We start from the raw sequence: 144,179 nt of genomic DNA, 5'->3' as shown, positions 1-144,179 counted from the left end.
TGATCTTTCCAAAAAAGTTATATGTTCATTGCTTTAATATGAGGAATTCATATATTTCAATGAAATCGGTTGATTATTTCTCTTTATATACACAAAAGTGTATGTTTGGCCCGTAGTAAACGTCTAGTTGCCGATGCCTGATCTTTCCAAAAAATGTATATGTTCATTGTTTCAATACGAGGAATTCCAATAATAAATTTCAATGAAATCGGTCAATTATTTCTCTTTATATACGCAAAAATATATAATTGACCCGTAGTAAACGTCCAGTTGCTGATGCTTGATTTCTTTCAAAAGTTAGCAATTTTCGCGGACGGTCGAGAAAAGCTTATATATGAAATTTCAAATCGGTGGAATATTTTCTTCAGAATGTTCAAAAATGTAAACCAGGCCTGCTAAAAAGTGAAGTTCCCGAAGCCTGATAAATCCCAAAAAATGATCAATCCGTGCCATGGCGGAAATAAAATTTCATCAAAATCGGTTCAGCAGAACTTGAGATACACGCGTGCACACACAGACCGACAGACCGACAGGTTGCTAAAACTAGTTTACTTACACTTCCCTACTATGGAGAAGTGCATTCCCACCGAAAACTCGATGTGCAAAATTTGTTGCCATCACATAACCTACCTATTGTTTACACAATACGGTCGGTAAAAATTTGAAGAGGCAATTAAATAAAGTTGGGTCAAACCTATGGTTTGTATTGTAGCACTTTTCCCTTCAACAAGTGAAAATTCTGCTTTTAATTACAGTCTATGTATACCTATCACACTATTAAAATTATTTTCATTCATATACAAAACTATTCCTGGGATTGCATATATTTAGGATGAATGATTTCTGCAGTCTTTAAAATAAAGCAAAAATAATATAAAGTGGGGTTAACACAATGCTCGATTTTAAGGGTTAATTCTGTGAGTTAAGAAAAATAATTATATTTCTTAATGTCATTGAATTCAACGTTAACTTTTTGCGTTCATAGAAATTTGAAAAAAGCTTGCGGTTTTGGAAATATAAGGTGTCAAAAATACAAATTTTACAAATTTCAAGAGGCGATAACTTGAGAGCGGGTGTACATGGAAAAAAATTTTCTTCTAAAGAAATGAAAAATTTGTTAATGTCTAAAAGTCGCTAAAATTTCAAGCTCCTACAGGCTGGGGTCTAGAAGGAAAACGACATCAAAAATTTGGAGAAAAAGGACTTTAGGTAACGGTAAATTTGAACGGCCATTTTGTTTTTCTAAAGTTAAACTATAGTATACCGCGCTAGTGGAAGCAAGCCGCTGTCTTTATGCGTTTGCAAAATTTCAAAAATGCCTATGGTTTCATTGCAACAAATATCTAAAAAAAGCCACTTTTTGGTTTTGGGAGGATATAACTTCCAGAGGGGGGGAGGGGGGAGATAGGTAAAAATTTTGTTCTACGGAAATAAGTTTCTAGTAAAGATCTATGTACGTATAAAATTTCAGCTTTGTGTCTTCAAGAGTGTAGAAGTTTTGTAAACAAAAAAGTGTCCACGGACGGACAGACGGACATAGTGAAACTAATAAGCACTTTTTTACAAAAAATTCTTAGGAAAAGTGCTAAAAATAATATTTAAAACACAATTAAATATTATTTTACCAATTCAAATTTTATATGTATACACTTCAAAATTTTACCTCTATTTTTATTTGAGAAAAATTTTTGGAACTTAATATATTACATAAGTAAAAAAATATTTAAAAAGTTTTGGAAAAGACAATCACATATTTTTGTGACCGAATTTGAATATTTTTTTTGTTCTTGTAATAAAAAGTATCTCAGCAAATGACTCAAAAATTCCGATTGTAAAATAAAAGATAGTAGATACTCAGGTAAATTTTTGTCCGTTTTTGTTTACTATTAAGATTCATACATAAACAGGTTCATTTAATAAAGGACAGGGTCAAAGAAGGTAATTATGTACAAACAAAATTGCTTGGAAGTAGGTGAATACATATTTATTTTTAATAACTCAAAAACTAGTTGAAATTATTTGAAACAATTCCATAAATATAAATAACCGAAACGAGATAACTCAAATAGTTGAAATGTATCACACTATATTATTTGTATTAACATTTTTGTTAATCGAACACTACTCAACTTACCTTTTTGAGAAATAAAAAATTTACATGAAAAATCATACATCCCTTCTCATTAATTTTTAAAACTATACTGAAATAAGAATATGAAAAATTTTTTAATTTTTCTTTTTCTCCTGCCTTTCTCTCCTTTTCGTTCAATAAAACTTAAACGAAAAGGAGCTTTTTGAAAAATGTGTATAATATCCTCAGATTTTTTAAGACATTAAACTAAATTTTTTACGTAAAAAAAAAAGAAAAAAAAATAAGAAGTATGACACGATCAGTTCAATTTAAAGAAAAAAAATCTGATATGGTCAGCATATAACTGATCGCAATGTGTATTGTCTAGTTAAGTGAAAGTGTTACAGAATATTATAAAAATGTCTGTTACATATGCACTGAAAAAACAGATCACTATTTTCGTAGCCAAAAAACATAACTACAACTTTATATCTGAAGTTGCTAAAAATAATAACAAAGTTAACAATATTTCTACCTCCATATTAAATGCATATTTATTTTACAGTGATGTACATAGCTGGTTTGTGACATGTAAAATGTAGCTAGATTTTATGACTATATTTTTAATTGACCTTCTGAGATTCTTCATGTGTACATGGCAAACAAAACATTTCTAAAATTACTGCGGAACATTGAAAATTTAGCTTAAAATTATGACTCTTTCTGCAATAGAACGTATTCAGTTACAACTCTCACTATTTGCTTGTGTAGTAATAAAAAATTGCTGTAATAGCTAAAACATATGCTGAAATTTTGGTCAGTTATATAGCTATCTTTTCCTATATGCAAAATCTAGAAAGAAAATGCTATATTAAATTTGAAGTAATTATTATTTATTACAACAACTATTTTCTCATTTTACTGAATTATCATGCGTAAGAAGTGTAGTTCAAATATTTCGATTGGAGTATACGCAAGTAGAAATTAAAAGTGAAAATTAAGGTGAAAAAAAAATTTTTAAATAAAAATTAAAGACAGTAAAAATGGATAATTTTTTAAAAAATATTTTGAAAGAATAGGGACTTAGCTCATTAAAACCTAATTTTGAAGGTAAGTAAATAAAATTTACAAATTTTAATTAAAAAAAAACATATCATTAAAAGGAAGGTGAATATGAGTATGGAGTTATTAATTGAACATATATATGTATGTGTAAGATATATGTATATGTTCTTATATCAGTATTTTATTTTGGCTGTTGTGTTCATGTTTTTCTGCATCCTTACAAAAAAACATAGCTGCTTTAGCTATAACAAAATGTGTTAAAATTAGTTTGTTAATATTGCAACATTACATTGGTAACTAACAATACTTCAGCTTTAATTACAGCTGAGACAGTTATATTTTTTGTGATTCTGTAAAAAACATGGCCGTAAAAGCTAAAATAAAATGCTGGTAATATATTCGATCATTACCATTTGTTCTTTTATCTAATTCTCGATATAAAATGTAACATTCTATTGTAGTGATAAACATGACAGCAATTGTTCAAATTGTTGCAAATACAAGTAAATGTAAATAATCCCGTTCATTTTTTATCCAAAAATATATAAAGGTTAGATCAGATTTTTAGTTTTCATAGAATCAGAATTAAAAATATTATTTCTTTTTCATAAAAGTGCTTCTCGAAATTATTAGAAGAAGAGTTGAACCAAGAAGCTTTCAAGAGCTTGGAATATCAAGGAGTCTTAAATTTAATTGAAAAACAAGCAATAAGAGCAATATTTTGGTCTAAATTCGTTTAAAAATATAAAAAAATGCAGGTGAAAACAAATATTTCGTTGATTGAATTAAATTTCTTTATACGCCATCAGCAGGAAGATTCGGAAAATACTTGCGCAACTGAAATCGTAGAAAGCGACAGTGTTACAATATCAAATTTTTTGTCAGCAAATAGTTGCAATATAACTTTGCCCAATCAAGAACCTGTGTTCTTGCATGACACATCAACGTCATCTTTGTCAATTTTGGATTTATCAAGCTCAGCGCTTTGCGGAAAGTTTTTAAAACATAAACATAATTAAGCAAAACTCCCACTTAAATAGGTAATTCATATTTATAAGGATTATTGTTTAAGAAAAGAATATTAAATAACCAAATAATTTGATTCTGTGAAATGTTTATTTTCTGTATTAATAAAAATTTAATAATAAACCAAAAGTTAATGTTATAGTTTCACTTCTTTTAGTTATAATAAATTTCAGAATAATCCATTTTATTTAAGTAATAGAGCTATATTACATTGCTTTCATAAGGATAATTAATTGTAAAAGTAGTAAAAATTTAACTCTGTATTTGCAAAAATCCCTAATTGAAACATACCTAATAGGTTGCTAAAAGAGCCACATTAGATTGCTATTAATGACTTAAATAATTGCTAATACAACAAAATTTTAATGCTGCATTTGCAATAATCCCTAACTGCAGTATTCATGATATATAGGCATCAGAGCCAAATTACATTACCATAAATAAAATAAATACTTATAAGAATTGTATAATTTTATTTATATAATTGCAAAATCACTAACTGTAATACTAATAATACATATCTGACAGAGTCAATTTACATATTCTTGAGTGAAATAAATAAGTGCGAAAACAAAATTTTATGCTGCATCGACAATAATAAATGGCTCTCAGTAATGAAAATGACTTGTATTTTTTAGCAGAATCAGATAAAAAAAATAGCAACTAATGTTAATAATTGAGCGCGATAAATAATGGCTGAAAATGCTATTTTTTCGCACTATCCCGATTTCTACCAGTTTTTATCACTAGGAGCATGCAAAACTATAGCAAATCTAGTAATATTTTTTTTTGAGTGTGTACTTCTTTCCAATTTTAGGGCATTAGTAAGCTTATAGTTAACATACCTAGAAAAATGTAAATTTGGCTCTTAATAGAGTTTCGCTTTGTGCCACCCGAATTCGCTAAAATGCTCGTCAGTTAGTTTCGGTGACAACCAGAATTCAAATATCAAATTTCAAAAAATTCCCTGATTTTTCCCATATACGAGGGCTGTCCGAGAATTAAGAACTAACCAAGAAAACAAAAATTTTGACAAAATTTATTTTTATTTCTCAACATAGTCCTGTTTTAGGTCGATACACTTTTGCCAGCGGTGTTGAATTGCTTCGATACCATTTTTATAGTAAGAACTGGGAAACTCTGCAAAATAGCCATCAACGCCAGACTCTACCTCTTCATTTGTAAAAAATCTTCTTCCATCAAGCCATTTTTTCAAGTTTGGAAATAGAAAGTAATCTGAGGGGGCTAAATCTGGTGAACAGGGTGCGTGAGGAAGCAGCTCAAACTTCAATTCATTAATTTTTGCCATGGCGATTGAAGATGTGTGAAATGGTGCATTGTCTTGATGAAACAACACTTTTTTCTTCGACAAATGTGGACGTTTTACTTTGATTATCCTATATACAGCCTAGTTAAACCCTATGACGCTATGAAACTAGTGCATGAGAAATCATGCACTAGCCCTATGCTCCTTCTAGGAGTGAACAAAGGAAAAAAAAAAAAAAAAAAAATCCTATATACAGCACTTTTTGATAAGCCTACTATATCAGCTAACTCACGCACTTTCAATCGACAGTCGTCTAATATAATTTTGTGGATTTTTTAACCGTTTCTGGCGTGGTGACCTCATTTGGTCGACCAGTGCGATGTTCATCTTCACAGCTAGTACAGCCACGTTTAAACTGCGCTACCCAATTTTTAATCATTGCATATGAGGGATCAGACTCCCCTAGTGTAGAATCTAGTTCACTTTTGATACCGGCTGGACTAAGACTTTTCAAATAAAAATATTGAATGACATAACGATGACCAATGTTATCCATATTAAAAATTTACTGAAAAACTTCACTATTAAGTCGGTAATCTGAAAAGAAAAAAAATAAAAGTGTGACAGTTAATCCTTAAAATAATAGGGCTTTCTGCCAGGCTTATTTTTTTTTCAAACTTTTTGTGTTTTGTTGGTTAGGCTACTTAATTCTGGGACAGCCCTCGTATATCCCAAAAGTTGATCAATCCGTGCCACAGTCGAAATAAACTTACATATAAAATTTCATCAAAATCAGTTCAGCCGAACTTGAGATACACGCTTGCACACATAGACCAACAGGTTGCTAAAAATAGTTTATTTACACTTCACTACTATGGAGAAGTGTATTCCCCTCGAAAACTCGATATGCAAAATTTGTCGCCATGATATTACCTTCCTATTGCATAACATACACAATACGGTCGGTAAAAATAGGAAGAACTTTTTTTTTTTTTTCTTTATTACATATAATTATATATTTTTTTTCCAAAATATACATATTCCACCTTAACAATAAAATTCTAAGATATAATGTAAGTAACGGAAACCAAACTTAGCGAAATAATATACATAGTATAATTCAAAATATAGATTTTATGACCTATAGCGTTAGCTGTCTGGTCTTATAATAATGTAGTACATATATAAAATTTCAACTACTGCAGGTAGTATAATAATAAAGATTAATAAAGATTAATAAGATTCTTATTTATTTATTTATTTATTTGTATTTTTAATATTGCTATTATATAATTATTTATTATATTATTATTCTATAATTTCTATTTGAGTAAAATACGTTTGTGCAATTTGAAAACATTATTGTGTAATATAATCTAAGATTTTCCTTTTAAACATGCATATATTATCGATTTGTTTGAGATTAGTTGGTAATTCATTGTACATCTTTAAGCATACATATAAACAATTCTTTTCTGTCTATCAGTCCTAAACAATGAAAGATAGAAGTTAGATTGATTCCTTGTGTTTCTACCATGTATATCGAAGTTCCTATTAAGGATAAAATTGTGTTTCATTTGATTATGAATAATTTTGAAAGCTGTTAAGTACATTTCCTTGATAGACAATTCATTGAAGCTAATGTATGGACTTACATATAGCAAATTCGTAGGATGGGTATTCGAGTAGTTATGAATGATTTTTATCACCCTTTTAATAAGAATATCTAACTTGTTCAAGTAATATTGAGATGTCCTACTCCAGATGGGGGTCAAATATATAAATTGTGATTTTATATATTAACAATATATTTTGTAGAGGCTTTCACTATCTAATAATTTCCTAAGTCGTCTTACTATAAAAATATAAGGTGTTACCTTCCTAATTATTGAGTCAATGTGACTATGCCATTTAACCCTATTGTCCACGACAAGGCCAAGATAGTTAAAATGATTTACAGTTTTTATAATATTATTCCCAAAGAAGAAATTTAAGTCCCCAAAAGTTTTATTTTGAAATAACATAATGCTAGTCTTTTTTACGTTCAAAGCAAGTCGGTGTTTGTTTAGCCACTCGCTAATTACTTTGAGGCCATATTGAACTGAATCCCTTAACTCATACTCACTAACACTAGCATATTTCATCACCGCGTCGTCAGCATATAGTTGTATAGAGCCGCGCAAGTTTAGTCGTGCTGTGTCGTCTAGTGTATAAATTTTAAATAGTGTGGGACCCAAAATCGAACCCTGACGAACACCCTTCTTTAATATTTTAGACTCACTAACCACATCTCCTAAACGTACACTCTGTTTCCTCTGAGTGAGATACGACCTAATAAATGAAATCTGGTCAAATTCAAAATTCATACCCGAAAGTTTGCGCAAAAGAATATCGTGGTCCACACAATCAAAGGCCTTTTTTAAGTCTAAAAATACGAAACTAACATATTTTCCTTCATCCATATTTTTAGTAATGAAATGTGTCAATCTTATGCAAGCAGATGTTGTATTAGATTTCCTTTCAAAACCGTACTGTTCCACATTCAAAATATTATTATTTGCCAGAAAAATCTCCAAACGATTTCTAATAACAATTTCAAAAATTTTCGAAAGAGCACTAAGTACAGATACCGGTCGGTAATTGTTTTTATCCCTATGACCACCACCCTTATAGATAGGCGTCACAACTCCACTTTTCAGTGAGTCCGTCAAAATATGATTTTGAAATGACAAATTAATAAATTTAACTAAAATAGGAGTCAACTGCACCGAAAATTTTTTAATAAATTTAGCAGAGATAGCATCGCAACCTGTAGCAGCCGCAGACCTCAATTTACCTATTATTTCCTGTACCTCCTCATTATTAGTTTGGGTCAATTGAAAAGGAACATAAATATTTCTTGAAAACCTACCAACATATTCGGAATCAATGGGCTCGTCAGGGAATACCAATTCCAGATGTTACATTTACAAAAAAATTATTCATAATATTTGCAATGAGCGATTTGTCACTGGTTTTCCTATTATTATCCTCAATTAGGCTGATGCTACTAGAAGAAACATTATTTTGCTTGTTAAACATTATTTCCTTATAGAGTGCCCACACCTTACGACTATTGCTAGGATCACAGGACAACTTATTAGAATAATATTGTTTTTTGCCCGCCGTATTAAATCACGTACTATATTTTTGATAAACCTCTTTTATGCGCGTATAATTAGAATATTTTTTTCTAAATTTTAAATAAGAGTCCCTGATTTTAATTTCGGCAAAAATATCAAAATTCATCCACTCTTTTTTACACCTACTATTCATAATAGGTATAGTTCTAGTATGCACCTTTACTAAAGAAGTTAGGCCAACTACAAAATCATTAAAATTACGATAAGAGTCCATTGTGGACCAAAAACTATCTCTAACTAATTTATCATAATCAGTAACAACCTTAAAATTGCAAATTACGTCCTTCTGTAGACTTCTATTAAAACTTATTAAAAACATTTGATGGTCAGACAGAGCAGTATCAACTATATGAAAAAAATATTCATTCTGAATTATGTCTGAAATAACATGATCAATTATAGTCTGGAAATGTTTCATTCAAAATTACATATCCATTAGTCAGGAGTGTACTAGAGTAATTTATAACGTCATTATTAGTCCTGCTTAATAAGTTAATATTTATATCACCTACAATAATAGACTGCTTAAATTTGTTTGTGATATCATCCATTTTAACAATAAATTTATTTACAGGTGTATCATGAGATCTGTATATTGAAAGTATATTAATATTTTCCCTATCTAGTTTAATTCCTAGAAAATTTGACTTTTTAAATTCCTCTTCAAAGAGCATTGAACTATTTAAATATTCCAATTTATTGAAACATAAATTGCGACCCCTCCGTAAGAATTTTCTCTATTCGAAAAGTAACCTGTAAAACCGGGTAAATTAAAAAATTGATTCTCAGATTTTCTTAACCAAATTTCTGTCAAAACAATGATATGTATTTCACAACAATAACTATGAATTAATGTTTCTAGATTATGTAATTTGTTTCTAAGACTTTGAATGTTGAAATATATTATGTTTAAATTATTTTTGTAGTTCATCTTAACAGTCTGTTGGTTCACACTAGTAAAACGGGACACCCTAACAAGTCTATATTTTCTACCTCATCATCCATAGTACATAAACACAAACAATATATTCAAACACATCGCATCTGATATCAGTAATTCATGCATTGCAATTATGTACCTTATAAGAAAAGTTACAAACCGGTTAAATAATAAAATTTGTAAAATAAAAATTAGAAACAGAAGGACAATATATGCCATGCTTAAAAATTCAGTTTCGATTTCCATCTCGCGTTGGAAAGTTTTAATATAATTAAAATCGTTTCGAAAATAATTTTTAATTTTAGCACGTGGTTCAATAAATTGTTTTATTCGGTAAAACATGGAATAGGTTATTTTAGTTCTTAACATACGTATGATTAAAAGTATAAATATTGATATTATATAAATCGGTATAAATAAGAATCTTGTACAATTATTATCACATAAGTGAAATACAAAAAATAAATATCTATAAAATGAAATTATTAGTTGTAATACATTTGTGAAAAATTAAAAAAAATAAAATACTAAAATAAACGAAAACATTAAAATAAAAATATTATTTATCTAGGATTAAATACCTTTCAATATTAGTATTAGTTTTGTTGTATATTAAGTTCTTTTTTGATGTAAGTGATGTCATTGAAAGTTGTAATCCTATATACCTTGCTAGATGAGTTTTGACGCATATAAATTTGGTTTTCCTTAACCCACAAATATTGAAATTTTTGGGATATTTTGTTTTGTTTCGCCTCAAAATATAGTTTTGATTGAAGAGGGGAAAGGTGGTGGCGAAAAAAGATTTCTTTGTTCCCATTACTTGCCAAATCAATATCTGCTGAAAACAGATTTTTATATTACGCTTTTTTCATCAGCATTTCGGTTTTAGCTACTTCTAATGTAAATTTAACTATATATAAACTATTGGCAGTCGCTTTTCCATTAACTTTTTGTTCTACTGAAATAACTTTCTGGATATCATTACCTGAAATATTAGCTTTAATAGTTTTTGCAATGTTCAAAATGATTTCCACAGGAAAGGGAGACCAGCTACCACTACATCCAATTTATTATTTTTTGGTGTACTTCATCATGTTTATGCTTGTTTATTTTAAACTAAGATTTTTTATCTTTCTGTAACTTGAGCAAGCTCCTTTTTTAGAAAAACGTTTTCGTGAAGGATACTATTATTTTGTTGTGTCAATTCATCCAAACGTAGGGCAAGATTATGTTGTGATTTATGTATATCACCAACAATCAGACCTACATTTTTCAAATAAGCGGCTAATTTATCAATGCTACAGTTTGATACATCAAAATTAATTAGTTTTTCCTGAATTTCATCAACATGATTTACAAGATTATCTGAATTGATAATTTCGTTCTCTCCTTCACTTTCTACTATAATCGATTCATCACAAATAGATTTGCAGGCTGAGCATTTCCACATAATATTTCCTGTTTTAATGGCACTGAAAACTTCGTCCGCCATTTTAATACATTTTTTATGAAAATAGCGATGACAATCACCCATGCACTGTAAACCCTTTGATTAGCTATTTACAGTAGCCTTACACATTATACATTGCAACGCTATTATTGGAATAATATTTATTTTAAATTCTCACAATAAAATATTATTCTTATTGCAATATTTATTTATTTAAATTATGCTGAATTACTCAAATTATAGATACTTTAAGTGTGTATTAATATCCCAATTCAAATTTATTTTTTTAAATATTTTTTAAAAATCTACTATTCGTCAGCACGCAGCAGTTCAATCACGCGTTTTTTTTATTAATTATAAATCAATTTTATTAATTTATAAAAACCTTAAAAAAATTGTAGAATTCAAAGGTTAACCACATGAGTTAAGATAAATAATTATATTTTTTCGTGACATGATGTTTACCATCAGCTTCCTGCATTAATTGAAACGCTTGCTATTTTTGAAATATAAAGTTTCGAAAATTAAAATACATGACTATATTAATGAAAGCAATTTCACTATCAAAAAAAATTTATTGGTAAAAATTTACAATCAAAATTTTATTGGTAAAAACAGCTAAGAAATTGGCTCTTTTGTAAACCAACAAAAAAAAAATTTCAAAAACATAAGTTTATTTCGTAAAACTTTTTATAGCAAAGTTGTTTTTAATCTGCCTAGAAAAGTTTTTTAATCTATGGTATTTTACCTAAGATTTTAGTTGCTTAATTTCCTAAATTCTTGATTCTATTTATTGAAAACGCGCGAACTATGTTACTTGCAACCGCAAAAACTCTGTTACGGCTCAAGTTCTTAGTTAATTTAACTAAGCTTTTTAGTCACTTATCTAACGTAAAAGTTAACTGTAAAATTAAAAGTTCCAAAAAATACAGACAGAATACAGACAAAAATATTTACATATGTTACCTAAGAACTAAGTTATAATAATTGTGTTTACTAAAATAAAGTTGTAGTTTGCCTAAGTTATTGGCCAATTTAACAAAACTTTGCAATAAAGCGTTTATAATCAAAAGTGTTCGAATATATTAATGTACTTCATATATAAATGTAGTACATATTTTAAAAAATTATTATTGTAATCATATAAGTATATATTTCTGCAAATTATACATCGAATAATGTGCATTCCTAATTGTACTTCTAAAAAACAAGGAATATTTATATAAATAATCAATAAACATGAATTTAATTGCTGTTTTTTGAATAACTATTGTTATTAATTCTAATAACCAATATTTATTACATAACACTTATAGGTTACAAGTTGAAATAAAATGCTCTTATTTATATATTAATATAACCTTTATTAGTTTTCCTTATTGTGTTTGTCAAAATTTATTTTAATTAAGCTTTACTTAGGTATTTGCCTGAAGTTTTCGAAATATCTGCATAATATGTTGTGGGGACAAATTTTATTTAAGTATAACATTAACTAAGTGAAATGTAGTAAAGCGCTACAAAATTGATATAATATTACATTGACTGCTACTATATCTCATAATCGACAACCCATATACAAATTCCAATCTAATAGAAGCAAGAAAAATTAACTTTAAAATCATCCGATACACAAATACAGAAATATTAAAAACCTGCAAAGGCCTAAGTTCTTAGTTAAATTGCTTCTAAATCTTACAAAAGACATTAAAACTTAACCTAGTTCTTAGGTAATTTATGTCGGTATTTCTTACACATATGCGCACATATATTATACTTTCGTATATATTCATGTATATGTAATTTTCTAAATCAGTAATAAATTTGCATTTGCTGGTGATGCGTCGTAAAAAATTAAAGCAATTTTTAAATAATTTAAAGTTTAGTGTTGTTGAAAACGCATAATTTTTATAAAACTTAAAATAAAGTGTTTGATTTTTTCCAAAATAAACAATAAATTGAATCTTTGAAATTTTAATTCAAATATTTTGTTGTGATGCAAAAAGTAAAAATTTGTAAGTGTTTCACGATCAAAATTTGTAAGTTTATTCCAAGTTTGAAAATTGGAATAATTGATTCTAAATTTTAATTTTAAGTTGTCAGCTATTTCCAAGCCAATATACATAAATAATGAAGATAAAAAGTTATTAGCGACTGTGTTTTCTTATTTATACAAAATCCAAAAATTTCAATTGTAGATATTACGACCATAAGAAACAAATATAAAAACGAAAATGAATATACTTAAATGATTAAAATAATGCAAAAGTATAAAATAAGTAAAATTTCTGTCAGTATATAATTATTATTATATACTGACTTATATAATAAAAATTTAAGTACATAATTAATGTTATACACTTTAAATTTATATATTAGATAAAATTTAATGAAGTAAAAATTAGAATTCATATATTATACATAGTTTAAATATTATTTTGCAATATATATAATAAAAATACATATTATATACACAAACATGAAAAATCTGCATATTTTGATGGTTGTATGGTTCTTTAGAAAAAAATTTAGAAAACAAAGTTTCAAAGTAAAATTTCTTCCTTAACTTATACGAGTACAACAAGTATAAAAATATTCACAAATCTTGTCTCAGACCAAAGTAATTTTACGGTTTTTAAGCAGTTATTGTGATTTATTATTTTTTTTTTTTTCCTTCTTCACTCCTAGGAGGAGTATAGGGCTAGTGCATGATATCTATGATGCTCTAGTTTCTATAGTCATAGAGAGTTAGCTAGGTAGGTGACTAGTCTACCGTAGTTTTTATTTATATTAAATATTTCAGTTTATTAATATTTACTGTTTATTTTTCTTAGTTTTTAGTATCGAATATTATGAACATTTCAAAATTACTTGTATAATATTTTATTAGTATTTGCATATTAAGTTATATAATATTGAATATAATTTTCATAGTGACCTGACCGGGGTTTGAACCCGAGACCATTCGTTTAAAGGGCCGGTGCCATTACCACTGCACCAATGGTCAGATTTGTGATTTATTATAGAAATACAGAATTAATGCTAAGATTTTGAAATTACGAATTTGTGATTTATTATAGAAATACAGAATTAATGCTAAAATTTTGAAATTACGAAATATTTATTACACATTTTATATTACAAAATTAAAAACAATTATTCTTTCAGGCCAATGTTTTGCATACCCCTTCACGATGTTTGCTATAGAATTTTATAAATAAAGTATTAAATGCTACAGTTTAGCTTTTAATGTAGCATCATTTTTAATTCCAAGATGATTGGCATAATTTACCCTGATGTATTCTTTAAATATAAATGTGTTCTGCCATACTAATTTTATAACTTTACTCATATTTTTCGAAAAAATTTTTAATTAAAACGAGAAAAAAAATAGACTTGACCTTGTCAACTCTGTGATACCCGTACGAATTTGTGCGAATAACTAATGTGCCATAACTAACTATGGGGCAGACTATGACTTTAAGTTGCCGTATTACCTTATTAATTTATGCAAAATTTCAGTACTATGTGTTATTCAAAATACTGGTTGTGCCAAACTACTAATGATGTTGTATGGCAGCTACCAGAAAGAGCCAAGAAATTTTAGCGAATTTTATCAAGCACATCGGCCCTACTAATATACTCACTTGTGTGAAATCTCAATATCACAGCTTTTATAGTTTCTGAGATATAGGCAAATAACTTTTGAAGTTGTATGGCAGGTACCAGAAGGAGCCAAGTAATTTCAACGACTTTTATGAGACACATTGGCCCTACTAATATATTCGTTTGTGTGAAATTTCAATACTATAGCTTTAATAGTTTCTGAAATATAGTCAAATAACTTTTGAAGTTGTATGGCAGGTACCAGAAGGAGCCAAGTAATTTCAACGACTTTTATGTGGCATATTGGCCCTACTAATATATTCACATGTGTGAAATCTCAATATCACAGCTTTTATAGTTTCTGAGATATAGCCAAATAACTTTTGAAGTTGTATGGCAGGTACCAGAAGGAGCCAAGTAATTTCAACGACTTTTATGGGGCATACTGGCCCTACTAATATATTCGTTTGTGTGAAATTTCAATACCATAACTTTTATAGTTTCTGAGATATAGCCAAATAAATTTTGAAGTTGTATGGCAGCTACCCGAACCGGTAACCCGATCATGTCCAATTTAAATAGGGTTCTGGCACTTACTACAATAAATCATTTGTGAAAATTTGGTGAGCTTAGCTCAATTAGTTTTTGAGTTATCGTTCGGACGGACGGACGGACGGACGGACGGACGGACGGACGGACGGACGGACAGACAAAGCTAAATCAACTCAGAATTTGACGCTGATCAAAAACATACAATTGAGTCTATATCTAACACCGTTATTTCTTAGCGTTACAAACGGTAAGGCAAATTTAGTATACCCTTCGAACATACGTTCGTACGGGTATAATTAACAGACGTTTAGTGTATTGAGTCTTGTGGAAAAGGCTGATCAAAGCAAATGTTTGTGAAAGTATGAAAAAACCCAAAAATTAACATATGGCGACAGGACTTGGATCGTGAACCATATTATGGTGCACGTATGGGAAAGTGAGAAGAAAATAAGCTTCAATTAGTGTAGGGATTTGGCCGAACAAATTATTAATATTTTTTCAACAGAAAGTATGGCAATTAGCTAAAATATTGCCTTTTCATATGTTATATACATATATTGCACTTTTAAAATATAGATTCCCTACTTTAGTGAAGGTTTAAAAAATAATCCGCCAAAAGGAAATTATGGGATCGTTAAAAACATTAACTAAAACCGAAAACTTGCTGCAGTTTTCAAAAATTGCAATCCTATTGAATCAAGTGCTGATTTTCAGAAACTCGAGAAAATTTGGGCTGAATTGAAATATATTACGGGTCACTTGTTCCCAGTGCTTAAAAAAGTGGAATAAAATAATTTTGTATAAGAAAAAAAAAATTGGACGATGATAAGTAATATGAGTTAACAAGAAATTTTGAAGATTGCCCACTATTGAAATGCTTGAGAGCTTCCGAGATGGTATGTTTTTTTATTTCAAATATAAAATGTTTTTTATTTTATAAAATTTAAATAATTTTAGGTAAATATTGAATATATGTTTTCGTACCCAGACAACAATTTCAATTTTTCTTTAAGATTTAAGGATATAAAATGTAAGGTTTTTCTTAAGAAAACCATTGCAATGAATTGCCTTAAAGTGTAATCAAGATCCTTCCGTAGTTCTAGTTGGAAAGAAATTCGAATATAACACGTTCTATGTTTGCTTAGACGACAAATTTGTTTTTGAGTCATACGTTAAAGCGATACAATTTTACTCTTAGTTCATTTACACGCTAAATTTAAAACATCCAAATGGAAGCGTTTCAATTCGGACTTTCATACAGAAATTTCTTTTTGATATTCAAACGCAATCAATATTGTAATTCATATCTAAAGTTTGTTTTGCTTTTAAAATATAATGAAAAATAAAACAAATTTACCTATTTTTCAAATTTATATTTCTTAACGTTGAAGTAGTTTAAAATACAAACGAAATTTTTGAAAGTAGTTAAAGTTATATTATTTTCCATTTTATCGTTTATCAAATACAACATTAGAATATTTGAAATAAAATTTATAACAAGTTGTAAGTAAAAATTCACAAAAATAAAAATTATATCGATTCTTTTAATTTAAGCGAAAAAATTTTGGCTTGTCAATTAAATAATAAAATATAAATTTACTTTTGACTATTAAGCTTATCCTTAAATGTGTAAAAATTAAGAATAAAAAAATAAATCCCTAAAAAAACATATACACGTAAACGTTATATTTCAACTTCTACCATTCGAAAATTTTAATGTAAGCTTAATCTTGAATAGAAAATAAGCATTATTGCAATTTTATTTTGAAAAATATTATGCTTGTTACTTTATGAAATGTTTAAATAAAATATTTTGTACATTTTTGGTAAAACAAAGTATATATTATAAGTTATCATCGTGTGAAGTAACATAATCAAAAGGTATCAAATTACAACTTTAGTATGATAATAATTTCTATTCACACCAAAAATACTGAAAGAGCAGTAAATTCCAGAATTATGAAATTATTATTTCCATCAAAAGTGTTGGCGTAACATCTGCAATTGTGCACTAGTCCGAAAATGAAGTAAATTTTAATTAGTATAAATACTGCTAGATTTTAAGATATTTTTTAATCTAAAATGAGGTGTTAATAACGGTAGCATTAAGCAAAACGAATTATATCGAATTATATTTAATCGAATAGTTAATCGAATTATATTTAAGCCTCCCCATAATTGTAATAAATGAAATATCACAATTGTAAAAAGTCGTTTTTTTATTATTCGAGTGAAGGTTCAAAAAAAGTTAAAAAGGAAAGAAGCAAATCGCGGTTCACCCACCAAAAGTACGATAATTGTGGAAATCCGAAGCAATATAAAAAACAGGAACTGAAGCAAACCGCATTAAGATTAAAAAAGAAAATGTATTGAAGATTGTACCGTAGGAGGACGTTCGCGAGTATCAAAGTCTACAACGGATTCGGCAACTCAACCGTTACCAGAATTACTTACTAGGAGTCGAGATGAACTATGTTTTCTTCCTGTAATTCGTCTTTCATATTGTAGTATAATTAACAAAAAATTAACTGAGGGAAAATAACGTAAAATCTCATTAAATAAGTACCAAAAAAAAGTCCTCTTTATAATAGTAAAGAGAATTAAATAATTCAAAGAATAAAATCGTAATTTTTTAAATATGAAAACATTAAAAAGAAATAAAATAAATCAACCAAAAGTTATAAAACCACTTTAAATTACATTAATAAAAAAATAATAATAAAAGTTGTAATTATAAAAACTTAATTAAACAAAAATTTCTTATGATTTTTTTCTACTAAGTTAAAACATCATGATAGACAAAGAAGGACGGTGCTACCTGCCTTTTTCCACCGGCAGTGGGGGGGCATGACTCCTACTCAGAAAAATCACCTCGACTCTGAACGTACAGGAATTAAATACTTTCCATCAGGATATTGGTATTTTGTGTTAAATCGAAAAGTCTTTTTCGTTTAAGTTTTTCTATCAAAACGCCATTGTCTAGCAGCCTAACAAAAATTTAACTAAAAAATCAAAAAATTTAATTAAAATCAAGAACTCAAATTTCCGAATTTTCACAAAAATTTTTTAATCGAGTAAAAGAACATTTAATATCGTTTAATAAGTAATAAACAAGCAATAGATAAGCAAAATCATAAAAATGGAACAAATATTGGAAGTACTTAAGAGACTAACCGGAGGCGCCAACCCTCAAATTTAACAGAATAAAAAATTTGAGATTCGTATAACTAAACTAGAAACTCAGTTAGCCGAGCGCGACTCGAAAGAAATATCAAGGCTTCTAGACTCTGTAGGGGAGCTATAAACCTTTGACAATGACACAGTACAGGACGTGTCTTACGGGTACATAGTGTAAAATCAATAACAGAAGACTACGAGGTGGTACAAAATAAACCTATATACAGAGCGATCTTGCAGGCGATAAGAGGCAAAATAAGATTAAGAGCAGAAACAGCTTTCATTTCGTATAACTTGTTCGATGAGGACTGGCCTGAAATAAAGAAGTGCTTATCCTTACATTTTGCGGACAAAAGGGATATTCGAACTCTGCAACACCAGATGAAAATTCAACGCCAGAATAAACCAACAATTTTCCTTAATTATTTACAGAATCAAAACGGAAAATTTTTCGAAGGAAACAATAGATGTATTGATAGAACCGCAGACGAACAGAGCATAGTACGTGTGTGCATAGATACTTGATGTTTCAGAAATCGTCAACTCCGCCAAAAGCATATTCAACGTGTCTAGAGCTTCAAAACTATAGCTGCCGAAACTTCGTTATACACAACAGGAACACTAACAACAATATCACTAGAGTACAGAAGTGAAATCAAGCCTACAATATAAAACATCAAACGGTAATACAATCTGCACCTAGACTGACGGAACCAGCAGAAAAAATGGATGTGGATCAGTCATATAATCACGACGGCCTGGTAATTACAATAAAACATACAAGAGTCCATGAAGCAATCTGCCGAACAACAAACACCATAGACTCTTCAATACGGAGATGCTCTTAGAGATGTTCCTGACGAATGTAGCAATGAATATAATGAAAAACCAAAATACGAAGAAGAGGTACAGGAAATACATTTTATGACGGACGCCTTTCAAAATACGTACTTAGAAATTCAAAACCAAGGACAAGAAGCTCCCCAAATTTCTCGTCGACATGGGAGCCATGAAAAATGTCGTCCTCCATTTCCAAGAGAATTGGAGGAAAATTTTTTCATATTTGGAAAAAAACACCTTCACTGAACTTTTAGTTGTGTCAGGATTAAAAACTTTTCATGGCATAATTGGAGACGATACACTAAAAGCTTGAAAACACACTAAAAAAATTCCGTTAAAAGCAAAAACATCCATCCAAGTTAACGTCGTCAAAATAAAAACAGATCACTTACCGAAGGCAACGCAAGGAAAAATCCTGGAAATAATAAGGAGACACGAAAAAATATTTGGTCCAATGAAAGACAGGGAAATAATAGACACACAAGTAAAGGCAGAAATTAAACCGAGTACTGACGAACCTATTTACAACAAGTTATACCCGCACCCAGCCAATATGAGGAAAGAAGAAGAACAAATCAAAAACCTGTAAGAAGATGGAACAATTTGCCCTTCGAAAATTTCATACAATCCACCAACTTGAATAGTGGCCAAAAAACCCGATGCAAAAGGTGCAAAAAAATATAGGATGGTCATCAACTTTAAAAGACTAAATGCAATAACGGTGCCGGGCACATATATTCAGATCTCTCAATAGCACGGAAGGAAACTACACCACACTCGAAAGGAAATGTTGGCAATAGTATAAGCATTGAATAATTTGGGAAATTATTTATATGGGGCTAACAAAACCAAGATACTTACGGATCACCAGCTCAAATTCACTTTGAATGACACATATCAATGCAAAGCTCAAAAGATTGAGGAATATAACTACAAGCAGATATATAAGCCTGGAAGGACAATTGTTGTCGCAGGTGCATTGTCCAGACTACCAACCAAAGTAAACACCCTATCAAAAAGCTCAAATGAAACAGCTAGCGGTCCAGATGAAGACAGCATAACAGAAACAGCACATAGTGGCAAAGTTCTGACCTCATACCCCAATGTGAGTCGCCGATAAAAATCTTCCAGAACTAAATCATTATAAGACAAGGAAAAGATATAGAAACATATGAAGAACCACATCCGAGGTACCACAGGCAATATATCGATCTACCGGAAATAAATGAAGAAACCATAGAGAACGTGCTGAGAGAAAGATTATATCCTAATCTCGTGAGTGGAATAAAGATCCCAGAAGTTACATCCGGATACTACAGAAGGTTTTTAAGGATCACTTTAACAGATTCAAAATCAGAATAACGAAAAGTGAAGACGTAGCTCTGGGAGAAAGAAAATTCAGCATAATCGAGAACGAACACAAGCGAGCACACAACTTGGGTTCAAATTCAGAGGGAAATAGGAAGGAAATATTGGCATATTATTACTTCACACGTATGAGCAGTTTAATAAAACAATATACTAAAAGTTGTAACATCTGCAACAGCAACAAATATTAATGACGATCACATAAACCGCTGCTGCAAGAAACTCTACTACCGAAGTATTCAACACAGATATTGCATATAGACTTGGTGGAGACACAAGGAGAGTAGTATATATCATACGTCGATAAAATTCTCTACATTTGTGAAATTCTTTAGAATCAAAGATCCATCAGCTATTCACCTAAGGGGCAAAATAACGAAAGTATTACGCTATTTTAGCGTCGCAAAAAAGATTATGTTCGACAATGGGCATTAGGAATAGAAATTTACAACATTTAGAGAAAAAAGCGAAGTAAAAGGAACTTTCCCAAAAAGAAATGATTAACTTAGCAGTAAATTCCTACAATATGTCAATAAACTCTGTAACAAAAATGAAGCACAATGACGTTTTTTCGGTAGACCAAGTGGAACATTCTATCAAAATCTCATCGAAACCAAAATTAGGATTAATAACGAACTGACTGAGCGTATCGAGAAGAATCAGAAAACGAAATTAAAAAGAGAAACAATAAAAGAGACGAACCAAAAAGTTATACCATAAGTCAAACAATTCGAAATAAATTGTAATTATAAATTTGAAGTAAATATTAATTTATATAAATACTACTATATTGTAAGATATTCTTTAGTATTAGTGTACTATATTGTAAGATATTCTATATTGTAAGATAAAATATTAATAACGGTAGCATTAAACAAAATTGTTAATCGAATTATATTTAAATCGTAATTGTAATAAATGAAATATCACAATTGTAAAAAGTGGTTTTTTTATAATTCGAAAGATTTACGAAAAGTTAAAAAGAAAAGAAGCAGGTGGCGGTTTACTAACTAAAAGTAATTCGAAGCAATATCAAAAACAGGAACTGAAGCAAACCGTACTAAGATTAAAAAAAAAGAAATGATATTCAAGATTATATCGTAGTATGACGTTCACAAGTATCAAAGTCTACGTTTAAAGAGGTTTATGAAAATAATTTTTTTTCAATGTTAATTTATCAGTTCCAATATGCTAAAAAACTTGTCAAACTAGAATTAAGAAATAATAAAATGAAAGATTTATTTTATAAATTTAATAAACAAAAATATATTTCCAATATAATAATACAATTTCCTTGTGTAAAAGTTAATAATCAGATTTATGGGAAATATTTTTATAAAATAATAAAAAACATACACTTGAATCTATATCTTAGATCATTATTTCTCAGCGTTACAATCGGTAAGGCAAATTTAGTATACCCTTCGAATATACGTTCATACGAGTATAAAAACTTAGGGTAAATTTTAGGTAATTCAATTAGGTGATATAACAATGTATAATTTTCCACTTCAATGAAGAAACTAACATAAAGTAACATACAAATTGGTTTAATTTAAATTTTTTTTTACTAAGTTTTCTTGACTATATTATACAAGATATAAGTTTGCTCATTTCGAACTAAGTTCTTAGGTGTGCTATATATATTCGATTCTTAAGTGATTTTTTTGTTTAGTAACATTTCCAAATCATTTTTAATAATGTACCTGACTTGTCAAAAAGTAAAAAATCAGTTGAGATTGATTGTCTCTGTAACTCCGAACCTGTTGAGGTGTGAGCTTCAACTTTGTGCAAAAGTTTTTTCTACTTATGAGAACCTATATAATGGTATATAGTAGTGCACTTAGATACGAGACACCCCGTATAGCTGTTTCTTAAAGAGCTATTTGTTTTTTAATTTAATAATTTGAAAAATCTAGAATCCTTGGAATTAATAGTAAAATATTTTCGTGTCAAATAATCAAATATTAAAACTACTTAACACTTTCAGTTTGTAATTATCACAGACTTTTTTATTTGTAATATTTTTTTATAAAAGTAGTAATAAACTAACACCAAATTAAAAAATACAAATAGTTTAAAATTTATGTTAAGTTTATATCTAATACGTAATAATAAGAGTTTAAAGAAACTTTCGATTTAATCAGTGTTTTGATATTTTAGGTAACAATATATAGAAAGCTAAATATTTGGAATGAAAATAAATGGAGTTTTATTGGTTTACATATAATTATTTTTTTCTTATTAACACAAAAAGATAAAATAAATTTTCATAAAATAGTATAATAAATTGAAAAAAAAGCAATTTTTGTTAAAAAAAAAATGAATATGTACATCGTTCCACTCGAAAAAAATGTAAAAAAAAAAAATATAATATTTTTCCCAATATTTGCAACCGACCGTAATGTGTATTGTCTTGTTAAGAGAAAGTGTTACAGAATATTATTAAAATGCCTGTTAAGTTTTTTATTTCTCTCCAATTTTTAGGGTACTAGTAAGCTTTTACATATCATATCTAGAAAAATGTAAATTTGGATCTTAGTAGAGTTTCGTTTTGTGCTACCCCAATTCCGTAAAATGCTCACCAGTTAGTTTCGGTTACAACCAGAACTGGAATATCTAATTTGAAGAAATTCCATCCATTCATTCCGCAGATATGGTAAAAAATGTAAAACGAAAATTTTATAATTTAAATACATAAAAATGATGCCTAGATTAGTTTCCGAGCCCTGATTTTTCCAAAAAATTTATAGATTCATTGTATTAATACGAAGAATTTAAATATTAAATTTCCGATTTATATTTGGTCCGTAGTAAACCTCCAGTTGCTGACACCTGATTTCTTTCAAAAATTAGGAGGTTTCGCGGAAGGTCGAGAAAGGCTTATACATGAATTTTCATGTAAATCAATTGAATATTTTCTTCAAATTAATCAAAAATGTAAAACAGGCCCGCTAAAACGTGCAGTTCCCGAGGCCTGATATATCCCAAAAGTTGATCAATCCACAGTCAAAATAAACTTACACATAAAATTTCGTCAAAATCGTATTCCAAAAAAGGTAGAAATTTTAAACAAATAGTTTTTGAAAAACTTTAAGTGGGCTTTAAATAAAAACAACTTATTATTTGGTTTTGCATGCTTTTACGGAAATACAAACTTTCGAACTTTAGGAAAATTCTAATCTTACTCATCTCTTATTTTCTTACTTTTTTGTCCAAACAATTGCTCGTGCAATTCTTTGAAACTTCCAAAACGCTCTTTACAGAATTTTGTCCAGCTGCTTAAGCTTTAATTTGTGCCATTAACCGTAAAAATATCTTTTATGATGCAGGAGATAACTTTAACATATCCCAAAAGTTGACCAATCCGCGCCATGTTCGAAATAAACTTACATATAAAATCAGCAAAATCGGCTCAGCCGAACTTGACATACACGCCTGCATGCACTGATAGACAGACCAACACTGCTCTACCATGGAGAAATGCATTCCCACTGTAATATGTTTTAATTTCTTACGTAGAATTTATAAAAGCTTTGTTAATTTTAGTTAAGATTTCAGAGCGATGAATATAAAAATGGATGTACTTTCTTCTGTTTGAAATTAAATGGATAGTGACGATAATTTTTAACAATATGTTTAAATTTATTATTTTAAAATGCGCTATAGGCATTTCGGTTAAATAGTACCTGTGCGTATTTAGGTTTCTTTGAAAACAGTGCATCGTTCAACAGCAAATCGTTTAATCCACTTTACTCAATGCACTATGAAGTTTCAATTTATCTCTGCTTCAACGTCAAAGTTAATATTCTTTGTTAATATTCTTTCTTATTATACAAAATTTAACTTACTTTATTTGCTAAATAATATTCCCAAGTAACAATTTTTATCTCATAAGACTCTTGTAGAGCTATATTAAGAATTCTTTAAGATAATTTATTACTCTAATAATTTCAGTCTTGTAGAACACTAAAAGATCCTAATGAGATCTTTATAAGAACAAAAGAGCGCAATTACTAGAGTTATTAATTCTTGTAATGAGAGTTAACATAAGCTCATAGTAAAAGAGTTTTAAAGCATATAACTCTCATACGTTTTGGTATACGAAAACTCTCACAAGCCATTTATAATAGTATTACTAAGAAGAGAAAACAATACATTATAGAATAAATATATCGGTCTTACTTCCAACTTTATAAAAAATATAACTATTCCGCTTTTAATAATTAATTTTTTTACGATAAGTTGATATTGTATTAGGTGCGCAACTAAGTTCTCGCTGTTTGTCAATAGATGGCTTCAGCAGTAGGTGTTGGTCGATTTTGATATATCCAAAACCACATAAATGAGGCTGTGACATGTGGTAAACAAACCGCATTGACACATAAGTGATTTCATTGTGGCGTCATAGAATTCTCGTTGTGTGAAAATGTCTGATTTTGCGCCAAAAAATCGTCATTTGCGGGAAGTGCTACTTTTTTTATTTAATTCGAAAAAAACGGCGGCTGAAGCGCATCGAGAGTTGAAAAAAGTTTACGAGAATGCTGCTCTGAGTGAAACAACGTGCCGCGATTGGTTCCGTCGCTTTAAAGATGGTAATTTCGATATTGACGACTGTCCGCGTGAAGGAAGGCCAAAAACATTCGAAGACACTGAATTGGTGAAATTGCTCGATGAGGATCCATGCCAAACACAAGAACAGCTTGCTTCGGTATTAGGAGTTACCCGCCAAGCCATTTCTAAGCGATTGCATGCGTTGGGAATGATTCAAAAGCAAGGAACTTGGGTTCCATATGATTTGAAGCCAAGAGACGTTGAGCGTCGTTTTTTCGCCTGTGAACAACTGCTCCAGCGGCAAAAAAGGAAGGGTTTTCTTCATCGCATTGTAACGGGGGATGAAAAATGGATTCATTACAGCAACCCAAAAAAGAGAAAGTCATGGGGACTGCCCGGTCACGCTTCTACGTCGTCGGCTCGGCCAAATATACACGCTGCGAAGGTTATGCTGTGTATTTGGTGGGACCAGGTTGGTGTTATTTATTATGAGCTTTTGAAACCAAACGAAACCATCTCTGGCGAACGGTACCGACTCCAATTGATGCGACTGAGCCGAGCACTGCGCGAAAAACGGCCACAATACGAGCAAAGGCACGAAAAAGTGATTCTACTGCATGACAACGCTCGGCCTCATGTTGCCAAACCCGTCAAAACCTACTTAGAAACGCTCAAATGGGAAGTCCTACCCCACCCGCCATATTCCCCAGATATTGCGCCGTCCGACTATTACTTGTTCCGTTCGATGGCACACGGTCTGGCTGATCAGCAGTTCCGCTCATATGAAGACATCGAAAAATGGCTCAATTCGTGGATAGCCTCTAAAGACGAGCACTTTTATCGCAACGGCATTAAAGCTCTGCCAGAAAGATGGGAAAAAGTTGTAACCAGCGATGGGCAATACTTTGAATGATGTATATGTAAGTGTTTATTGACAGTGAAGTTGCATTTTAATAAAAAAAACAGCGAGAACTTAGTTGCGCACCTAATACTTCGAAAAAAAGCAACACCAACTAAAAATAATTAAAATTTAAAAATTTTTATGCATATTTTTTAACCCTATAAAATCTTATTTCTTTTTTTTTTACATAAATTTTAAAATTTAAGAATTGTTCAACAAAAAATAAATATACTAATGTGCATAAATTCCAACTAAAGCATTATTATATTCAAATAAAACTAAAATTTTGCATTTCATTAATTTAAATTTAAAAATTTCTGTACAATAAATATTTTTCGGACTTCTTTCCAAAAAAAAGAATTCTCAGTCTCATTAGGGTTAAAATTTAGATAAGGAAAATGGCCGTGCCTAAATCAAAATACTAAAATGGCCGTGCCTAACAACTATAAAAAAATTTTTTTAAGAACAAAATTCTAAAAGAGTTGACATCTTATAAAAAATACTTTATGATGAGAATTAAAATTTTTTATGGCTTGCTGAAAGTAGTATTGCTATGAGAGTTGCAGAATTTTTAACACTACAAGTGCTAAGTCTTATTATAAGAACCTTATGAGAGTTGCATAAAAGCAAAAAGGAAAAAGAATTATGAGAGTTGCATAAAAACAAAAAGGAAAAAAAAATTATAAGAATATTGGAGTGTGGTATGAGAGTTTTATGAGAGTTTTGGTCAATTTTTTTGGGGTATTACTCTTGAAAATTGTTACTTGGGTTTATTCAAGTTTTTGTAAATTTTCGTCATTACTGTGTTATTAAATTATATAAATAAATGAGATATACAGGTTTGTTTTGATTTTGTGGGAAATTAACGAGCAAGGGAACGTGGGTGCTGTTAGAAAATGGCACCAGAATTTCCTGTATATAAATAAATGCTTATTACTTCGGATCCATGCGTCATACTGTTAGAAAAAGGCACCAGAATTTCCTGTATATAAATAAATGCTTATTACTTCGGATCCATGCGTCATACAGTAACCATTGGGTGCTTCTTTCACAGGTAATTGATCGTTATTTATTTTCGGTCCTACAATAAAATTTATTTGAGCTACTGTTTTCGAGATAGAACTCGCCAAAGTGAACATTTTTTTTTTGAAATTTTTTTAAGAACTCGAAATTTCTTGAAAATTTGCCTTTCTTTTTTTTTGCCGACATTGCATATAACAAGGGAGGTTAAGTGATGGCAACAAATTTTGCGCATCGAGTTTTCTGTAAGAATGCACTTTTTCATTTCTTTCACATTGTGTGATTCTGATGAAATTTTATATGTAAGTTTACTTCGACTATGGAATTGATCAACTTTTGGGATATATCAGGCCTCGGTAACTGGACTGTTTTACATTGTTGATCATTTTGAAGAAAATATTTTAACAGATTTACTTGAAATTTCATATATAAGCTTCACTCAAAAGTACGCGAAACCACCTAATTTTTGGAAGAAATCAGGTATCAGAAACTAGCCGTTTACTACGTCTAAAATGTGTATCAATTTTTGCGTATATAAAGAGAAATAATCAACCGATTTCATTGAAATTTAAAATTTAAATTCGAGGTGTTAAAAGAATGAATCTTTTCAAATTTGGAAAGATCAGCGCTCGGAAACCGATTTTGGGGCCGATCTTACATTTTTTACCATATGTACGGAACGAATTTCTTGAAATTTGATATTTGAGCTCTGGTTGTTACTGAAAATCACTGACGAACTTTTCGAATGATTCAGGCGACACAAAAAGAGCGAAATTCACATTTTTCTAGATATGTTAACTAAAAGCTTATTAGTATCCTTAAAATTGTAAAGAAGTATTTAAAACGCATTTTCCTAATAAAATATTATTAAATGATGTATTTAAAATGCAATTCTGGAATACTTTTACTAATCTAGACAATTTACATTGCGATCGGTTATCTGCTGAACACATCAGATTTTTTTTAAACATATTTAACACGTTTTAATGGACAAACTATGGGAAATATAGTAAAATGTTGTAGAGGTTAACTCTTAGTTCTCATTGTAGAGCTTCGAAAAAAATAAAAAGAAAAAAAATAAGACAAATTTTCGAGAAGTTTCTTATCAAAAAAACGATAACAAAAATTCTAATTTTGAGGAGCTTCATATCGAAAACTGTGGCTCAAACAAAATTGATTGTAAGCCAGAAAATAAAGAACTATGAATCACCTGTAAAACAAGTGCCCAATAGCTACCCTATATTACACGGATGAAGTTATATGCATTTACTTATATGCATATAACTTCATCCGTACTTTTTAAAATCAGGTACTTTTTTTTAACGGGTTGTAGATCGAAAACGAGCATACCTGCACCACCTCACCCCAAACCCATAAAATCTTTTGCTGAAAATTGATTCCTGAAATTATTTGCCACCTTATATAAAACATCCTGTATATATCTCATATATTTATATTGTATGATATTATATTGCATCCAAAAATTTGCAACTAGTACATATTCTACATATTAACTATCGCTTTTAAAAATACGAGTATTTTAACAATAACTTGCTAAAAATTTTTTTTTGTTTAATTTTCACAATTAAAATTCATTAAAAGGATTTGTACGATAGCTTACCAAATAATTTTTATTTTAGGTAAATGTTTTAGGTAAATGTATTCGAAGATACACTATTTTACATTACATACAATACAGAAATTATTAAATTAAAGTTAATGAAATGCAAAATTATAGTTCTATTTGAATATAATAAAGCTTTGGTTGGAATTTATGCACATTAGTATATTTATTTTTTGCTTAACAATTCTTAAATTTTAAAATTTATGTAAAAAAAGAAATAAGATATTATAGGGTTAAAAAATATGTATAAAAATTTTTTAAATTTTAATTATTTTTAGGTAGCTTTGCTTTTTTTCGAAGTACAATATCAACTTTAATCAATAAAATTTTAATGCTAGCAACTTTTTGATTTATAATCATGGCAAAACAAATTATTTTAATTTCCCATATTTATAATTTTATGATATTAAGTTTTTGAATACAAATATTTATTGATTACATATCATGTACCTAAACATATGTTTACGTCAATTTTGTCGAAAAAATTTTTAGATATTAAATTTTAGATATATTTTTTATAAAGTTCGAAGTAAGACCGATATATTTATTCTACAATGTATAGCTTTCTCTTCCTAGTAACACTATTATAAATGGCTTGTGAGAGTTTTCGTATACCAAAACGTATGAGAGTTATATGCTTTAAAACTCTTTTACTATGAGCTTATGTTAACTCTCATTACAAGAATTAATAACTCTAGTAATTGCGCTCGTTTGTTCTTATAAAGATCTCATTAGGGTCTTTTAGTGTTCTACAAACTGAAATTATAAGAGTAATATTCTTAAAGATTTCCTAATATAGTTCTACAAGAGTCTTTTGAGCTAAAAATTGTTACTTGGGTAAGCAGAGTTCAAATAGTTTGGAGAGCTTGTTTTTAATTCGGTATACTTTAATATTACTAATTTTTCTTAAATAATTTTTATTTATTAAATAGATTTTAAAACTAGTTTCCATTGTGTTTTACTATGTTGATGAATCTAGAAGAATATTTTGAATGTTTTCTGTTGAAGTTACATTATCTGATTGAGAAGGCTTTAAAAGGGTATAACATTCTTTATGTAACATAAATTTATGTTGTTGGTGAATTATAAAACTACTTCCACGCCTTAATGAGCGGCGGCCAATTTCTATTAATTCCAAAGTTGGGTCTTGGACAAAAACATAATTTTTAAACGTATAAACGAACATGAATATTATCATAAATATTCCGACTAAAATTGTTATATATGACACAATAGGTACACAATTTGGAGCAAAAACTGTACCTAAATAAATCCATCGCCAAATTGATGGGGTCAATTCACTTATACCCTACCAAAAAGAAATAAAAATAAATTTTATTTCGGTTCAAATTGTAATTTACTTTATAAATTACCTCTTCTAACCACATAATTGGAAATATAAAGTTTCTAAAATTTTGCACTGAACTAATGTATTTAGCTTTGTCAACTTTCAAATTTAACTGGATCCTGACTTTTCCTTCTAACGGAACTCCTAATTTCTGTAAAAAAAAGGAGTGTTACCAATTTCTGTTAGAATTAAAATGCGTTTTATTCGTAATAAATATGGAAACAAAAACTTACGGGTTGTATTTTAAAAAATGTTCTATGTTTAACTTTATTTGGTTTGAGACCTTCAACGCTTTCTAATAGACTAGGATCAGACTGGTAAAAGTGTGGGTTTGATATATACACAGGAGCTCCAAAATGACATGGACTTATATTTTGCAAGCCTTTTACGGGTTCATAACTCTCTTCATCAAAGCATTGGTTGTCAGGATTATTTTTTGAATCACCATAAACATTTTCAGGTAATTCATACAAAGCGGCGCTTATACCTAAAATTTTCAAATAAAATAACGAAAAGAATTAAATTTGTCAAAATAAACTTTTGTTTTTTCACTTGCCATCTTTGTTTACATCTTTTTGATATTTTAGTGGTATAACTCGACACAAATCTTTATCATAAATATGAACTAAATCTGACTTTGTTATATCCCGAGGTGGAAAAAATGAACCTTCAGAGCCATTTATACTGCCACAAGGAGTACCCTTCCAATGCGGTATGTAATCAAGGCCATTCAGCCTATTTAGATATCCAAATTCCTCCATGCCTGTAAAGCCTGTATTAATAGTTGAAATTTCTGTTAATGTACCATTACGCTAAAAGAATTAAATAAAACAAAATATTGAACAGTTTAAAAATAAAAATATTTGCAAAAATATACTACATTTAAACGTATAATACATGCACACTGCCCTGATAAGAATAAGGCCACCACGTAGAAAGAGCAGAGAGAGTAGAGTAGAGAAATCTCATTTTCATTTTAAGAATTTTAAAAAAAATGTATGAAGAAAAAAATATACACGTATAAACGTATGTTCGAAGGGTGTACGAAATTTGCCTTACCGTGTGTAACGCTAAAAAATGATGGTCTAAGATATAGACTGAATTTGATCAGAGTCGAATTCTGAGTGAATTTAGTTTTGCCTGTCCGTTTGTCCGTCCAGGGCAGACATGCAATTACGATGTAATTACATATTCATATTATGTATGTAAATATATTTATATGTAAATTATAAAGTAAAAAATGAAACAAGAATATGGCCACATAAAAAAAAGGATTCAATACACAGCCATCTCCAATATGAATTTTTCTTCTGCTTTAAAGTTCTGTTTATCTATCAGTGTAGTAAGCATTCTGTGGATCGCAGAGTTAAATGTTACCATTTTATGTTTCACTGAATGGTTCAAGTCCTTTCGGATGCATCTTTGCGTAGTTACCTGTAGATGTTGACCCCAATTTTATCCAATTTTCTTCTCACAAGTGCATTTCGATTTCCCAAGTTAATTCGACGTTTTTATATAATTTATTGATATATGTGCTGACGTTTCCTTTTTCTACCTTTTTTTGGATGTACTTGTCAAAAGAAAATGAGATAAAATTGTATTTAACATCTATAGGAAAAAGGACGATTTAAGCATATTTTTTATTTTTGAAGATAAAATACACTTTAATTTGAAACAAAATAAATAATTTAAACGTAAAATTGAATTTATAAAACCATTCTGCACTCTTGTGCTTAAAACATTTTTAAGACTCGCATTTGTTGCCTCGCCAGGTGAACATTTTCTTCAAGTTCAGGAACTTTAGCTTTAATTGTTCGTCAATAATTAATTCGTCAATTAAATTCGCCAATTCGCTGTTGCCTCCTATAGTTTGCTTCTGTTGAGGAGAGCGGTAATACTTACGTACTTGCTCGGTTTAAGGATTGGGTGGTTTACGATTACTTGAAACTGTACTTGGCCTACCTACAAGACGCAGCCGATCACGTGCACCATGACAGAAACACTAAATTGAGCATGAAGGTATTTATTGAGAGCGAGGTCTTAATTCCAGATTACCAAGCTCTGTCTAGAATTTAGGAGATTTAGGAAATTTAGGAGAATTTAGGAAATTTAGGAGATTTCACCTGACCTTTAATATGACTCCTGATATGGTTGAAAAGAAGTTGGCAATGTATAGTAGTCACATGAAGAGAAGGTGAATTGCCTATTTGTATCCATGGGTAATTGTGTGTTAACCATTCGCCCGATAAGAACATCTGGGATAAATGTTTAAATTTATTATTAGAACGTTAGTGGACTTCGTGAAGTCAGACGGCTACAGTCCATTCCAATTCTGCCACCATGTACTGCGACATTTTCGCGTCATCGGAGATTTGGCTTCGTTCTTCAATCAACAGCTTGGAAATATTTGGGCCATCATATTCTCTCTTTAGAAAAAACCGTTACGAGTCGCATTCTAGTGATGTTGGTCAGGCATGGGAATCAAAAGAGTTGTTAGGGAGTTGTAATTGTTATTAGGAATGACTTTTGCGCTAGCCTTGTTTCGGTCTTAAACTCAGAATTCATTGAAATCATAGTTGTTAGGGTTGAGTTTGAGAACAAGACGTTGGTCGTAGTTAATTGCTACGTTCCGCCAAACTCTGCGTCTCAAGTTTATAATAAACTCTCTTAGGCGATGGAGAACTTGTATAGCAGTTTAAGTGTTACGGATAAGATCATTATCTGTGGGGACTTTATCATTCCCAAGTTGGATTGCAGTACGAGGAACCCTATTAGGTCCGAATTGGTGGTGCTGCGGGTTTTGAAATATCTCTTGTTGACTCACTCCACTTAAGTGGTCTTCAGCAGATCTCTTCTGCTCTCAATCACCGATCTAAACAATTAGATTTTTTTTTTACTTTTGACTGATATATTTTTTCTATTGAATGTCCTGATCTGTTGATTAGTATTGACGTCTTTCATCACTCCCTTTCTTTTTCTTATAGTATAGACAGTCAACCTTGTATCGACGAGGATTATTTCTATTGCTTTAACTTTAGGAAGGCAAATTTTCCTTTATTGAATTTTTTTTTCTAGACCTATGATTTTTCTTCAGTATATACAATTACTGATGCTGAATTACTAGTGAGTAGATTCTATGAAATAGTTTTTTTTTGCCTTCGACCTCTTCGCTCCCATAATTCAAAAGAAAGATATCAATTCCAGTCCTACTTGGTTTGCCCGGGAAGCAAGAGCTTTGCGCAATAAAAAGAACAAACTGTGACGATTTAAAAGAAGTGTTAAGTTACAATATGATTTGTATATTTCTCGGATATCGGAAGATATTGCTTGTAATACCAAAGTTTTTTGGAATATCATTAATTTTAGAAGGAAGTCTGACAGTTAACCGACTTTTCTCAATTTTAACGATATATTTAGAAATGACGATATATTCAGGTAAAGTATGTGGTAAATCCCGACAATTTTCAATACCTCAGTACCTATCTCAGGACAACGTTTTCGAGTTTTAGTACTAACTCCGGTATTGTTAAAAAATACTTGGACGGTCTAGTTTGCTTCCGGGCCGGATGGAATTTCTGAGATAAATGTAAAAAATTGCTCCGCAACGCGGACTGTCCCCCAGACTTTCATCTTCAGTAAATCATATTCGTCCGGAGTTTTTACATCTCATTGGAAGGAAGCGTTTATAAACCCGACACATAAAAGAAAGTCTAGGACTGAGGTAAAAAGTATAGTTAAGTTGTCTGCTATTCACAAAGTTTCCGAATTGATGTTATATGATTCCGTTTACGATTATTGCACGCCTTTATTATAAAGAATTAACACGGTTTTCTGAAAAAGAAATCGACAGTTACTTATCTATTAGAGACAACTTCAATTTTCACTAATAACATGGAAGCTATATTTCAGACTGATGTTGTTATATTGATTTCAGTAAGACTTTCGACATTCTTTCTCACGAAGTAATAATTTTAAAGTTAAGACTTCTAGGTTTTCCTAACAATTTTATAAATTGGATAACTTTTGTGGCAGGTTCGGATGTGCTTCTGGGCAGCCATTTGGAGCTATTGTTATTCATTATTTCTATAAATGATTTGATTTCGAAGTTGGGAGCCAGTGCGCCTCTTATTTATTCTGACGCTATGAAAATTTTTGAAGAGATTTCGTTATTAGATGATTCCCTAATACTTCAGAACGTGCTCCTTTAACAATTTAAAGGTAAACGGAAGCAAATGTGCTGTAGTAAGTTACTCACTCCCGAAGCGCCCCTTATGACAAATTATTGTTTTAATGTTGATGGTTTGAGAAGGGCTTTAGCTATTAAGAACCTGGGAGTTTCCTTTGACTCTAAATTCTCATTTTTGGGCCATTGCAATTATATTGCAAGTTCCTTGTTGGGTTTCATTAAGCCATCTTCGAGTGAGTTTTTACGACCCCTACACATTAAAATCTCTTTTCCCCTGCCTTGTTTGTTTACATCTTAAATAGGCATCGCAGGTTTGGTCTCTAATTTATCGCGTTCATAGAAACAGAATTTAGGCTATTCATTTCCCTATGAATGTACATTAACACTCATTGACATGCCAGCCTTATCTAATAGACGAGAAATCGCGGGTGACACGTTTATTTTCCTCATTTTATTTTGAAGTCGGAACTCATATCGCCCGGCAATATGAGCAAAATCGTCATTAACACTAATGTGATATCTCGCTCGTCAAATCTTTTTACGGTACACTTTCATAGGACTAATTATCGTATGAATGAGCCGATAAACAGAATGCTGCTGAGTCATGGACAAAGATAATTTAGATTTCACAATAACGAAAGACCCTTCATTGAAGCACCTTTATAGACTTCACAACTAGATAATGCTTTTTTTATTTATTTCTTTTCTAGTACTATGACTTAACTTTAATTTGGTAATAATAGGTAATTATTAGTTTCAATTTTGCAGCTCCACAAAAATAAATACATATACATATATATGTATATGAAATTATTAAAAATAATTAAAAATATATATAATTATAATTGTCATTATTAAAAAAAAAATTTTAACTTAATATATACATAACTTAATATATTTTGTAAAATGTTTGAGTTAAACATGAAGTAAATAAATATATGTCTAAATACTCGTAATTACAATGTTCATAACCACCATCATCTACAAAAAATACTAAATAAACAAATGGCTCTTGTTTGCACTCACCAGTCAAAATTTTTTGTTTATGTTAATGTTCATAACATTATACATGTGTCGTTTGCAAACGAACTAATCTTAAAGAACGAATCACTTCACTAAACTTAGCTGATTAGTTCACTTCTTCAAAAATGAATCGTTCATCGTTCACTAGGAATTCCAGTTTGTTATTAAAAAAAAATACTGCATATTCATATTCTGTTTATAATTATTGGTAATTGATATACGTTACATTTTTAATTTTTCCTTATTTCTTTCTTTATAAATACTCCAATATAGAATATTGACAAAAGAGAACGAGAACTGAAATAAAAGAATACTATCCACACAAAAGTATAAATACAATACAAGTAAAAGTGAACGATACTAAATCCAATACTCATAAAAACGAGCCACATACACCTATATGCAATATTGAAAAAGGCAAATGAGAATTAAAATGAATGAAATACTACACACACAAAGGTGTCCGAATCTGTTGCCAATATAAATACAATAAAAGTAAAATTGAATGATATACTCAATCCAATACCCATAAAAACGAACGACATAATCCTATATGAATATTGATAAAAGCAAATGAGAAGTAAAATAATTGAAAAACTATACACACAAAAGTGACCGATGTACTAAACCCAATACAAATAAAAACGAACGAAACCTGAAGTAAATGAAATTTTATTCTATATAAATAAAAGTGATCTATTCAGTTGCTTTACCAATATAATATGCAATACAAATAAAAGTATTGTATAAAACGAAACAGGCATATGCAGTATAAATGAAATTCAATATAAACAAAGTTGAACAATATACTAAATAACCTATAGCTATATGCAATACAAGGAAAAACGAACGAGAACAGATCAAAAATACATAAAATGCAATACAAAATCAAATAAAATTAACCGATTCACGTCACACGTGCTTATTGTCTAATGTAAAGAGAATACAAATAAAAGTGAACAAATAAAAAATCTACCTAAATAAGAAAATTGAAAGACTAGTTGATCAAATTGAAATTTACCTGTATAAATAAAAATAGGAAGCATTGAACTGGACTACAATATGTCTTATATTTATTCATAAAATATTTAAAAAAGGATAATAAAAATGATCGCTTTTTTACTTAAATATTTTAAGTGAAAGAAAAAGCTAAAAAAAAGTTAATTATTACAAGTTAATAAATAAAAGGTTAAAGTAAATTAAACAAAAGTTTAAAAAAATTAGGATAGAATTTCAGTTTTTTTCGAGGATTAAAAATAAAGATAATTATAATTATTTTTATTGTATAAATTTCTTATAAGAAATTAAGTAAATATTTAAACTCAAATGGTTGAAAATTTTTATTTCTTCAAGTTTAAGAAATCACTTATAATTCAACAGTTTTTTAAGTAAAAGTTTTCAAGTAAAATTTTTTAAATTTTTCTCTACGTTTTAAAGTTTTTGGTTTACATGCAAGTAGAGACATTTTGTGGTTCAAAATTTATTACTATTTCCAAAACCCATTACATATTCTTTTCTTTAAAATTTACCGTAAATACGAATATCAATAAAATTATAATCAAAAACGAGAAAAATTGAGTTGACGGTGTCAACTCTGTGATACCCGTACGCATTTGCTATCCTATGTGCGAGTAAATATGTTATAGTTGACTATGTGTCAGTCAGGAACTCTTGTCTGAAGCTTCAATATCGCAGCTTTTATAGTTTCTGAGATATAGCCAAATAACTTTTTGAGTTATATAGCAGCTGCCAGAAGGAGCCAAGCAATTTCTATGACTTTTATCAGACACATTGGCCTTACTTATATATTTGATTGTGCGAAATTTCAATATCCAAACTTTTATTGTTTCTAAGATATAGTCAAATAATTTTTGAAGTTGTATGGCTGATTTTTAAAGTTAAGCTACTCTAACCAGAAGCCGTATCATATCCAATTTAAATAGGGTCCTGGCATCTATTCTAATAAATCGTTTGTGAAAATTTTGTACACTTAGCTGAATTAGTTTTTGAGTTATCGTTGGGACTAACGGACGGACGGACGGACGTACGGGTGGTAAGACAAAGCTAAATCTACTTAGAATTGGACGCAGACCAAAAACATACACTTGAGTCTATATATAAGACCATTATAGTGTTACAAACGGTAAGGCAAATTTAGTACACCCTTCGAACATACGTTCGTTGGGTATAAACATGCAGTTATATATACAGAAGAGAAGTGAACGAAATGAACGATTTTACGAGATTTTATAATCGGTCAGTGCTGAAAAGTAGTTCGTTCAGAACGAATCGCTGAAATAAACGATGTTGCCCATGATTAGTTAATATACTATTTATTGCGAAGAAATACAAAAAAAATCTGATGTGGTCAGCACATAACCGACCGCATTGTGTATTGTCTAGTTAAATGAAAGTGTTACAGAACATTACAAAAATGTCTGTTAAATACTTCTTTCCAATTTTTAGGATATTAGTAAGCTTATAGTTAACATACTTAGAAAAATGTAAATTTGGCTCTTAGTAGAGTTTCGCTTTGTGCTACCCGAATTCCCTGAAACGCTCGCCAGTTAGTTTCGGTAACAACCAGAACTCAAATATCAAATTTCAAGAAATTCCATCAATTTGTTCTGTAGATATGGTGAAAAATGTAAAATCGGCTCGCAAATCAGTTCTCGAGCCCTGATCTTTCCAAAAAAGTTATATGTTCATTGCTTTAATATGAGGAATTCATATATTTCAATGAAATCGGTTGATTATTTCTCTTTATATACACAAAAGTGTATGTTTGGCCCGTAGTAAACGTCTAGTTGCCGATGCCTGATCTTTCCAAAAAATTTACATGTTCATTGTTTTAATACGGGGAATTCATATATTAAATTTCAATGAAATCGGTTGATTATTTCTCTTTATATACACAAAAATGTATATTTGGCCCGTAGTAAACGTCTAGTTGCCGATGCCTGATTTCTTCCAGAACATACGAATTTTTGCGGACGGTCGAGCTGAGCTTATATATAAAATTTCAAGTAAATCGGTTGAATATTTTCTTCAAAATGTTCAAAAATGTAAAACAGGCCCGCTAAAAAGTGCAGTTCCCGAGGCCTGATATATACCAAAAGTTGATCGATCCGTGCCATGGTGGAAACAAACTTACATATAAAATTTCATCAAAATCGGTTCAGCCGAACTTGAGATACACGCGTGCACACACAGACCGACAGACCGACAGACCGACAGGTTGCTAAAAATAGTTTATTTACACTTCCCTACTATGGAGAAGTACGTTCCCACCGAAAACTCGATATGCAAAATTTGTTGCCATCACATAACCTACCTATTGTTTACACAATACGGTCGGTAAAAATATTATGCATATACCACATACGGATAGAAAGACACTATGTTAAATTTAAGAAACATGTGCCGCATTGTGATGAAAAAGTTATGCATAGTATTAAATTTATACATTTGTACATGTATATGGTCTATAAAAAAATTAATAAAACTAAATCAATTCCATGGTGTGCAACGTAGCACTATCGCATATAAAAAAAATATTGCTTTTAAAAGCAATCTGACTACAAAATTATTTTAAAATCCTTCATTCATTTATCATAATATGTACATCAACTTGTATTTTCATTTATATTCATATGTATACTAACATATTTTTAATTCATATGTATATCAAAATTTCAGACTGGGATCACTTACTTTAAAGTTAGAAAAGATATAAAAATTTGAAATGAAGGCGGCTTCATATAACGGTTAATTTCAACGACCGTAGCTGCAGAATTCAAAAATTATTTAAGATTCCTGTAAAAAATATAGATTTAAGAGCGGTGGAGATAGGTAAAAACTCCTATGAAGAAATATAGGCGGAATAAGGTCCGGTCCAGGTGCTTTATTGGTTTCTAAGTCACAAATACGCTGAAGTACGTTGTCTAATGACAATAACTTACTTATTAATGAATATAATGAGTTGGCGAATGAATTCAAAAATAAATCCAATTAGGCATAGGATATTTATATCCAAAATATAGGCAGCTCGATTTTGGGGAACCCGAAAAGATTTTTTGACTTTGTTAACTCCAAACGTAAATCGTCTGGATATCCGAGCTCCATGAGCAAGAACGGGTTAATATCATTTTCTAACTCTGAGATTTGTAATTTTTTTGCCGATAATTTTCAACAAACTTATACATTAGATTTTCTTTCTAATTATGTCTATACCCCCACTAGTATAGATAACGGTCATCACCTTTTTAAAGATGTTCATCTTTCAGTAGACAACGTACTTCAGCGTATTTGTGACTTAGAAACCAATAAAGCACCTGGACCGGACCTTATACCGCCTATATTTCTTCATAACTGTAGACACAATTTATCATATCCGCTTACTTTGATTTTTAACAAATCATTATCCTCTGGTTTTTTCCCGTCAATATGGAAAACTTCATACCTCATACGTATTCATAAAAAGGGGGATAAGACTGCGGTTGAAAACTATAGGGGAATTGCCATTCAATCTGTCATTCCTAAATTACTTGAAAAACTGGTTACGGGTATAATTGCACCCATTGTTAACCCATTACTAAATAATGAGCAACACGGCTTTAGGACTGGTCGCTCTATGACCACCAGCCTTTCAATTTTTACATCCGATATTCTTTCGTTTATGGAAAGAGGGTTTCAAGTAGATGCGATATATACAGACTTCAGCAAAGCTTTTAGTTAAATTAGATTTAGCTTTTTTAAATTAGATCTTGAGGTTAAAAAATGTTATGTTATTAGTTTTTCAGGTAAGCGTTCAAACCTCTTTCAAGAATATTCACTTCAAAACTCCACTTTAGAACGCGTTGATCATATTACTGATCTAGGCATTATAATGGACAGTAGACTCAATTTCAATTTTCATTATGATTCTATAGTTTCTAAAGCAAGCAAAGTGCTAGGTTAGGAGGAGAGCCAGAGAATTCAACAATACTGAAGTAACTAAATCGCTCTATTGCTCCCTTGTTCGTTCTGTTCTTGAATATGGCAGTATTATTTGGGATCCGGCATTTTCTGTACACAGAAATAAAATTGACTCGGTTCAAAAACAATTTTTATTATTTGCTTTGAGAAGCCAATATAACCTCAATAACTTCCACAATATTCCTTCATATAAAATTAGACTTCAATCCCTGAATATGTTGAGTCTGGATTCACGCCGGTCTTTGTTGTCTTCTTGTTTTACCTATGATGTCCTAACAGGAAAAATAGACGTGGGCTTCATTAGAGACAAAATTATTATCAACAACGACGTCAGACTTAAAAGACATACTAAATTCTTAAAAGAATATACGCATAGGACTGAATATGCTAAAAATGAACCAATAAATAGATGTTGTACTGTATTCAATCGTTTACTGCCATATATAAAATTCTTTCTTCTTATTTATTATTTTTTTTATATGTATCATATTACATTTGTGTAATAAATTCATTTAATGTTTTGTTAGTGTGATTCAATTTAGTTTATAAGTATGTGTAATGTACATTTTTGTTAATTTTTGTAAACTATGTAAATTTTTGTAATTATGTAGCATCTTGCTTGGTGCAAACTAAAATAACAAAAAAAAAAAAAAAAATAAGTTTGGTTATTAAGAAAACAAAAACAGAAAAATTCGTATATTTTTGAAATTTTTTATATACATAGGTGGTAAAAAGAAATAGAAAATTTTTGAATGAAACGTATAAAACTGGTCCTTTAGACCAGCTATTACTCCTGCGTTGACTTAGTTTCTCCGTACAGGAATTAAATACCTTCCATAAGGAAATGGGTATTTTGTGTTAAATCGAAAGGTCTTATTCGTTTAAGTCTTTCTGGCACAATGCCATTATCCAACAGCTTCCACGAGCTTCTTCTATGTTTACATGCTGTTCTAGACTCTATGCTCTTTCCAACTTAGCTTGACATCTAAAGTCACTCCTAGGTATTTTGCCGAGCTATGGATTGCTACGTTCGTTCCATTTAAGTTAACTTGTGGTGAATTCACCATTTTTCGACTGGTGAGGTTTATGTGAACCAATTTTGCTTCATTCAACTTCATTTTCAAATCTTTCATCCACCGGCTTATTTTGTTACTTGCCTACTGTAATATCGTCAGGAAAAGTAACTACTGTAGTATTTTCTGTAGCAAATACAACGCTGGGCCCAATAAACTGCCACGAGGTACTTCTGCTCTTATTTCTCTTAGCGTGGAGTATTCAACGTCTTGTTTAATTCTAAATAATCTATCAGCTAAGTAAGATCCCAAAATTGCTACAAATTGTGATGGCATCATTTGTCCTAATGTAAATATAAGACCTTTGCGCCATGCCCTATCGAATGCCTGTACTACGTCTGAAAATATACAAGAGCAGATTTCTTTATTTGGTAAGCTTTTTTCTATAATATTCGTTATTATATGGACCTAGTTTATTGCGGAATGGTTTGTTCTGAACCCCAATGTCTCGTTTGGTCGCTCTCTCAGTATTTTCGCAGTAATAAGATGAAACCTGGCGACTTCAGGGATCTTATCTCTTCTACAATTTCTACTTGAGTAAGTGAAGCTATGCTGCTTGCCTCATTTGCGATAGATTCTACTAAACTCACATCTGATGTTATTCCGTTTGGTGTGAATATGCTTTCTAAGTGATCGGTCTCTTTCTGCTCTTTTCCGTCTTTCATAGTTCTTTATGTAATTTTCATATGTTGCCTATTTAAACTCTTGTATTTTTCTTTTAAGCATCTGGGAAAGTTTGTTTAAGAGAATTTTATCATTAGGGTGACGCGAACGTTGCCATCTACGTCTGGTCCTTCTCTCTTCACATATTAAATCAGCTATTTCTTTAGGATAGTTATTTGCTATCGGTTTGTAGTTTGACATTTTTTATTGCTCCGTGCAGCTTTTTGTAGGATTTCAATGAATTCTTCTAACTCAAGATCTAATTGTTCTTTTGATTGAATATTAATATTGACGTCAATATTGTTTATTTTTCCAATTGTAGTGCTATTTGTCAAAATGGGTTTATATAGTACTCTTGTTATTTTTTCACTTAGTTTTAATATGACACCAGAGTGATTTGATCAAGGGTTAGAAAGTTTTCTGATATTATTTAGTTACTTATTGCATAGTAGATCGGCGTTGATGGACCCATTTAGAAGGAGATAGGGGGTCATGCGATCACCCCCATTGGTGATTGCAGAGAAAAAGGACAGAGTTAAGGATGATAACTCTGAGAAAAAGTCTAATAAGTGTGCGGAAGACAAAAATATGAAAACCCAAGAGGGTAATATAAAAAGGCATATTACCACAGGAGAATAAATTGTGTACTAGGACTCGAGAAAAACCGAGTTGGAGAGTCTTTCTAAGATGTTACAAAACGAGATCTGCAATCAAATAAAATCTGCATCAACAGAAAAGAAAAACAAAGATGCGGAAGTTATCGCATATGAAACCGACGAGGAAAAACTGGCAAGAGAAACTGACTGGATCCTAAAACAGAATAATGCAAAGAAGCGAAAAATGGAAAAGTCTCCTGAAATAAATTCAGAGACGACAGTTAAAAAAAATAATGAAACCAGCCCTAAAATGAAGGCTGAAAATCCGAAAAAGAACAAGCCTCCTCTAGTTATATTGAGCAACATTAAGAATTACTCCCACATAGCTAACGTATTAAAAGAAGAAAGAATAAACGTTAAGGTCAATATGATGAATAATGACCAATTAAAAATAATTGTGAAAAATGAAAATGAATACAGATTACTAACAAAAGCTATAAATAAGGCTAGACTGGAGTGGCACACATATGAGAATAAACTGACAAGATCAGTTAAAGTTATGGCTAGAAACCTCCATCCATCGTGTGAGTCCGAGGATACAAAAATCTAAAGTGACCAGCAAATAACCGATCGCAATGTGTATTGTCTAGTTAAGTGAAAGTGTTACAGAATATTATAACAATGTTTGTTAAATACTTCTTTCCAATTTTTAGGACGTTAGTAAGCTTATAGTTTACACACCAAAAAAATGTAAATTTGGCTCTTAGTAGAATTTCTCTTTGTGTTACCCGAATACCCTGTAATGCTCGCTAGTTAGTTTCGGTAACAACTAGAACTCAAATATCAAATTTCAACAAATTCCATCCATTCGTTCCGCAGATATTGTGAAAAATGTAAAATCGGCCCGCAAATCAGTTTTCAAGCCCTGATCATTCCAAAAAATTTATATGTTCATTGTTTTAATACGAGGGATTTAAATATTAAATTTCAATGAAATCGGTCGATTATTTCTCTTTATACGCAAAAATGTATATTGGGCCCCTAGTAAACATCCAGTTGCTGACACCTGATGTCTTCCAAAAGTTAGGAGATCTCGCGGACGGTCGGGCTGAGCTTATATATGAAATTACAAGTAAATCGGTTGAACATTTTCCTCAAAATGGTCAAAAATGTAAAACAGGCCCGCTAAAAAGAGCAGTTCCCGAGACCTGATATATCACAAAAGTTGATTAATCCGTGCCATGGTGGAAATAGACTTACGTATCAAATTTAATCAAAATCGGTTCAGCAGAACTTGAGATACACGCGTGCACACGCAAACCGACAGGTTGCTAAAAATAGTTTTTCGTACATTTTGGAATACAATTTTTATATATCATTTACATATTTTTATATATGCTGTAAAAATACCGATTTTTGGAAAAGTTATTTTTTCTGATGAGAGCAAATTCAACATTTACAGCAGAAACGGTCGAATTCAATATTTACAGCAGTGACGGTCGAATTAAAGTATGGCGAAAATATAACACTAAACTGAATAAAGAAAATTTTTGTGCAACAGTGAAACATGTAGGTGGTGGAGTAATAGTAAGGGGTTGTATGGCCACATCTGGAGTTGGGGAGCTTGTGTTTATTGAAGGAACAGTGGATAAGATGATGTTCATAAATATTCTTAAGGAAAATCTTAAGAAAAGTGCAATCAATTTGGGTCTTGGTAGTCATTTTCATGTTCAACAACATAATTACCCGAAACACACTGCACATATTGTAAGAGGGTGGATATTATATAATGTTTTCGGTGCTCTAAAAACACCTCCTCAATCTCCAGATATCAATCCCGTTGAACATTTATGGGATATTTTAGAAAAAAGGGTTGGAATTCATCACATTACTACTAAGACCCAATTGAAGGATGTTTTAGCAAACGTATGGGCGAATATTTAACCAAGTATTACTCAAAATCTAGTCAATACAATGCCTAATAGACTAAAAGAAGTTTTGAAATGAAAAGGAATGCCTACTTCATATTAGTTACTAATATTTTTTTATAAATTAAGATAAAACATGTGCTGTGCCTATACTTTTTTCGCACCGAATTTGCGAATTTTTATTTAATTATTTTTTGACTTTTCGGTTACGAATTTAAAAATTTGTTATTACGTATTGAATAAAGAATGAATTAATGAACAAATTTTACTATTAGAGTTTTACGGTAGAGTTTATATTTTTTTCAGAAATTCGGTTCAAAAATAAAATTTCTAGCTGTGCCTATACTTTTTTCGGTAAGTGTATGTGTTATTTTTTAATTTTCTTTAAAAAACTCTTTGTGTATTCTATAATCAAAATCATAATGTGTATGATTATGTGTATGTAACTATATATATATTTTTATACCCTGCACTTCGTGAAGGGTATATTAACTTTGGTATGGAGTTTGTAACTACTTGAAGGAGTCAACTGCGGTATGGACATATATATAATTATATTCTTGCGCAGCGTAAAATTCTGCGTCGATTTAGACATGTCCGTCAGTCCGTCCGATCGCACGATAACTCAAAAACGAATAATGCTATCGACACCAAACTTTCACAAGTTTTTTCTTTTGTGCCAAAGACGAACCCTGTTGTTATTGGACTAATTCGGACAACGGGTTCGGGTAGCTACCATACAGCTCAAAGAGTTTATTTTAAATATTTCGAAAACTAATAAAGCTATAAATATAAAATTTTGTATACATGTGTCCAATTATATTCTACACGTGCTCTAAAAATTAAAATGGGATAGCTGCACCGGTTCGGGTGGCTGCCATACAACTCCAACAGCAAATTTTTTATATTCGGCAAAATAATAAAGTCAGATTCATGAAACTTGGCAGTCATGTGTCCAATTATAGGTCAAATATATTTCTGAAGTTTTAGAAGAATTGCTTGACAGGTTCGGGTACCTGCCTTTCAACTCCAGAAGCTAATTTTAAATATTTGCAAAAATATTTAAAATAATCTTTATGTATATTGCATGAAACTTGGCAGTTGTATCTCGAGTTATAGGTCAGATATATTTCTGAAGTTTTGGTGGGATTGCTTGGCAGGTTCGAGTAGCTCCCATACAAGTTTAAAAGTTTATTCTTAATATTTGGAAAAATAATAAAGTCAGATTCATGAAACTTGGCAGTTGTGTGTCCGATTGTAGATCAGATATATTTGTGAGGTTTTAGTGGAATTGCTTGACAGGTTCGGGTACTTGCCATACTACCCCAAAAGCTTATTTTAAATATTTGGAAAAATAATATAGTCAGATTCATGAAACTTGGCACTTGTATGTCGAGTTACAGGTCAGATATATTTCTGAAGTTTTGGTGGAATTGCTTGACAGGTTCGAGTAGATACCATACAAGCCTAAAAGCTTATTCTTAATATTTGGAAAAATAATAAAGTCAGATTCATGAAACTTGGCAGTCGGATGTCCAATTATAGGTCAGACATATCCGTGAAGTTTCTATAGAATGCCTTCACGGATTCGTGTAATTGCTACACAATAACGAAAGGTGCAGGGTATAATTCAATCGGTTTATATCGACTGAAACGTTTTTACTTGTTTTATAATTCACTCTATGTGAATTAAAAATTTGTTTGGCGAAAATATGCATGAAAAACTAAAATAACTAAAAATGAAGTTCTAAAACATCGAAAAAAAAAATTCATCACGGAATACGGTGTTATAATCGTAATTAAACTGTTTAAATATAGCTAATTTATGTAGAAAACCAAAACGCGCAAAAACGTCATGTTTTCAGTATGGCAAAATTTAGGTACCATGTTTTATTCGAATTCGGGATAAGTAATGGTTATTCAAAGATCGTTTGAACTAGAACAATACTATCAAAAATAATTTTACCAAGGTGTACTAAAATTTTAAATACTTGTGCAGTAGAAATTTTAGTTGTACTGAAATAAAATGTGCAGTAGAAAATTTTAGCAGGAAATTAATATTTTTTTTTGGTAATGATCTTATATTTTGATAATTGATATTATACCTATATGATAATTTTAATGAATTATCATAATATATATTATATGATAATTTTGAAGAACATTTAAGGAACATGTAATTGATATTATATTATGCAAAAGTTGACGTCGCAAATAGTAGCAATATAGAAATAAATTTTAAAATGAAAAGTATTTTTCCCATTCTTTCAGTTTAATTGCGCTGCAACTGGCCTATTCGTAAAAACTAGAATTACAAAAAACTTTAAACGATTCATTTAAAGGAAAGATTATTAGGCCAAATAATTCGGCGAGTGTAAGTCCTATGATTTAAGTACAAAGCCAAAATGGTTAAAATAAAATTTGCGTAGATTTCCGCGAATAGAATAAGCATTATTCTTCATTTCAAAGCATAATTTACCCATTTCAAACCACAAAAAATTTGTTGATATACCGAAATATAAAAAATATTTTTCTATTTTAGATTTGAAATACGATTTTTATCATGTGAAAAATGTTTATGATTCTATTAAATACACATTACTTACTGTAACTTCTGAAGAGCACTAATTTGAATATCTTCAATGCCTTTTAGGCTAAAAAAGACCGTCTGCTTATATGATCTTAGTTAAATATTCAACTCTCTTATATGATCTGATAAACTCTTTTCATATCTAAGTTCAACATCCTCAATTTAAGGCCATATTTTAATCCTTAAAGAAAGAAATGATTTAGAAAAAGCAATTTGACAAATCTTCGCCGAGATTTAATTGGTCGTAAACGCCTCTACCAAACATTTACTTATAAGCATTTCTGCAGTTTCAAAAATTCATGATACCTATAAAAATTTGGACATACCTATATGCAAATTATCTGTAATTTATTCACAACTGTTCTGTCAAATTATTACTTTTATTTTGTTTAACATATTGAAAGAAAAAAAAATTTTTTTTTTAAATTAAGTATACAATAATTGTTTTGGTTCCGATTTTCTAAGTTTAATATAATTAGAAAAGAAAATTTTAATTGCAAATATATTTTTTATTACAGGAGAACATAAGGTACTTTTATAAAAATTATATGATGCTAACGTCAAATTACGGTTCTTAGTTAAAATTTTTAAACAAAAATTTAAGTTTTGTTCTAAATAAAGCCTACACTTTGTTCCATTATGTTGCTAAAATATGATTATTAAAAAATTAGAACAACTGTTAACGTAAAAAAAATAACAATCCTTGGAGAAATAATGTATTCAATCTGCTTGATGAAAATAAATACACATTTTTTTTCTAAATTTGGCTACAATAATTTTAAATTTAGCCAAATTTTTATTTATATTTAATATGTTTTCGAGTAGAGAACCTACTCAATTATCTTACCCCAATTAAAAGGCCCATTTGGGACATTGGTCGCCTATGGCGTGGATAAAATCGATGTGCTAACGTCACTAAGGGGTCATCATAACCAAAAACCAATTGATCTGCTGTTACAGTAACAAAAGATTTAAATTTAGCTGCAGCTAATATAACTGACAAAGTTTTCGCAAGAATATAATTTAAATCATTACTTTGGCTTGTAAGCGTCTGAAAATATAATATAATTCATTAATGTAAATAAGTATATTAATATTGATTGAAGATTTATGGTTTTAAACAAAGAGTGAATAGTTTAGAAATACTACATGCAGAAGTAATGAGATCTACATAAATATTTTAAAAAATTGTTTATTGGTTATTAAAATATCAATATTTCAGATGATAAGATTAATTAAAATTTTAACACAAAAACACAATTTGTGAATAACATAGTGCCGATTGTAGACAAGAAATAAAATTTAAAGAAGCTTTTCGACATTTAAGTTGAGATAAATAATTATGCTTTTAAATGGCACAATATTTTCCATTAGTTTTTTGCTTTTACAGAAATTTTAAAAAGTTTGTAGTTTTCGAAATATACGGAGATGAGATTTTAAATTTCTTATATTTCAAGGGGCAATAGCTTGACAGGGCGTAGAGGTGGAAAAAATTGTCTTTTACCGAAGTAAAGTATTTTTCAGTATCTAAAAATTGATAAAATTTCAGACTGGTACCACTTGCCGCCTAGTTAAAAAAAGATATAAAGAGTTTCAAATAATTAGATTTCGACTAGTGATTAATTTCAAAGGTCACTTTCTCATTTTGATGTTAAATTATACTGTATCGTGGTAGAAAAAGCTAGTCAATATTTTTTTGCAAAAATTTATACGGTCGCGAGATAACAACTTGCCGAAAAAAGTGATTTTTAGAACATTGTGAGGCTATAACTTTCAGAGCGAGGACATAGGTAAAAATTTTCTTCTAGAGAAATAGATTTCTAGTAAAATCTATTTGATACAAAATTTCCTCTCTCTATTTTACTCGGTGTAGAAATTTTGTAAACCGACACACAGATAGATGAACGGAGAACGTACAGCCGTACGGTCGCACGGATCGACAGAATGACAGAATAAGCATTCATTTCCAATTTGTTTTTTTTTTTTGAAAAAATTAATAAAAGATTTTTGATTACAAAATTTTTATTTATTTATTTACTAAACTCATGCTAAAAAAGAATTCAAAATATTAAAGATTAAGGTACTAAATGCTTATTCTTGACAATTTAAAATAATTTAAAAACAAAATAATCTGAATTATAATATTAAATACAGTACAGATAATTTGTGAAATTTAAAACTTATTATTATGATTATCATAATTATTATCATAATATTGTAATAAAAAACAAAAAGGTATGAATTTAATAATTACTAAATTATTATTATTATTAAACAATATTAAAAAAAGAACCATGTTTACACTATACACTATGTATATGTAAGTATATGAAATATACTCATGTGTACATAATATACAACTCAATAAAAATTTTCTGATATTATAGAAAATATTTTTATAAATTATATTTATGATATTTATTTTATAAACATATGTATTATATAAATTATTAAAGACAATCTCACCTTAACAAATAATTCGTTCGATTACTTCCTTTATAAAAGTACAAAGATTGTCTATTTCGTTCAGTTCGCTTGGTAGTTCATTAAATTGCTTTAAACAGTTATATAAGCAATTCTCTGCCCTAAAAAGCGTCAGATAAAAGTTCGATTTGCTCCTGGTATTTCTGTTATGTATGTCTACTCCCATACTCAATATGTTTCAAAAAGTCATTTACAGTTTTGAAGGCAATAATACATAGTTCCCTTTTATTAATATTACTTAGGCTTTGTTATTTGTTGATTAATATAATAAATCGATTGGATAACATATTAGGTAGTTACGAATTATTTTTATAGCCGTTTTGTGAAGTACATATGCCTTGTTTATTAAACACTGTAGATGAAGCTGTACTCCAGATTGGATTTAGATAAATTAAGCCCGATAACCTTCGATAAATTAAACACAAAAACCTTCGCAACCTTTTCAACAAAAAAGTATAAATGCATATTTTTCTTGTTAAAAAATTTATGTGATTAGACCGGCAAAGTTTAGCATCTATAACCAAACCCAAGTAGTTGTGGCTTTTCACATTTCCTATATAAGACTATTGTTGATCTGTATGTGGGGGCTACTGAATTTTTTATTGCCAAGCCGAATAATATTAGTTATTTAATAATCATTTGTCTATTACGTCTATGTCATATCTTATATAGTCACTTATTGTTACATAGTCGCATATTTCAAGACAGTGTCGTCCGCGTGTAGTTCTATATCACCTTTTAGTTTTAGCCGAGTTATGTCATTTATGTATATTTTAAAAAATTTTGAATTCCAAGAATTGAGCTCTGTGGAACCCCTTAATGCATACTTGTCCGCTACTTACTGCAGAATTAGTTTTTACTTTTCGCACGCCCTCTGTTAAATAGCTTTTAAAAAATTTATTTCCAATGGTCCAAAATTTAGTTTAATTAACTTATGTAAAAGCACGTCATAGTCGACACAGTCGAAACACTTCCTGAAATCCAGAAATATGCAACAAAAATACTTTCCTTCATCTATATTTTCAGATATAAAATTAGTCAGGTTAAGGCACGCAGCAATAGTGTTTGAATTATTTTCAAACCCAAACTGCTGATCACTCATAACGTGATTGATTCCCATAAAAAAATTATGGCACTTCCTAATAAATATTTAAAAATAAATAGGCCGATAATTGGAATAGTCAATTGAAGATCTACCCTTAAAAGCTAGGGTAACTATAGCAGTTTTAAGGGAACTCGAAAAAATGCAGAACCCAAGTGGATCAATAATAAACTTTCCTATTATCCCTATTATCAACTCTAGCCTAACAAAGTATTTTTTAAATTGAGCTTGGCATGTTTCAAAGTTCAAAGCATGTTTCGGCTTGATTTGCCGAAACAAGCTTTGAACTTCGTCTACATTTGTTGGTGTAAGGCAAAAATGATGATTGATGGTTCTGTTAAAGTCATTCAAATAGTGAAAGTCTATTTAGTTCGAATCAATATTAATTTGTCTTGTAGTATATATGAAATAATTATTCATACTTTCTGAAATATCTCTGTCATTGTCTATAATCTCTTCATTTTGTTTTAATTTTTATTTTCTTTAATTTTTAGAAGTTCTTTTTTTGTGTTGTGCATTATTCTGGCCATGCTGTAGGTTGGCTGTATTTCCTTGATTTACCACCATTTTCTCAAATCAATTTTTAATAATACCCATTCTTGGCTTGAAATACAAGTTTTTATTTCTTTCTTTTGTAATCATTCACTAGTCCTGTATTTTTAGTATCGTATTAGTACTTTTTTAGAGTATTTTATAAAAGAGTCTCCGATTTTTATTATCGTTGAAATTCCGTCTGTTATCTATTCGTTTTTGATCATGTTCTGTTGATTAATTCTGTCTTTTTACATTTTGTAACAATATCGCTCCAGTTCTTTACTAGTTCGTCAAAGTTAGTGTATCGGTCTATATTTTCTAATATTGCGTCATTGTCAATACCGTTATAGGTCAAAACTGTTGTTGGTTTATCAATAGGTTTTGAATACTAACAATAAACAGTTGAAAACCTATAACAACGGTATTTTTCTATTTTGAAATGTATTTACCGACCGTATTGTGTGTACGATAGGTAGGTTATGTGATGGCAACAAATTTTGCATATCGAATTTTCGGTGGGAATGAGCTTCTTCATAGTAGGGAAACTGTTTTTAGCAACCTGTCGGTCCGTCGGTCTGTGTGTGCACGCGTGTATCTCAAGCTCGGCTGAACCGCTTTTGATGAAATTTTATATGTAAGTTTATTTCGACCATGGCACGAATTGATCAACTTTTGGGATATGTCTGGCATCGGGAAATGTACCTTTTAGCGGGCCTGTTTTACATTTTTGAGCATTTTGAAGAAAATATTAAACCAATTTACTTGAAATTTTACAGCAACTGGACGTTTACTACGGGCCAAATATACATTTTTGCGTATATAAAGAGAAATAATCAACCGATTTCATTGAAATTCAATATTTAAATTTTTCGTATTAAAACAATGAACATATAAATTTTTTGGAAAGATCAGGGCTCGAAAACTGATTTGCGGGCCGATTTTACATTTTTCACCATATCCACAGAACAAATTGATGGAATTTCTTGAAATTTGATATTTGAGTTCTGGTTGTTACCGAAACTAACTGGCGAGCATTACAGGGTATTCGGGTAACACAAAGCGAAATTCTACTAAGAGCCAAATTTATATTTTTTTGGTATGTTAACTATAAGCTTACTAATGTCCTAAATAAGTATTTAACAGACATTTTTATATTATTTTGCAACTTTTTCACTCAACTAGACAATACACATTGTGGTCGGATATATGCTGACCACATCAGATTTTTTTTATTCTAGTTTGTTCATCGCGTTGTAAGAATAAGTTTTATGTGATCTGTGCATTGAAATGATTTCAACGTTATTTTTTAGTAATCGAGCACCTAGATATTTGATTTACTATATTCCTCTTTGAATAAAATACTTCTATCAAGGTTGCCATTAATATAAATTACAACACCCCCGTATGCTGTTTCATGATTTGCAAAATAGCCTGTAAAACCCGACATTTTGTAGAAATTATTGCCAGAACTTTGAATTCAGACTTCATTTAAAACCATAATATGTATTTCACAATCGTAAGAGCTAATTGACGCTTCTAAATCGAGCAGTTTGTTTGGGATGCTTCGTATATTTAAGTTTATAACATTAAGACTGTATTTAAATTTGTTTTTTGATGTTGTTCGGATCTGTAAAATACTTTACATAAAAATTGACAAACATTAACGCATTTTCTAAAGAATTCATTTAAAAGTGGTGAGTAAAAATATGTAAATTTCTAAATATGAAAGTAGGAATGACAGAAATGATAAATTCATTTTCCAAAGAGTCCATTTAACAGTGGTGAATATAAATACATTAACCAAACATTATAATATGTAAATATGAATGATAAAAAATACCTGAAGCAAACGAAATTTTCTCTCTGAAATTTCTCATCAATATTAGACTTATGATAATCTAGCACAACCCTCAAATTTGTGGAAAGAAATAATAGTTATATGTGACATAAGTCGCGCATGAGGACTCGTTTGTTTAAAAATATATTTTTTGTACTATTTATGTGAATAAAAATGATTTTGAAATACATTATTAAAATAAATAAGCTGTTAAAAATCAGAATGATAAGTTTTAGTTTCAAAACTATATATATTTTTATAATAATCAATATATATTTTTATAATAATCACTATTTTTACTAACAATATTAGTAAAAACTTTTTGATAAAAATACGTTACGTAATAGAAAAGTAAAATATTATAAATAAACTGATTAATTATTAAAATAAACTCATAAATTAGTTTTAATGTATATCCTTGATCCCGCAACCCGCAGCTCTTGATCCTACGGCCTGTTAGATTTTTTGAAAATTGTGAAATTTAATTCTTATAATTTTGTTACAAATGTTGATTTAGATCAGTAAGAAAGTGTTGAAACCAAAGTGAAGGTTCTGCGGGGGTTTGTCACCTATACAAAAACCAAACTTATGCATAAGCGAAAAATACTCAGAGAAGTGGAAAGCGACTGTTTTATAAATCAAATATTTATTTATTTGAGCCAGTTTAATTTTCTTGTATTTGTGAACGGTAGACTAAATTAAAATCTTTCCGTATATTCTAATTAGAATAAATTATGAAAAAGCAAATTTGAAAGAAGATTTTTAAAGAAGAATTTAACCTATTTACTTTTCCATTTTCTGTTGATATTGAAACATTTGATTCAAATTTACAATTTAAACCGAAATGCTGTACGATTTTGTATTAAAACAAAAATTTAGAAATGTGGACATTAATAAATTTTATATTTTTTTAATCTGTAAATCAATTAAGCCTTTTTTTGTCATGTTTGGAGGCACACATTTGTGTGAACAATTGCTTTTAATATTAAAAAATAATAAAAAAGGCTGAACGATCTGAACTGCGAATTAAATTCAACCAAATTTCGAAGATTTGACGCGATTAGTTGCTATTCAAACGTTTTGAGCTTTTTAGCATAAAATCATTTCCATAAAAAGTTAAATTTTGTACTGTAAAACAAGATATTTTTTAATAATACTTCGAGTCATGCGACTAACAAAATATGAGTGAAAATTTTAGTATAATTAGTAGTTTAAGTTTTTTTATTGTGAAACCCTAAAATAGTCCGTGATGATAAATGAGTTTAGCATGCCTGATTTAAAGCTTTGGCTTTTTAGGCTTATGTATTCTACAAACAAAAAAATTAAAGAGTACTTTTGCGAAAAAAATTAAAAAGTAAAAAGTAAATTTAACTTAATTAAAGATTTATTAATTAAAGATTATTGACATTAACATATGTATTCGAAAAACGCAATTTTGCATAATTTAATATAATTTTTTTTAGTAAATTTTTCTTAGTTTGCTTTGTTTATATTAGTAAAGTTTTCATTAAGGAAAATATGTGATAGACGAGTAAAATTTTGTAGCATGCATTTATATGTAAAGTTGAGGTGAGTTTAATCATAATAATGTATATGTTAGTTAGTTATAATATATATACATATAAATGTGTTTTATATTAAAAAAAAATTTTCATAATATACTCATTGGTAGAAAATGTAAAATAAAGATTAATTAATAAGTTGAAATGATCGAAAAATAAGTTATTTAAATTAATCATGAACTCTAATTTCGTTTTTAATACAGTTAATGTAGTTACAAGTACAAGTACGTGTCTGTTAAGTACTTCTTTCCAATTTTAAGGACATTTGTAAGCTTATAGTTAACATATCTAGAAAAATGTAAATTTGGCTCTTAGTACAGTTTGGTTTTGTGCTATCCGAATTCCCTAAAATGCCCACCTGTTAGTTTTGATAATGGCCAGAACTCAAATATCAAATTTCATGAAATCCCATCCATTCCTTCCGTAGATATGGTGAAAAATGTAAAATCGGGCCGCAAATCAGTTTTCGAGCCCTGATGTTTCCAAAAAATTTATATGTTCATTGTTTTAATACGAGGAATTCATATATTAAATTTGAATGAAAGCGGTTGATTATTTCTCTTTATATTCACAAAACTGTATATTTGGCCCGTAGTAAACGTCTAGTTGCCGATGCCTGATTTCTTCCAAAACATAGGAATTTTCGCGGAGGATCGAGCAAAGCTTATATATGAAATTTCAAGTAAATCGGTTGAATACTTTCTTCAAAATGTTCAAAAATGTAAAACAGGCCCGCTAAAAAGTGCAGTTCCCGAGACCTGATATATCCCAAAAGTTGATCAATCCGTGCCATGGTGGAAATAAACTTACATGTAAAATTTCATCAAAATCGGTTCAGCAGAACTTGAGATACACGCGTGCACACACAGACCGACAGACCGACAGGTTGCTAAAAATAGTTTACTTACACTTCCCCACTATGGAGAAGTGCATTCCCACCGAAAACTCGATATGCAAAATTTGTTGCCATCACATAACCTACCTATTGTTTACACAATACGGTCGGTAAAAATTAATATTTTTATACCAAAGGAATTGACACTTTCCTATTGTTTTAATTCTTTTAGCTTTATAATGTATTTTGGACTGAAGAGAAGTGTAATTGTGTCTAAAAAAAATTTCTAGTAAAGAGATGTTTGTTTTTTTTCATCATAATTTCATTTCTTGTATCTTCTAAATCTTCTGAAACTGAACTAAATATAAAGGTTTTGCACTATTATTTTGTATATTAATTGTATTAAGAGAATTTTTAAGATATGTATGTGATTTTTTTTAAATTTTCTATGGAGACATTTGATTAATTTTCTGCATTATGTTCAAACATTTTTCTTTGAAATTATTTCTGAAATCATGAGGTAGTTCTACAATTGCAGTATTGTTTTTATTTTTTTCTTAATTAACTTCATCCATTTCTTATTCCATATCATTAATTTTTTTTTCAATAAGGAGTTTTCCTTTAAGATTGCTTGACTACATCTACAAATTTATTATTGATAAATTTTTGAGATTGCCTCATTTCTGCAATCGCCACACCTAATGTTTTAATGTAAGTAGCTTTATTTTAAGTAATTTATCTATATTGTCATTAGATGGGTCAAAGTCATTGATTGATCCATGCAACTGTATTAATTCACTAGAAAATGCTGGGCATGAAGAACATTTCGAAAACCTATTTTCAATTTTAACCATCTCGTAAATAGTGAAATCTATTTTCCCACATTTAGCACGGAAAAGTTGGCGACAACCACCACTGCATTGTAGTCCTTCCCATAACACTCTTTTTTGCATATCGGAGAAATGCGCGCCATATTTATGTTTTTTATTATTATTGTTTGTGGAACGATTAAACGAAAGAATAATGTTTTCTCTCCTTGATATTTCGACGGTTCCGGATATAACTATTGAATCTCAAAAACATAGGTTTCCAGGAGATCAAAAAAACTTTTCATTTAGTTATAAATAGATATTGCAATGAAATTAAAAGCAAAATATTGGAAATAATTTTCTTAATAGGTCCTGCTGAAAATTTATTTTTTTTTTATTTTAATTAAACTATTTAAAATTAAATTTTTCTTTATAATAACCAAAAAAATGTTAATTTACACTGTACGTCGACATACAACCGCCAAGTAAATAATAATTTTAGTGTATTTATATTTACAATAAAACATTCATCAAACTGTGTGCGGTATTAGTGTATGTCGATGTGCAAAATTTATTGTAAAATATTATACTATGCTTTTATTGTACATGTAGGAAGAGCTAGAACAAATGCATTTTTTATGAAAATATTGTAACTCTTTTTACAAAAACTTAATATTTTGTGATTATTATTGCAACTGTAGTTAAAACTTATATTTTTTCAAGCAATGTAAATGTAAGTCAACAAATAATAGAAGTTTTACGATCTCTAATTAATGTACGTCACTTTAGCATAATATAAAAGAAACTGAGCTTCTGCAAGTGCAAATACAATATTTGAAAACCTCTTGAGCAACTTGCAACAAAATTTTTATTTTATATTTGTTGAATTTCTATTAAAGTTAGGTTTACAAAAATTTGCAGGTAAATGAGAATGATTATAGAGAAAGGAAAGCTTTTATTGTAAGTGTATTTAGAATAGTTCTTTTTGGAACCGTCGATTTGTTTTTGATGTTTGTCTTTCGTTTTTTTTTTCTTTTTTATTAAAAATTCTAATTATGCTCAAATGAATTCAATGTTAAGATAAATTTGTCATAAAAGTAAAGTAATTGTATTTGGTTTTAAAAAAAAGTTATTTAAAAAAAAATCGCAAAAATACTTCCTTATTCTTCAAATTATTCGACCATTAAAATTTAAAATTTAAATAGTTCACTGTAACAGTATATTTCGCTATTTTTATGTCCGTACGAACGTATGTTCGTAGGGTATACTAAATTTAGATTACGGTTTATAACGCTAAGAAATAACGGTCTGAGATATAGACTCAAGTGTATGTTTTTGATCCGCATCGATCGATGCTTGAATATATAGATATCGGATCGATGATCGAATCGATTTAGCTTTGTCTATTCGTATGTCAGTTCGTCTGTTCCAACCATAACTCAACAACTAATTGGACTAAGTTCACCAAATTTTCACAAATGATTTATTATAGTATATATAACCCTATTTAAATTGGATATGATTGGGGTACTGGTTCGAGTAGCTGCCATACAACTTCAAAATTTATTTGTCTATATCTCAGAAAGTATAAAAGCTGTGGTACTGAAATTTCACATAAACGAATATGTTACTAGGGTCAATGTGTTTTATAAAATTTGTGGAAATTGCTAGGCTTCTTCTGGTGGCTGTCATACAACTTCAAAAGTTATTTGGGTATATCTCAGAAACTATAAAAGCTGTGGCATTGAAGTTTTGCACAAGCAAATATATCAGTATGTTCAATGTGTTTGATACAAGTTGTTGAAATTGTTTGGCTCTGTCTGATAGCTGTCATAGAACTTCAACAGTAGTTTGGCCATATCTAAGAAAATACTCTGTGACACAGTGCCGAAATTTTTTCTAAATTAATGTGTTAACACGGCAACTTCTTTGTCCCATAGTCAGCTATGGTATGTTTATACATAGGATAACAAATTTGTACGGGTGTCACAGAGTTGACAGGGCCAACTCTATTTTTTCTCGTCTTATGTCGAAATTAGAAAATTAAAAACAAAAATAAATAGCTATGCTTTTTTAACTTTAATAATTGTGTAAGTCCTTTTTTTTTCTTTTTGTGGTATACAATATGTTCAATTATTTGCAAATTAATAGAATTTTTTATTTAAAAAATTTTTTCTACTTCCCGCTTTGAGAATACACAACCTTCCGCTTCTAGATAATTGTCAAATCGAATTTTGATTATTTTTAGCAACCTGTCGGTCTGTCGGTTTGTTGGTCTGGGTGAGCACGTGTGTATCTCAAGTTCATCTGAATCGATATTGATGAAATTTTATATGTAAGTTTATTTCGACCATGGCACGGATTGATCAACTTTTAGAATATATCAAATTTCGGGAACTGCACTTTTTAGCGGGCCTGTTTTACATTTTTGACCATTTTGGAGAAAATATTATATGAACATCATATATAAGCTTAGCCCGATCGTTCGCGAAATCTCCTAACTTTTGGAAAAAATCATGCGTCAGCAACTGGACGTTTATTACGGGCCAAATATACATTTTTACATATATCAAGAGAAATAATCAACCGATTTCATTGAAATTTAATATTTAAATTCCTAGTACTAAAGCAATAAACATATAAGTTTTTTAGAAGGATCAGGGCTCGCAAACTGATCTGCGAGTTCTGGTTGTTACCGAAACTAACTGTTGAGCATTTCAGGGATTTCGGGTAGCACAAAGCGAAACTCTACTAAGAGCAAAATTGACATTTTTCTAGGTATGTTAACTATAAGCTTACTAATGTCCCAAAAATTGGAAAGAAGTATTTAACAGAGATTTTTATAATAATTTGTAACACTTTCACTTAACCAGGCAATACACATGTTGGTCAGTTATGTGCTAATCACATCAAATTTTTTTAAGTTATAATAAATTTTATTTTTAATCTTATTAGATAATAATTGCATTCTTCTAATCGGTTAAAACTTCCAAAAAAACATTCTATGAACAGTTAGGCAAAATAGATTTGAAGAGGCAAGTAAATCATTACGACTCGAATTAATTGTTGAAAATGTTGGAGGAACCTATATAAATTCAAAATTACAAAAATAACATCAGAATCTTCACACGTAAGAGTAAGAGGTTTTTAATCAGTTTCATCTAATATATGTTCCCGTGATGGAAGTCTAATAGAGTCAGAAGCCTTAAGCTGCACACAGAAAATTTGTTAGCCACAGAAAAAGTTTTCTTCGCAGCCTCGAATTTATTAATATTTAAGACATGAGTACAAACGATTAAGAACACAAGGGGCAATAAACTCCTTAGACCAAGTAAACCAAAGCATTTTATTTACATAAATTATTAATAAATTGTTACGCAAACAACTTCATTAATGGAAAAATTAATATAAGAGGGTCTAAATATATATCATGGAGAACACACCATAATGGTAATTTTAAATAAGGACTGACACTTAACTTAAAGCTAGTTGAACTTAAAACGAAAATAGGGTTTCATGAGTTGGATGAAAATGAATATTTAACAAATTGTGACAAGTTAAACTCGTTGCTATCCCAAATAAAAAATCTTAGGACAAAAAGAGACGCAGTATAAATAATTATATTTAAGAATGTAAGATAACCGTTTTTTTTTTTGAGAATATTACTGGAAATGATAATCTTTTTTCATTTATTTTACGTTCAAGAACATTATTTTTACATATTTCATACAGATACAAATGTTATTTCAAATGTGGTTTATTGTCAAACACTAACTCAATGCATTGGATATCACTATAATATATTCATATACGCATGTTAATAATATGTTTTCATATTTTATTAACAAGAAATACATACCAATAAAGGAATATTAGGAGTTATCACCTTTGTATTTTTGTCAATACTTAATTCAGGAACAAATTGTAAGATTTTTTTATGTTGGTATGAGACTGTCAAATTGTCATAAAAATTTACGTTCACTTTCTCCATATCCTCTCTGTAAAAGATAATATAGAAATGAAAATTAATAATATTTGAAATTAGTAAAATTTTTACTTATTACCTAAAAATTTTACTTATAGCAAAAAGCTATAATGAGAATATTTTAAGCGTTTTAATGTTCAATTTATTTGATTAACAGACATGTTATTTAGTTGTTCTTATCTAGTAAAAACCGGTGTCATAAAAGCATTTTTTAAAAAAAGTATTTTATAAGTTTTTATGGGATGCTAAATTCCAATTTTCCTAATTTTTTATTTTTTACTTTTCTTTGTTTCCGCAAATTTTTGTGAAAGTTTTTGAAACTTCCAAAATACTTTTCAAAAATTTTTTTCAGCTTCTCAAGCTTTAATCTAAGTCATTAAGAGTCAAAAAATCTTTTATGGTGCAGAAGATGTAGCAGAAAGTGTCGTGGAAAAAATGCAAAAAATGAGTAAAATTGGAATTTTCCTAAAATTCGAACGCTTGTATTTCCAAAAAATATGTAAAACCAAATCATCGGCTTTTTTTGTTTCAAGCCCTTCAATAGCCCTTACAAATTTCTTTGTTCCAAACCACTACCGTTTTTGGAACGGAAGTTACAAGCAATGAAAATTAAATGTGTTAAAATTTCGATAAATATTAAAATTAGTGTATAGTTCGAAAACGAGTTCGATTTGGCACTATGTTCTGAATAAAAATTTTATTTATTTTAGACTCTCTACTCAATGGTATATGGCTCCTTATTTGTTGCTGAATCACCCTGTAGCGCCTAAGAATTTCCATTAATCCGTTCCGTAGACATGGTAAAAAATGTAAAATCGGCACCCAATCCGGCTTTGAAGGCCTGATCTTTCCAAAAACTTTACAGATTCTTTATTTTAACACCCCTTATTTAAATATTAAATTTGAAGGAAATTGGTAGATTGTTCCTTTTTATATACGCAATAATGTAGAATTGTTCTGTACAAAGGTCCAGTTCCAGAGGTCTGATATCTCCCAAAAGTTACATTATGTATGTATGTACTTCAAATATTATTTCTTATTGATTGAACGAAAAATTTCGTTCTTGTCTTCTTTTGGTTTAGACTCTTTAATTGCAGTTCCCACTCGTCCAGTTTCTGGTTTTTGTATTGACCATACTTTTATAAGGAAATACAGAAATAATAAAAATGAGCTTATTGCTGATGTATTAGACTTGGGAATTACAGATCATTGTATGTTAAGTTTAACCATACCTAATTGCGCTTTCAATTGTAAATATTTTAAATTTGATTACAAGTATAAAACTGTTATTAACTATAATAAACTGAGAAATAGGTTGTTATTTGAGTTTTGGAATGATGGATATTTTCCTGATGACCCCTCATTAGCGTATTTACGTTTTTATGAAACTTTTCATGAAAAGAATACCCAGGAAATTAAAACCTTGGATGTCAAATAAACTTCTGACTTTGAAAAAAACGTAATTGCTTAAAATTAAAAGTAAAAAAAAATCCTAATAGGAAATGTTTATTGGTTAAGTATAAAAATCTGTTTAAATCGATAAAAGGAAAAATCAAGAGTTGTAAGAATAATTATTATTTAACGAAATTTGAAGCTTCTACGGGTAATCCGAGAAGGGAATGGAAAATCATAAATTCTATTCTAAATAATGATTGTATAAAATTTGCTTGAGTATTAATAATAATTTGGTTAATGATCCTAAAATTTTGGCCAACTATTTTAATAATTTTTTTGCTGAAATAAGTGTAAACTTGACATCTGATTTAGATAATCATAATTATGATTCGTGTGTTTTGAATCTGAAAACTGATGGTTTTCAAAGGGTAAGTTTTGGTTTTGAACTTTTTACTCCAACAGAAATTTATAAAATTATTAGGAGGTTAAAAAATTCGGATTCTGTTTCAACTGGTTCATTTTCAAAAACTTTGTTGTTTTATGCTATGTTTTATGCTATATTTTTAACTTAAGTGTTTTTAATGGAATTTTCCCAAGTGGCCTCAAAATTGCTGAGGTTTTTCCTATTTTTAAAAAAGGTGATTCACAAAATCCAAATAATTAAAGACAAATTTCGCTTTTACCTATTATTTCCAAAGTTTTTGACAAAGCCATAAAATCAAGGATGGTTAAATTTCTAGATAAAACTAATTTTTTTAGTAATTCCCAATTTGGGTTACGCCATAAATTAAGGACAAAGGATGTGTTACTAAAATTTTGCAGTGAAATCTGTGAAGGCATAAATGATAAATATTCCTGTGCAGCTCTGTTTATTGATATAACCAAAGCATTCGACACTGTTTCACATGATCTTTTACTGGAGAAAATATATAATGCTGGATTTAGGCGCTTTGTGTTTGCTCTTATCTTTGTAACAGGAAACAAAAGGTTAAAATCGACAATGTATTGAGTGATTTTATTGAAATAAAATGTGGAGTGCCTCAGGGCACCGTTTTAGAACCAATTTTATTTCTTATATTTATTAATTCATTACTAAATCAGAATTTTAGAGGAAATGCCACAGCTTTTGCAGATGACTGTGCTTTCACATACTTCGAAAAAAATATAACAGAAATTACTGCGGCTTTAAATTATGATTTACATTTAATTAGAAGTTGGTTTTTCTCTCATAATATGATAATGAGCAACAAAACTAAATATATCATATTTAGCTTAACACAGAGCTCTATCACCGACTGTAACTTATTTTATCATTCATCCAGCTGTTGTAAATTGGTCAGATGAACTATAGGATGAATTGGTCAGAACACTCACGTTATTTAAATAATTATTATTTTATAAATATTATAAGAAACATTTTTCATCTAAGTTGGTACTGTTCTATAAATGTTTCGAGAATGGCCTATTTTGCACTTTTTAATTCTAAATTTCAAATGGTATTGTTTGTTGTAGCGGATCCTATTTTAATAAGATATGCCCTATTTTGATTACCCAGCGGCATTGCATTAGGATTAGGAATAGATTTGCACCTAGTTTTCCATTGTTTAGGAACTTAAATGCTATGCCGCTTCGGCACCTTTATTTTTGTAAATCTTTAAAAGTCTTATTTATGCGGTCTGGCTACTTGGTGCAAAGGTTTTATTCTGGTTATAACTTGAGAATTAATAATATGAATATGTCAGTTGTTCCAAGAGCTAGACTTTGTCATTTTCCTCATTTCTATATCGCAATTGCGAATTAAATTTCGTTTTTTTTGGAATTTTTAAATTTTTTTTACTTTAGTAGGTTTCTTGTTCTCCCCACTACAAATAAATTGATGAATTAATTAAATTTAAATTTGTATATAAGGCACTTCGTCACTTGTCTTTCAATCGCAATAGATAGGGCCATCTTTATTTTAACTTTATTTTATTATTAAGTTATCTATATATTTGTTAACCATTTAGTCTTAAAAATTTTATATGAGAAATTAGGAAAACAAATAGATAAATAAAATAAATTTTAAAATGTTCAATTCTAATATATTCATAATATTTACATACATATATTTGAATAAAATTAATATTTTGTTTATGGCTAAACCTTTTCTTTATTTGAAAAAATTATTTCTGTATGTTTACCCATGATTCTATAATTATGTGTTTAAAATTTCTCGCTACACCTCGTTGCGTTAACATCTAATTTTTGGCTTTGTTTTTATTTTCTTTTTATTTTTCTAATATGGCGGTAAATTGTTCAAAATGTGGCACTTTGATCAACAATAATTTAAATGTAAAGTGCAGTTCACTTTGTGAATCGATTTATTGCTTAAAATGCTCTAATATTACTAATAGCGTTTTAGGACTTATAAATAAAGAAAATTGCAATATTTCTTGGCGATGCGACTCTTGCTTCAGTATCTCTTTTCGTGATATTTTGGTTAAGTTGGATAATTTATCTAATGAATTGTCATCCATCAAAAATACCATTTTGAAATTATCTAAGCCTGTTTCCAAGGATCCTGTTTTAATCAACACTATGCCATCTAACATTTAGCTAGATAAAGTGGAACTAAGTTCAGTATCTACGGATATAAATGCTAATAATGTAAGTGAACAGTGTAATCCCAAACATATTGCTGTTTCTTCACTTAATGATCATGAGTCTGAAAGTGCTACTGTGGATGACCACGCCTGTAATTTGGTTGTTGTACAGCGCCAAAAATGGCTTCATGTTTCTCGTCTCGACAAAAATACATCATCTCAGAATGTGATAAATAATGTATCCTCTAAGCTCAAGATTGACCAATCAGTTATCAAGTGTTTTAAATTAGTAAAAAAGGATGCTGACATTAGTCAGCTGAATGCTATTTCATTTAAAATAAGTGTACCTGAGGAATTTTACAATATTATCAAGGCTACTGAATTTTGGCCATCAGGAATTGAAACAAAAGATTTTATATTTCAAAAAAACTCATCATCAGTTCAGCAAAAACAAATAAGTTAACATGTGCCACATTAAATAAAATTTCTAATGTAGCATACAATTCTTTGTCGCTTACTACATCTCTCTCACCAAATTCATCATCACCGTTATATTCTCACGCACACAATAATACCAGTGGTATTAATTCATGTCTCTCATCTGAAAACTCATTCAATACGGCAAATTCTACTTTCTCTGATGACAATTACTTCAATTTATATTATCAAAATACGAGAGGCCTACGTACTAAAACTAATGAATTCTACAGAACTGCATATGATAATTTCTTTTCTGTCATTGCTTGTTCTGAAACATGGCTACACAATGGAATTTTTTCTTCTGAATTATTCGATGAGTCTATTTATTGTGTTTATCGAAAAGACAGAGATTCATTAGCTACAGGTCGGCGACTTGGTGGTGGAGTATTACTAGCTGTGAATTCATCTTACTACAGTCAACCTATTACTCTTTTAAATCATGATAATTCAATCGAACAATTATGTGTAAGAATTACTTTTAATAAGTCTAATATTTTTTGCAATAATATTTCTAATACAAAGAATTTATTTGTAATTTTAAGTTATATTCCCCCAAATAATGAATTTGAACTTTATAAATTACACATTCAAAATATTCAACATATTTTTGATTTAAATTGTGATATAAATAATTATTTTTGTATATTGGGTGATTTTAATCTACCTTCAATATCATGGCAATATATTGATAATAATGTAAACAAAATTTTAATGCCATTTAAAGCTAATTATTGTGATTCGTATGTTGTAGATTCATTATTTTCACTTGACTTAGCTCAAATCAATAATATTTTTAATATTTTAAATAAATTATTAGATTTAGTTTTTATCTCTAATGATATTAGTTTTATGATTAATGAATTTGAAATTCCTATTGTAAAAAAAGATTTATATCACCCAGCATTATTAATTAAGCTTAAATTTTTTTAATGATTTACCTGTTGAAATTGTAAATATTCCACAATTCAATTTTAAATTTGGTGATTTTTCTTCGTTAAATAGTTACTTGTCTCTATTTGATTGGCATGAAATTTTAAATGACAAGCTTTGTTTAAGTAAATCTTATAATGAATTTTTAAAAATTTTATTTTTAGGTATTTCTAAATATATTCCAAAGAAAAGTGTAATCAAGTCTCGGCATCCACCTTGGTATAATAAAAGGCTTCTTTCTTTGAAAAATGCGAAGAATAATGCTTATAGAAAATTTAAGCGCAGCTCGCTTTCAGCAGATAAAATAGTCTTTCAGAGGTTGCGCCGGGAATTCGATTTTTTAAGTAAATTTTTATATAAAAACTATATTTTGGCTTGTGAATCGAATATGAAGTCTAACCCTACATTTTTTTGGACATACATCAATGCGCATAAAAGATCTTCTGGTTTTCCTACTGGCATTTTTTATAATGAATCTATAGCTTCTGATATTCAATCAACATGTAATTTGTTCGCTAAATACTTTGAATCTGTTTATGAAAAATCTAATATTTCTCAGTCACTGGATTATAATGACGATGTTCACCAGGTTCTAGATTTAGGATATTTGCAATTGACTTACGGTGACGTTTATGATAAGATTTCCCAATCTGATCATAACTTAAGTACAGGTCCAGATGGGATTCCAAATTCTGTACTAAAAAATTGTATATACAGTATATCTGAACCTTTATTAATAATTTTTAATAGGTCTTTGAAAGAAGGTGTTTTTCTTGATCAGTGGAAATTTTCTAATATTTTTCCAATTTTTAAGAACGGTTCAAAATTAGATATTAGAAATTACAGACCTATAGCTAAGTTATCCGCTATTCCAAAGATATTCGAGGCTATAGTCACTGACAAAATTTATTTTTTAGCCAAGGAAATTATTTCACCAAATCAACATGGTTTTGTCGAAGGTAGATCAACCAGTTCTAATTTATCAATTTTTTTGAACTCAGTCTACAATGCAGTGGAACGTGTTTTCTAGGTGGACGCTATTTTCACTGATATATCTAAGGCTTTTGATAAAGTAGATCATTTTAAACTTCTTTCTAAGCTGCAAACACTAGGTTTTCATGGTACAACTTTGAAGTGGATACATTCTTATTTTTCAGAGCGCAAAATTTCTGTTAAAATCTCCAATTGTGAATCTTATTCATTTCTAGCTACCTCTGGATTTCCTCAAGGAACGCATTTGGGTCCTTTGCTCTTTCTTTTATTCACAAATGATTGTGCTTGTCATATTGACTGTTCTATTTTATCATTCGCTGATGACACAAAATTGTTTTCTATTATTAGATCAGTGGAGGATTGTCATCGGCTCCAGTTAAATATTCATAAATTTTATAACTGGTGTTCTTCCAATGGTTTTATGTTAAATGTAGAAAAATGTAAGGTCATGAGATTCTATAGAACAAATAATTTCATTAATTTTAGCTATAGGGTGAATAATTTTATATTAGATAGTGTCGTTGAAATAAAGGATTTGGGGATAATTCTGGATAACAGGCTTACTTTTAATCCTCATATCGACCATGTAATTTCAAAGGCTTTTTCTATGTTGGGCTTTATCAAGAGGCAGTCTGCACATTTTTCTGATCCCTATACATTTAAAAGCTTATTTGTCTCGTTGGTCCGTCCTCACCTCGAATATGCTGCTCTTATTTGGATGCCATCGTACGAAAATCACATAAAGCGTATTGAATCTGTCCAGAAGAATATGGTTCGGTTTTGCTTGCGTAAATTTAATTGGGAGTTGAATACCACTGGGTACATTGCCAAATGTAAACTCATTGATATTCAAACTCTTGAATGTAGACGTAATGTTGCTTCTGTAATGTTTTCTTATGATGTTTTATCTGCGAGAATAAATTGCCCAGAAATTTTGAATTTATATAATATTTACGCCCCAGCACATGCTGTCAGAAATCGTCGTTTTCTATATCTTGATTCGCATAGAACTAATTATGGTTTTTGCGAGCCTATAGTTGTTTCTCAACGTTTATTTAATATTTGTTCCTCTGAAATTGATTTTCATTCTAATAGAGATAAAGTTATAAGAGATGTCACCAAATTTTTCAATAGTACTTAAGCTTTAATTTTATTATATACTATATACATATAATGAATTTTGTTTTATTTGTTTAATTTTTTCTTTACTTAATTTTTAAATAAAAAAAAAAAATTTTTGCACATTGCTTCACGGTTTTGATTTATTTATTTAAAAAAATCGTTAGGAAGCTATACAAAAATACACATACATGCTATGTATAACATTTTTTTGGAAATTTTTCTTAAACTTTTATATCAATATTTATCTTTAATATATTTAAAAAAATAAAACAAAAAACTTTAAAGAAAATATAATAAAAAATTCTAATGTGGTCAGCACATAACCGACCACAATGTGTATTGTCTAGTTAAGTGAAAGTATTACAGAATAATTATAAAAATGACTGTTAAATACTTCTTTCTAATTTTTAGGGCCTTAGTAAGATTATAGTTAACATAACTAGAAATATGTAAATTTGGCTCTTAGTAGAGTTTCACTTTGGGCTACCAAAATTCACTGAAATGCTCGGCAGTTAGTTTCGGTAACAACCAGAATTCAAATATCAAATTTCAAGAAATTCCATCAATCCGTACCGTAGATATAGTAAAAAATGTAACATCAGCCCCCAGATGAGTTTCCAAGCCCTGATTTTTCCAAAAAATTTACAGATTCAATGTTTTAACCCCTCGACTTTAAATATTAAATTTCAATGCAATCGGTTGATTATTTCTCTTTATATACGCAAAAATGTATATTTAGACCATATAGTAAACGTCTAGTTGCTGACGCATGATTTCTTTCAAAAGTTAGGAGGTTTCGCGGACGGATGAGCGAAGTTTATATATGAAATTTCAAGAAATATTACTGAATATTTGCTTCACAATGTTCAAAAATGTAAAACCGGCCGGCCAAAAAGTGCAGTTCCCGAGGCCTGATATACCCCAAAATTGATCAATCTGTGCCATGGTCGAAATAAACTTACATATAAAATTTCATCAAATCGGTTCACTCAAACTTGAGATATACGCGAGCACACATAGACCGACAGACTGGTTGCTAAAAATAGTTTATTTACACTTTCCTACCATGGAGAAGCATGTTCCTACCGAAAACTCGATATGGTAAATTTGTTGCCATTACATAACCTACCTATTGTATACGTAAAAATTTAAAAGTAATCCAAAAAAGTAAAAATACGACAATATTCCCGCAAATATCGATCTAATTACCTTCTAGTTATAAGACTAACACGTTACCCACTAGGCTACCTTACATTTTCATTTCTAATTCTTTATTTTACTCCTGTTTCATATAATTTTCAAAAACCAACCTATTTATGTATATATAAAGTAGCTGCTTCTAAGGTGTGAAAAAGTATGGGTACTTCTAGAGGGGCCGGAGACATCGGACAAGAGGCATTAGACAGGGTTTTGTGAGTAAGGTCCAAGAAAAAGCAAGAATTCCACCCGCCCTCCTCTTCACCCACACTCGCGGTGCTTTGTGATCGGTTTTTACAAAATGGTACTACATTTCATAGAGGTATTTTTTATTTACTTTTGATAGTATAAATATTGTATATAAATTAGGTTTTGGTCATTATTATAATTAAATTAATCTAATAGCCTTGCTTTAAGTAACGTATGTACGTACGCCTTTAGTTATGATCTGCTGCAAAATGTATTTATAACAAAACATGTATATTTATGTATAACATGTATATGTAAAGTGTACATTAAATTTCTTCACAACATATTTTTAAGAAAAATTTTAGCGATCAAAATGTTATTTTATTGTATTAGTTTCAAAAAAATATTTAGGGGCTGATATTAATTTGTAAGCGTTTTTATTAGGAACAAAAAAAAAAAAAATTATCAATAAAAAAAAAGGTTCCTCTGACCTTAAGACCTTTTGGATAACAATCTTATGCCCTATATATTATTAGTATTACCTAATTATACAATCACGCATTTTATTTGCATGCATTATAGAAACAGAGACATATGTATATGGCGAATTAATAGTTGGGTATACAGTAATTGATCGCTTAAAATATCTCACACACTGAACACTATAGACACACTAAAAATATAGTAATTTAAAGATTAAAAAAAATAAAGTTGGGTCAAACCAATGGTTTATATTATAGAACTTTTACCTTCAACAATTCTTGAAAATACTGCTTTTAAACACAGTCTAGTAGATATAATACACTATTAAAAATATTTCCATTCTGTCGGTCTGTGTGTGCACGCGTGTATCTCAATCTCAACGAAATAAACTATTTATTAGTATTGAAAAGCTGCTAAAACTGCAGGCTCCTTCAATGGGGGGTCTAGAAGAAAAACGGTATTAAACATTTGGAAAAAATGGATTTTAGATAACGGTAATTTTAAACGGCTATTTTGTTTTTTTTTAGGGTTAAACTACAGTATAACGCGGTAGCAGAAGCAAGCCACCGCCTTTCTGCGTTTGCAAAATTTGAAAAATGCTTATGGTTTCATTACAACAAATAGTTAAAAAGACCATTTTTAAGGTTTTGTGGGGCTATAACTTTTAGAGGGGGTGAGATAGGTAAAAATTTTGCTCTACGGAAATAAGTTTCTAGTAAAGATCTATGTACGTATAAAATTTCAGCTTTCTATCTTCAAGAGTATAGAAATTTTGTAAACATGTCCACAGACGGACGACAGGACGGAGTGAAACTAATAAGCACTTTTTTCCAAAAAATTTTTGGAAAAGTGCTAAAAATTGAGTTAACTAATGATACATGAGATAACGTGTTAGGTGCAGTCAAGGTAGTAAGCCTGTCGTATTTATATCTAGAGCATATCTAGAAAAGCAATTGTTATCTATAATTTCGTCTTAAATTATCTTTATGATCAGTAATTCTCAACCATTAACATAAGCAATAAGCGATAAATATAATTATGCAAAAATAAAAAGATGTAAAGCAATTTTAGAAGAAAATAATTACGAATTAAAATACAAAACTTACTTGTTTCATACACTATCTAGAAGTAGTATTCTATATACATAAAATAGTTTTCCACAACATACTGATGATAGTTGTACATCAAAGAACGTGGTTATAATATTTCTTCTCATACTTTAGTACAGTAATAGTGCAATAAACGAGAATAGTTATCAACTTAAAATTCCATTTCCAACGTATCATGAAGACATTATTACTAAAGGTATCAGATATCATATCAATATTTGAGCGGCATTTGAATCCACTATTAATAAAAAGAATATATACTTCGGAATATACTATGGATAAAATTCAAAGATTATATCCCATACATTTTCAACAATATACAATTATAATTAGGTTTAAGTAGATTATATTATAAACGAATTAGAAAAGTAAGAAGTAAAAATCGATGTTCATCGTTATGTTTAGAGGTCATCGTTATGTTTAGAGGTACGCTTAGGAAAATAAGATTTTTTTTTTTCTACTATTTTTTTTTTTCCTCCGACAGTGGGGGAGCGTGACTCCAACTCTGAAAAATCACCTTAACTCTAAACGGATAAAAGTGGTCCCACAGACCAACTATTAACTCCGCGCTAACTTGGTTTTTCCGTACAAGAATTAAATACCTTCCATAAGGAAATTGGTATTTCGTGTTAAATCAAATGGTCTTGTTCGTTTAAGTCTTTCTGTCATAACGCTACTGTCTAGCAGCCGAGCTGCTTCTATATTTGCATGCTGCTACATATTTACAACTCCTAATTTCATCCACAACTAAAGGAATTCCTACGTTCCTGTGGATTTCACTGTTACGTATATACCATGGCGCATTTAACATGCTCCGTAGAACTTTATTCCGGAAGGTTTGAATTTTGTTATTGTGAGTCTTCTTGGCGCAACCACACAGTTAAATGCCATATAGCCATATTGGTTTAATGATTTGGCTATAAATTAATATCTTATTATCAATTGGCAAAAACTATTGCCTCCTAGACTTACGACCTAGGAGCCAATAATTTTCTCTATATTTATTTTCTAATTCTATGTTTTTTCTTTATATGTTCTTTCCACCTTAGCTTGACATCTAAAGTCATTCCTAGGTATTTTGCTGAGTTAGTTGCTACTTTTTTTCCATTTAAGTTAATTTGTGGTGGATTCACTATTTTCCGATTGGTGAAGTTTATGTAAACCGATTTTGCTTCATTCAACTTCATTTTCCAATTTCTAGAAATTATTTCAGGAGACTTTTCCATTTTTGGCTTCTTTGTATTATTCTGTTTAAGTCAGTTCTTCCTCGTCGGTTTCACTTGCGCATCTTTCTTTTTCTTTTCTGATGATGCAGATTTTATTTGATTTTTTAAATCTACATTCTCTGCCTGTAACTTGCAGATCCTGTTTTGTAGCACCTTGCAAAGACTCTCTAACTCGGTTATTCTCGAGTCCTGAGTATCCAATTTACTCTCCTGTATAAGATGCCTTTTCATATTACCCTCTTGAGCTTTTATTTTTTGTCTTCTGCAAACTTATTACACTTTTTCTCAGAGTTATCATCCGTAACTCTACCATTTTTCTCTGCAATCACCAATGGGGGTGAACGCATTACACCCGATCTCCTTCTAAATGGATCCATCAACGCCGATCTACTATGCAATAAGTGGTCTCCTCCAGAATCCAAGACCAGCCTCCGAAGAGTGTGGATTTTTCAACATTCCACCTGGGGTACTCAATCCTTGTGTTTTGTTCATTGCATTTGTTTGTTTTATTTCGGAGTTTTCTTCTTCTAGCTTTTGAGAATAATTCCCTCGTGCAAGGCAGCACATATAATTTCTGCCGCCTTTCAGGGATCAGTAGCACACCAGAGAGCCGCTCATTGTGAGTCGGTCGCGTCTGGATTTCCATTTAGATCTTAGTGGACTCTTACCACAAGCATACCTTACTGCGGATATTTCGTGGTCCAATTCGCCGGGTAAGAAAAATAAGATACAATTAAATGACTTTAAAAATAACGCGCGTAATTAAAAATTGCTCAAAAGAACAAAAGTACGATATTCAACCGAGTAATTCAGAAATAAAACCTATTTACCTGAATATCCAGGTCAAATATTACATATACATAAATATTCACCAAACTGAAAATAATTTATTATAGCCGTAATTTATAACATTTCCAAATATCCACAAGTACAAATTATAAATAAACATATGAAGGTATTAAAACCATTGCGTTAACGTCTCTTTGTATTTGGAGTTCCTAAAATCATTGTTATAGACATTGAGAAAGCATTCAATTCCGGTTGAATAACGTGTATGGTTAAAATGTATTAGGGATACAAATTTTTAAAACAGCACTTTATAAAACTATGTATGTATATATTTACTAAATTTAAGATTTCAATTTGAGTTTTTCTTGTATTTTTATAATTATTTGTAGAAAAACTTGAACAAGTCTGATATTTTGGCTAGAAGTATTATAAACAAAACCTCTGCATTCAAAATTTTTCAATACTTTTGAAAAGTAAATAGTTCATTTCGTTAGAAGAAAATTTTTTTCCATGTCCACCCCCTCTCAAGTTATCACCTCTTGAAATTTGTAAAATTTGAATTTTGACACCTTATAATTCCGAAACCGCAAGCTTTTTCAAATTTCTATAAACGCAAAAAGCTGACGGTAAATTCCATGACATTAAAAAATATAATTATTTTTCTTAACTCACAGAATTAAACCTTAAAATCGAGCATTATGTTAACCCCACTTTATATTAATTTTTGATTTATTTCAAAGACTGCATAAATCTTTGACCTTAAATATATGCAATCCTAGAAATAGTTTTGTATATGAATGAAAATAATTTTAACAGTGTGATAGATATACATAGACTGTATTTTAAAGCAGAATTTTCACTTGTTGAAGGGAAAAGTGCTGCAATACAAACCATTGGTTTGACCCAACTTGATTATTTTTTAATATTTCACTTTTTGATTTATTTTCTTATTAATAATGTTTTTTTAAGTTTAATTTGTCAAGATATAAGCAAATATACAAAAAATTTCACATATCTCAATAGACTTTCTACTTTTCTTAACGAAAACACTAAGAAAAAGCAAAAATTTCACTCGTAATTTTTCCAGGATTTAAGAATGTCTTTTTAAATTAATATATTCTTTTTTTTTAAAATTTAAAAACTGGCCTTCTCACTTCAAGTATGTGTATTTAAAAACAAAAATGGTTAAAGTTTATTGATAATAGATGGGATTTTCTAATATTTGCCAAATATGTGGAGGAAGTGTGACCTATGACAAAATCAACAGCACTGACGAAATATTACCTTTCTTTACCTTATTTCTTACAAGTTTTAGCATATGACCTATACCCAAAAAAAATTTATGGTGCATCTTTAAAACAGTTAATGAAGGCCTTAAGTTGTTTGGTGATAAATGTGGAGCAATGTAAGTGTTCAATCATTTTTATGTTTATAATTAAGACGCACTTATTAGCTGAGTTTCAATATTTTATTTTTCAATTGTAGAAAGTTCATTGACTAGAAAATAGGCGACAGGTAATTTCCATCTGTTATTTACACAATTAAACAAAAATGTAAGGGCGTCTTTTGCGGACTGTTTTCGAATATATTTATTTTCTGAAGCAATATCAACATATTACCAAAACTTTTTTTAAATTCTGATTACATTCTATTATTTGCCTTAAACTTGTCCCATCATCGGCTAAAGAGAGAAAAACTTCTTTCCTTCGAGATTTCTCCAGTTCTACATTATTTCTAATCAAATCTAAAGATAAAAAAAACACGCCCGGAGATCCATCAACTGATTTATACCATGCTTGATGGATGAGGCAATTGATTACAAAATTTTTTGCGAACTTGCCTATACGCTTTTGGAGAAAAGAAATTTACAGTTTTAGCAAATAGCCGAGGTTTCTCATCATATTTGCCTTTAAGTTTGCTTTTTTTTAACATATGTTACAAAATTTCAAACGAAATTCCTATAGTTATTTGATGGGAAGTATTTTCCGAAATGAATCCATTTTTTGTGCATAAATGAATATTTTGTTTTAAAGTTTCAATTTTCTATATTTTTTTCTTAATTGTTGGTTCATCAATAAAATTTTTTGTTTATTTGTTTTAAAAGTTGCATATGTTATAAGAATTGCAGTGTTTCCAGGGACTACCCCTCAATAATGCTGACAAAACAGGAGCTTTCCACGCTGGAGGAGGCTATCATTGACAAGATAGCCAAGGGTTGAGACAAGGCTATGTTTGAGGGAATTGAGGTCCAGTGTGAGAGAATTTAATTCAAACTTGTAATGATTCTCGTAAAATGTGCAGACGATGTGCAGAAGAGACTGTAAGATGACTGATGAGGCAAGTATCCACGCTTAGCACGTGGAGGGGCCCAGAATTGGTTATGAAGATGAAAGATCATATCTCTAAGCCACACGTTATCGCCGTGTTCGTACCAAGAAGTGCGGGTCAGGAGTAGAGAAAGAGCTTTGCGATTTTCCAGGCTCAAAATAGGGAAATATGCACCCCAGTCTGGAACATGGTTTTTCAGAAAGTAGACGGAGCGAGCCCTTTGGTGAATATTTGCATCAATGGCGCGTCATCATCGATGTCAATATTCGTAACAGGCATCAATGGCGCCATTGAAAAGAGGGGCCAATGAAATTGTGGGCAGCACCTGCATCTAATCGCGCGTAGAGTATCCAATTTAGCATAAATTTTTTGAGTCAAATTAAGCAGCGTGTTATGGGCATTGGTACGTAACATTTTTTTATTCGAAAAACTAAATTACTTTTTATAAGAAAAATTTAACTTCAAGATCAAAAAAAATTTTTCATACATGCATATAAATTTTAATTTTACATAAATTGCCCTATTCTAGGTAGGAATAACGCATTTTAAAATTCCCATCCCTAATAATAATTTCAATAATACAACTTAAAATAGTGGTCAGATTTTATACCTCTTTTTCCATAAGAATTACTTTTTTTGCTTTAAAAAAATAATTTTGTGCGTGTGCATATAACCTATGTATATATTTATACACAATGTTATTCATAAACATACATATTCATAGCAAAAAGTGTGTACAGTCGTACATCGCATGATTTGCATGTTTACGCATAAGTATACTTGTACCTTATATATGTATATTTGTAATTTTTTTTATTGTTCTATTTCGTTTTATTCTCTTCTCATAGGCATAATGCAAATTGTTGTTGTAGTTTTTTTTTCATTTCAGTTTAAAATAACCTAATTCTTTGCTAACCCTTTTATGTCATATACCGTCCTTATGCGAATTATGGAAGTGTGTATGATCATATTGGTGTTACATGGGAACAAATTGTATTTAGGTAATTCATTCAAATATTAGGTTGAATCCTGTTTAAGGGTTAAATGTCATATCATGCAAATTTTTTTTTGTGTCATGATCTGATTTATTGTTGTTGGTTTATTTCTATTAGGAATTTTTTTTTCTTCAGAATCGAAATTTCCAGTAAAATATCATACGATCCTACCGTTAGGAATTTTGGAGTTTTTATGTATGTATGAGTAGTGGAATTTTTTTCTTTTCTTGATGTTGAATTGGTTTGAAAAATAGGTCAGTAAAATTTTTGGCAGTTCATAGTTAGATTTTAATTAGAAATGTTGTTTCAATAAAAGTGAAAAAAATATAAAAAATTTTTTTTTTGATAAATAGAGGAGATAAAATTCAGACCTCGCATTGAACGCAGGCATAAATTAATAAAGAAAAGAAAAAAAAAGGAAAATTAAGGATTAAATTCCATCAAAATTTAAATTATTAAATTTATAAATTATTAATTTATAAACCATGAACAAAATAATAAATGTGTAATATAAGTAACAAAATTGTAACTTAAAAATTGTATCAAATGTATTAAAATTTATAATTGTACAAATAAAGTGACGAGAGGCTCCTCACAATTTAAATAAAAATTATTTATTCGCAATTAATTTGTAAATTAGAAAATGTGCTTAAATGAAAATTGTAAATTCAAAAAAAAAAAAATTATTTGGAAAGAAAAATTTATTAATAAAAAAATGAAATAGCAGAAAATTATAATTTTGACTACTTTTTGGTTGAAAAATGATACTATACATAACACATTAACAAATTAAAAAAAATCGTTTAAAAAAAAAAAATTTAGCTCTTTTTAGCTAGTTCTTTTTGTCTGAAGTAAAATTTGAAAACTTAATTGCTATTATTACAAAAAAAAATCACACTTATCATTGTTATACAGTACGCCCAATGTTACAAAAATTTGAAATTGATATAATTTTCGTGGGCAAAATAAAAAAATTTTTGCTGCTCAAATTGGATAAAACCTACATGCAACATAATAAAATATTAATTGCAAAATAATAAAATAATAAATTATCGTAAATTATCGAAGGAAGGAAATTAAAAAACGGATCCTGATGAACATCGTAAGCAGACAAAAGAACAGAACAAGATTACATCAGAAAAAGAAATTTTAAAATCTAAGTTTATAAGGAAAAAGAATTTTTTTTTACCACAGCTTAAATTATAAGTAAATTCGAATTCGAATACTTAATTATATTAACTTATGTTAAGGATGTAGAAGTGAAAAAGTGCTGATCATTCTAGATTAATATTAGTAAAATTTGCTTTAAAAGTTTTAAAAGAAAAAGAAAGAGAAAAAAAATTCTCTTGTTATAAACCTATATAATTTTAAATCAGAAAAAAAAATATGAATGTATTTAAATAATTTTTTTTTGCTCAGAAGTTATTAATATTGTATATATTTTGAAAATAGATTATTCAGGAATCTAGAAATATTAAAGCCGTCCATAAAAATTAAAATAAAATAAAAGAAAAAAAAATTTATTAATATAAAAATGCATAAGCAAGTAACTTATAGTTCTCATACATACATTTTTTGATTCTGAATCTTGTATTTTCAATTTATGTTTCCATTTTACAATGCTATTCAAATTAAAAAGGATCAGCTTAATATATTATTCATATTCAGAATATTTTTAGATCACAATTTATCAAAAAAATTTATGAAATACTTAAATTTAAAAAAAAAAAATTTATGAAATTAAACAGTCTATTTGACTTTTGCATATAAAGTATGAAAATATAATTTTGAATTTTTTTTTCACAAATAGTTTGAACAATAATTTGTTGAATGAATTTAAACAAAGAATAATTTATAAAAATAAGAACAAAATATGTAGATTTACGAATCCTTTCGTAGGTAAGCAATTTTGTTCAAATAATTAAAATTAAATAAATGAAATTAAAAATTTTGAAATATTTTCGAAATTTAGTATAATTTTTTTTTTGAAAAATTTTTTTTTTTTTGACTAACTCATACAAATAGTGTTTCTACAATTTGAGCCGTAAACATACATATAACTTAGAAAAACAAATGTGTAGCATTTTGTATATAATTTAGTTGTATGTATAATTATCTACAAAAAGAAAAAAAAACTTACTTTAATTTATTTTTTTTTGTATTCATATTATTTTTTTTGAAAACATTGCATCTATTATTTTGATATTTTTGTTTTTTTTTTTTTTTTTGTTTTTTTATTACCTCTAGTAAAATTTTCCTTTTTTTTTCTTCAGAATTGCGTCCTTTATAATAATAGTGAATTCATTTTTTTTCACGATTACGCTCGTTATATAAAAGTATGCCCTATTTAACTAAAAATTTATACTTCACCTAAACACCTGATGGAATCGTAGTTCCTGTCCCCTTTGGGGTATTCAAAATTTAGGGGTTTTTCGAGCAAAGTTTGGGAGTCTTAACAACATCTGAGACTCATGGAGGGGTAGGGCTCGGGACAGTGGTGATTCGTCACCCTGTCAGTACGGTGGTGTACCATGTGGCGCACCCTATCACAACGTTTCACGTTCTGGTTCACTACAAGGTGCTCCAGTTGAGTCCAACCTGACTATTTTTTTGCAATCGCATTAATTTTTTTTATTTTTTTCTCAAAGTGTGCATAATTTTTTTTCTGTTTATGCTACGTAGCCATTGGTTACTTCTATTTAACCCACCCCAGGCTGAAGCTCCGGGACACAGCCAGATGCACACTGGAGTAGCTGGTGGAAGATGCCCCAATCAGTGGCGGATGACAGGCTCTGTCAGGCCGTCCCTCAAACATCAACTACACCAGTTACATAACAAGCGCAGTAGCAGTGCTATATCCTTAACGGAACTCTGACTGAAAATCAAACAAGAGACCATTTCTGTAAACAAAAGCACTAATTTAATTGTGAATTTCAACCACAAAGGCTTTCGAAAATCTACGGAGAATACTGATGAGTCGGAAATCATTTAAAGCTGGATCATTCTTTTTAGGAATAGGGATTATCTTAGCAGGGATTATCTTATCTTGGAGGTGGTAAGTACAGTATTGAGTAAATGGGTAATAAAAGGAGTGATGAGAGGCAAAAGCATCTTGATAAATTTTATAGGTATATGGTCATAGTCAAGTGAATTGGACTTTAACCCGTAGATAGCCCCGAACCCAAGTAACAATTTCCAAGAGTAATACCCTAAAAAATTGACCAAAACTGTCATAGAACTCTCATACCACACTCAGTAACTCTCATAATTTTTTTTTTTTGTTTTTATGTAACTCTCGTAAGGTTCTTATCATAAAAACTTAGCACTTGCAGTGTAAAAAATTCTGCTACTTTCATAGCAAAACTACTTTCAGCAAACCGTAAAAATTTTTAATTCTCATAAAGTATCTTTTATACTCGTAAGATGTCAACTTTTATAAAATTTTTTTTATAGTTGTTAGGCACGGCCATTTTAGTATTGTCATTTTTCCTTATCGTAATTTTAACCCTAATGAGACTAAAAATTCTTTTTTTGGAAAGAAGTCTGAAAAATATTTATTGTACAGAAATTATTAAATTAAACTTAATGAAATGTGAAATTATAGTTTTATTTGAATTGGATATAATAATGCTTTAGTTGGAATTTATGAACATTAGTATAATTGTTTTTTGTTTAAAAATTCTTAAATTTTGAAATTTATGTAAAAGAAAAGAATGAAGATATTATAGGGTTAAAAAAGATGTATAAAAATTTTGTTAAATATTAATTATTTTCAGTTGGCGTTGCATTTTTTCGAAGTACAATATCAACTTTTATCAATAAAATTTTAATGGCAGCAACTTTATGATTTATAATCATAGCAAAAAATAATTTTAATTTCCCATATTTATAATTTTATAATATGAAATTTTTGAATACAAATGTTTATTGATTACATATCATATATGTATGTACCCAAACATATATATATTGCGTTTTATTTTTGTTAAAAAAATAATTATTAAAGGCGAAATAGATATATTTTCCATACAGTTCGAAGTAAGACCGATATATTTATTCTACAATGTATTGCTTTCTCTTCTAGTAACACTATTACAAAAGCTTGTGAGAGGTTTCGTATCTCTCACATCAGTTTTGGTATGAGAGTTGTATGTCTTAAAAACTCTTTTAACGGGAGCTTAACTCTCATTACAAGAAATAATAACTCTAGTAATTGCGCTCTTTTGTTCTTATAAAGATCTCATTAGGGTCTTTTAGTGTTCAACAAGACTGAAATTATAAGAATAATATTCTTAAACAATTCTTAATGTAGCTCTGCAAGAGTCTTTTGAAATGTTACTGGGGAAGTCTCTTCCAAAGATATATTATAGAAAACAAATCCTTCAGAGTTTTGAAGGAAATCGGTGAGCGGCCCTGTCGATTGAGAAGAAGTATTTATTAGCTGTTTGCAACGAGCTGAAAAAATCATTTGTTTTGTTTGCCTGAAAGTGTTCAGTTAGATCCGTATCATAGCATCTTTTGAATCCCATCTTATCCACATTATTCCAGAAACTTTTGGACCCTTGGACCGGGTTGAGCTTAATTTTGCAGAACTGTGCCTTCGTGTTTCTCACAAGAAAACTATTCCGATTCTGATGAACTGTAAACTCATACCTAGTATAAAAATTTTTACGCCGCTTCCATACTACATAGGCTGAAGTTTTATCAAGCTTGCAATCTCCTGAGTGAAATATGGGATGAAGTTGGTCCGGGGATGAGTATGACGAAGAGGCACATGTGTTTCATATTGGTGCGAAATGAACGAGTTCAGCAAATCAGCCGCTACAGTGGAAAAAACCATATTCCACGGGACAGCAGCTGTCTCACGAAGAAGAGTCTCAACGTGGCATCTCTCGTAATCACGGAAACTGAAACCCGAAATAGGTAACAAATTCACTGGAATATTGTAGGACAAATAAATAAATTAAATCGTGATTAGAATCACCAGGCACGGAAACCTGACCAGACTGACAAATATTTAAATATATATTTTTACATTTAAATATTAAATATTTTAATGTTTGAATATTTGGATATTTAATTTATATAAAATATAATTAATTTAAATATAAATTGAATATTGTTTGTAAAAATTTCTTTTTGTAAAAAAATTTAAAATATTAATTAATTAAAAGTAAAAATAACAAATTATAAAGGAATTTCAAAAAGGGTTAGAAAGTATAAAATAACATTCGAAAATAAAAATTGTAGAATAAGTAATTTAAGATTTAATTTTTTAAAAATTTTTTTCAATCAATGTTTTATTTCTACGAATGGGTGCAATTTCACCCAAACCTCTGCCACGTAACTTTTGCGAAATGACAGTAAATTTTTGAGCAAATTATTAATTGACAATATTTTTTAAACCCCTTTATAAAAAAATCTGATGTGGTCAGCACATAACTGACTGCAATGTGTATTGTTTAGGTAAGTGAAACTGTTACAGAATATTATAAAAATGCCTGTTAAATACTTCTTTCCAATTTTTAGGGCATAAGTAAACTTATTGTTAACATAACTAGAAAAATGTAAATTTGGCTCTTAGTAGAGTTTCACTTTGTGCTACCCGTCAGTTAGTTTCGGTAACAACCAGAATTCAAATATCAAATATGAAATTTCAATAAAATCGGTTTATTCTTTCTCTTTATATACGCAAAAATGTATATTTGGCCCGTAGTAGACGTCCAGTTGCTGACGCATGATTTCTTCCAAAAGTTAAGAGGTTTCGCGGACGGACGAACGAAGCTCATATATGAAATTTTAAGAAAATTTGCTGAATATTTTCTTCATAATGATCAAAAATGTAAAACAGGCTGACTAAAAAGTGCAGTTCCCGAGGCCTGATATATCCCAAAAGTTTATTAATCCGTGCCAAAATCGAAATAAACTTACATATAAAATTTCTTGAAAATCGCTTCAGCCAAGTTTGAGATACATGTGTAATGTGTACACACACAGACCGACAGTCCGACAGGTTGCTAAAAATAGATTATTCACACTTCCCTACCATGCAGAAGTGCGTTCTCACCGAAAACTCGATATGCAAAATTTGTTACCATCACATAACCTATCCAAATCTGTTGAGCTGTAGACATCGTCTTTATATAAAATTTTGTCAACTCATGAGGGTCTATACAATGGTATATAGCAGTGCACTTTGTTACAAGACGCTCCGTATTTTCCTTAGTAAGGTAATAAAGGCAGACTCGAAGAAAATTTTTGACGTTAAACCAATATAAAATCTAAGGTATCTAAGTTACACCAGCTGAACTAAAAATGCATTTCAGAATTAATTATAATACATTTTTTAAAATTCTGCACGAAACGAAAATTTTTTTGAAAAAAAGTGCTTATTAGTTTCACTCTGTCCGTCCGTCCGTCTGCCCATGTGTCTGTTTACAAAACTTCTACACCCTTGACGATAGAAAGCTGAAATTTAATACGCACATAGATTTTTACTGGGTGTGGGTATAATCATCAACCGAAAACTTAAATCGACTTTGGAGAGCAGGAATCCAGTTTCTGATCGGACTATTCAGGCCCGTTTCCGCAGTAAAGTCCGACACATCACTATCATCCAATGCTATGCGCCGACAGAAGAAGCCGATGACGAAAAGAAGGATGACTTCTATAACAGCCTCACAACAACTCTGCTTGGAATTCACAAAAACGATATAGTCATACTGATGGGCGATCTCAACGCGAAAGTGGGCAGCAATAACATCGGTCTACAAAAAATCATGGGAACACAGGGTATGGGGAGTAAAAACAACAACGGAGAAAGACTGGTAGAACTCTGCCAGACCTTCGAACTCAGCATCTGCGGTACCATCTTCAAAAAACAAATCGGAAGACAAAAAATCAAATCGATCACATGTGTATCAGCCGAAGATGGAGAAAATACATGTTAGATGTGAGAAATAGAAGAAGAGCAGACATAGATAGTGATCACGAGCTGCTGACAGGCGATATCAGGCTGAAAATGGAAAGAAAAAGGCACTTTAACAACGGAAACAAACGCTTCAATATACAGAAACTCCAGAACTCCCAAACTGCTTGCAGATAATACTAGTAGACTGCGTGAAAAGTTACCACTTGACCGTATAAGGACTCACTCACAAAATACAATAAAGAAATTAGGAAAGCGAAGAGTTTCTCGTGGAGGGCGTTCTGCAAGGGCATTGATGAACTCCCCAGCAGTGCGCGTCTTCACAGGGTGCTTTCCAAAAAGTATGCTAGCAGGTTGGGCCTAATGGAACGTTCTGATGGCTCCATGACTGAGAACGGAAGGCAGACGTTGGAGCTTATGGCGTCAACGCACTTTCCTGACTCGGAGATTCTTCGGAATCACTCAAATGCAGTCACCGAACCGGGGGCACCCTGGCCCAGGAGGGATGACTGGCAACGATCCCGTCTAGTCTTCACGATGGGCAGGATTAAATGGGCTGTTTTCTCTTTCAGGCCCTTCAAATCTCCAGGTGATGACGAGATATATCCTGCATTTTTGCAGAGGGGTTTCCAACATATCGCTAGAGCACTGTTGGGAATTTTTCGCGCCAGCTAAGCGTGGGGTTACATCCCTCAGGCATGGAGGGTGGCTAAAGTGACGTATATTCCGAAGGTGGGTAAGCGACCAAGCAACCACCCAAGGACTTTCCGTCCACTCAGCCTTACTTCTTTTCTATTGAAAGCAATGGAAAAAGTAATTGATAGATTTATACGGGACGGTGCACTGGGAAGCAATCCCTTGCATGAATCTCAATACGCCTATCAGTCGGGAAGGTCTACTGTACTCGCTCTGCAGAGTCTGGTGGGGGTCCTTGAAAACTCACTGGAAGTGCGGGAGGTAGCAGTTGGCTGCTTCCTTGATATAGAGGGAGCTTTTGACAACACCCCATATCATGTCATCTGTGAGTCGTTGCACAAACGAGGGATTGATGCGACGACTAGCAGATGGGTCAATCGGATGCTACAGGATAGGATTATTAAGTCCACCATAGCTGACGATATACTCTTCATCTCCGCTGCAAAAGGATGTCCGCAGGGCGGGGTTCTTTCGCCCCTCCTGTGGTCCATTGTAGTGGATGATCTAATAGCTGCTCTCAGGGGCTCCGGGGAAAATTTGAGAGCACCATTTCTGATCTTCTACAGCAAAATTTACGTGTTGTGGAAAGGTGGTGCAAAGGCGTTGAGTTAAATATAAATTCAAGCAAGAGCACTTTGGTCGCCTTCACCAGACGCAGAAGAAGGGACAGATTAACGAGCCCAATTCTGTTTGGTGAACGTATTAATTACTCGAGGGAGGTGAAGTATCTGGGGGTAACCCTGGATGATCGTCTCTCTTGGAATACCCATATCGATAGAGTTATCGGGAATAGCACTGTGGCTATATACGGCCCTTGCTAGGCCCATCGTCACCTATGCGTAGATTGTATGGTGCCGTAAGGCTCAGCAGGCGTGTGTGCGGGCCAAGCTGGAAAAGCTACAGAGGCTGGCCTGCCTGGGAGTGACCGGGGCGATGCGGACGGCTCCCAACGCTGCATTGGAGGTGATGATCGGATTGCCGCCACTGCACCTCCATATATTGAAGGAAGCTCGGCTGGTGACTTACCGACTTCTCTCTGGCGAGGACGGGGCAGGGCTAAAGTTGGCCCACAGAACTCACAACCCACAGATTCTAAGAATAACCATGTCGGATACCTGTCTGCCGCGGTACAACTTCGACCACAGGTACAGAGTTCTGTTTCCCGATTGATGGACTTGGGATCGGGGTGGTCCGGTACTTAGGTCGGGTTCGAGCATGTGGTATGCGGACGGGTCCAAAACGTAGTCGGGTGTGGGTTCGGGCGTATATGGTATCCGCCCGGACACGCGTGTATATGCAACCCTTGACTCGTATTGCACAGTGTACCAGGCCGAAATACATGCAATAGAGATCTGTCTGAGAAACAATTTGGAAAGGGGGTATAGAAACCGCACCATCTATGTGTTCTCAGACAGCAGGGCTGCACTGCTGGCGCTCCGCTCAGCTCAGGTTACATCCAAGCTGGTCTGGAGCTGCCTTGTTGCACTTGTGGAATTGGCATCGAAGAACAGAGTGACGCTCATTTGGGTGCCGGGCCATAGTGGCCATGCGGGCAACGAAGTAGCCGATGAGCTGGCGCGGAGGGGATCTGGGGCTGCCTTTGTGCAGCCGCTGCCTTTCTGCGGTCTTCCTTCTTCCGCCGTGGGGGCCAGGCTTGCCTGCTGCTCGCGGCGGAGATCGGCCGTCACTGGCGGGACACGAAAGGGGCCGTCATGCGAAAGCGTTTCTTTCGGCGTGCTCCGGCGGATTCGCCGCGGAGTTGCTGTGGATGAGCAGGAGCCGGGTTCGCACTATTGCGAATTTCTTCACGGGGCACTGCCCAGTGCAGTACCACCTGCATAGGCTGGGGAAGTCGGGCAGATTTTGTGGGGGTGGCGATGAGACCGCCGTGCACATTCTCTGTGACTGTCCGGCACTGGCTGTTCGGCGCCGCAATTGTCTTGGACATGGGTCCCTAAGTGTTCGGGAACTGTTGTCTAACTCCCTTAGGGATATCTCCGGCTTTGTGATTGGGACGGGGATATTATAGACGGGAGAGAGGGGGGCTACAATAAGTCAAAAATGGCTGCGGTGGCTTGGGGGTTACTCCTGTCCCATTCGGTTCCCTTAGAATCTACAATCTGCTAGTAACTTATTTTCGTAGAACAAAATTTTTAACTATCCCCCTCTCTAGAAGTAATACCCCCCAAAACCCTAAAAACGGCCTTTTTTAACTATTTGTTGCAATGAAATCATAAGCATTTTTCAAATTTTGCAAACGCAGAAAGGCAGTAGCTTGCTTCCCCTAGCGTGGTATACTATAGGTTAACTTTAGAAAAACAAAATGGCCTTTCAAATTTACCGTTATCTAAAGTCCGATTTTTCCAAATTTTTGATGTCGTTTATTTTCTAGACCCCAGCCTCTAGAAGCCTGAAGGGCTTTTAGACACTAATGAATGCATTTTTTCGTTAGAAAATTTTTTTCCATCTCCACCCCATCTCAAGTTATCGCCTCTTGAAATTTGTAAAATTTGAATTTTTGACGCCTTATATTTCCGAAACTGGAACCTTTTGCAAATTTCTATAAACGCAAATTAAATTGCATGACATTAAAAAATATAATTATTTTTCTTAACTCTCACAATTAACCCTTAAAATCGAGCATTATGTTAAACCCACTTTTTATTAATTTTTGCGTTATTTTAAAGACTGCATAAATCGTTCATCTTAAATATATGCAATCCTAGAAATAGTCCCGTATATGAATGAAAATAATTTTAATGGTGTGATAGGTATACATTGACTGTATTTTAAAAGCACTATTTTCACTTGTTGAAGGGAAACCATTGGTTTGATCCAACTTTATTAAAATAAAATTGAAGTATTTTAATTACAAGTTTCTATTTTCAATTCAAAGATGAAGAAATTAAAAATGTCATGCTCGATTTTAGATTGTTGCAACTTTAAAGTAAAAATGAAGCTATTTGAATGTAGATATCTTATATTTGGTATATATTCAAAAGTTGTCAATATTTGCTTTTTTGAAATTAAGTTGAACGTTTTTGATATCAACTTGAACATTTTTGAATTTAAGTGGAACATTTTTGAAATAAAGTTTTTAAAATATTTAAAAATAACTAAACTAGTTCAAAGTGATTTAATAAGTGTTTTTGTTTAACTCAAACATTTTACAAAAATATTGCATACATTAAATAAAAATTGTTTTTTTTTACAATAAAAACTTACAATAAGATCTAAAATCATTATATGTATACCACAAATTATTTAATTATTTCTATTTATAAACGGGCACAATTATTTATATATTCAAATATACATATACATAAATGTATATGTTTTTTCTTCATTTTTTCTTTCTATCTAGTTAGAAGATTGAAAATTAACAATTAATTTTTACTAACAGATTAAAATTTAGCTCTACAAATAAAAAACAAAAAGAAATAAAATGGAAGATTTATGATAATGTATCAGTATTCAAATGTAGAAATGTAAATAAAACAAGTAAAAACGTTTCAGTCGGAATAACTCGATTGAATTATACCTTGCACCTTTCGTTGATGTATATCAGTTACTCGAACCTGTAAAACCATTCTAAAGAAACTTCAGAAATATGTCTGACCTAAAATTGGACACATGACTGCCAAGTTTCATGAATCTAACTTTATTTTTTACCCAAATACTTAGAATAAGCTTTTGTACTTGTATGGGAGCTACTCGAATCTGTCCAGCAATTCCACCAAAACTTCAGAAATATGTCTAACCTATAACTCAACACACAACTGCCAAATTTCATTAATCTGACTCTATTATTTTTCCAAATATTTAAAATTAGCTTCTGGAGTTGTTTGGCAGGTATCCGAACCTGTCAAGTAATTCCACTAAACTTCAGAAACATATCTGACCTATAATTGGACATATGGTTGTCAAGTTTCATGAATCTGATTTTATTATTTTTCCGAATATAAAAAATTTGCTTTTGGAGTTGTATGGCAGCCATCCGAACCGGTGCAGTTATCCTATTAAAATTTTAAAATAGCTTGTGAAGAATATAATTGGACACATGTATACAAAATTTTTTATTTTTTACAACCTTCACCAAGTGCAGGATATAGATTTGTAGATTCTAAGGGAACCGAGTGGGACAAGAGTAACCCACTAGCCACCGCAGCCATTTTTGACTTATTGTAGCTTCCCCACGCTCCAGCCTATAATATCCACGTCCTAACCAGAAAGCCGAAAATATCCCTAAGGCAGTTGGACAACAGTTCCCGACCACTTAGGGACCCATGTCCAAGACAATTGCGGCGCCGAACAGCCTGTGCCGGACAGTCCCAGAGAATGTGCACGGCGGTCTTATCGCCACCCCCACAAAATCTGTACAGGGGGGAGCCTGACTTCCCCAGCCTATGCAGGAGGTACTTCACTGGGCAGTGCCCCGTGAAGAAATTCGCAATAGTGCGAACCCAGTTCCTGCTCATCCACAGCAACTCTGCGGTGAATCCGCAAGAGCACGCCGAAAGAAACACTTTCGCATGACGGCACCCTTTCGTGTTCCGCCAGTGAAGAAGGTAGACCGCAGAAAGACAGCGGCTACACAAAGTCAGCCCCAGATCTCCTCCGCGCCAGCCTATCGGCAATTTCGTTGCCCGCATGGCCACTATGGCCCGGCAGCCAAATGAGCGTGACTCTGTTCTCCGATGCCAATTCCATAAGTGCAACAAGGTAGCCCCAGACCAGCTTGGATGTAACCTGAGCTGAACGAAGCGCCAGCAGAGCACCCCTGCTGTCCGAAAACACATTGATGGTGCGGTTTCTATACCGCTTTCTAAATTGATTTTCAGACAGATCTCTATTGCATGTATTTCGGCCTGGAACACTATACAATGCGGGTCAAGTGTTGCATATACACGCGTGTCCGGGCGAACACCGTTATTCTTATAATCGGATCGCTCTCTTTGAAGCCTCTGTGAGTCCTGTGGGCCAATTTTAGCCCTGCCCTGTCCTCGCCAGAGAGAAGTCGGTAAGTCACTAGCCGAGCTTCCTTCAATATATGGACGTGCAGTGGCGGCAACTCGATCATCACCTCCAATGCAGCGTTGGGAGCCGTCCGCATCGCCCCGGTCACTCCCAGGCAGGCCAGCCTCTGTAGCGTTTCCAGCTTGACCCGCACACCCGCCTGCTGAGCCTTACGGCACCATACAATCGACGCATAGGTGACGATGGGCCTAGCAAGGGCCTTATATAGCCACAGTACTATTCTGGGACTACTTCCCCAGGTCTCCCCGATGAAGCTCCTACACGTACACTAGGCCGCCGTAGCCTTTTTGATAACTCTATCTATATGTGTATTCCAGGAGAGATAGTCATTCAGGGTTACTCCTAGATACTTCACCTCCCTAGAGTAACTAATACGTTCACCAATGAGAATTGGGCTCTTTAATCTATCCCTGCTTCTGCGTCTGGTGAAGGCGACCAAAGTGCTCTTGCTTGTATTTATATTTAACTCAACGCCTTCGCACCACCTCTCCACAATACGCAAATTTCGCTGCAGAAGAACAGCGATTAGATCATCCACTACAATGGACCACAGGAGGGGCGAAGTGCAGGGTATAAAAAAGCATAACCTAATTTTCAAACCTATAAAGGCGCTTTTTCAAAATGTCCTTCGTTATTGTAAAATCTCAAATATCTTTTCCCAAGACACAGCATTCTTTTTAAGGGCTCGTGCATACTATAATTAGTACAAAAAGGTTCGGCGAGCAAGGTCTCACATTAGTGTTAATGATATGTTAATTTTGCTCAGAATATCGGCCAATAGCCGACGTACGTCATAATAGGGAATATTAGGGCATCTTCCCAAGGTAGGTGATGCAAAGTAAATCTCAAGAAATTTTTTTGAATGGGCTCAATTCTGTTTCTGTGAACTTCGAAAATGGGGGACTAAGCTTGTAATGCGTATTTCACATGTGAACGGGAAAGATGATTTCACATGAAAGACGGGAACTTTCTCTGCACAGGACATAATTGTAATGGCCAAAATCGATAATTTAGAGTCGAAATAAACTTCCAGGTTTTTTGGTATCCCTTCTACTGCTAGAAGGGTTTTTGCTATCCCTTCTCAAACCATCACCATTAAAAAAACAATATGCCACAAAAAGACGTCTCAGTTGCGCTTAACTTGTTATAGTACATTTTTTTACGTTTAACTTTAAATCACATTGTTCGCAAAAATCATGAATAACAATCGCCCCAAATTACTGCCCTGTGGCACCCACGAATTTGTCAAAAGTGAAGACGAGTCAGATGAATGGAACATTAAGCTACGAGACCTCCTCACTAAGTACGATTTTATCCAATTTATAAACTCGTCAGGAAAACCCAGTAGTCCTACCTTTAAAATACTTATTTCGTAAGGAAAAACATCGAATGCCTTACTGAAATCAGTATAAATAATGTTAGTCTGATAACCAGCTTTCATGTCATTAGTAAAAATCGTGGATTTCTTTTTTAGAAAACCGTGTTCATTCTTTACAAAAACTGCGTGCAATACTTGTAAACGGAATCATATAACATCGTTTGACAAACTTTAGAAATTACAGACAATTTAGCTATTGGCCTATAGTTTTTTACACAACTTTAGATTCCCTTTTTTTGTATTAGACTCCCTTTTATGTATTGGCCTTATAATGGAAAACCTTCCAACGAATATGATTTTTTAAAAATGAAACCACCAGTGATGCAGAGCATTTCTTTAAAATTACTGCGGGGATGCCATCCGGCTCTGAACGGAAATATGAGTCAAGACCATTTTAGTATTTTTTAATATTATAGGAATCAGTACTGAAACCCGAAATCATAGTCGTGGAATAAATACTGAGGTGTTGAAAATTGTCTGGACTACCACGAAAGACGAAGAAATATACGAATCAGCAAAGTATGTTCGGAAAAATGCATATTATTTACTTGAATCGATACTAGAGATACCGTTAAAATAAAGGAAAGTAGGGTAAGTTTCACACTTTCTTCTAGAATTTATGAAATTCCAAAAAACCTTAGGATTTAAAGCGATACCTTCTAATAGGCCAGAAATATACAAGTCGTATTGAAATTTCACACTTCTTTTAAAATGAGCAAAGAAAAGGGGGATCGAGTCAAGCTTAGTTCACTTGTTGTACATCGCAGTGGTGAAATCTGTGCTGACGTACTGTGTTCAGGTGCGGTGTCCTGCATCTGCTGGCTGTACTACATTGATTCGTCAGACCTTACTGGAAAATTGCTGACATGTGGCAAAGACGATTGACTATGCCTCTCCTGTGTCACAAAGAAGTTGGTGTGGAGATCTCCTGCAAGCGGAAGTTGCAACAAACGATTTTTTGGAATGGCTGGCTTGCGATGTTATATCATGTTATCAGCATTTTCAAGGACAGTCAGGCTGCGAAGTCCACTTCTAGAACGACCCGGGATTGCAGATAATTTCTTAGTGATATTGCACAACCGTTCGAAATTAATCTGATTTGTGTTCCGGATTCCGGATGCAGGGAAACTGAGGGCGGATGACCTGTGGGGCATGAAACGACTCTTGGAGTTTTACCTGAAAAGGAGGACTTGGGAATGTCTCTGAGCACATACAAGTTGTTATAACGAAATGTAGCTGTGGAATAAGCCAACAGCGGGTGACGTACGTGACCAACAAACCTGCGCCGCACGCCAAATCTAATACCTCTCCCTCGGCAAGACAACTTGATTATAAAAAATATAACTAGGCACTATCCGATATGAGCTGACGAATATGACTCGATGATGGGGTGGTCCGCTCACCATTTAAACTGATTTGTAAGGGGCTCGGGCTGTTTCAGGTGAGGGTTAGGATATGGTGATCCAGTGGTATCACAACGGGCCTACTTGGTCTAAGTGTATTCTCGCGTAGCCGCGTTAACCCAGACCTAACTTAGCGCTAATAGTTTTAGATTCCCTTAGTCTCTACTAGTTACTTTACATTAATAATATTATAATATGTAATTACAACAACGTTATACAATGTAAATGTAAATAATTTATTCAAATATAATAGTTTCTGAAAACAGTTAATTTCTTTTAAAAATTCAAACATATTGTCGTAACTTATTTCGCCTTCACTTTTCAAACTTGAATATTGTATCTTTTATATTTGGCTCTGTCACTTGAAATTTTGTGACAATGATTCACATTCACAAACAGGAGGAGAAATTTTTTCATAAAAAAAATTTGTGTATAATTTTGGAAATTCCGATTCTTAGAATCTACACGCAATTAAAAGAGGTCTTTTAGAAGGAAAATAGTGACATGAAACTAAACATAATGAACAACGATTTACTGACTATAAATATTAATAAATTTTGGCCAAACCAATGGTTTGTAATGTAGCGCTAAAAGTGTGATACGCGGACGGGTCCAAAATTGGGTTGGGTGTGGGTTCAGACGTATAAGGGGTCCGCCAGGAAAAGCGTATATATGTGAGTCTGGATTTGTATTGCACAGTGTTTCAGTGCAAAATAAATGCAACAGAGATCTGTAAAAACTGTACCATTTATGTGTTCTTAGAGACTAGGGCGGCATTGTTGGCGCTTCATTCGGCCCAGACTACATACAGGCTGGTCTGCAGCTGCCTTGCTGCACTTATGGAATTGGCATCGGTAAACAGAGCAACGCTTATTTGGGTGCCTGACCACAGTGAACATGCAGGCCGTGAAAATACGCGGAGGGTATCTGGAGTTGATTTTGTTTAGCCGCTGCCTTTCTGTGGTCTACCTTTTTCCATCGTGGGGGCTAGACACGTCTGCCTGCCGTGGGGAAATGAGGTTTTCACTGGCGGGACAAGAAAGGGTGCCGTGAGGGGAAGATGTTTCTTCCGACATATTCAGGGAAGTTCACCGCGGTGCTCTTGGGTGAACTTCCCAAAGATGGTGGAAAGAAAAATCTATGATCAGGAGCCGGGTACACGCTATTTTGAATTTTTTCACGGACCATTGCCCAATAAGGTATCACCTACATCAGCTGGGGAAATCAACTGCCCAGTGCAGATTTTTCGGTAACAGTGATGAAGCTGCCGTGTACATCCCTTGCGACTGCCTGGTATTGGCTGTCCGGTTGAACAATTAATTTGGGCAGGGTTTCCTAAGCTTTCGGGAACTGCCGTCCAACTGCCTTAGGGATGTCTCTGGTTTCATACTTGGAGCGGAGTTATTGTAGGTGGAAGGCGGAAGGGGTCTGCAATAAATCGCGAATGGCAGCGGTGGCCCAGAGTATACTTCTGCCCCACTCGATTCCCTTAGAAATCTAGTGCCTTTAAAAACAATCTATGTAGCTACCCCATTATTTAAATTACTTCCATTCATATACGAATACATTTCTAAAATTGCCCACATTTATGATGGACAACATATGCAATCTTTGAAATAAAGCAAAAAGGATTTAAATACGCGTAAATATAATGCTCTAATTTAACCATGAGTAATATAATGATTCAGATTAATTGTGTGAGTTAAAAAAAATAATTATATTTTTTAGTAGCGTGGTTTTTACCGTTAGGTTCCTGTATTTACAGAAATTCGAAAAGCTCGCATCAAAAATTTTACCCTTTTTGATACCCTAAACAATGATATAAAATATTGCACTCTTAACTGAGGCACCCTATATATATGTATACATATTCATATAAATATTAAAAAAAAAGGACACATGTGTGATGTCAGCCATTTACAAATATAGAATTGATCGTTCACAAGCAAATAAATGAAGCCGAACTGCAACATATTCTTTAGGTCATGCATTGAAAAATATAATTCGAGAACGGTAATTTTTCAAAAAGAAAAGAGCTAAGCTTCTAGAAAAGCTTTCCCATTTTAATAAATTCTTAACACAAAACTTTAATGTTTTGTTAATTGAGTTGATTGCAAGACGTGAAACTAAAAACAAAGCTTCTCGCTCTATGTTAAAAAACAAATAGAATAAAATATTTATTAGTTAAGTTAGTTAAGTTAACAAAGACAATAAAAAAATTTTTTTCTTTGCATCAAAACTTCAGATTGCAAATAAAGGTTAAACTTAAATTTTTTAGTTTTTATTCAGAATTTTTAAAGGTTCAACTACAAATTGTTTTGTCACATTTTTAAAGTCACATTTGTTTTAAATGTGATGTTTTAAAATGTGACAAAACAATTTGTAGTTGAACAATTTGTAGTTGACGTTTTAAAATCGCTGTGAGTGCCATTTCAAAATTTAAAAAAAAAAAATTCTTCAAAAAATATTGGGTTGAAACATAATAAACTTATCACAGCACCTCATCACCTTAACTGCGCTGGTGTTAGTGAATATATTAATATGTAACAACATATAATCAAGATGTCGTCGATAATGCAGTTTCGTAGTAAGTCATGTAAGCAATATTCCTCTCAAGCTAATGTAATATATATTGGTGAAAAGGTTTCAATCCATAATGAAAATGTTCCTGACTTTGTGGATTTACCTGATATTAATCTGAAAAATTGTACTCTATAAAGCTTGGCTGTATATCTGTTAACTTTGGGCGATAAAGTACTTCAAGCTCATGATTATCAAAAATTCTTTTTTCTGCAGAAATTAATGTTTTCATGAACAACATCAAGAAATAAGAAAAAAATAAGTTAGAAAAAAAAATAATAGATTGATGGAAAATTAGAAAATAGATTAAATCTCTTGGAATCAGCATTGGATAAATCGCAGCAATTAAATAATCGAAACAATGTGGTGATAGCTGGCTTGCCTTATAATCTGAAGAATCATGTGGATTAAATATAAGCAAAAAACTTACTGCAAGTTTTAAAGAGGAAGAAATTTTGAGTGTTACTTCAATGGAAAATGGTTTTCATGACAACAAAATGCACTATATCTGCTTAAACTTAGTTATAAATAAAGTTGGGTCAAACTAATGGTTTGTATTGTAGCACTTTTCCCTTGAACAAGTTAAAATACTGCTTTAAAATACAGTCCACCAGTACCTACCACACCATTAAAATTATTTTCATTCATATACGGAACTATTTCTAGGATTGCATATATGTAGGATGAACGATTTATGCAGTCTTTGAAATAAATCAAAAATTAATAAAATGTGGGTTTAATATAATGCTCCATTGTAAGGGTTAATTGCGTGAGTTAAGAAAAATAATTATACTTTTTAATGTCATAGAACTTACCGTTAGCTTTTTGCGTTTATAGAAATTTGAAAAAGCTTCCGGTTTCGAAAATATAATGCGTCAAAAACTCAAATTTTACAAATTTCAAGAGGAGATAACTTGAGAGGGGGTAAAGATGGAAAAAAATTTTCTTCTAACGAAAAAATGCATTCATTAGTGTCTAAAAGCCCTTCAGACTTCTAGAGGCTGGGGTCTAGAAAATAAACGACATCAAAAATTTGGAAAAAACGGACTTTAGATAACGGTAAATTTAAAAGGCCATTTTGTTTTTCTAAAGTTAACCTATAGTATACCACGCTAGGGGAAGCAAGCTACTGCCTTTCTGCGTTTGCAAAATTTGAAAAATGCTTATGGTTTCATTGCAACAATTAGTTAAAAAATGCCATTTTTAGGGTTTAGGGGGGTATTACTTCTAGAGGGGGAGATAGATAAAAATTTCGTTCTACGAAAATATTTTCAAGGATGTAAAAGTTTTGTAAACAGACACACAGACGGACAGAGTGAAACTAATAAGCACTTTTTTTCAAAAAATTTTTGGAAAAGTGCTAAAAAGTTAAAGATGATTTACTAAGTAAAAAGCGCAAACGTAAACATATTTTAATTTATTTTATAATTTTAATTTATGTTTTTTCTTTCGATTCACTTTTGTTCCGTTATACTTAAAATTTCTAATTTTGCTGCACCAGCAGTTATGTATTTATTGTTTGTAGGTTAAATATTAGTAATGCTTTCTTTTTCTTGTTTCCTGTATTAAGTATAGGCAAATTTTTTTTGTATTTTGTATATAATAGAATTTTTTGTAAATTAATATAAATCTTGTAAGCACCTTTTTTGGTGTAAATAAATAATAAAACAAGTAAAAACGTTTTAGTCGGTATGAACCGATTGAATTATACCCTGCACGTTTCATTGTTGTATAGCAATTACTCAAACCTGTGAAACCATTCTATAGAAACTTCGCGGATATGTCTGATCTATAACTGAACACACAACTACCAAGTTTCGTGAATTTGACTTTATTATTTTTCCAAATATTTAAAATTAGCTTTTGGAGTTGTATGGCAGGTACCTGAACCTGCCAAGCAATTCCACTAAAACTTCGCTAATATATCTGATCTATAATTGGACACACAACTGCCAAGTTTCATGGATCTAACTTTATTACTTTTCCAAATACTTAAAATAAGCTTTTGGACTTGTATGGGAGCCACTCGAACCTGTCAAGCAATTCCACAAAAACTTCAGAAATATCTTTGACCTATAACTGGACACACAACTGCCAAGTTTAATGAATCTGTCTTTATTATTTTTCCAAATATTTAAAATTAGCTTTTGGAGTTGTATGGCAGCTACCCGAACCTGCCAAGCAATTCCACTAAAACTTCGCAAATATATCTGATATATAATTGGACTAACAACTACCAAGTTTCATGAATTTGACTTTATTATTTTTCCAAATATTTAAAATTAGCTTTGGGAGTTGTATGGCAGGTACCCGAACCTGTCAAGCAATTCCACTAAAACTTCAGAAATATCTTTGTCCTATAATTGGACACACGACTGCCAAGTTTCATGAATCTGACTTTATTATTTTGCCGAATATAAAAAATTTGCTTTTGGAGTTGTATGGCAGCCACCCGAACCGGTGCAGCTATCTCATTAAAATTTTTAGAGCATGTGTAGAATATAATTGGACACATGTGTACAAAATTTTATATTTGTACCTTTATTAGTTTTTGAAATGATTAAAATAAACTCTTTGAGTTGTACGGCAGCTACCCGAACCCGTTGTCCGAATTGGTCCAATAACAATAGGGTTCGTCCTTGGCACAAAAGAAGCAACTTGTGAAAGTTTGGTGTCGATTGCATTATTCGTTTTTGAGTTATCGTGCGATCGGACGGACGGACGGACGGACGGACATGTCTAAATCAACGCAGAATTTTACGCTGAGCAAGAATATATATATATGTCCATACCGCAGATGACTCCTTCAAGTAGTTACAAACTCCATACCAAAGTTAATATACCCTTCACGAAGTGCAGGGTATAAAAATAAAAAATTTTCACAGAGGAACTGAATCTGGATGGTAGCAACAATCGAGAAGTGTTTTTTCGCCATGACTTTACCACCCTACAAGCAAAATTGTTCTATGAAGCAAAACAAATCAAGAATTCTAGATTTTACAAATAAACTTGATGAAATTACTCAGAAACTTCGGCGTTATTATTTTTGGCGATTTCAGTAAAGATTTATTGAAGCCCTGTTGTGTCGAAGTCGATTATTATGTGGATACTTTGTTGAACAATGGTTACTTTATTAACAACGAATTGTCTGCTGACAATGTCCATATGATTTCTGATCAAGGAGAAATAGCAGATACTTTTCATGAAGTTTTCATAAATGTGACAGAAAAAAATTGATACTCTTTTTGAACCCATGGACCATAACTTCCTGCATAATTTTGCGCCTAATATTTATTATACTTTTCACTTAAATCAAACTAATTTGAGCAAAGTTAATAATATTATTCTTTCTTTCAATTCGGCAGCAGCGAATTGGTTTGATGGAGGGTCAGCGAAGTTTTAAGGAGATTTTGTTTGACGTTGGGTCGAATTTTGGTAAAATTAATCAATATTTCATTTGAGACTTTTCCTGAGTCACTAAAAAAGGCTATAGTGACATCAATTTTTTAGCGGGGTTGCAAAAATTTGTGCTCCAATTACAGACTTATCTCAGTTTCTATTGTGTTTTCCAGAATTTTTGAAATCATTATAAAAACACGAGTAACCTATTTCTTGAAAAAACACGAATGCTGGTCTTATGTGGCATTTGTTTTTTTGGACCTCAAAAAATTATTAAAAAAGTGCTTATTAGTTTCACTCTGTCCGTCCGTCCGTCCGTGGTCATGTTTACGAAACTTCTACGCCTTTGAAGATAGAAAGTTTAAATTTAATATGTACATAGTCTTTACTAGAAACTTATTTCCGTGAAAGAAAATTTTTACCTATCTGCCGCCCCCTAGAAGTTATACCCCCCAAAACCCTGAAAATGCTATTTTTTAGCTATTTATTGCAGTGAAACTATAAGCATTTTTCGAATTTTGCAAGCGCAGAAAGGCAGTGGCTTGCTTCCTTTTCCATCCAGATGGACCGTTTTTTTCCATCTCCACCCCCCTCAAGTTATCGCGTCTTGAAATTTGTAAAATTTGAATTTTTGACACCTTATATTTCCGAAACCCCAAGCTTTTTCAAATTTTTATGAACGCAAAAAGCTAACAGTAAATTGACCAAAGAAATCATTGGTTTGGTTTTTATGTCATAATCATGTTCTCTATATAATTTTTTTTTGAGAATTAAGTATTGAGCCCGAGGTCATTCAATCAAAGAGCTGGAACTACAGATAAAAAAACTCAATAAATATTCGAAACTGTTTCTTTCAAACAAATTTTAATTTTACGCTAATTTTAACCCAAAAGATTAATTTCTTTGATTATGACAAATATTGAAGGCAACCGAAAAAAGAATTGAAATGAATTTACTTCCCCGCTTTAATTTTCGCTGGTTCAGCAATGTCGTATTTGAGGTTCCCATGGGTAATCCTACTATTTAGAGAAATTGTTATGCTTCCCCACAAAAGAATTCCAAAGTTGGAAATATTGTATTGCAAAATTGGAAAAGTTGTACGCACAAAATTGAATAATTTTTTTTTTCAAAAGCTTTAAATTATATTAATTGACAATTATAGAGACGTATGTTTGAACTCACCTGTACACAAAAGGTCCAACCTCCTCAACTTTTGGTTTTTCGCCGAACAAAAATCCATCCGGATTAGTAACGTTAAAAAGGTATACTCTTGTTAATCGAATTACACCCGGTCTTTGCCAGTATCGAAAACTTAGTGTATTGTTCCAAAGTCTTAAATTCTACAAATAATTATACAGAAAAATCAAGTATTACTTAATTACACTAATATTTTATAGCTCAAAGCTTACTTTTAATATAAAATAATCCAGCCAGGGTATTGAGGATAAAATTATTCCTAATATTAACGTAATTGTCCCTATTACTATCACAGCAAGTCTAGCTGAAATTAAAAAATTTAGTTCACCATTTTTTATCTTACAACTTAACAAATAAAGGAAAAAATTTTTTAAACATACTAAAAATAGAACAAATTCCCCAATAATAAACATAAAAATTTGTGCAATTATTACTGTTATACCGAAAAGTTGTTGTTGTTGAAAATAATTTCTCTGGTAATCTGATTTAACGTTTCAGATGCTATGTTTATTGTAAGCATGCATTTCATTTGGGTACCTCATTCACTAATGATTTTTCAACTTGTTCTTGTTTAAAAAAAAACGTATTGGTGTTTGAAATACATATACGTCGATACATTTTATTTGTTATACATCGTTCAGATATTTCATAGTTGTATATGATAACCATTACTGTGTGTAATGATGACAGTTGTTATAATTATGTAATCAAAAATAGTAATACCCCCATGCAATTAATCGCAAAGCTATTGATTTTCATCACAATATATATCGTCAAAATGATAATCTGAGTTTAAAACTTTGTCTTTGAAATATTTAGAAATAGCACTGGTTGCTAAATGGCAATTACTTGAACCTGTCAAACCGCTTAATAGAAACTTCAGCGATATTATGTCCGACCTGTAATTGGACACACGACAGTCAAGTTTCGTTAATCTAGCTTTAATATTTTTTGAAATATTTAATATTAACTTTCGGAGTTCTATGGCAGTTACACGAACCTGTCAAGCAATTCTATCAGAACTTCAGAAATGTATCTGATCTGAAATTGGACACACCACTGCCGAGGTTCATTAATATAGCCTTAATATTTTTCCAAATATTTAAAATTAACTTTCGGAGTTGTATGACAGCTACCCGAACCAGTGCAGCGATTCTATTAAAATATTTAGAACATATGTGAAGTATAATTGGGCACATGCTTGCAAAATTTGATATTAATATCTCTATTACTTTTTGAAATATTTAAAAAAATCTCTTTGAGTTAAAAAATAAAAAAAAAAAATTTGTGAAAGTTTAGTGCTGATTGCGTTATTCGTGTTTGAGTTATCGTGCGATCGGACGGATGGACGGACCGGCGAACATGTCTAAATCGACGCAGAATTTTACGCTGAGCAAGAATATACATATATATATATATTAACGAGCATACATATATATATATACCATAACGAACATATATGTAACAAACTCCATACCAAAGTGAATATACCCTTCACGATGTGCAGAGTATAAAAACGTTTTTTCATTATAAAAGCCAAACCGGAGGGTTTAAAAAAAGTTGTATTTTTCCTTGGCACAATCTCTAAAATTTATGAAAAAAAACTTTTAATTTAATAAAATTCTTACTAACCAGTTGCTCTTTCTTTATTGAGTCACAAAATTATAACATATTATATATATAATATTACTATTTTTAAGGAAAATCTAGAAATTAATTTTTAAAAATATTGTGTCTAGGCTATTAAACTTTTCTATTATTGGGCAAATTATTAATAACACGTTAATAAAAATATTGATTCACTCATTTCTGTTTACTCAGTTTTATTTAATTTAATCATTGGTGCAGCCAATAAATATGATAAATGAAAGATGTGTGATCAGAACACCTCCTTGCAGCAATGTTTTACGTAATTAATTAAATAAAACTCAATTTTTAACCAGAACAACATTTCCGAATAAATTAGTTGTATTCAAAATCTCTATGTATCTCTAATTAAAACAAACAAAAATAATACAAACTATAATTAATAGCACAGCACGAAAATTTAATAAAATATAAAGATAAACTTTAGTAAAGCCTAAAAAATTATGAAAGGCAAAGATAGGCGAACCCAAGCTGTCGTCAGACCTACCTATAGTGGGTGACAATATTTTAGGCTAAATTGAATATTCCTTACTTCCTGACTTACTTGGTGAACACTCATATCCTTATGAAAGTCACTATTGCGCAAGAGCATAATTACGAACGATCTTGTTCTGAAAAGTTTGTATTTGTTTGATGTGTGGTTGTTTGGCAAAATTCCATGCAAGCCATACGCACTATTATAGGCATTATTATTTAGTCATATGTTAACACCTTATTGTTTGTTGCCAATCTAGGCCTACGACCTAGTAGTCAATAGTTTTCTCTATATTTTTTTTCTAATTCTATTCTTTTTTTCTTCCTTTAATGTTTTTTCCATCTAACATCCAAAATCATACCTAAATATTCTGCTAATTTCCCCAAGCATGGAGTACTCCTCTTCCGGTGTTATGAGATACATATGATTCAAGTATCTCTAAGAAATGCATTGGTATCAGTTTCTTAAGTTCAAAAATTTACACCGTCATGCCAAACCGTGCTGGGATACGTCTAGATATATTGTCGAACTTATTTGACTTTCTTTTAACGACTTTTCCACAAAATTTGTTATTCTGTGTACTTAATCAATTGTTGCGTGCCTTGTTCTAAAACCAAACCAATTTCTTATTTTGCATTATCCAAGTTAACAACAACTTTTCAAATGGTTTTGATATTATTTGAAGCTGAGAAATCAGTCTATCTAACTTTGCCTTATTCAATTTTTCCCGGTTTTTATATTACAATAACTTCGCTACTTTCCAGGCACTGGCATCATACCTCGGGTTCATTGCCACATTTATCACTCTTCAAAAATATCGACTTAAGCGACTTTATTACATGGCATATTTTCTTCTGTGTGAGCAATAGTGCTCTCATCCATTACAAAACAAACACTATAGCTCCGTTCATTTGGTTCAAAAATTCCTCCCAAATGATCAGCAAATAGTTGAACTTTATTCCTATTGTTTGCTGTCTGTGATCCATCTGCCTTTTTCAGTGAGGGGATTCGCTTTATCGTCTTCTTGGTACTCTTCGTTGCTTTCCACAGCGAATAATTCGCTTTTTTTGTAGTCGATAAGCTTTTAACATAATTCTCATATGATATTGATTTAAAATTTCTATATTCTTTAGTTTAGAGTGTTTGAAAAAGTCTATTCACAAAAGTTTTATCTTCTGGGTGACGCAACCTTTGCCATTTGTGTATAGTCCTTTTTATTTGTATCAGTTAAAGCCATAGGAGAATTACTGAATACATGTGTAATTTCAGATAATCTTGTATTTTTCCAATCGAATTTCCAAGCAATTTAATAAAACCCTCCACTTCAAAATCTAAATGATCTCTAGTCTACAGTTCACCATTTGGATTTATATTTTTAATAACCTCATGTTTGAAGCCTACCCAATTTCTGATTTGTTGACTAAAGTGGCCTGATCCCGTTGGTTAGCTATTTTCTCACTGACCGTTATTATGATCGGAAAGAGTGATCACCAGAGTGATCGGAAATCATTGACATCATCTTCCAAACTAAAAAAATTTACTGAAATTCTTTTAAATATAAAGAAGTCAATAAGAGCCGGGGCTTAGCATGAGTAAAATAACAAGACTGTAGAATGATAAAACTCCAATTCACATGTTTGGCATTAATGTCACCTCCCAGTAAGAATCTATTACCCACCGCGCATAAGAGATCCTTAAAAATATCCTCTTTTGCGTTACATGTTGATGGACAATTAAAATAGAACTACCTTCTCTTGAATGGTTACCAGGATGAGTTGCCCTATAGCATCTATAACCCAGCGCACTCTAATCCTTCCCTAAGTCTGTTTCTAACAACAAACTTATATCCATATTTATAGCTCTAAGAAAAACCTCCATTCAGTTTTTACTGACATTTTTCTCAAGGGTTGCTAGATATACTTTAGTGTATCTATTCTCCATGATAGTTAATCTCCATAAGATTGCAACAATTCTTCGCAGCATGTCTTGCATCTGCTACTGTCAATAGCAGATGCAGGACATGACGTAGAACGTTTGCATTATGCTCTCTTTCCTTTAGTTTTTTGCCTTCTTAGGTTTTTTATCTATATAATCTTTTACAATTTTTGAAACTACTCCTAATTGTGTAAAACCATTTTTATACACTGCACTTCGTGAAGGGTATATTAACTTTGGTATGGAGTTTGTAAGTACTTGAAGGAATCATCTGCGGTATGGACATATATATATATATTCTTGCTCAGCGTAAAATTCTGCGTTGATTTAGACATGTCCGTCCGTCCGTCCGTCCGTCCGATCGCACGATAACTCAAAAACGAATAATGCAATCGACACCAAACTTTCACAAGTTTTTTCTTTTGTGCCGAGGACGAACCCTATTGTCACTGGACTAATTCGGACAACGGGTTCGGGTAGCTGCCATACAACTCAAAGAGTTTATTTTAAATATTTCAAAAACCAATAAAGCTATAAATATAAAATTTTGTATACGTTTGCCCAATTATATTCTACACAAGTTCTAATAATTATAATGGGATAGCTGAACCGGTTCGGGTTGCTGCTTATATTTGCAAAAATAATAAAGTCAGATTCATGAAACTTGGCAATTGTGTGTCGAGTAGGCCAGATATATATTACCGAAGTTTTGGTGAAATTGCTTGACAGGTTCGAATAGCTCCCATACAAGTCTAAAAGCTTATTCTTAATACTTTTAAAAATAATAAAGTCAGATCCATGAAACTTGGCAGTTGTGTGTCCGATTATAGATCAGATATATTTCTGAAGTTTTGGTGGGATTGCTTGACAGGTTCGAGTAGCTCCCATACAAATCTAAAAGCTTATTTTTAATATTTGGGAAAATAATAAAGTCAGATTCATGAAACTTGGCAGTTGTGTGTCTGATCATAGATCTGATATATTTGTGAAGTTTTAGTGGAATTGCTTGACAGGTTCGGGTACGTGCCATAGAACTCTAAAAGTTAATTTTAAATATTGGGAAAAATTATAAAGTCAGATTCATGAAATTTGCAGCCGATTATAAATTTGCAGTCCAATTATAGGTCAGACATATCTGTGAAGTTTCTATAGACTGATTTCACAGGTTCGAGTGATTGCTATACAATAACGAAAGGTGCAGGGTGTAATTCAATCGGTTTATACCGGCTGAAACGTTTTTACTTGTTCTTACATTTTTTGATGTAAGAGCATTAATCGGTTTTGGGGTTCTTCCTTCATTAGCCAATGTTTAGGCCATTTTTTTTACCAGAGGTGGTTTATGGTTTTCAAGTTGAGCATTTTTTCTCGGTTGAGATTTCTGCCGCTGGTTGCATTTCTGGTGAACCTTATTTTTTCTCTTCTTTGAGTTTCTTTTAGTTTTTAATAATCTAATCAGTTTCTCTAGCCAACCCTACCTCATCTGTTTCGTACACGGCCACACCTATTTTGTATTTGTCGGTGCTATTTGAAGCAGTATTCTGCTGTCCCAATTATCTTAAATTTTCTCTTTTTAGAATGCAGATCTCTTCTTTCAGGTTCTCACAGTGGTTTTCCAAATTGCTTTACGCGCCTGGTTTTTTTTTAGATTTAAGTGAAGTTGTACCACGATCATGGTTTCTGTAGGCATATCTACTCCGCAACCCACCGGAGATAACTTTAATAAAGTAAATTTTTTAATAATTTCTAATTATTAAATGTTTACTTTATTAAAGTTATCTTTTCTTTATTAAAGTGATAACATTTTTTAATAAACTAAACTTCTTTAAAATTTTAAAACTTTAAATGCCAATAATTTTAGTCCTGCCTTCTAGCCGAATAAAAATGTATATTCGTTTGATGATTTAATACAGCTATATGAAGCGGGAAAATTATATACAAAAAACTTATTCGATATTTGGAAAAATTAAGTAGCACATCTAAACTAAAATAAACTAAAATAAATGAAAAGTTAAAAAACCCTAATTTACCCAAGTTTTTAAAGGTTGCCAATTCAAAATGCTTTACAAATCTAAACTTCACGTCAATTTTAAATCCTTTTTAGGATTTGAAAAACTATTTATTTGATGCTTACCATCAGCAAAAAAAATATTAGCATTATTGTAAATTTACGCAGAATTCTGTAAAGCCATATTTATGAGATGTTGCAATTTTGTTTAAAAAATTTGATACCACTTTCTGCATGTAATAACGTTTTGTGACTGTGTATTTTTAATCAATCTGTGTAACTATTTCAGATTTCTATCATATTTTCTTCAACTCAAGGTTCTCTACAGCTCGGTCCATACGTCATATGGAGTGCGCTTGAAGTTTAAGTTTAATATTTATAAATTAATTATAGTTAGGTTTATTTCTTTCTTTTTATAACAATTATTTAAAAAGCAAATAAAGTACAAATAAAATTATTGTTATTTCCATTTTCGTTTTAACTTAAGCTACTCAAAACAGTATATTCAATTTTGCAATAATGGCTCAGATCGACTATTTCAGAAAGGTATAAGTGATTTTTCAAAAATTCATAGGGTAAAACTGTAATATGATACTAAATTAATTAGTATCCCAAGTTACAATTTTTATCTCATAAGGCTTTTGTAGAGCTATATTAAAAATTCCTTAAGAATATATATTTTTTTTTTCCTTTGTTCATTCCTAGGAGGACCATAGGGCTAGTGCATGCACTAGTTTCATAGCGTCATATAGTTTTTAACTAGGTAGGTGACTAGCCTGTCGTAGTTTTTTCTTTATATTAAGTATTTAAGTTTATTAATATTTACTGTATATTTTTCTTAGTATATATGTTAATAGTGTATTTTAATATCAAATATTATAAATATATGAAAATTACTTGTATAATATATATAAGTATTGTATATTAAGTTATAAATATTGAACGTAGTTTTTATAGTGACCTGACCGGGCTTTGAAACAAAGATCCTTCGGTTAAAGGACCAGTGCCATAGCCATTGCACTAATGGTCAAGTCCCTTTAAGAATAATGTTAGTCTTATAGAACACTAAAAGACCCTAATGAGATCTTTATAAGAACAAAAGAGCGCAATCACTAGAGTTATTAATTCTTGTAATGAGAGTTAAGCTCCCATTAAAAGAGTTTTTAAAGCATACAAGCCATTTATAATAGTGTTACTAGAAAGAGAAAGCAATACATTATAGAATAAATATATCGGTCTTACTTATATATCGGAATAAAACAAAATATACGTATGTTTACGTACATATGTATTCAATAAATATTTGTAATCAAAAACTTAATATCATAAAATTATAAATATGTATGTGAAATTAAAATAATTTTTTTGCCATGATTATGAATCAAAAGTTCCTGGCATTAAAATTTTGTTGACAAAAGTTGATATTGCACTTCGAAAAAAAGCAACGCCAACTAAAAATAATCAAAACTTAAAAAATGTTTATACATATTTTATAACCCTATGATATCTTATTTCTTTTTCTTACATAAAATTTAAAATTTAAGAATTGTTAAACAAAAAATGAATATACTAATGTGCACAAATTCCAACTAAAACTTTGTTACATTCAAATAAAACTATAGTTTCGCATTCCATTAACTTTAATTTAATAATTTCTGTACAATAAATATTTTTCGGAATTATTTCCAAGAAAAAAATTCTCAGTCTCATTAGGGTTAAAATTTAGATAAGGAAAAACGACAATACTAAAATGGCCGTGCCTAAAAACTAGACCTATAAAGGAATTCTTTTGAGAACAACATTCTATAAGAGTTGATATCTTATAAACAATACTTGAGAATTAAAATTTTTTATGGCTTGCTGAAAATAGTTCTGCTATGAGAGTAGCAGAATTTTTAACACTACAAGTGCTAAGTCTTTGTTATAAGAACCTTAGGATAGTTGCATGAAAACAGGAAAAAGAAAAAAAATATGAGAGTATGGAGTGTGGTATGAGAATTTTTTGAGAGTTTTAGTAGAGATATATAGTATTTTATGTCACCATACCAAAATTTATTTGAACACCATATTCCTCTTCTTCTTTGAACACTATATTCCTCTTTCTCTTTTTTCTAGGCATGTCAAACTCATTTATCATCACGGGTCATTTTAGAGTTTCTGCACATTCTCAAAAACTCAAATTACTAAATTATACACAAATTTTGATTTTTATTATCAACATAAAAATACACACAAAATGTGCTTCCAAACATGATTAAAACTCGCTTAGCCTATAGTAAAATATTGCGAAACAGATTTATAGATAAATTATTGTAAAATTTTGTAATTTCCACTTCCCTAGCTTATTGTTTTTATATTGAATCGCGCAGCATTCCGATTTCAATTTCATATTTGCATCAACTGTTTCAATATCAACACAAAAAGGAAAAAAAATTAATTTTGACATATATTAAAATCTAAAAAGCTTTTAATATATTTTTATTATGATTAGAATATTCAGAAAATAATGAATTTAGTTAACTAGTGTTCTGTTTACAAAAAGACAATTAAGCTGATTCAAATATACGAGTATATTCCATTTTTAGACATGATTCGTTTTCCACTTCTCGAAACAAACTAACGTAAAAACTCAGTTCCGGCTACATTTACATACGGTTGTGTACTTTTCGCATATGAATAAGCTTGGTTTTTAAATTTGACAAACCTTCGCAGAACCTTTACTCTGGTTTCTACAAATTCTTACTTATAAATGAGTATTTGTAATAAAAATATAAAAATTAAATTTCATAATTTTCAAACATCGTTATGGCCGCGGGATCTGTAACTAAGGTTTGCATGCGGCTCGCAGAGCGCCTGTTTGACAGGCCTTTGACGAGATATATGCAACAGTCTTATAGTAAGGGTGTTCTTATGCCTAAAAATAGTTAGCATTCTTTACGTTTGAGTCTTTAAGTACTAATTTCTGCAATTACGAGAGTACCTGCAAAAAATCACAGTTCTCAATTGACAGTTATAATAAATAAAGCACAAAAAATTAAAGAGACTGCTTATCATACGAAAAAAATATGGAAAAAGGTTTTAGAATAAATGTAAAATTTAGCATGAGAAAGTTATACTAAGTCCCCAATACTCACTATTATTTATTTTCGTCCCTTGTGAAATAAGCATAGATATTGGTGTTGGCCTAATATTAACTCCATCTCTTTCGCCTCTTACATTACGTTTTACAGTTGGTCTGTTATTCCTTTTTTTTTTTTTTTTGCAATTAGTTTTACCTACACCAATACTTCCGTCACTACCACAATTTCTACTATTCACTCCAAAAAGGTGGTTTCTCGCAGTTTGACCATATCTCAGGTATTGTTTATGCAATCCCATTATATGTACCTGAAACGTTAAAGAATATAAAAAAATTCTAAGTTTTATTCCAAAATAAAATAAAATAAACATAAGTGAAATGTTAATATATTTCAAACACACAAACCTCTAACTTTTGTGCGACCTAATTTTACATAATTATATCGGAAGAGAAGTACACAGTATATCGGAAGATAACTTCAAAATTAACAGGCTTCTTATTTATATGTACATATAAATGAAATTTTCAGCATTTTCGTTTGTTTAATTGTACTTTAACATGTTCCATAATAAAGTAAGTATAAAGCAGTTTCCTTTAAAAGTTTTATTACTTTTTCATATTTTTCTTAAATAAAATATGTTTTTATATTATTGTGCATATATGTGGTAATTCACTAACACGTTAGGAGCCATGTACCATTGGATAAAGGGTCAAAAATGAACAAAATTTTTATTGCAAGCATAGTGTTAAATCGCAACCGTTCCCGAGCTAAAAGGATTTTAAAAAAATTTGGCGAAATTTTAACATATTTAAGTTTCTTTGTTTACAACTTCCATTCCAAAACAGATAGAAGTTCCAAAAAATAGTTTTTAAAATAGCTTTAATAAAAACGATAAGTTGTTCGCTCAAGAGTCTGCGAAACCAGAGGTCCTCTCAATTGACGTAGAGACAAATGGAGACTGATAACGACGATTTTTCAGAATATGTTATCCAGCAGCTGAAAAGGCAGGAAATTGGAGAAAAAAACACATTTGTCGGATATATCTAATAGTTGTCTTGCATCCTACATTTGCTATCTGTCACATGCAACACCAAAACCACCAGGGACTAGATTACCAGTGTTTACGGAAAATTCATAATAAGGACATTTGCAACATCACGTTACTGGACGGTGATAACATGTCTGCCTCACCTACAAATCATATAAGGACGAAACCACCGTCAATCTCTCCGGGGGAAAATTTTTCAACAGGATAGTATCTCAGCACAAGGCTTTTAAGCTTCTGCGCCTGTTCGTCCGTATGGGTCGCCATTTTTTCCTAAAGAATTTCCAGGCCCCCTCTTAACTTGACTTGTTGAAAACCTGCTTACTTCGTCCTTTAGATTTGTAAAATTTCAATCCACCATGCTGTTTGCTAAAGGGCAGTTCAATTCAAACGCCTTCCCCATGCCCCATAAGCTCTTCCGCTGCTCTTTCCACGAGGGGATATTATGCTACTTCCACGATATTCGTCCGCATAAGTGCTGTGCTGAAGTCCTCCCTGTGTGTTTTTCCATCAGTCCTTCCCGAATTTCTGAAGAAAGGTTCGTTCTCCATCAGCCTCACTACACTAAATCGAATGATGGTCCAACACGCTCCAGTTTTGCACGAGACATCTTACGCTGTTCGGACGAATTCCCTGTCTCCCGAAAAGTATGCCAATACGAGCGCCAACTCCCTTATCTTGCTCCCAATCTTAATGCAGGCCTTGATAGGTGTGAGATTTGTCATGTACCTTGAAAGTGAAACACTATTAGTATTTTTTCTTATACTACCAGAACACCTCTAATTGACAATCCTTTGATTTGTCCTTGGTATACCTAGCGCTCTTGCACCATGGCTATTAGTCATAGGCACAAAATAACGTTCATTTCAGTGATTGGTTCTGAACGAACTACTTTTTTCATCGACCGATTATAAAATCCCGTTCAATCGTTCATTTCGTTCACTTCCCTTCTTTATATAAAATTCAATGGTTTTTGGTTATAATTATATAGATATATGTATTTATGATAAATTTTACAGAAAAGAATATATAATGGGTTTTGCAAATTAGTAATAGGTTTCGAACCACAAAATGCCTCTACTTATGTAAACCAAAAAGTTTTAAACGTAGAGAAAAATTAAAAATTTTTACTTAAAAACTGTTATAAGAAATTATAAGTAATTTCTTAAATTTGAAGAAATAAAAATTTAAAACATATGAGTTTAAATTTATTGTTCATTATAAGAAATTTATAGAATAAAAATAATAACAATTACCTTTATTTTTAATCCTCGAAAAAAACTGAAATCCTATTCTAAATTTTTAAACTTTTGTTTAATTTACTTTAATCTTTTATTTTAATCCCTAATGCATGAGAATGTTAACTTACAATAACCAATTTTTTTTTAGTTTTTTCTTTTATTTAAAATATTTAGGTAAAAAAGCGATCATAATTACTATTCTTTTTTAAATATTTTAATGATAAATATATAAGACATATGGTAGCCCAGTTCAAGGCCTTTTTAGAACTTTTCCAAAATATTTTTGAAAAAAACTGCTTCACAGATTCACTCTGTCCGTCCGTCCGTGGACATGTTTACAAAACTTCTATACCCTTCAAGATAGGAAACTCAAATGTAATATGTGCATAGATCTTTACTAGAAACTTATTTCCGTAGAAGAAAATTTTTACCCTCCTCCCCTCTAGATGTCATGCCCTCCAAAACCCTAAAAATGCCATTTTTTATCTATTTATTGCACTGCAACCATAAGCATTTTTCAAATTTTGCAAACACAAAAAGGCAGTGGCTTGCTTCTCCTATCGTGGCATAACATAGCTAAACTTTAAAAAGACGAAATGGCCGTTCAAATTTACAGTTATCTAAATCCGTATTTCCAAAATCCGTTTTTTTGACGTCGTTCTTCTTCTAGACCCCAGCTTGTAGGAGCCTGAAATTATAACAGCTTTTAGACACTAATAAAAAGTTTATTTTGTTAGAGGAAAATTTTTTTCCATCTCCATCCCCTCTGAAGTTATCGCCTCTTGAAATTTGTAAAATCTGAATCTTTGATGCCTTATATTCCTGAAACCGCAAGTTTTTACAAACTTTTATAAACGCGAAAAGCTAACGGTAAATTCCATGACATTAAAAAATATAATTATTTTTCTTAACTAACACAATTAACTCTTAAAATCGAGCATTATGTTAACCCCTCTTTATATTAATTTTTGTTTATTTCAAAGACTGAATAAATCGTTCATTCTAAATATATGCAATGCTAGAAATAGTGTCGTTTATGAATGAAAATAATTTTAGTAATATGTTAGGTATACATAGACTGTATTTAAAAGTAGTATTTTCACTTTTTGAAGGGAAAAGTGCTACAGTATAAAACATTGGTTTGACCCAACTTTATTATATTTCATATCTGTAGCTTTCAATTTTTATTAACTAATTCAATCTTTCACTTTTCTTATTTAGGTAGATTTTTGATTTGGTCTGTTTAATTGTATTGCATTTATATTAGGCAATAGGTACCTGAATCGGTCAATTTTATGAAACATACTATTAATATGAAATTAAATTATGAGTCGCTGTTATATGGAGAAAAATAAAAGTTACAATCAAACAAAGAAACGTTTATGCAAGCTTGATGTTAATTTATACGTTCGTATAATACTTAAGACAATGTAATTGCGTACGATATTATAGGATTATTAATCAGACATAATTTTAAAATACAATCATTTTAGTAGAAAGTTTTATTATGATAAACCAATATTATAAAAAATATTTTAAAAAACGGCTCGAATAAAATAACATAAATATCTTTATTATGTTTCGCTACATCATACTTTATTTTATAAAAGAGCCATTTATAGGAAGGTAAATTTTCTGTTTCTCTTTGGATATTTTAAAATACAGTTAATATACAGTGAAGTAATTTGCATGTTATGTAGATAGGTAAATTACATTAATACTCTTATGCGCGAGTGAATGTCATTTCATATGATACCGTCATGCCTGCTACGTGAAAGTCATTTTCGTATTTTTCGAAGTCCACTAAGAAGAAAACGAAACAGGAAGTTTTCTTGCTTCTCTTTGTGATTTTTTATTCATTTTATTTGTTTTTAGCACTTTTCCAAAAATTTTTTGAAAAAGAGCGCTTATTAGTTTCACTCTGTCCGTCCGGCTATCCGTCCGTCTGTCCGTGTGTCTGTTTACAAAATTTCTATACCCTTGAAGATAGAAAGCTGAAATTTAATAGAAATCTCAACCCAGCCTGTAGAAGCTTGAAATTTTAGGGGCTTTTAGACACTAACAAATGCTTAATTTCGTTAGAAGAAAATTTTTTTCCATCTCCACCCCCTCTCAAGTTATCGTCTCTTGAAATTTGTAAAATTTGAATTTTTGACACCTTATATTTCCGAAACCGCAAGCTTTTTCAAATTTCTATAAACACAAGAAACTAACGGTAAATTCCATGACATGAAAAAATATAATTATTTTTCCTAATTAACACAATTAACCCTTAAAATCGAGCATTATGTTAACCCCTCGTTATATTAATTTCTGCTTTATTTCAAAAACTGCATAAATCGTTCATCCCAAATATATGCAACCCTAGAAAAAGTTTCGTTTATGAATGAAAATAATTTTAATATTGTGGCGGATATACATAGACTGTGTTTAAAAGCAGTATTTTCACTTGTTGAAGGGAAAAGTGCTACAATACAAACCATTGGTTTGACCCAACTTTTTATCTTTCTTTTTGGTAATCTGAAATTTAAATTCTTTTCTCTCTATCAAAAAGTTAAAAACTAATTGCTCACATTGACACTGCAAATAGCCTTGATGCAATTGCGTAAGTGAATAACCTTATTTTGCAAGTACTATTTAAAAGAATGCAGTTTTTCTACAGTGCAACAGTTTGTTTTAGTGTGTTTTTAATTTTTTTATTTAGAATTGTTTCTTATAACTGTACAAATACGTGTTCCAAAGTTATTATAAATTTGCTTTATCATTTTTAACGATAAAAAATAACGGTCTGACTTAGAGGCCGTTCGACGATCAGTGACGAATTCTCAGTCGATTTAGTCCTATCTCTCCATTCACCAGTGGCAAAGATAAAATTTATTGAGTTAAAATTACCAAATTTTTAAAAATGGTCTATTATAGAAAATGCCATAACCCTATTCAAATTTAATATGATCGTGAGAGTGGTTCGAGTACCTGTCAAACAACTTTTTATAATAATATTCAAAATCTGGCTAAACTTACATATACATATCTATCTGTGCAGAAGAAATAATATCAATGTTACAAGAAATTTCCAGATTTCGTAAAGGCTTTCATATTGTATAATTTCATATTGTATATTGTATATTCAGTGTTAGTGAATATACTTAAACATACAATTGTGTCATATGCGAAGTTTTCATTTAAAAAAAGAAGACGAAAACAAAAAGAGATAATGCAAAAAAGATAACGAAAAAAATGTATTCTCAATTCGCATATGTTGTCGTACTCGAATAGTATAAAGTGCTTACAAAATACTTTCTATACACTACACAACATAAAGTGTATTTCGTAACATAGCTTAAAAATTTTCGTGTTATACTCTTAAGAGCTTAATAAACAGAAGTGCCTACATACTATTAATTCTTTTTACCGACCGTATTGTGTAAACAATAGGTAGGTTATGTGATGGCAACAAATTTTGCATATCGAGTTTTCAGTGGGAATGCACTTCTCCATAGTAGGGAAGTGTAAGTAAACTATTTTTAGCAATCCGTCGGCCCGTCGGTCTGTCTGTCTGTCGGTCTGTCGGTCTGTCGGTCTGTGTATCTCAAGTTCTGCACTTTTTAGCGGGCCTGTTGTACATTTTTGAACATTTTGAAGAAAGTATTCTACCGATTTACTTGAAATATCATATATAAGCTTTGCTCGATCGTCCGCGAAAATTCCTATGTTTTGGAAGAAATCAGGCATCGGCAACTAGGCATTTACTACGGGCCAAATATTCATTTTTGAGTATGAAAGGAGAAATAACCAACCGATTTCATTGAAATTTAATATATGAATTCCTCGTATCAAAACAATTAACATATAAATTTTTTGGAAAGATCAGGGCTCCAAAACTGATTTGCGGGCCGATTTCACATTTTTCACCATTTTGAAGAAAATATTTCACCGATTTACTTGAAATTTCATATGTAAGCTTTGCTCGATCGTCCGCGAAAATTCTTAACTTTTGGAAGAAATCAGGCGTCAGCAACTGGACGTTTACTACGGGCCAAATATACATTTTTGTGTATATAAAGAGAAATAATCAACCGATTTCATTGAAATTTAATATATGAATTCCTCGTATCAAAACAATTAACATATAAATTTTTTGGAAAGATCAGGGCTCCAAAACTGATTTGCGGGCTGATTTCACATTTTTCACCATTTTGAAGAAAATATTTCACCGATTTACTTGAAATTTCATATGTGAGCTTTGCTCGATCGTCCGCGAAAATTCTTAACTTTTGGAAGAAATCAGGCGTCAGCAACTGGACGTTTACTACGGGCCAAATATACATTTTTGTGTATATAAAGAGAAATAATCAACCGATTTCATTGAAATTTAATATTTGAATTGCTCGTATTAAAGCAATGAACATGTAAATTTTTTGGAAAGATCAGGCATCGGCAACTAGACGTTTACTACGGGCCAAATATACATTTTTGTGAATATAAAGAGAAATAATCAACCGATTTCATTGAAATTTAATATATGAATTCCTCGTATCAAAACAATGAACACGTAAATTTTTTGAAAAGATCAGGGCTCGAAAACTGATTTGCGGGCCGATTTTACATTTTTCACCATATCTACGGAACGAATTGATGGGATTTCATGAAATTTGATATTTGAGTTCTGGACATTACTAAAACTAACTGGTGGGCATTTCAGGGAATTCGGATAGCACAAAAGGAAACTGTACTAAGAGCCAAATTTACATTTTTCTAGATATGTTAACTATAAGCTTACAAATGTCCTTAAAATTGAAAAGAAGTACTTAACAGACATGTTTTTAATATTCTGTAACACTTTCACTCAACTAGAATACACAATGCGGTCGGTTATGTGCTGACCACATCAGATTTTTTAATATTGTTATAATGTTACTACACATTTTCAGCAAACTAAATACAACCAGCAAAGGAATATAAATCGTGAATCAATTATAATGCATATTAAATGAAGTAATACCAAATATGACACATGATCAGATTACCAATCCAATGTAAAATTTGTAACGTTCTTGTTAAAGACAAAAGAAATAAAACTAACAAAGAAATTATCAAGGCACTTTTATTCTATTTCTAAAAATCTGTTTTTTGTATGACATATTTTATTTTATATATTATGATATTTTTGTGCATAAGTACATGATTAGCGTAAAAAAAATTATGCATACATTTCTGTACAAACATTTTGTACAAGTGTTTATTGTTCTCTCTATTTCCTTATTTTCAATATTCTGATTTCTTCTAATTTTCTAAAAAATTACTTTTCTAAAAAATCTAAAAGCTTCCAAATATTAAAACTACTTCTTAATTTCATACTTCAATAACTTACATACATCATTATACATAAACAGCTGTATAACGGCTACCTTCTTATTTCGACCCATTGCGAAAAGTCCTCCAAGCTCTTCTCTAAGATGGCGGGATAGACTCCATCTCCACTTGCTTGACAAAAATTTTTGCGGACACTGTTTCCATTAGATCCGTTTTCCATCAACTCGCAAAAATGCATTCGGCACTATCAGTAAGAGAAACATCATTCTCTCTTGGCGTACCAGTTCCGTTCGCATGTTTTTTAAAAAGCGATCTTAGCAGACGAGAGGTTGAAAGCTTTTATTTTGAACTGATTTGATTTAAGAGTTTTTTTTAACCATGGTGTCTTTAGTTTCTATTTTATTTAAAAGAAGTGCTTTTACATATTTACTGATTTTCGATAAATGCTATTTTTAGTAAGTACTGAACCTTTATAACGACAGAAGGAGATTCTGTCCAATTTTGTATATCGATTCCCGAAGTATTAGTAGAAATTATTTTTATTTATTTTTTTTTTTTTTGAAAAATAAAAAGACCGCTGAAGACCTTCAACCTTGAAATATCTTCCTCCTCCACAGCTTTCAGGTGTGCTTCCTTCCACGTGGCTATGCTTTCAATCTCAGCTTTGAGCCAGTTTGTTTCCTTTTGAAGCACCCAACTGTTCTGCAACAGGATATTGCGAGTTCTGACACTTTCGGCTACTTCCTTTTAGCTTGTCCCCGCTTGGCACCTACTACGCACTAGTAGCAAGTGCGTTTTTCAGTTGCTTCACCGAGCCATTGCGTTTAATTGTCCTGCCGCGTTCTGTTACATTTCTTTGGAACTTGATTGCCATATTCGGTGACCTACTGTCCACAGCCCCCACCACAGTTCCTATGAAGGGGTCATCTTTTGAAAAGGTCCCCTAATCTGGGAAAAATTTTGGCCTACCCTGAAGACCTTTGTGTGCGGAGTCGTAAAATTGTGGCAGCTTGGACTTTTTCAGATCCCTTTGCTGCCCTTCCAGCAAGTTATCGTATCTGTTCCGCCCTGTAGTTGACTTTAGACTTTAACGACATTGAAGTCCTTGACGTCAAAATTATCAGCTCGCTACAAGTGTAAATGGCGCCACAGTAGCCAGGTTCGATACTGATAGCACATTATCCATTGCTCGAAGCCCTGAATCCCCTAGAGTTCGTCTTTGTCGTTCTAGTTATTGTTTTTATGAATCCACTAGATTTCGTCTTTGTTATTGTTGTTGTTGTTTTTATGTTTTCATAACTTTTGTTTTGCACTCGTGAGTTTAGGAGGAGAAGCAATCACCTGCGGCAAAGGTCTCTAGTATCACTAAAAGCCTAACTAAATAGGAGCTTGTTATTCTTCTTCTTCTCTTCTTCTTCTTTATTTAGGAAATTTTCCTTTTATTTTTACAAAAGCTTCTTTTATAAAACATAGAATACATATTATATAAATTTACATTTTTCTATTATAATAAATGACCCCTAAAAGGCATTTATATGTTATTCATATCCTTGTATAAGTATTTTTATAATGAACACAAGAAGTCTTCAATGAAGATCGGAGGATCCGGATGTCCAGCATTCTCGCCATCTTTTTTGGGGCCTACCAGGTAGTCTGCGGCTTTTTGGCCTCCCAATCATGACTGCTTTGGCAATTCTTTCTTCGGGCATTCTCTGAACATGTTGTTTCCATTCTTTACGTCTTCTTCTGCTCCACTTGTTAATATCTTGGATGTCGCATATTTTCCTTATTTCTTCGTTTGGCATCATATCAAGCTTAGTAAACCTTGCTATTGGTCTTAAAGTTTGCATTTCAATGGTTTGCATTTTACTCTGCGTTTCTTTGGTATCAGCTCTTGTTTCGACACCGTATGTTAAAACTGGTCTTACACATGTTTTGTAAATCCTGACTTTGCTGCTGATTCTCATGTAAGAGTTTTTCCAGATAACATCCCTCAAATATCCAGATATTGAGGCAGCTTTTATGAACTGTGTTTTAACTTTTTTGCTCAGGTCTCTGGAAGATGTTATTAAGTTACCGAGATACTTAAACTCCATCACTTGTTCTATGGGTTGGTTGTATACAGCTAGTTTAACTCTGAGTGGATGCTTTGATATAGTCATTGATTTTGTCTTGCTTGTTGATATTAGCATGTTGAAACTTGTGCAAGCCTTTTCAAATGCATATAGTAAACTTTGTAGATCATCTTCGTTGTCTGAGATCAATACAGCGTCATCTGCGTAGCAGATCACTTTCAACTCAAAATCCCCTATATTGTAACCGCTGGCGGATGATTTTACTACAGTTATAATCTCGTCCATGATGATGTTGAAGAGAACTGGACTTAGGCTATCTCCTTGGCGGATGCCTGCTACTGTCGGGACTTGGTTTGAGAGGTTATTTCCCACTTTAATGAAGGTATTATTTTGGGTGTTCAGATCTTCAATTACTGCTACAATATTTGAGTTGATGTTTCGTTTTTTCAGCAGGTCTATGACATGTAGTTGAACTCTATCAAATGCTTTGGTCAGATCAACAAAACAAAGATAAGCTGGTGAGTTGAATTCTATCGCCTTTTCTGTAATTTGTCTCAGAATAAATATTGCATCAGTGGTAGATCTATTGGTACGGAAGCCTTGCTGTTCTTCTGCAATACCCGTGCCGGCAACTTCTATTGACACAATTTTTGTAAAGAGTTTCAGCATGGAACTTAGAAGAGTTATCCCTCTATAATTTTGTGACAAGTTCTTGTCTCCTTTTTTAAAAATGGGCTGTTTTTCCACTCTCTGGGGGCCTGCTTATATGTCAGAATTTTGTTGAATAGGTGAACTATTTCATTTTGAAGCTGCTCTCCGCCATACTTTATCATTTCGTTCGAAATTTCATCAATTTCGGGAGATTTTCTATTTTTTAGCTTGCTTATGTTCGCCTTAACAATGTCGCAGGATAAATAATATGCTCTTCCGCCTGCATATGATTGGTTATTGTTTCTGTAATCATCTGGTAAGGCCACACTGTTATATAAGTCACAAAAATATTCCTCCCATGCCTCGATTTGTATATTGGAGAATGTCAGGTACTCGTTAATTGGTTTCTTACGATTCCTCAGCATGTTCCAAACCTTTTTCTGGGCACCGTATAGGTCGTGCTCCATCTCGTTTGAGAAGTTTTCCCAGTAGTTCTTTTTTGTGTTGTCTATTGCAATATTTATTCCGTTTCTCACTACCTTATACTCGTTATATGAAACTTGTTGGCGTTTAAATCTTAAATAAGCCTCACGTTTTTCAGATGCAAGCACCTTTACCTCTTCGCAAAACCATGGTTTTAAGTTTCGTTTTTTGTTGTTAATATTAACGGTACGTTTACCAATCGATTCGGTCGCTGCTTCGAGTATATTTGTTTTTAATTTATTCCAGGCATTGTTTACATCATCTTCATCTTCAATTTTGTTTGTTTGTATCTTTGAGTTGATCCTGGTTTGGTATAGATATTTTGTAGACGAGTTTGCAAATGATTCTGTGTTAAACTTTTCAACGATTTGACTGATTCCATACAAAAATTCAAGACAATTATAGCTAAAACTCTTCATCTCCTTTAGGAGATTATTGTGGCTAATGTTTCGAAGATTCTATTATTTATAAAAGTAGCTGTGTTGTTGCAAAAATTTTCTGAACCAAGGTTTTCTAAAAGACTTTTTTAACATTTTTTATTAAAGTTAGAAGTATTTATAAACAAATATGTGGACAAAAAAGAAATTTCATTACAAAAAAACAGTTTCATTTCAATCAAATAAAATTTTCAATTTTAAAATGCTGCTGCGCCAACCACGTCAACCAAGTCAAACTTCAGTATTCAGTAATTACATGGACTTAAAATTACTCTCTATTTTTAGCACTTTTCCAAAAAATTTTTTGAAAAAAGTGCTTATTAGTTTCACTCTGTCTGTCCGTCCGTCTGTGAACACTTTTTTTGTTTACAAAACTTCTACACCCTTGAAGATAGAAAGCTGAAATTTCATACGTACATAGATCTTCACTAGAAACTTATTTCCGTAGAAGAAAATTTTTACCTATCTCCCCCCCTCTAGAAGTTATACTCCCGAAAAACCCTAAAAATGGCCTTTTTTAACTATTTGTTGCAATGAAACCATAAGCATTTTTGAAATTTTACAAACGCAGAAAGGCAGTGGCTTGCTTCCTCCAGCGCGGTATACTATAGTTAAACTTTAGAAAGATAAAATGGCCGTTCAAATTTACCGTTATCTAAAGTCCTTTTTCTCCAAATTTTTGATCTCGTTATGATGTAGGTATACATAGACTGTATTTAAAAGCAGAATTTTCACTTGTTGAAGGGAAAAGTGCTAGAATACGAACCATTGGTTTGACCCAACTTTTTTTTTTCTTTTAAATTTTAAGTATACCTTTGTTCGAATTTAAATATTTAAATATTTAATAACATAATTAACTTTTTTTAATGAAAATTATAAGAATCATATAATAAATTTTGGAATTTTTTTCGCCGTTGGTTTGGGCAGTAGAAATAGCCACAGTAGGCATGCTTGTTGTACGACTCCACAAAAATCCTATCAAAATCCAGGTAAGTTTAATCCAGAATAGAGGTTAACCAGTGACCGATTCGCGTATAAACGATTTTGAAAACTAGTGTACTGATCTGAAAAGAGAGAAACTCAAGGCAGAAAATGTAGGATTTTTGTGGCAGCAACAAAATAGACGTGGTCGTATACGAAAGAGATGAGGAGGATTTGGGTGGAGAAACCAACAGGATTTTTAAAATCAAAAGAAACTGAAAGAAGAGAAAAACTAGAACATTGAAATGAATGAATCTGACATTAGAAATGAATAGCAATAAATTAGCGAAATCTTAATCAAGGAAAATGCTCAAATTTAAAAACATAAACTTGCTTCGATAATTGTGAGTAATATAACTTATTACACGCAGTAAATTAAAATCCTCAAAGAGGAAAATATTGGTGTGAAGGTAAATGTCATGACCAATGAATGATCAACCGAAAATAAATGTTGAAAACGAAAATGAATATAGACAATTGACTAAGCGGTTAATAAGCTGAAATTGGAATGCCATACTTATGAAAATAAATTGACGTGGCCAATTAAAGTAATGGTCAGTAACCTATAACCATCAGTTAAGTCACAGGATATCAAGTGCGAACTTATACAAAAGGATTCATATGCTAAAATATTATAAAAAAAGTAAAAAAAAAGGACATGAATACTATTAAAAAGTTGTTTCTTTTTAGCACTTTTCCTAAGAATTTTTTGTAAAAAAGTGCTTATTAGTTTCACTCTGTCCGTCCGTACGTCCGTCCGTCAGTCCGTCCGTTCGTCCGTCCGTGGACACTTTTTTTGTTTACAAAACTTCTACACCCTTGAAGATAGAAACCTGAAATTTTATACGTACATAGATCCTTACTAGAAACTTATTTCCGTAGAAAAAAATTTTTACCTATCTTCCTCCTCTAGAAGTTATATCCCCCCAAAACCCCAAAAGTGGCTTTTTTTAGATATTTGTTGCAATGAAACCATAAGCATTTTTCAAATTTTGCAAACGCATAAAGGTAGTGGTTTGCTTCCCCTAGCGCCGCATACTACTGGTAAACTTTAGAAAAACAAAATGGCCGTTCAAATTTACCGTTATCTAAAGTTCTTTTTCTCCAAATTTTTGATGTCGTTTTTCTTCTAGACCCCAGCATGTAGAAGCTTGAAATTTTAGCGGCTTTTAGACAATAACAAATTGTTAATTTCTTTAGAACAAAATTTTTTTCCATCTCCACCCGCTCTCAAGCTATCGCCTCTTGAAATTTGTAAAATTTTAATTTTTGACACCTTATATTTCTAAAACTGCAAGCTTTTTCAAATTTCTATAAACGCAAAAAGCTAACGGTGAATTCCATGACATTAAAAAATATAGTTATTTTTATTTACTCACACAATTAACCCTTAAAATCGAGCATTGTGTTAACCTCACTTTATATTATTTTTGCGTTATTTCAAAGACTGCAGAAATCATTCATCCTAAATATATGCAATCCTAGGAATAGTTTTGTATATAAATGAAAATAATTTTAATAGTGTGATAGTTATACATAGACTGTAATTAAAAGCAGAACTTTCACTTGTTCAAGGGAAAAGTGCTACAATACAAACCATTGGTTTGACCCAACTTTATTATATATCCTTTGGTTATACCGAAGACATAAATAAAATATGACTCTCAAGACATGAGAGTCAAAGTTGAACCTCCAAGAAGTAAATGGTTCTTCCCCTGGTGTAATTTTTAACATTTTAAATGCATTTAAATATTATAAAAAAAGATAATTTTGAAGCCATGTGTGCAAACTGCAATGAAGCATACTCTGCTAGTTACCGACGCTGTTTCATAAATAAAGAATTACCAAAATGAAAATGAATCGGCCTAAACGGGTCCTGAGTAATCATGAAGAGACCCCAAAAACAAGTAATGTTTTTACATTAAATAAGATAAAAAATAGTGTTACATAGTCACAAGTGGCTTCCAAAGTTACAGAAAATTATATAGATAAAAGACATGAGAAACTCATGCAAGCTAAAGAAATTGACAATATAATAATGTAAAAACCTAAAAAATTTGACAATATAACAATGTGAAAACCTACAAAAGTTTAGAATAGCATAATGCTGACATGCTGCGTCATGTCCTGCATCTGCTATTGGCTTTGACATATGCCGCGCATACTACGAAGAATTGATGAAATCGCAATGAGATTAACTGCAATGGAAAATAGATATACTAACGTATATAAGGCAACCCCCAATGTCGGTGAATAAAAGATGAATTGGTGCATGGAATGCTATTGGGATTCTAAGTAAAAGCGAAGAATTGGAGATTTTTGTTAGAGCTAAAAACATGGATGTATTTTTGCTGTCAGAAACACACTTGGCGAAGGATTTGGATGTACTGGGTTATTGATAAGGGCAACTCAGCCTTATAACCATTCAAGAGGAGGTAGTGTTATTTTAATTAAGGGAACTATAAACTTAATGAGAAATCCAAATTAGAGACGGAGAAGTTGAATTTGTTACGGTTCAAATTGGGTTTACCAAGCAGAACTTCAAAGTTTGGTCGGTCCACCAAGATGTAAGCAAAAAAGTATATTTTAAAGGACTTCCTATACGTGAGTCGAATTTGATTCTTACTGGGATGTAAATGACTAAATTGACTTAAACCGGACAGAAAACTAAGGAAAGCCAGTCCGGAGCTGAGGTGTTTCTATCCTTCTACTAGCAGTCTGATTTATTGGCCTACTGATGAAAACAAAGCGCCGGATATTTTGATTTTTTTATACCTAAAAGTATAATTCGAATTCTGATCACTCTGCTTTCATATTAACCCTTAGTGAGAAAAAAGCTAACAAACGTAGCGGACCTACTTTAGTCAGCAGAACCACGAACTAGGTAGGCTTCAAAACTGATATTATTAGAAATATAAATCTTAACGCTATACTGTAGAACAGAGATCAACTAGATCCTGCAGTGGAAGGTTTTATCAAATTGTTACATAGAGCCGTCTGAAAGAATATAAAATTTTATGGGTTCCATCCTGCATCACATAGTTGTGATAAGAATATTATTGATTTAATAGTACAAAAAGAGGACTAGATGTAAACGGCAAGTGTCACCCGTTGCGATATCCGTTGTGGAGAGTAATGTGGAGTTTTAGGAAACTAATGAAGCTAATCGACTCACTGAAAAAAAAGATGAATCATGGGCATAGAACAATTTTTTTTCTACTAGGTGAAAACATCCCCGAAGACGAAGAAGGACGGCACTATTTGCCTTTTTCCTCCGACAGTGAAGCTTGACTCCTACCATAAAAAAGATCCAAAACTCTGAACGAATAAAACTGGTCCTACAGACCAATTATTACATCTGCGCTAGCTTGGTTTTTCTTCACAGGAATTAAGTACCTTCCATTAGCTCATTTAATCTTTCTATCATAACGCTGTTGTCTAGCAGCAGAACTGCTTCTATATTTACATGATGTTTTAAATGAGCCTTATGCCTTGTAGTGCAACTCCAAATTTCATCTACAACCAAAGGAATCTCTAAATCCCTATGGATGTCATTGTTACGCATATACTATGGCGCTTTTACCATTCCTCGTAGAACTTTATTCTGGAAGGTTTGAATTTTCTTAATGTCAGTCATTGGCACATCCCCATAGTTGATTGACAAATAGTCATATTGGTTTGATGATTTGGCTATAAATCAATATTTTATTATCAATTGTCAGATTGGACTTACGACCTAGGAGCCAATAATTTTTTCAATATATATTTTATAATTCTACGTGTTTCTTCTCTTTGCACTTTAACTTGACATCTAGAGTCATTTCTAAGTATTTTCCTGTGTTATGAATTGCTACGTTACTTTAATTTAAGTTAATTTGTGGTGGAGGCACTATTTTTCGGTTAGAGGTTTACGTGAACCGAATTAGCTTCATTCCACTTCATTTTCCAATCCTTAGTCCACTGGCTTATTTTGTTACTTGCCTCCTGTAAATTTTTTGTCAAATCGTCAAAGTTCGATCCTACAGCCAATATTGCAGTATCGTCAGCAAAAGTGGCTACCGTAGCATTTGCTATTTGTGGGAGATCACTCTTGTAAAGCAAGTACAACGTTGGGCCCAATACACTGCTTTGAAGCACATCTAGTCTTATTTCTCTTAGCGTTGAGTATTCAGCGTCTTGTTTAATTCTAAATAATGTATTAGCTGAGTAAGATTCCAAAATTGCTAGAAATGTTGATGATATCATTTGCCCAAACTTAAAAATAACCCCTTTGGGTCATACCTTATCGAATGTCTGTGCTACGTCAAGAAATATAGGAGAGCACATTTCTTAATTTTCTAAGCTTTTTCCTATAATATTCGTTATTCTATGGGCCTGGTCTATTGTAGAAAGGTTTCTTCTAAATCAAAAGTGACAGTTTGGTATGAGTTCCCTATTTTCTATTATTGGCTTCAATCTCCTTAAAAACAATTTTTCAAAAAGCTTAGTTATCATTGGTAACAGTAAAGTGGGCCTGTAAGACTTTGTTTGCCTAACGGATTTGCCAAGCTTGGAACCATAATTACTCCTGCACCTTCCAAGCACAAGGAGAATACTCAAAATTTATAGCTGCATTCATGATTTTCATCAAATGTCCCAATGTATCGTCTGTTAGCTCTCTCAGTTCTTCTGCAAAGGTAAGATGAAAACCTGACTAATTTTTCAACTTCTCTCCGGCTTTCTCTATATTGCTTCCGCTCAACTGCCATTTGCTTTTATCAGTGGCGGGATATGCTCAATCGGTCTCTTTTTGCTCTTTGCCGCCTTCCATAAGAAATAATTCGTTTCCTTTGCAGTTGACAAATTCTTTATATAATTTTCATATGTTGGCCATTTAAACTCTTGGATTTTTCTTTTAAAAACTTGTTTGTAAAGTCTGCTTTAGTTAAAAGCTTACGTTTGGCCCTTCTCTTTTCACCTATTAAATCTTTTATTTCTTTAGGATAGCTATTTGTTGTCGGTTTGTACTTTGACATTTTTGTATTGTTCCATGCAGCTTTTTGTATGATTTCAATAAATTCTTCTAACTCAAGATCTTATTGTTCTCTTGATTGTATATTAATATTTACGTCAATATTGTTTATTATTCCGTATTTAAAGCTCGCCTAATCTGTAGTGCTATTTGTCAGAGTGGGTTTATATAATGTTCTAGTTATTTTTTCAGTTAGTTTTAATATTACAGCAAAGTGATCTGAATTAAAATCACTATTATCTTCAAGGCTTAGAAAGTTTTCCAATATTATTTAATTATAAAAGAGACAGCAGAGCATCAGAATTACAGCAGAGTGATATGAATTAAAATCACAATTATCTTCAAGGCTTAGAAAGTTTTCAAATATTATTTAGTTAAAAAAAAACAGTAACATCAGGCATCTTGTTAGTGTCAGTAGGCCAAGAAGTAGGAGTATCAGTGAAGTGATAGCAACATTCTAGTTCTTAAATAGCTTTTCTTAGTTCTCTTCCTCAAGTTGTGGTGTTTAATTTTTATCGAAATAAACTGGATATCAGTTTTTTTTTTTATTGGTGTGAAAAGAAAACTTCTTTTTATTCGGAATAAAATACTTTTTTTTTTTTATTTTTCGCTAATATATTTCGTGCGCTACATACACACTTTATCAAAGCTGATTTTCTTCTAATTAAGACAACAAACAATAAAAATTGAATTCTATTAAAATTAGGAATATTATACCTGACTTAATATACCTGACTTAATCTAGAATTTGATTATTTATTTTTTTTTGTTATTATTTACAAACTAAATTTATACCTGTTTTAAACCTTAAATTTGGTCAAATAATTAATTTAAAGAGCCAAGTAGATCCCTCAGTCTGCCTATTTTCTATTTTTGATAATCTTTTAGAGATCTCATCAATTCTAATCAACATACTACGCACCATTTTCATTTGTGCGGTTTTGTTCTTAGCTTTGTTATTATTATATCCTGTTTTACTTTGAAGCGCCTGTGACAATGATACTCCCTTTCACACTTTGCTAGATGTTGTTATCCTGGATGTTTTTGGAAGTCTTTGCTCATTAAGTACTTGATTTGGCTTGGTTTTATTCTTTTTAATTTTTTTTTTGCAATTCTTTTGCAGCCAAACAACTTCGATAGCTAACAGGATGTGTCCCATTGCACATTATTATCCTTTTCGTTGCACTCTGCTGTCATATGATTACCAGAATATTTTACACATTTGGCAAAACTTTTCTGTGTAACCAAATCTCTGGCATCTTTTGCATTGTAGAATAGATTTGCTGCTTCTAAGAGCTTCATTTTTCACTCTCATATCCTGTAAGTATTCCATTTTATGTATTTTGGTTTTCTCTTCTGAATGGTCAAAAAATAACATAACTAGCGGAAGTTTTACTGAAATATATTTTTCACTTTCTTTTTCCTTTTGATTTTATTTGTAGCTTTAACTGGCCTTGCCAGTTTATTTTTATATGTGTGTCGCTCCAGTCTAGCTTTATTTATAGCTTTTGTTAGCAATCTGTATTAATTTTCATTCTCCACATTTATTTTTAATTGGTGATTATTCATCATGTTGACCCTAACGTTTATTTTTTCTTCTTTTAATACTTTAACTATATTGGAATAGTTTTTAATGCTGCTCAGTATAACCGGATGGGGCTTGTGCTTCATTAGATTTTCATTGTTCATTTTAGGGCTGGTTTCATTGTTTTTTTTACTGTATTCTCTGAATTCATTTCAGGAGATTTTTCCATTTTTCGCTTCTTTGTATTATTCACTTTTAGGATTCTATCAATTCTTACTCGTCTGTTTCATATACAATAACTTCTTCGTCTTTGTTCTTCTTTTCTGTTAATGCAGATTTTATTTGATTTTTCAAATTAACATTCTCTACTTGTAATTTCACACCTTACCAAGACTCTCTAACTCGGTTATTCTTGAGTCCTGAGTATCCAATTTATTCTCCTGTATAAGATGCTTTCTCATGGTTTTTCATTTTTTTTCTCTTCTGCAAACTTATTGGATTTTTCTCCGAGTTATCGTCTTTAGCTCTGTCACTTTTGTCGGCAATTACCAATGGGGGTGATCGCATGACCACCGATCTCCTTCTAAATGGGTCCTTCAGGGCCGAACTACTATGCAATAAGTGGTTTCCCAAATTCCGATGGAAAATCCATGAGACCAGCCTTCGGAGAGTGTGGATTTTCCAGCATTTCTGAATTACCCCCTGGAGTATACAATCCTTGTGCTTTGTTCATTGCATGAGCTGTATTTTATTTCAGAGTTTTCTTCTCCTAGCCTTTGAAAATAATTCCCTCCTAAAGGGCAGCACATATAATTTCCGCCAACCTTCAAGTATCAATCGCAGACCACAGCTTTTCACTGTGAGTCCGTCGCGTCTGGATTTCTATTGGATTTTAGTGGACTCTTACCACAAGCATACTTCACTCACTAAATTTTTGTTTGTGAAACTCACATGGGCAGATTTACTTTCATTTAGCCTCATCTTTCATGTATTTTTCAACTTACTTATATTGTTACTTGTTTCCTGTAATTTTTTTTTTTTGATTCTTCAACACTTGATCTCACTGCCAATATTGCTGTACCGTTGTATATAGTACCCAAAATACTGCTTTGAGGCTCACAAGCCCTAACTTCCCTAAGCGTAGAATATTTGTCCCCCTGTTTGATTAAAAAAGTCTGTCCATAAAATATGATTCAAGTTACTCCACGAATTGCAAAGGTATCAATTTCTTAAGTTTACCCATTTAGAGGGAGTCGGCCTACTCCCTAATCGCTTTCCTTAGTTTTCTGCTTTTAGTTGAGGTTAATCTAGAGCCCCAATCCACGTGTTTCGCATTATAGTTACCTCCTAGTAAAAATCGGTTTCCCCCGCACATAGCAAATTACTACATTAAAGTTTTGCTGTGTAGGCTCATTTTTAACCACAACAACTTGAACCTCCTCACTCTTTATTTTGGATTCCTCATCATGTTTTATGGTTGTCCTAATTAAAATAGCACTACCTCCTCTTGAATGGTTACCATGGTGAGTTGCCCTATAGCATCTATGACTCAGTACATCTATAACCCTTCCACAATTGCGTTTCTGACATGATAAGAAAAAGCTCCAATTCGTGCTTTTTGTTTAGAACGCCAATAGCGTTCCACGTACCAATTCGTATTTTATTTGTTTGACATTTTTCAGAAATCGCTTCGGGGTTTCTATATACACGTTAGTGTATCTATTTGCCACAGTAGTTAGTCGCATTGAGAATTCGTCAATTCTTTGTAGCACATCTTACATGATTTGCTTTTATACCGTTAATCTCTTTAGTTTTCTGCATTATATTATTGTCAATTTCTTTATTATTCATGCTTTTCTTAGCTCTTTTATCGACATAATTTTCTGCTATTTTGGAAGCCACTTGTGGCTTCGTTTTCGGGGTCCCTTCATGGTTACCCACGGCCTGATTAGGCAGGGTGTACCTTGTTAAGTTTACGCACCTGGTTTAAAAATTATCTTTCTTATTACATTCTGCCGTCCTATGATTATCAGCCCATTTAAACAATAGCCCCTCTTTGGCAATCCTTTGCGTATGACCGAACCTCTCGCATATCTTGCATTGCGGGATGGATCCACAATTTCTAAGAGGCTCAATTTTTACTATCATGTTCTGAAGATGTTCTATTTTATATATTTTATTTAGGTTTTCGGTGTGATCGAATTACAACATAAAAAATGACGACTTTTTAATAGTATTTATATCATTTTTTTTTTGTTTTTTTAATTTTACTTATGACATCTACACATTTGAATCCCCTTTGGATCATTTAATGTCCTGTGGCTCACATGATAGATTTGGGTTTCTGACCTCGTCAATTTATTTCCATAAGTATGCCATTCCAATTAGGCTTTATTATCCGCTTTAGTTAATTGTCTATATTCATTTTGATTTTCAACAATTATTTTTAGCTGAGCGTTATTTATCGTGTTTACCTTCACATTAATACTTTTCCCTTTGAAGATCCTTATTAGCTGCGTGTAATTAGTTATATTACTCACTATTACCGGCGGAGGTATAAGTTTTTTAAGTTGAGAATTCTTCTTTGATGGAGTTTCTCCACTCCGGTGCTTTTAGTTTCTAGTGCCGGTTATATTTCTGCTGAACTCTTGGCTTTTCTCTTCTTCGAATTTCTTTTGGTTTTAAGAATCTAATCTCTGTCATACACGATCGCACCTATTTTGTCTTTCTCAGCGCCATTTCAAACAACATTCTGCTATCCCAATAATCTTAAATTTTCGGGCTTAAGTTTGCAGATCTCTTCTTACAGCTCCCTACACAGGCTTTTGCCCAAGTAACAATTTCCAAGAGTAATACCCTAAAAAATTGACCAAAACTCTCATAAAACTCTCATACCACACTCCATACTCTCACAATTTTTTTTTTATTTTTTTTTGTTTTTATGCAAGTCTTGTAAGGTTCTTATAATAAAGACTTAGCACTTGTAGTGTTAAAAATTCTGCTTCTCTCATAGCGAAACTACTTTCAACTAGCCATAAAAAATTTTAATTCTCATCATAAAGTATAAAGATGTCAACTCTTGTAGAATTTTGTTCTTAAAAAAATTTTTTCATAGTTGTTAGGCACGGCCATTTTAGTATTGTGATTTTTCCTTATCTAAATTTTAACCCTAATGAGACTGAGAATTCTTTTTTTTGGAAAGAAGTCCGAAAAATATTTATTGTACAGAAATTTTTAAATTTAAATTAATGAAATGCAAAATTTTAATTTTATTTGAATATAATAATGCTTTAGTTGGAATTTATGCACATTAATATATTTTATATTTTGCTTAACAATTTTTAAATTTTAAAATTTATGTAAAAAAAAGAAATAAGATATTATAGGGTTAAAAAATATGTATAAAAATATTGTTAAATTTTAATTATTTTTAGTTGGCGTTCCTTTTTTTCGAAGTACAATATCAACTTTTCTCAATAAAATTTTAATGCCAGCAACTTTTTGATTTATAATCATGGCAAAAAAATTATTTTAATTTCCCATATTTATAATTTTATAATATGAAATCTTTGAATACAAATGTTTATTAATTACATATCATATATGTACCCAAACATATATATATATTTTGTTCCGTTTTTGTTAAAAAATAATTATTAAAAGCGGAATAGATATATTTTTTATAAAGTTCGAAGTAAGACTGTAACACTACTATAAATGGCTTGTGAGAGTTTTCGTAAATCTCATATGTTTTGGTATGAGAATTATATGCTTTAAAAACTCTTTTAATGGGAGCTTAACTTTCAACTTAACTAGAATTAATAACTCTAGTAATTGCGCTCTTTTGTTCTTATAAGACTGAAATTATTCTTTTAGTGTTCTACAAGACTGAAATTATATAAGAAATCTTAAAGAATTCTTAATATGGCCCTACAATAATCTTATGAGGTAAAAATTGTTACTTGGGGGTCTGTCTGTTCCAATACGGAGAGACCTTGTAACCCTTGAGCTCTTGCCACACAGTTTAAATAATTTCGTAAGTGATTTTTTTTTCCCTGACGACTTCTCTGAACGTCTTAAACATTCAGCCAAGCCCTCGCCTAAAGCCTTGGCTTCTGCCTACACTTTGGTAGATATCCCTACCGAATCTTTACATTCTTATTATTGAACATTTCATATTTGTTTATAAGTTATATGGCTATTATTCCAGTCAGGGTTTCATCCACTGGTGACCCTTAGGGATCAGACGAAGACAAAGAAGCTGTCCGTTCTGGATCAAACGCACTTGGGTTCCCCAACCCATCGGAGAATGGAAACAATAGGGACAAAGCCAAACTATTTGCTGAGGTTTTAAAAACAATTTTTCAACCAAATGAACTGGGTTCTAGTGTTTGATTAGTAGAAAATCATGTGAAGTATTAAAGCATACATATTTAAAAAAAAAGAAATTAAACAATAAAGTTGCTTTAATCGAATAAGGCCCCAAGTTTTGATCTCATTACTTCTAACCTGATGATTGGAACCTGATGGATGTTCTTAGTGAACCTGATGGATGTTCTTCTTGGAAAGTAGTGAAAGTCATTATGAAGTCAAAAACCGGGGAACCCTTCAATGAGGTAAAGTTCTAAAGACAGATTTATGGACGTCCTATTATTTCGATTTATAGATTAAGGTTTGGTACGCCGGTTTATTATTTAAACTAAGAATCTTTGCACTTCGTGAAGTTACTTGAATCATATTTCTCTGACAGACTTTTTCGAATCAAACAGGACGAAGAGTGCTCGACGCTTACGGATATCAGAGCTGTTGTGCCTCAAGCCAGTATTCTGGGTCGTATATTATAAGTGCTTTATACAAGCGATTTGCCAGATTTAACTGTAGGTGTAATTGTGACTACATTTCCTGAAAATACGACAATATTGGCAGTAGGACCTAAGCAACCTGTCGGTCTGTCTGCTTGTGTGTGCACGCGTGTATCTCAAGTTCGGTTTAACCGATTTTCATGAAATTTTATATGTGAGTTAATTTCGACTATGGCACGCATTGATCAACATTTGGGACATATCAGGTTTCGATAACTTTTTATGGACCTATTTTACGTTTTTGATGATTTTGAAGAAGATATTCAGCAGATTTACTTGCAATTTCATATATAAGCTTCATTTGACCGTACCCGGAACCTACTAACTTTTTGAAGAAATCTGGTGTCAGCTACTGGCTTTTACTACGGGCCAAATTTCTTGGAACGATCTAGGCTCGGAAACTGATCTGAGTACGATTTTACATTCTTTGCCACATCTACGGAACGAATTGATCTTGAAATGTAATATTTGAACTCCGCTTGTTAGCAGAAATTACAGACGAACTTTTATACGTATAATTCGGACTGCACAAAATGAGACTCTATTAACAGCAAAGTTCACATTTTTCTGGGTATGTTACCTAAAAGCTTATTAATGTCCTTAAAATTGTAAAAAAGTGTTTAAAACGCCTTTTCATAGTCATCTGAAATACTTTTACTAATCTAGACAATATACATTGCGGTCGGTTATATGTTGACCACATACAATTTTTTTATTTAATGTGATTGGGTGTTTTTATTGCTTTTGAATTGAAAGTATTATAATTTATTTGTTTTAAACTGTTCTATAAAACCGCGGTTAGCTGCACCCCTTTTAAGGGTTTTTGACATAACAGCACAAAGTTTCGTGGTTCCGTTTTATTCGCCATTTACTTATATATAAAAGAATTGTTTTAAATATTTCGAATGCATTTTTTCGTTTTCATATAAAAAAATTCTTTTTCAAAAATTCGTTGCAAACCATCGCAGAAACAAAAATTTTTATTAACAAACTTAAACTGTATGTTGCTAATATTTACCACTAGTTACAATAATTAACATAGAAACGCTGTTTACATATGGTTTACACATCTTTAAAATCTCATTATCGCAAACTTATAATAATAAGACAATCGACGGTTATTGAAAAAGAATTGATTGCAGGATCTATCTATTTTACAAAATCTATTGATATTTTAGATGGATTATATTATACTAAACGAGCTTAGTGGTTGGCATAAAAAAATTGAGAAAAATTGACATCACAGAAATTAAGAATTTAGAGTAAAAAATTTTTAAAACTGTTATTCAAAACAAGATATTGTTTTGAAAAACAGTTTTAAAGTTCAAAAATTCAAAATTATTGATTATTTTTCCTAATGTTATTTTTACATAGTTTTGTGACTACTTGTACCATCTTCTCATTCTTTTGTTACTTTTTTATGTTCATAATAATGTTAAGGATTTATTTAATTTTTTATTCATTAAGACTTTCTTTTATTTCATTTAACATTCCGTTTGAGGCAGTTAAGCAGGTTTAGTTAAATGCATCAATTGTGTAGCTAAGAGAATTGATTTTCTAACATAGCTGCCTAATTTTTACAAAAAAATAGTCGAGGTTATTAGTCGGACTTTACTGTAGTAATAATTTTAAAAATTGAAGAAATGAATTTCGAGAATGTTCAAAAACAAATATTTTTTTTTTTCTTAAAGTTCTTATTGCAGTTTAATATTATTGAAATAACTTTTTAGCTTTAACTTTTTAGATTTAAGAGTTGAAATATAAGTGATATTAATTTAGATTTAGGTATTGATTTATTATTTTTTTATTTTTTCTCATGTTTATTTTATTTATTATTTCTCATGCACTAGTTTCATAGCGTCATAGGGTTTAACTGGGTAGGTTAACTAGTTAAACCCTATTAACCCAGTTAATAGGGTTTAACTGACTAGCCTGCCGTAGTTTTTTTATTTATATATTAATTATTTGAGGTTATTAATATTTACTATTTATTTTTCTTAGTTTTTTTTTAATATCGAATATTAGGAATATTTGAAAATTACTTGTATAATATTTTTATTAGTATTGTATATTAAATTATAATAATATTGAATATAATTTTTATAGTGACCTGACCGGGGTTTGAACCCGAGACCCTTCGGTTAAAGGACCGGTGCCATAACCACTGCACCAATGGTCAGATTTATTATGATCTTTCAAAATTGTCATATTAAATGAAATAAAGTTACTAATACTGCTAATTTATGTTCATTTAAAATATTTTAATTTTATATATATTATAATATTATTATTATAAATATTTTATATATATATATTATATTATTGAAGATTATTTTTTACAATATTTTCTACACCTTAGGTCAATTTACTATATTTATTATATTTTAATTTTTCTAATATTACTAAGCAATTCAATTCGGAATAAATTGAAGTATATCCTTCCGTTAATAATTTCCTTCACCATTCATGTAATTTTCATTTTTATACCCTTCGTGAGGAGTCATTTCCGCTGATTTAGACATGTTCTGAAAGCAAGCTTAAAACAAAATAATTCAAAAACAAATTAAGCAAATATCTACAAAATTTTACAAGTTGTTTCCTTTCTTCAAAGGATGGACGCTATTGTAATTGGGCAAATTCGGACAACGGGGACAACGGATTCGGGTAGCTGCCATAAAGATATAAATATGAAATTTGGTACGCGTATGTTCAATTAAATTCTACATATGCTCTAAAAATTGGAATGGAATGACAAACTGTTCAAAAAGCTAATTTTATATACTCGGAAAAATAATAAAGCTAGATCCATGAAACTGGGCAGTTATTTGTGCAATTATGGATCAGAAATATCTTTGAAGTTTTTATAGATTGGCCCCATACAACCTTAAAAGCCAGCATTAAGTACTGAAAAAAAAAATAAAGCTAGCTGCATGAAATTTGACATCCGCGTGTCCAATTATAGCCCACCTTTAAGTTTTCATGGAATTGTTTGACAGGCTGGGGTAGCTGCCATACAACTCCAAAAGTTAATTTTATATGTTCGAAAGAGTAATATAGTTAGATGCATGGGATCGGGAAATGGGTTTTGTGGGATGGTCCGACAGATTCGAGTAACTACCATACAACCATGGAAGTTAATTACAAATATTTGAAAAACAATTTTTTGTATTTAGGTTGTCAAGGTGTGAGTATAGTTCAGTTGGTTTAGATTGAATGAAACGTTTGGTATATAGTTACTTTTATGGATGAATGGTAAATTATTGATAAGTAGCTTTTCTGATTTAGATTCGCAAAAAGTTTTAGTACGAGAAATATATTTTAATCGAGTTATTTATTTATTTCCGACAAGGATATTGCTTGACATTGAAGTTTATTTTACAGTTATGTGTGAGAGAAATTGCTTGTTGGAAAGGTTCAAATATTTCACTAACACATTCATTGAAAATAGCGTTAAGTGACTATATACTATTTTGAATAAAAGTTGTTGAGATCACATTAGCACTTGAGATAAAAATCGTCGAAATTCTTTTTCTTCTGGTAGTTCCCATACAACTTCAATTGTAGTTTGGCCATATCTTAGAAAATATTTAAATCAAATTTCTGAAATTTTGCATAAATTAATATGGTAATACGTCAACTTAAAGTCATAGTCTTTACCCTAGTCGGCTATAGGATATTTGCACGCACAGAGGATAACAAATTCGTACGGGTAATGCACAGTTGACAACGCCAACTATATTTTTTCTCGTTTTTGTTTATTTTATTAAATATATTTGATTTGAAAAAGACAAAATTACCGAATTCTCAAAAATGAATTAAGAAGTGTTCTTAAAAACGAAGAATAGAAGTGTTCTTAAAAAGGTTTTAATGATATGGAAAAAACATTTAATTTCTAAGAGATATTAAAGAAACTTTATAAAAATATAATATTAAATTTAAAAAACTACCTCTATTTTATTTCTTGATATGTAATTATTTTTATTTAAAATTTGATTCATAGTTGATGTTTTCTCATATAATAATGTAATTATAACTAAAATTAGCTATTAATTTTTTATTTTTCACTTCTGACCACATAAAGTAATGGTGAAAAAAAAAATTATTTGAATATGAAATTAATCATAATTATAAATCATAAACTCTTTCTTAAACTAGATACTATAATTATAAAGTTTTTTTTTTTACCTAAATAACAAAAACAAAATAATTTCCAAAGTCTTACTTTAGGCTAACGCTTAGTTTTTCTGAGAAATTTTCATGATTAAAAACAAAAAAAAATATGGCCAAATGTTTGATTTCGGCATAATATGCTTAGAATATAAAAAAAACTGACAAGAATAAAACAAAAAAACTATGGCCAAATGCTTGCTTTTCTTGCTAATTTATATTGATAAATTAGCAAGTATTGATATTCGTAAATACATGTACCAAAAAAATGTGGGTACATAAATTAACAATTTGTTGTTTTAACGAATAATTCTTTTAAATAAAACAATGACGATGTTGAACAAAAAAGGAATTTTAAAATTTTTGTTCATTTGGAGCATAATAAAAATTCAAATAAATTTTTTGAGAATGTCGGGGTCGAACTAAGGACCAGTTTTACATTTTTTACCATATGCAAGGAACTAACTGAAGTATTTGTTCTAAATTTCATATTATTGTGTTCTATTTGCAGGAATTTGGATGGCATAAAGTGAGACTCTACTAGGAACAAAATTTACATTTTACCAGATACCTATTATGTTAACGAAAAAGTTATTAACATTCTTAAAATTTAAAAGAAGTGTTTAAATTGTCATATTCTTGTGCAACACTTTCGCTAATTAGGCAATTAGGCATTGCGGTCGGTAATGTGATTGACACATCAGATTTTTATCTTTTTTTTTGTCAATTGACTTGCATCAAAGACGTTAAAAATTTAGACCGTTCAAAACGAACAGAAAAAATTTTTCAATTTTTATAATCGGGGACCAAACATTGGCTGTACAGAAATTATTACATGCAAAAACATTTACAAAAACATTTTACTTTCTTTAAATTATGAGTACTGAAGTATAATAAATAATCATAAAGTTCTCTTCTCTTTGTTCTGCTTTTTAGCACTTTTCCAAAAAATTTTTGAAAAAAGTGTTTATTAATTTCACTCTGTCCGTCCGTCCGTCTGTCCTTCTGTCCGTCCGTCTGTCCCTGTGTCTGTTTACAAAACTTCTACACCTTTGAAGATAAAAAGCTGAAATTTTGTATGTACACAGATCTTTACTAGAAACTTATTTCCGTAGAAAAAAATTTTTACCTATCTCCCCCCCCCCCTCTAGAAGTTATACCCCCCCAAAACCCTAAAAATGCCATTTTTTAACTATTTGTTGCAATGAAACCATAAGCATTTTTGAAATTTTGCAAACGCATAAAGGCCGCGGCTTGCTTCCCCTAGCGCGGTATACTATAGTTAAACTTTATAAAAATAAAATGACCGTTCAAATTTACCGTTATCTAAGGTCCGTTTTTTCCAAATTTTTGATTTTGTTTTTCTTCTAGACCCCAGCACGTAGAAGCTTGAAATTTTAGGGGCTTTTAAACATTAACAAATATTTCATTTCGTTAGAAGAACATTTTTTTCCATCTCCACCCGCTCTCAAGTGCGTTAAAATCCGCTCTCAATAAAAATCGTGCATTATGTTAACCCCACTTTATATTTTTTTGCTTTATTTCAAAGATTGAATAAATCGTTCATCCTAAATATATGCAATCCTAGTAATAGTTTTGTATATGAATGAAAATAATTTTAATAGTGTGGTAGATATACATAAACTGTATTTAAAAGCAGAATTTTCACTTGTTGAAGGGAGAAGGCCTACAATACAAACCATTGGTTTGACCCAACTTTATTACTAAAAATTTTTAAAAGAAATGTAGAGCAAAAAATAAATAAATGTGGATCAGTTTGTAATGTAGCACTTTTCTACAAATCTAGCCATATATTATATTAATAAAATTACTTTCTTTCTCATACGAAACTATTTCAAGGATTACATACATTTCGGATGAGCGAATTATGCACTCTTTAAAATAAAGCAAAGAAGAAATTTAATAAAGTTGGGTCAAACCAATGGTTTGCATTGTAGCACTTTTCCCTTCAACAAGTGAAAATTCTGCTATTAAATACAGTCTATGTATACCTATCAAACTATTAAAATTATTTTCATTCATATACAAAACTATTTCTAGAATTGCATATATTTAGGATGACGCATATATGCAGTGTTTGAAATAAAGCAAAAATTAATATAAAAAGGAGTTAACATAATGCTCGATTTTAAGGGTTAATTGTGCGAGTTAAGAAAAATAATTATATTTTTTAATTTCATGGAATTTACCGTTTGCTTTTTGCGTTTATAAAAATTTGAAAAAACTTGCGGTTTCAGAAATATAAGGTGTCAAAAATGCATATTTCACAAATTTCAAGAGGCCATAACTTGAGAGGGGGTGGAGATGGAAAAAAATTTTCTTCTAACGAAATGAACTATTTGTTAATGTCTAAAAGCTCCTAAAATTTCAAGCTTCTACAGGCTGGGGTCTAGAAGAAAAATGACATCAAAAATTTGGAAAAAAAGGACTTTAGATAACGGTAAATTTGAACGGCCATTTTGTTTTTCTAAAGTTTAACTATAGTATACCGCGCTAGGGGAAGCAAGCCACTGCCTTTATGCGTTTGCAAAATTTCAAAAATTCTTATGGTTCCATTGCACAAAATAGATAAAAAATGGCATTTTTAAGGTTTTGTGGGGTTATAACTTCTAGAGGGGGGGGGGAGATAAGTAAAAATTTTGTGGTACGAAAATAAGTTTCTAGTAAAAATTTATGTACGTACTAAATTTCAACTTTCTATCTTCAAGCGTGAAGAAGTTTTGTAAACAAAAAAAGTGTCCACGGACGGATCATTTTAAATAATAAAATCAGATTCATGAAACTTGGCAGATGTGTGTCCAATTTTAGGTCAGGCATTTCTGAAGTTTCTATAGAATTGTTTCACAGGTTCGGGTAATTGCTATACAACAACGAAAAGTGCAGGGTATAATTCAATCGGTTTATACCAACTGAAACGTCTTTTTACCGACCGTATTGTGTAAACAATAGGTAGGTTATGTGATGGCAACAAATATTGCATATCGAGTTTTTGATGTGAACGTACTTCTCCATACTATTATGGAAGTGTAAATAAACTATTTTTAGCAACCTGTCGGCCTGTCGGTCTGCGTGTGCACGCGTGTATCTCAAGTTCGGCTGAACCGATTTTTATGAAATTTTATATGTAAGTTTATTTCCACCATGGCACGGATCGATCAACTTTTGGTATATATCAGGCCTCGGGAGCTGCACTTTTTAGCGGGCCGATTTTACATTTTTCACCATTTTGAAGAAAATATTCAACCAATTTACTTGCAATTTCAAATATGAGCTTTGCTTTCCGTGAAAATTCTTGGCTTTTGAAACAAATCAAGCATCACCAATTGGACGATTACTACGGGCCAAATATACATTTTTGTAGATATAAAGAGAAATAATCAACCGATTTCATTGAAATTTAATATTTGAATTCCTCGTATTAAAGAAATAAACATGTAAATTTTTTGGAAAGATCAGGACTCGAAAACGGATTTGCGGGCCGATTTTACGTTTTTCACCATTTTGAAGAAAGTATTTAACCGATTTACTTGAAATTTCATATATAAGCTTTGCTCGATCATACGCAAAAATTCCTAACTTTTGAAAGAAATCAGGCATCAGCAACTGGGCGTTTACTACGGGCCAAATATACATTTTTGTGTATATAAAGAGAAATAATCAACCGATTTCATTGAAATTTAATATATGAATTCCCCGTATTAAAACAATGAACATGTAAATTTTTTGGAAAGATCAGGCATCGGCAACTAGACGTTTACTACGGGCCAAACATACACTTTTGTGTATATAAAGAGAAATAATCAACCGATTTCATTGAAATTTAATATATGAATTCCTCATATTAAAGCAAAGAACATATAAATTTTTTGGAAAGATCAGGGCTCGAGAACTGATTTGCGGGCCGATTTTACATTTTTCACCATATCCACAGAACAAATTGATGGAATTTCTTGAAATTTGATATTTGAGTTCTGGTTATTACCGAAACTAACTGGCGAGCATTTCAGGGAATTCGGGTAGCACAAAGCGAAACTCTACTAAGAGCCAAATTTACTTTTTTCTAAGTATGTTAACTATAAGCTTACTAATGTCCTAAAAATTGGAAAGAAGTATTTAACAGACATTTTTATAATATTCTGTAACACTTTCATTTAACTAGACAATATACAATGTGGTCGGTTATGTGCTGACCACATCAGATTTTTTAATATAAAACCGATAAATATTTTTATAAAAGTTTAAGGAAAATTTCAAAGAAAATGTTGTTATAATAGATTGGAAAAATTTGCAAGAATTTTAATTAGATATGTACTTACACATCTATGTATATTTTTTTAAAGCTACCTAACGAATTTTTTAAAGCATCCTAAAGCAATATGGATAGAATAATAATCAAAACTGTGGTAAAATATATATAAATAAATTTTAAACACATGATTATAGAATTATGGTGGTAAATATACAGCAATAAATTCTTCAAATAAAGAAAAGGTTTAGCCACAAACAAAATATTAATTTTATTCAAATATATGTATGTACATATGTGTGTATTAGAATTGAACATTTTAAAATTTTTCGTTCAATTAATAACAAGATACCACAAAACATAGGTTGTCTTTGAAAAACGATCACATTTGTCTAAACCTATTCTGATTTTTCGAATTAAAAATATGTGAGAACATGTTTTTTTCGAATGTTATTTATTTTTTGGTTTGGGTTTCTAATAATACAAAATATAAAAAAAATATGTTCTTTTGTTATACAAAAATTTTTATAGAAAATCTAAAAATAGAGCTACTTGGCGGCTAAAAAGTTCCAATGTCAGATTTTTCTGGTGGCCTACTCGCAAAAACTTATCTAATGCCTTTTCTCTCTGACCCTTCTAGAAGTACCCGTACTTTTCACTCGTCAGAAGTAGCTATATATTAATAATATTTTTCCCGGCTTCATTGTATACACTGAGGTAGGATATGAGGATCGAATATAAATAAAATTTTTGTTCGGAACAAAGTGCCAAATCGGACCCGTTTTCGAACTATATAGGAATTTACAAAATTTAGCGAAATTTTAACATTTTCTTTGTCTGTAACTTGCGTTCCAAAAACGGTAGTGGTTTGGAACAAAGAAATTTGAAGGGGCTGTTAGAGGGCTTGAAATAAAGAATAGCGGATTATTTGATTTTACATATTTTTGGAAATACAAGCGTTCGAATTTTACGAAAATCTAATTTTACCCATTTTTCACTTTTTTTCGCACGATAATTTCCGCTACATCTACTGTACCAGAAAAGATTTTTTGACTCTTAATGACTTAGATTGCTTGAGAAGCTGAAAAAAATTTTTTGAAAAGTATTTTGAATGTTTCAAAAATTTTCACAAAAAATTGCGAAGACAAAGAAAAGTAAAAAAATAAAAGATGAGGAAAATTGGAATTTAACATCCCATAAAAACTTATAAAATAGTTCTTTTAAAAAATGCTTTTATGGCACTAGTTTTTCTCGGTAACCGATTACAAAATATTCGATTTTCTCGATAATCGATTTACAAAATAAGAACGACTAAATAAAAGGTTGGCACCTACATGGTTCTATCGTAAAAAGTTCAAAATATTGCTGCAAATTTCTGTTAATCAAATAAATTGAACATTAAAACTATATTTAAAACAACATTATTTGTATCTGTATCAAATATGTAAAAATGTTTTTGAACATAAAACAAATAAAAAAAGATTATCATTTCCAGTCATATCCTCAAAAAAAAACGGTTATATTACATATTCTTAAATATAATTAGATATACTGCCTTATTTTTTTGACCTAAGATTTTTTATTTTCACAATTTATTAAATATTCATTTTCATCCAACGCATGAAACGCTATTTTTGTTTTAAGTTCAACTAGCCTTAAGTTAAGATTCTGTTTTTATTTAAGATTACCATTATGGTGTGTTTAGGCGTTCTCCAGGGTATACATTTAGACCCTCTTATATTTATTTTTTCATTAATGACGTTCTTTCCGCAGCAGGTTATTAATAATTTATGAGGATAATATAAGTGTTTCATTTACTCAATACGAAACTTAATAAAAAATAAAATAAAATCCTTGGGTTAAGTTGGTCTAAGGAGTTAATTGCCCCTTGTGCTCTTAATTGTTTGTACTCAAGTCTTAAATATTAACAGGATCGAGGCTGCGAAGAAAAATTTTATTAAATTTAATAAAAAGATTTCCATCACTCGAACATATATTAAATGTAACTGATTAAAAACCTCTTACTCTTACATGTGAAGGCTCTGATGTTATTTTTGTAATTTTGAATTTATATAAGTTCCTCCAACATTTTCAACAATATTAATTCTAGTCATAATGATTGACTTCGCTCTTCAAACCTATTTTGCTTAATTGTTTATAGAATACTTTTATGGAAGTTTAAACCGATTAGAAGAATGCAATTATTATCTAATAAGATTAAAAATAAAATTGATTTTAATTTAAAAAAAAATAATCAAAATTTGATTTGACAAATCAAATTATCTAGAAGCGGAAGGTTGTGTTTTTTCAAAACGGAAAGTAAAAAAAATTTTTTGAATAAAAAATTCTATTAACTTGCAATATAATTGAACACATTATATATTAAAAAAAAAAGAAGAAAAAAAAGGACTTAAAGAATTATTAAAGTTGAAAAAGCATAGCTACTTATTTTTGTTTTAAATTTTCCAATTTCAAGAAATAATTCAGAAAAAATACAGTTGACCGTGTCAACTCTGTGATACTCGTACGAATTTGTTATCCTATATATGCCATAGATGACCATAAGACAGACTATATCTTTAACTTGTCATATTACCATATTAGTTTATTCAAAATTTCAGTACAATGTATTCAATATTTTCTAAGAGCCCAGCAATCTCAACGTCTTTTATCTAAAACATCGGCCCTACTCTTATATTTGTAGATTGTAGATTGTAGATTCCAAGGGATCCGAGTGGGACAGGAGCATCCCTCCAAGCCACCGCAGCCATTTTTGACTTATTGTAGCCACCCCACTCTCCCGTCTATAATATTCCCGTCCCAATCACAAAGCCGGAGATATCCCTAAGGGAGTTGGACAACAGTTCTCGAACACTTAGGGACCCATGTCCAAGACAATTGCGGCGCCGAACAGCCAGTGCCAGACAGTCGCAGAGAATGTGCACGGCGGTCTCATCGCCACCCCCACAAAATCTGCAAAGGGGGGAGCCCGACTTCCCCAGCCTATGCAGGTGGTACTTCACCGGACAGTGCCAATAGTGCGAACCCGGGTCCTGCTCATCCCCAGCAACTCCGCGGCGAATCCGCCGGAGCACGCCGGAAGAAACACTTTCGCATGACGGCACCCTTTCGTGTCCCGCCAGTGACGGCCGCATTCCGCCGCGAGTAGGCAGGCAAGCCTGGCCCCCACGGCGGAAGAAGGCAGACCGCAGAAAGGCAGCGGCTGCACAAAGGCATCCCCAGATCCCCTCCGCGCCAACTCATCGACAACTTCGTTGCCCGCACGGCCACTATGGCCCGGCACCCAAATGAACATCACTCTGTTCTTCGATGCCAATTCCATAAGTGCAGCAAGGCAGCTCCAGACGCGCTTGGATGTAACCTGAGCTGAACGGAGCGCCAGCAGTGCAGCCCTGCTGTCTGAGAACACATAGATGGTGCGGTTTCTATACCCCCTTTCCAAAATGATTTTCAGACAGATCTCTATTGCATGTATTTCGGCCTGGAACACTGTGCAATACGGGTCAAGGGTTGCATATACACGCGTGTCCGGGCGGACACCGTATACGCCCGAACCCACACCCGACTCCGTTTTGGACCCGTCCGCATACCACACGCTCGAACCCGACCTAAGTACCGGACCATACTTTGGTCCTACCGACTCAGCAATTGGGATAAGAACTCACTTTTATATTTACTCCTGTGAAATTTCAATATCACAGCTTTTATGCTTTTTGAGATATAGCCAATAACTTTTGAAGTTGTATCGCATCTACTTGAACCAGTACTCCGATTAAATCCAATTTAAATAGGGTTCCGACTATACTATAATAAAACATTTGTGAAAATTTAGTGAAGTTAGCTCAATTAGTTTTGAGTTATCTTTGGGATGGACGGACAGTAGGACAGACAAAGCTATATCTAATCAGAATTCGATGCTGATAAAAAATATACACTTGAGTCTATATCTCAGTCAAAAACAAAATAATAATTTAATTTAAATATATGTATGGACCTATGAATGTATTAGAATTTAACATTTTACAGTTTTTCGCTTGAACAATAAAAATAAAATTTTAACTACAGTCATCGGCGACACTTTGCAGCGTTAAGAAGCGTCTTTCTGACTACCGTGACGTGGTTTTTAAAAATAAATTTATATTAATAAATTTCTGCAATCTCGTTTTGGTAATTTGATCTTTCTAATCTAATTAAAGTTATTTTTGTTAAATTCAAAAAAAAAAAAAAAAACTTTTCTGTACATCTAAATAAAAAAAAAAAAATCTTGGTATAAATTTAACATTTAAAAACTAGTTTAAAGAACTTTTTTTATTATTAAGGTGACATTCTCATAAATAATGTCAATCTTTT

The 144,179-nt window shown here is 31.3% G+C and overlaps 2 protein-coding genes across 4 annotated transcripts; both read right to left on the bottom strand.

The window, feature by feature from the left end:
- Positions 1 to 7,118: 7,118 nt before the first annotated feature.
- Positions 7,119 to 11,043, bottom strand: LOC129616341 (uncharacterized). Its single transcript, XM_055531959.1, has 6 exons — positions 10,737 to 11,043; positions 10,413 to 10,536; positions 9,063 to 9,199; positions 8,769 to 8,956; positions 7,514 to 8,191; positions 7,119 to 7,139 (listed from the first exon to the last, which is right to left on the bottom strand). Exons 1-6 carry the CDS (start codon positions 11,041 to 11,043, stop codon positions 7,119 to 7,121), a joined length of 1,455 nt encoding a protein of 484 aa, XP_055387934.1.
- Positions 11,044 to 29,042: 17,999 nt separating this feature from the next.
- LOC129616338 (lysosome membrane protein 2) lies at positions 29,043 to 108,048 on the bottom strand. Of its 3 annotated transcripts, none has more exons than XM_055531954.1 (9): positions 107,805 to 108,048; positions 98,821 to 98,912; positions 98,594 to 98,751; positions 60,047 to 60,185; positions 47,872 to 48,075; positions 30,545 to 30,800; positions 30,222 to 30,475; positions 30,014 to 30,139; positions 29,043 to 29,949 (listed from the first exon to the last, which is right to left on the bottom strand). In XM_055531954.1, the coding sequence occupies exons 1-9, from the start codon at positions 108,046 to 108,048 to the stop codon at positions 29,602 to 29,604; spliced, it is 1,821 nt and encodes a 606-aa protein (XP_055387929.1). In that variant the 3' UTR covers positions 29,043 to 29,601. The 3 variants fall into 3 exon arrangements, with proteins under 3 accessions (XP_055387929.1, XP_055387930.1, XP_055387931.1); XM_055531955.1 differs by having other exon boundaries at positions 60,074 to 60,185; XM_055531956.1 differs by lacking the exon at positions 47,872 to 48,075.
- Positions 108,049 to 144,179: the final 36,131 nt, after the last annotated feature.

This window comes from Condylostylus longicornis, unplaced genomic scaffold (genome assembly GCF_029603195.1).
Source record: "Condylostylus longicornis isolate FDR11 unplaced genomic scaffold, ASM2960319v2 ptg000184l, whole genome shotgun sequence".
Lineage (NCBI taxonomy): Eukaryota > Metazoa > Arthropoda > Insecta > Diptera > Dolichopodidae > Condylostylus > Condylostylus longicornis.
Note: the sequence above shows the minus strand (reverse complement) of the source record. Positions and strands in the feature narration are given on the sequence as shown.

Coding starts and splice junctions, on each gene's coding strand:
- LOC129616341 (XM_055531959.1), bottom strand. CDS start 11,043: ATGGCGGACGAAGTTTTCAGTGCCATTAAAACAGGAAATATTATGTGG. Junction 8,192..8,768: donor GCCTAACTTCTTTAGTAAAG/GTGCATACTAGA, acceptor TTTTCGGTGCAG/TTGACTCCTATTTTAGTTAA. Junction 7,140..7,513: donor CAGTTCAATATGGCCTCAAA/GTAATTAGCGAG, acceptor TCTTATTAAAAG/GGTGATAAAAATCATTCATA.
- LOC129616338 (XM_055531954.1), bottom strand. CDS start 108,048: ATGGGATTGCATAAACAATACCTGAGATATGGTCAAACTGCGAGAAAC. Junction 60,186..98,593: donor GTTGGACCTTTTGTGTACAG/GTGAGTTCAAAC, acceptor TATCTTTTACAG/AGAGGATATGGAGAAAGTGA. Junction 48,076..60,046: donor CTCCTAATATTCCTTTATTG/GTATGTATTTCT, acceptor TTATATTTTCAG/ACGCTTACAAGCCAAAGTAA.